Source organism: Blennius ocellaris (genome assembly GCF_963422515.1).
Source record: "Blennius ocellaris genome assembly, chromosome: 14".
In the NCBI taxonomy this organism is placed as follows: domain Eukaryota; kingdom Metazoa; phylum Chordata; class Actinopteri; order Blenniiformes; family Blenniidae; genus Blennius; species Blennius ocellaris.
The window spans coordinates 8,579,551-8,714,578 of NC_137663.1; the positions used below are offsets into that span (position 1 = coordinate 8,579,551).

Here is a 135,028-nt window from a genome sequence, read left to right on the forward strand (position 1 = left end):
ATAACAAGTTGTTTTTTTGTTTTTTTTAAATCAATTTCTTTATCCAGCCATCTGATTACTGCTGTACAACATAATTCGATGCCTGGATTAAAGCCATGTAAACAGTCATTTTCTGTATGAGTGGGATGGACATTTCATTCATATGAAGTCTGACTGTAGCCTTAACACACACATGCTACAATCACTGGGAAGCAGCTTCACTCTCCACAATAGATCCTTAAACATCCTCAAGGTACCTGCAATGTTACCTTCTCCACTTCCTACCATTAACGACCTCTGATCTCCAGTACAGCACAATGAATCGCTCAATCTTGTCAGTAACTTCATGAATTTTAGTGCAAGAGCATTTGGAAACAATAGAAATTGTAAGACCTTTTTCTTTCTTTTTTTTTAGCATTGAACCTGCAGTCAAACACATTAAATGACTTTAGAAGTTCAACTTGACATCATCTCAGACAGATGTTTGTGAGAATTAGAAGAAGCCTACACACTTCTACTCCCCGCGAAAAGATCAGTAACACACTTTAATGACACTAATTTTGGAGAAACCCCCCCAAAACTATTTAACCTCGTTGAGAGAATCCACAGATGCCCACAGTAAAGAAGCGAAAAAAACAAAACACAAAAAGAAACCCGTGGCAGTGTGCACTTGGATGGTTGGTTACTCTCTCCAGGTCAGCAGAGTGGGAGCCGAGGCTGTCCAGGTTTTCCTCCGGCAAGTGTTGGCCATTACTTCAGGGGTGACGTCTTCATGGGAATCATTATTCTCGACTCCATGTGCTGGATGAGAGGGACTGCGGGAGAAACAACAGCTTTACCAGCAAATTCTTCAAATGTTACACTGCAGACAAATCAGCAGCTTTGAAAAAAAAAAAAAAGAAAAAGAAGGAACTTCCCCTTTTAAGCTGCTGATATAAAGAGAACCGTTCTGTTGCTCTGCAGGATTTCTTTCTGTGGAGCTCCACCAGAGTGGCTCTTCATGGTGCAAACAAGCTCATTCTTCTCTTAATGGGCCTTTAGCAGCCTGTAGTCCATCGGTTTTTTTTCTGCTTTCCAAAAAAATAAAGACGACGTCCCACGTTTTCATCTAATCGGCATTCACAAAGCTTCTGGAGGACTACATGTGCCCCCAAAATGACACTGACGAGTTTGACAAATAAAATCATGACGCAGTTCAACACCAGACCATGAAATAATTAATTAAATAGTAAAATAATTGAATGTTTGTTTTGTTTTTTTTAACAGAAAATATTTTATTTTAACAAGTTCATGACACATTTTTATATTTTATTCCAACTTGAATGAATTACCAACACATTGACTTAATTATTTAATGGTGTATTTTATTTATTTATTTACTTTGGGCACAATGAGGCCTCCAGACTACGGCTGTCAATTTGCAGCATTTAGAGATCGTAATTTAACACCAGCATCACTTATACATTCAGCTGCTGCTGTGCCCGAAAAAGATCAAAGATGGTTTAACCTCATTATTTAATACCTGCTCACATTATTTTGGCTGTTTTGCTGATTTAATGGAAATGTTTACAAATCTTATTGAGGCCTGAAGAAGAAATTGCCAATGACAGCGAGATGAATCCGAGATTAGACAATGATAACTGAATAATTGCACAGTTTTTGTTTCCTAATATCTTTATTACACGCAGCGGCATGTCAGATTTCAATGCAAAAATATAAAATTACTATATTGAACTTATTAAAGACAAATATAGATAGAACAGGCCTCAATTACATATTAAAATTATAATTTTGGACTGAATTTTGTAAAATAACTTCTACTAAATGTTATGCTATAATCCCTCTGGTTGCTAACGTTTGATGGTATTCTCCTTTAGAAAGCTGAGAAGAGACAAACTCAAAGTTACCTGTGTAGTAAACAATCTCGTCCCATCCTTCGCGGTTCCAGGCTGCGTTTCTGATGTTTTCTCTTGACTGCAGATCTTTGTAAGCTGAAAGGAAACGTGCATGAACCGGCTCGTTTTACAAATCTCAAACAACTCTGAAAACTAAAACGAGCTACGAAAAAGTTCACAATTTAGATGAGCCGATTAATTTTATTCACGTTCTTCTATTTTTGGCTCGCTCACGTCATATTAAAAGACGTCCATGAATTCAGCATATTGTCATTACAGTCGCTCACAGGACTTCCTGAGCTGTTCTATTAAACCACAGATTTGCAACCTTGGTGTTTCAGTGCCATTAAAAACACAATAATATATATATATATAAAAAAAAAAAAAAAAAAACTGTCAAATATGTGAAGTTCAAGTTTAAATAAATCCAGGATCCTCGTCATAAAATGGGAAATGGTTTATACAAAAAGAAATCCAGAAAAGAATCCCATCACAACTGATGGAATATGAAGAAGTGCTCACCCCATAAGTGGTGAACTGTGTACAAACTCCCGATCTGAGAGAAAAATCCTCCCACGGCCTCGTGGTTCTGCTGGCGAATCTCGATAGCTCGAGCCCTGCACAGCACCAAACATGTTACATGGAAAACAAATACTTATACTTATTGTGCTGGATCACTGAAACTTTCATCAGAACAGAAGTCAAAATCCCAAGAATTCCAGACAAGCCCAAACATTAAAATTTCACGTTACAACCTCAAGATCATGTTAATCCTCCCAGTGGGTTTGGGTTTATGTTAAAACAGGCAAATTACCTCGAAGAGATCAGTTCAACCCGATACATACATATTAAATACATACAAGATCCGTCGATTATGCTTGATATTTACAATTATGTGGAAAATATATGTGGTCATGCACAGAACCATGCAGTATTTGTGTAGGTTAACACTACCGTCCACTCATATTCACCTGCAACAATCTGTGAAACCAATGAAATGGCAGTGAGGGGATTCAGTTACGCTAAAGCAGCAGCTCTTCTAACACACTGAGTTCTGATGCTCAAAATAGTGCCAAAATATCAAATTAAGCCTCACCAGTAGTTCCCCCACTCGATCATTGTTCCTGGCTGAAAAAAAAAAAGAAAAAGAGAGGCAGAAATGAACATCCAGTTCACCTGTGACAGGCCACAGGGGGGGGGAGGAGTCACGAGAGCGCTACCCTGAGTTGGTACGAGCGCAGCTCGTAGATGTTGGGTCCCGGACGTGCGACGGGTTCGTTCCAGAAGCTGAACTCCAGCAGCAGCTGGTTTCTACGAGACAGCAGCATCTTCCCTCGCTCGTTCCGGTACTTCATGAACTCCTACACAAACGACACGGCAGAGAACTTGGCCAAAAGGACTCCAAACTGTGTATTTATAGAATAATGACACTGGTGGTGAAACCAACCCGTCAGGCAGCTGGGCTGGTTTCAATGACATTGGTACTGTACTGGCTTGGTTTCAGATAAATGTTGTTAAGTACCTTCATATAATACAATTTCAAAACACTCATATCGTTTAAAACATGGGAATTGATTTTCCCAAAACAGCACAAACAGATCACATCTGAGAAATGTTGGATCAATATTGAAGTTAGCGAAATGATTTTATGCAGTGAAACTGCAAAACTATTAAAACATTAAATATTTTTTAATTGCACTTTCCAGTATTTGTACATTTAGCGGCACAAAGATTAAATATAAGATTTGAGTTTTTAAATAGTGAAAGTAAGTTGGTTGTTTAGAAACAGATATACGTCTGTTATTGTGTGGAGTTTAGTTGAAATAAAGTTTTACAGCGAGTCAACTGGTTATTTATAAGAAACAAATACAGATTTTCACTCAGAGTAACTCTGTTGAAATAAATTATAAATCCTACTGGAGCTCTGTATAATTCTTAAATTTAAGTTTAGTGGTAATTGAAATTAATGTGTCTCACTTAAGAATTTCTGAGTAAAAAACACTTCATAAAGTTACACACAAACACACAACCAGCTCATTTACAGATCATCATGACAGAACGACGACGACGACATCTGGGAAAAAAGACGACATGTGGTGAAACACGGCTGAATAAAAGGCGTCTGTGGACCTTGTTTGAGGGGTGCGGTGATTAGAAAAACCTCCAGGATCGCCAGCTGCCGCTAAACTGAACTAATCCAAGCAGCCGTTACCTGATTCTGCCTGAGTTTGTTCATGACTTCGGTGAGAGCCGGGTATCCTCCCCGATATCTCCACAGGTGAACTAGAATAGAAGGAGCAGAGGAGCCAGAAATCATGCAGCCCTTTATACCAGCTCTAATATTAAATCCCTCTATTTTAAGCTTTTCCTGCAAAATATTTTAAAAAGTTCCAAGTATAAGGCGTTCTGGATTTAATCGAGATTTCAGTAACTTTGTCTCCCGAGTGTTTTATTATACAGCAGCAGTTTGAGCAGAAATCTAAAGTTGTGACTGAACATCAGCGAAGAAGCACTCAAAATCCCCTTGCTGTGAAAAAGTGGAACATTAATGTGAATGCAAGACAACAATACCATTTAAAATGAGTATTTAGCACGTGTGAAAAGATGGATAGATAGTCCAGGCATGACAAAAAAATCGACTTCAACAATTTTCTTCATTTAGCACAATTTTTAAATGTTTGATTTTGAATGATTCACTTTAATACATTAGGGGTGGAAATATGTCTGGAAAGTATTTTACGGCGTTTAAAACCTCTTTTTGTGTTCATGAAATAGACATTTTAATCTTTTTTTTTCTTTTAAACATAGCGAGTGTCAGTTAAATTATATTCGACACATTATAGCAATCCGATTTAAATAACCAACATTTCCAAGCAAACCGACTGGTAAGTTTCTATACGAACATTTTCTGTAGTAAAATCCAGGTTTAGTTTACGAAACGTCCCGACTGCCATCATACAGATGGACTCGTTTTGTTGCATTGTGTTTAAAATGCGACCAGTTTGTCATCTTACCCGCCTGATCCTGCTCCCCGTACCACGTGTTCCAGGTGCCCACCAGCTCACACGGGTATTCAGGGTCGGCGTGTATCGAAGGCAGGACGCTCTCACTGAGGATGAGCACGCATGTAAAAAAAAAAAAATTAAGTGGAGGACTTTAATGAGTTAACAAGTGAAAAAAAAAAAAAAACTAAACAAACTGTCGTACCACAGCTGATTGTAAGCATCGAGGCACTCAGGCTTCACGTTGTGAACTGCAAGGAACACGGAAAACCAGAGTGAATAACGCAGCATTCATCAGGTTTCACCACATTAGTCACAGTGGGGCCGCTTTCGAAGGGACGGTTCCACGTACACTGGATCTTGTACAAATTGCTGTCCTCCTTCTTGGCGAGCAGATGAGAGTGGGCATCTTTTCTCGGGTCGACCTTCCTCACAAAAAGAGATTTGAACCAGCTGTCTTCTCTGAAAGCCGCCAAGTTCCTGGAGACAGAAAAAATATTAAATAAAACCGGCACATTTTAATGAACATCTCGTCTGCTAAAAATAACCAGGAGAAAAACTTCCCAGAGAGTAAAAAAAAAAAAAAAAAAAGTGCATATGAATGGATCTTAGTAGCAAGACGTGTACAATGTACTGTAAAAGGGCACACTGTGATGAATTTGAGATCTGCGGGGAAACTTAAAAAACAGAAATTGCAAGTCAATACCTGCTGCATTTGGGGTTTTGGTTTGCGACTGCTGCTTTTTTGACTTGCTCTTGAAAGGCATATCGATACTTGCAATAAATCAGATTGCTGTTCTGCACACCTGCCTTTAGTGTTACTGTAAACGCAACAGCATGAAGAATTAACATCCATAGACTACAAAACACATACAAACTGAGTTTTTAGCTTGAGTTTAAGCTGCACAGGGTCTTAAGATTAGTCTTCATGAACTCCTAAGCAGCTTTAACACATGCACAGTATTTAGTTCCTGGTAAGGAACTCAATTGTAAAGAACTTATTCAACAGGGAGATGTTGAATGGGAATGTGTCCTCCTTGTGTAAACATGAAACACAGTACAGTGCGAGGTTGATGCAGAGATTTTAAGCATGTAAAACACAGCCGAGGCTGCAGACACACTGACTGGAGCAGCTCACTGGTTCATGACCTTGAAGTTGATATCAGTTTAGGACGCACTCAAAGTTGTAAAAATCAGTTCTTATCGCACCGGGTCTGCTGTGATATGTGCAGTCTATTCCATGGAAACACGAGTTGCTTCTTGCCTTTTCAAAAATAATTGGCATTAAGTTAGCAGGTTTGGTTCTCAGCTCCTAATGCTGCGTTGAGCAAAGTTATGAGTTTAACCAACGTTCACTTTAACAGCGTTAGCTTAGCCACTTAGCATCCCGCACTTTGTCATTGCTGTCAACTTTTAACTCAAAGTCAACACGCTTCAAAGTGAAAATAACCCCGCGGGAGGGCAGATACTGGTAGTAGAAGTCTAACCTCACGGTGAGGGTGGGCTGTCCGCTCGCCTGAAGCCCGTGTTTCGTCTCTTTCAGGCCTCTGCCGACTCTCTGAAGGACTCGGGTCGCCATGTTTACTCTGAGAGCTCGTCCGGAGGTTTGAGTCGCTTCGGTCCGAGCGCGAGCACGAGCACGAGCAGGTCTGCGAGGAGCGGACGCCACTGAAGACGCTTCAAGCGCAGGTCACGCACCTGACTGACTGATTATACCATGCTGAGCGAACAAACGCCTTTCTTCCACTTTCTAATTATGCCAGTTATTTCCAGACATGTTGAATTATATGTGTGAATATATTTCTCGATAGGGCGTTTATGATTGGATAAGGTTTATTTTGTGTAAAAAAAAAAAAAAAGTCACAAAACAGTGTGTGACTAATTAGAGCATTGTATTTGTAATGCAGACATTCCAGCCCTGTACCTTATTAAGCAAGGAAAACCAAGTTTCCTCTAAAATCTGATTAAAACTATCATACATTGATTGGTCCCACATGAATTCACATAATTGATTTATAGCTTAAAATTTCAGGAAAGAAAATCCAGCCACTTAATATAGTCTTTAAATTGATACTAGTTTTATTTTGCCTAATCAGTAGCCATAATTTAAAAAACAATGCTTGAGTTGGGAATTCTTTCTAAATAATATTCTGTTCTTTTTTTCCCTCCATGTTGGTTGGAACAACCATAAACTGAGTGAAAAACCAGTGTGGAACACAACAAATGAGGTAACTGCAAAAAATCCACAACTCACTGAGAGGCACATTCATTTTAATGACACTGCACTATCCTTTAAACTGGTGTAACAGTGAAACGATTTGGAAACAAATCAGACTATGAGATAAAGGCCCCAAATCCCTCTTCAATCTTGCAGTGATGTCTTTAAAATGTACCCCCCCCACAAGTCATTTTAGACTCCTTAAAGTCTGTTATTTTACTGCAGTGGATTCAGCTGTGCAGGAACTCTTCCGAAGTCAAACTATCAAACTTATGAATTGATCACCACAATCAACAGGTTGAAAAACAGGACCAGAATTTCTTTTTGAAGTCGCAGTTAAAATTTCTTTAGCTCCATCAAATAAATCATACACACCTGGGGGAACCAAACAATACTACAGAGATCTACAATATAACAAAAAGAGACTGAAGAGTGTGAAGATGCGCAAAAACCAGTGGAACTGCAAAACAAATGCTTCGACACAAAATTAATACAAAACAGATTTGGGGCTTTTATCATGTCTGATCTCCCGGCCATGTTTTCTCATAATCCATCCATAACCCAGGAAGGTAGCAATAGAAATTATTTATTTGTCTTGCATGACAAGACTACTGATTTACAGAGGTATATTATGTACACAAACAGCTGAAAGTAAATGGATGCAGAGGGGTTTTCTGTCATGACGTGGGAGTTTGCGCTGGTGGGGACTCAGCTGCACCCGAGGCGGCAGAGATGTTGAGCTCCTGCAGTTTTTCTGCCAGCGACGTCTCCTGTTGCCGCGGGAGGTCACCCAGAGACTCCAAAAACTCAGTCCCCGCCGCACGCTTTCCTGTCAGAGGGTCCACCACCCGGCCCACTTTGTGCACGACCTCAACCATTTCGTGTTTGACGTGTTTCGACCTGGCCTCAGGGAGAGCCTTGAGGAGGACGATGTCTCCCACTGTGCACTGCTGCAAAGCATCATGGGCAAAGTATGTCTTCCTCTTGTTGTAATACTACAATAGGAGAAAAGACAGTATTGAAGGCAACAGGTAATTGTGGAACGTTATGGTGAAACACTTATGATATTAGACTTGTCTCTTGTATAATTTCAGTGAAAATAGACACTTTTCTAAACGGTGATTAGAAGTGTTTTGAAAAATCAGCACAATAATTAAGAGAAAGGGGATCTATGTCAATGGATTGAGACTTTGCAGGTAATGTGATTGTGGAAAACACAAATACAAAAGCATGTTATCTTATGACAATATTTATTTCGACAGAACTGATCAACATACACAAAACAAAAAAGAATTAAAAGTACTAAAGATGTGATGACATTCTAAAGAACACGTGTGTTATATTGGTGAATAAAAGATGGAGCCACGGATCTCAGAGCTATTTATGAAATTCAGTTTCAAGTGTCAGTACGCACTGAAATGAGAGAAATGCATGTAAAAACTGAATTCATAAATCAATTCACTCTGTGCAAGATTTATTTTTACTCCTAGATGTCAGTGTACCTGTAGACTTGTGACACATACATACTATTTGTGCGAGTTATAAATCTGGGGGCTTACGATTAAGCGCTATACAGATACGTTATATTCATATTTATACAATTACCAATCAGTTTTATACAGGTTGCAAATATGTATGTATCTGAAACTGAAATATGCAAAAGCCTTAAACCAGGGGTGTCAAACATAAAGCCTGATGGCCAAAACGAGCCTGCAAGAGGCTCCTATTTGGCCAAACCACCAACAGTAATTGTTTAGTTTTGTAAAAATATTGACCTCATGTTCACTCAGCACCGCAACAAAAAGAAACTTTATAGTTTAAATTGAATGTGTATTCGGAGTCTCACCTTGAGCAGGTAGGGGTCCAGCACCAGCCTGGTCACCCTCACTTTGGCAGTTCTTTGCATCTTGGTACCGATCACTTTGCCGATGACCCATTTGGCATGAACCGAGGCGTGTTTGACTGACATCCTGCAAAGTTTCACTCAATCCTGCAGCAAAGTGAACCGGCGAAAGTCACAAACCGATGGGATTTACAATACTAGAAGATGACATGAGGAGACCAGCAGTTAGCATTTTAGCTGCTAACACTTGCTATAACGTCACATCGCACCGATAGATTAACACAAATATCGAGTCTCACTGGCATTGCATCGGTGTTCAGTGGGGGTGTGTATGAATAAGGGCATACTTACTGAGCTTAGCAGACTTTAATAACACGAGAAGGTCAAAAAGTGCTCATTGAAGCAGCTCCTCCATGCTGTGTAGCGCCGCCTCTTTGGTTACGTCATACGGCTATTGACGAGGGACATAATACCCGAAGCGTTAAAAAAAACAACAAGAAAAACCCCGAAAATTAATTTAAACAAAGTTTTAAATCAATTTACCTTTTCTCAAAACAAACTTTTAATTATCGACCAAATTCTCATTAAAAAAGATGACAGGGGCCAAAGTAATGGTGCGTTCATGTAAAGGGGAACTGTTAAACTTAACACTTGGGAAAGTTCCACTTGCAAAGTCATCTCTTGGAAATGTGTTTAAAAAACAACACTGTTTCCACTCATGTAAGCCCAGACAGGGATGAAATAATGCCAGTAAAGTCAGTACTATGGATAGATCTATCTTATACACAAAAATTGCTGTAAGAAGTTCTGATTTGATTTCACCTGCAATTAAGTCTTTCATTTTACTGTACATCAGCATTTGTGGTTGTATTAAATTGTTACATGCTATTTCTGGGAATTTCAATGGATTTCCCACATTCCCAGCAGTAAAGTCCTCGTTTGATAAAGATGCATAAATCGTTTTACCTGAAGGAATTTGGATCTTTCTCAGAACAATGCTTGACTTTTAAGAGCACGATTGTTTGTAATATATTATGTGGGATTTTTTTTGTTCAGTTGTTATTGATCATTACAGACATAAGAAAAACCTAAAAGAAACAGGAAAACGGATTTCTCGGGCAAGGATTGGAGACCCCTGAGACTATTTGATCAAATAATATACTTTATATGTTTTCCCTACAGTCCAAAATGTTCATTTACGTAGTTATTTATTTTTAAACCCACTTCCTATATGAGCTTCTATAAGAGTTGGGGTGGGTGTTGGCGTTATAGAGAAAGGTTAATATGTGTATCTTACAGAGTGACAAACACCAAGAACATCTATAAATATTATAAATATTGTAAGGATATGATAGAGAAGAAGTTCACATTTCAGCTTCTACAACAAATATGGATAGAAATTTAAAAAAAAGAGACATATTTACAGATGGATATTACTGTAAGCATAATTTTACTAAAAGTATTAAATAAACTATTAAAGTTAAACAATTCAATTCAGTCACAAATATTCAGGATGGGAACAGAACTGTGATGGATGGAATTATTTTCCCAGCAAAAAGTGCTCAATTTACTTTTGATACTTTATGTAGAATCTGAAATGTGATTGTGGATATGAAAGAACTAAACTGTCACAGTACATTATATTTCCTGTCTGATTTTCTAGGACTGTTAAATTCTGTCCACAAGATGGTAGCATGTCTTCCTAAACTAAAGGCAAAAGAGAAGAGAAGAGAAGAGAAGAGAAGAGAAGAGAAGAGAAGAGAAGAGAAGAGAAGAGAAGAGAAGAGAAGAGAAGAGCTGTGTTTTGCTGCACAACGTGTTTTACTGATGATGATTAAGCTTTTTTCCCCTCTAATCATCAGACAATCACTCCGATCCAACGAGAAACTCAAAAGACTTATTTACCACTTTGTTGTGCCTCCAAAAAAACAACTTTCTGACACATTCTGTGGGCCCGAACTCTGGAATTTTGGGGATAAATCATTTCAATTGCTTTTCTCTTTTTTTTTCTTCCATTTTTAAGATTAAATTATTTAATTATCTGTTGTGCAAATAGTATCTCAATGATTCTGAGTTGATGTGTTGTGTGGTTTATATGACTCCTCTGGTAGTTTACTCTGCTTGTTGTTCCTTGTTCCTTTTTTGTTTTGATTTTCATTACAGTAATGTTTATATGGAGAAGTTTAAACAAGCCCATTGGGCTTCCTTTCTCTCCTGCACAGTCAGGTTTCATTTCTTGTAAATCCATATTCAATTGTTATTTTGTGAAAATAAAAGATAAAGATAAACGCAATGTGCATCATATGTATGCTCACACGTATGTTTTTTTATATGAACTGTGAAGGAAACGAGAGTACCTATTGGGAGTACATGAAAACTCCACGAAAAAAGATGAATGAATATATAAAAAGGACCAATACTATTGGTAAGTTATTTCACCTTGAGGCTTGTTCAGAGAAAAATGCGATTTGCCTGTTCCTCCTTCCTCCAGAAGGCAGCAGAGAGAACAAGTGTTGTCCAGAGAGCAGCCCTCGTCATACATATGGACACGTGATTGAACGAAATGCTGGTGTGGATGAGATGAAAATCCAATCAGAGACTGTGATCAATCGAAGGTTAAAAGACGGTAAAAGATCCAGTGTCTATCAGTAGGGGGGGGGGGGGGGGGGGGGTCATTGTAAAACAACCTCCTCCACCACCTGAGCCACAGCTTAGTAGGTACTATGTTGCAGCTCTGGATTGTTTTATATCGGGACATTTTGTGATTATTCTGTTTCACTCATGGATGTGAACCAACCGGCAAAAATATTAACTTCTCATCATCCCATAAAATTCCCCAAAAGTGGACATTACTTTTGCAAATGTGAAACAAATGCATTGTTCCCTTTTGGGATCTTTCCTAATCTTTCTTAATTTTGCTGGAGATTAAATAATTGTATGACATTATCTTATAATCACATATTTTTAAAAAGTTATTTTAAAAACCTTTTCCTTATTATCCAATTTACAAAGAATAACAACTAGCAATCTTAAAAATAGGGCTCGTTTTTTAACCTTAAACATGAATATATTTTAAACCTAGAGTCTTCTTTGATTTGTTATTCTTCAGATCAGAATGTATGAGATTAAGTTTAACAATAGTCCATGCAGTCATGCAGCGCTGATATGAGGCCCTTTGGGTGTCCAATAAACACGATATATAGGACTGCGAAGGGAGGGAGAAATCAACATAGATGCATTCAACTAACACCGTTAACAGTTCCGTCCCTGAGTCGGACTTGGCCGCAGCTCAGAACCAACCACAGGCGGACCAATCTGGTCTTAATCAGAGCCATGTTGTAGTAAAGCACAAGTCTGGGTCTCTGTTTCCCATTTAAGGCAGTGCAGCGTCGATTTAACTCTGCCAGAATTACTGCATTCGCCAGCTTTAGTCTGCTTCCTTCAAAAGCACTGACACAACTTACATTCGAGCCGCTGTTCACACTGTTCCCCGTTGGACGTGCCGTCCGGGCGCTAACGTAAGGCTGGGGTGATGCAAGGCAGGGTGGGTCAAACCAGAGGTGCTGCGTTTTCCGCCTGCCACCTCGAAGCTCAGACGATCACATATCAGTGTGCGGCTCTAAAATATTATATAAATTTGATGTGAAAAAGCCAAAGAACAGCTTAATTCCAATCTTAATCTCTCTCTTGTCAAATCTGAGGGTGAGATGACAAACGCTGATCACATGGCCTCGACATTATAATATTTACCCAAAGATAGTCACATACATATCTAATTGCAAATGGCGGCCTGTGTTTTTACATAGGAGGGAGTTGACGTGGTCGGTTATCAGCTCTGAATCATGTGAAAGCACTGCTGCTGTGACACAAGACAGAGGCCTGAAAGCCCACAGACATCGTGTGATTGCACATGCATGTTTTCTATGATAACAGAACGACCCCTTAATCAGCGGGTTTCATATTCTCAGATTAAAAATGCTGGAAAATTGTTGGCCTACATCCTCCGGTGTAAGTTATCCGTCTCCCGATATGACATTTGTTTAACAGATTAGACTATTTAGCCCAAGTGTTTGTACATGATTTTGACTGAGTCTGTTGGCGAATTAAAACGAGCCCTCAGGAGCCGTGCATGGGGTCTTTCTAAAGCTGGGGAAAGTGGACTTACTTTTAGAAAACGGTGGGAAGATGTGCTTATGAGAGCCTGTTTTGTTGTTTAGGGGTTATGAAAAGTTCACAATATCACACAAAACGGGAGAGGAAAAACAGATACGGGAACTTTATATTTAATTTCAAGATTGATCTGGAGTTTAGGAAGATTTTTTTTTTTTTACGTACCCCTTTTCCATGCAGGACAGAACAAAACTGACCCGTAAGAGGCTCCAAACCGGCCCGACAAACCACCGAGCAATTTGAACAAATTTCAAAGAAAACACAGATTTAATAACAAAAAACAACCGGACATCTTCAGAGTAGCAGCCATAATATTGAAGCCCGAGCTGAGACATCGGTGATGCTGCCATGAAAGCTCGCTATCTCATTGCAAGCAAACTAACATTAGCCTCAAAAGTAAGCTGTCAAAACCCATAATGCAACAGTTTCACTGTATTTTGCACCAGATAGTATATTTCAAACTTGGTTCACATTGAGATTGTAGTCATTTTTCAAAATAATTGTTTGGTTTAGCAAAAATATAGACACTTTCATCACGTATACTCTGCGCCACGACAAAAATAAACTTTATAGTTAAAAGTTAAAGGTTATAATGGCACTATTTTACCAGTCAGTCCCACTCAAAACCAAATTGGGTTGCATGTGGACCCTGGTTAGGGCCTTTTCACATTTCTTTGTAGCACTAGGTATTGTGAAGCAAGGATGATGAAGCATTGCTTTTAGTGTTGATAGTATTTATACAGATTGATTAGTAATCTGCAGGATCACTTGGCCATTTTGCTGCATAATTTGGGTTGTTGAAGGAAAAGCTTGGCGATTAAGGTAAATAAAAATAGGATAATAAAATAAGAAATTCATAGTCATCTTTAAAACAAGCAGATAGACACGATTAATAGGTGTCTTGTCACGATGTCTTGTTTTATTAGGTTAATAAATCGTTTCATTGCAACCCCCTGCACAGGCTGTGGCGTCGATACAGGCAGTACGTCTCATTCCGTCTGCAGTACAGGAGGTGGAAAGTTGAGAGCGAGATAGCGCAGCGACAAATGAGGAAGGGCGAGGCGCGGCGGACAGGAAAAAAGCTTCGCCGCACTAACGTTTGTGGTGGATGTGAAACGACAGTGAGTCATGGAACGGAGCGCTAATGTGTTTGTTTTCACGGTGGATTGACTGAAGAGTTAATGTTCCCCTTCCTGGGCCAAAGCCAAGCATTAAGGAGAACCGGTGGTGATGGACAGACAGAGAGGGTTTTTTTTTTTGGTATACCCAATGTTTGTCCATCTCCGACGATCTGTGCTCTCTCTCTCTCTCTGTCTCGCTCGCTCGCTCGCTCATCTTTACTGTTAGTGTTAGTTTAACCTCCGTTACTGGTGATTCAAGCTTGAGATGAATGCGGCACGTGGCAGATTAAACGTGTTGAATGGACAGAGTTCATGAAGCAGAGCAGCCTGATGCAACGTGTTTGTCCAGCTCCAATTTGTGATCCTGTCCCTGTCCTCTTTAGTCTTACTCCAGCTGATGGGTGGAACTCCCCCATATGACCAGTGTTTACGTACGGCTCACTTAAATGAGCTTCGCCAAAGTCCAGAATTGAAGAGCTGAACAGTGACTGTATAGAAAACTTTGAGGTACTATTCAATAAGAACATAATTATTTCATGGTACATTTACATGTACAAATACTGGAGAAAAAAAACACACAAAAAACACAAATCTGACATGATCAGGCATTAATGACTGTGGAAAGAGAAAACTTGCTTTTACCAGGAAGACGCCTCTACAGAACCAGACTCAGATGATGTATTTCTGCTTGCAGAAGTTGAGGTTGAAGGATATTTAGAGAGAAAAGGATGGGACAAAAAGCAAAAAACAACTTCCCGATGGAACTTTCTGAGGATAAAAACACAATTTCTCGGTTAAAAAAGTGCAATAAAAAAGCAAAACAAAAGACAAAGCTAATTTAAATTAAGCCATTTCAGTCAGTGAGCCTGTTTACATGCACACTAAAAATCCGATTATTATCCAGTTTCTGGAATGATCAGATCAATGATTATATAAACATCCTCCAGGGGGAGGACATTGAGGAGGTGGACAGTTTCAAGTACCTGGGTGTTCACCTCAACAATAAACTGAACTGGTCGCACAACACCGACGCCCTGTACAAGAAGGGCCAAAGTCGCCTCCACCTTCTGAGGAGACTGAGGTCCTTCGGAGTGAGCAGGCCTCTGCTCAGGACTTTTTATGACTCTGTGGTGGCCTCTGCTCTCCACTACTCTGCCGTGTGCTGGGCCCCGGGCAGTACAGAGCGGGACAAGAACAGACAAGCTGGTCAGGAGGGCCAGCTCCGTCCTGGGCTGCCCCCTGGACTCTGTGAAGGAGGTAAGCGACAGGAGGGTGGAAGCTAAGGCCACCTCCATCATGGACAACACCACCCACCCACTGCACGGGACTGTAGAGGAGCTGAGGAGCTCTCTCAGTGGCAGACTGAGACACCCTCAGTGCAGGACGGAGCGCTACCGCAAGTCCTTCATCCCCACGGCTGTTAGACTGTACAACAGGACTGTGTAGTAACAACAACAGTATGTGCAACAACCCCTGCATCTATGACACTTTATCTGTGCCACTTTATCTACGCCACTGCACTGCCAACGGTATTATTATTATTTTTTTTTTTTCTTACTATAGTATGCTTATTGTACTTATCCTACACTTTGCCGCCCCCCCATCATAGTTTATTCTCCTTGTATCTCATCCTATTGTATATTTTACTTTAGAAATTATTATACTTTATTATAGGTTGTGATTTTTATCTCTTTTTTTTTGTCCTATTTGATAGTCATTGTATATAAGATACCTCTGTTCTACTAACTGTTTGCACATTTCTTGTCTTTCCTTTCCTCATGAGTGTCCTTAAGAGCTGAATGTACGCGTAAATGTCTCCACTGTGAGATCAATAAAGACATATCTTATCTTATCTTATCTTATCTTATCTTATCTTATCTTATCTTATCTTATCTGATCTTATCTTAATACAATATGCTTTATCAGATAACAGCAGATATTTGATTATGAGAAACTGGATTAGCACACATCAATATTCTGTTGTTTTTGTGCATGTATACCCATTTATCTGATTTATTCTGTTCTTTTTTTCTCAATACATGAGGACAAAAAAATTTAAATACACAATACGCACACATCTTGCGACAATGGACAGTCAAGGAAAAGCCACTTCTGGAATGAATAGATGAATAAATGAAATCAAACCCTCGACACAAAGGCCCTGCTATCTTTAACAGGAAAAGACCAGATGTTTAAAAAAAAAAGAAAGAAGGTTTAAGTCTTGCGTCACTCTGAACTGAGAGAAATCTGAAAATGGTCTGAAACATGTAAACCAGAATTTTTCCATTATCGTATTCCTGAAATGCCCGTAAATGCATCAGATCTGATTTTTTTTTTTTACAATGATCTGATTACTTACAGTTATCTGGCTATTCTGGTTACGTAAACGGCTAAAGACTTTATGTTTGGAAATAAACTTCAGAAATCAAAGCGCCACTCAGGTTTTCGTGCCCGTCACACTGTCGCAGCACATGACCTCCCACCTTCTCCTCCACCCTCCACCATCATCACCCAGACTGCTGTTATCGTACAAAATCACTCTCATAACTCGAGCAGCACGCGTCGTCACAGCCAATGACGATAACTTCAGACTGCTGTTTATTCCATGTTGTGGAGGTAAGTTGACGTGTCACCGTGTGAGCCGGCGTGCTCAGACAAGACGTGAGTCTCTGGCGTCACGTGGAGCTTTGGCGCCTCGGGGGAGAGGGACATAAATCATTTTGTATTTTCGCAAATAATATCCAGTTCTCCTGAATTAAATGCAGAGAAGCGAGCCAAGCTTTCCCTCAGCATTACTGTGGCACACAGTCTGTGGGGAGAGAAACACCTTTGTGACGTCTCTGAATGTTTTGACACGGAGGGAAAAATACAAGTGACTGTGTTGAATAAATTACACGTTGGCTTCCTTCCAGTCATGTTCCAGTGATGGAAATGGGAGGACCTGGAGCAAACCCACACATGCACATTGAGAACATGCAAACTCTGTACGTAAATGCCCTTAAACTGGAGCCTTTTTGGACTGAGGAGAGAGAGCTAACCACTACACCACCATATGTCCTGTTTCCATCGAATGCTGCAGATTTGATTCTGTTGTTAAAAGATGTTTAGATATCTAAACAGGACTAATGACTTCCAGTCTTCATTGAACAAGAGGAGGTATGGCCTCAGATGTCACAAAAAGATCGTCCAAAGAATGATGTGGACACAATGCCTTAAGTTACCTAATGTTGACGTGCTTTCATTTATTAAAACAAAAAACTGTGGAAAACTCAAAGCAACTGGACGTCCAGAGAAACAAACTAAACAAAGAAACCCTCGCGAAGATATCACAAGGGTTTAGTCATTCACAAAAAAAAAAAAAAAACAAGAAGAAAACATTACAAAATCCCATCCATCCAAACACAAAACAGACGAACTGTATCTGTGAATTATAACTGATCACACACAGACTCACAGAAATACAAAGAGTGCTACTTGTGTGTCTCTGGTTTGCCACCCTCGGACCAGTTCAAGAGCCAGAAGCCAGAGGCTTCTTGACAATAACAAACCACTGGACCTGTCAGCTTCACCACACTAATCAAACACATACAAAACAAACCAGCACAATGCTGCACACACATTCACACATTCACACTTTCACGTGCGGCAAGCACAGAAGGGAGAAGTCCTGTTTAATTAACACATCATATATGAATTACAAGTCACTCACATAATACGCAAAACGCCCCAAAGTAAACATGCTGAATGTAACAAAATCAAAAAAAGTTCCTTTAATGTGACGTAGCGTCATTTTGAAAAACAGCTCTAAACAATCCACAATTGTGTGGAAAACAAATGAATTGCCAAAGAAATAAACAGAAAAGCTGAAAGACTCAGCCAATAGCTAATAATGGAAATTTAAGTAGGATCTATTCAAGCATTTCTTTTACGTCTATATAATTACACTTCTATTTTCAAGTTGCATTTTTTTTCAAATACCCAGGAACAACCGATAACTCTTTTATGAATATACTCTACAATTTTCTGTGATGCCTCTGCGATTCCCCAGGTCAGAAAAGCAAAATGTTATTCTTTTTAGAAGTACAATGTGTCTGTGCTTGTGTTTCAGACAATATAGGTACGCATGTTTTATGTTTAATTCACAGTTTGTGAGTATAAATGCCCCCTCCCCCTAAAAAAAAAAAAAAGAGTTGAGTGTAGGGTCTAACACCAAGAGCAGCTGAGTTATGTCACCTTGCTTTCTGAGGCACCAGACATGTTCGGTGCCATATGTTCAACCACGAGCACACATTAAGCATTATAGTAGGTCATAGGTAACAATATGGTATCACTTTGGCTAATGTGCTGTAAATTAAACATCCATAGTCGGGAGGGATTCGGAGATATTCCCCGGCTAATGACCTCACCTCTTCCTGTCTCCCCTGCCAGCCCTCTGACCTTGCACAGTGCTCGCTGTAAGTCAATACTCCCTCTCATTGGAGCGTCAAGCCGCCGGCCCACTGCAGGCTGCTTAATGGGACTCTGCAGTTTGACGGAGGTAATGTTCTTGTCAGTACCTGTGGCAGAGAGGAGACATGTCCCGGCTGAGCTGTGCATCCTCCTGAGGACGGCAGAGTGAGCGAAGCAGCCGTGTTGCTGCAGCACGGCAAGGATCCAACAAGCTCCCTCCACAGTTCAAAATCTTCTCTATTCATTTTTGTTGTTGTGGTTGTAATTAAAATATTAATTATAGTTACTTTTTAAAAAGTCCAGTTACTTACTTACTACCTGTTAAAGTTAGTTGCTTTCATTGTGTCAAGTTCAGTGCAAATTGGATTAAAACATACTTTAAAACTTGGACCAAAAAAAGAAAAAAAATATTGTTTCAATAAAACATAATAAAACAAAAACAGGACAAATGAAATCACTCCATTTTTACACTCCACCAAATGCAGTTTCTGGCCCCTCTATTACTTTTAAGTCTTTGTCATATCGCCACCGCCCCAATACAAGATGTAACGTATCTTCATTAATGGTCTTCAGCCTGATTTTCATGATAATCTGGGCACAGGAACCTTTTTGAGTTTCCTCAAGTGATGTTCATGGAACTAATGATCCCAGTAAAAGTTTAGGGATTTGATAAAAGAACTAATTACTAATATAATACTAATATAATAGTGACGCAGCCCATTCACAAGTTGGTCAGTGTACCTTTAATGTCGGCTTTAAACCCCCAAAGTACAACCAAAACATTTGTGACTGACCTTTTTTCCTCTTGTCTTTTGGATAGTTATTTTGTTATTCACATTTTGGTGTTTCCCAATTCAGCTCAATAGCGTTTCTTCCCGCAGCTGCTCTCTATACATAAAAAGGGCCCGAGAGCAGCAAGAATGAACCGATAGAGAAGATTTGCAGCCAGCTGGTGTAACAATAATCTGAAGCTTATTCTAAAGCCTTCTGAAGTCACAGATTTCCCCTTTAAGATTCCTCTGTGAACAGCTCACAACACCCAGATATTTCAGCCCCACTTTTAACACTTTGGGTGTCGTGTTCCTTGAAGAGGTGACGGGAATCCCAGCGACCTCCGCATTAATCTATATCATCCCACCGACAGAGGGGAAACATGATTGAATTAAACAGTGATGGAGGTAGTACATCACGGACATTTCCCACAGTGCAGTGAGGTCATGGTTTTGGCTTGACGTGCGCTGAGACCTCAGCAGATAACGAACAGCTATCTCTGGACACACACACAGAAAAGACAACTCCAAGTCTCCACTGATTTGTCTCCAAATACCAGTCGGGAATAATAAAAAAAAACAACAAATTACTCATGCAGTAAATATGGAGCACATTTGTAAAGATGTTGGACACACATGAGCAATGATTGCTTTTTGGGAAATGTTTTAAAGAAGTGCCAACAGCTGGGTTGTATTGAGCTTTTTATATACATTATACCATTGTCAGTCTGATTGAGCAAATAAAATCCACCACAAATATCCACCAGGTGCCTCTGAATATGCTTCTGATATTAAAAAGATTGATTTATCTTTCTAAAGATAGGCAAAGATCCCCGTGTCCAGTGCTGGTAACTGGGAACTGGGAACTGGGAACCCTTGGCAGTTTACGCAGATTGAAAAGTTATCGTTTTCCAAGTTTTTCCTGTATGTACCTTATTGGCTGCTGTGTTTGAAGTGTGATTTAACTTAAAAGAACCTGTTTTGTTGTTTGGATGCAGAAACTTTAAACTGGCCGTTTAATAAAGAGACTTTTCATAAAAGTTCATAAAGGGAATCTACTGTATCTACTATAAAACTAACGCTAAAATAATGTCAATCTAAGATTTGTTATAAAGAAAAACATCATTATTTTCTATAAATTCTCTATAGATATAAAATTGTAGTTTTGTTCATGTTTGATACCCAAAAGATCAACCAGGTCGATGTAACTCCTCATTACTTCACAATTCAGTTTTATGACCTTACGATCTACAAACTCATTCATCAATAAAAACACAACAAAACAACAGTATTATTAAGTACATTTAAAAATGTTAAACTGTTGAAAGGCTCACAAACAGAAAACAAAGAACTAAACATGTACAAATAGTGGGAAGTGAGACAAGCATTTTTACATGGTACAGACACAACTCCAAACCAAGTGAATCACCAATAATCCATATTATGCATGTTTGTCAATCGACTTAGGATGACAGAGCTCTTACATGCAATGAAACACACAAACTATTTAACGATTAATGAAAGAAAATCCCCAGATTGCGAGTATAAAGACGTGTCCAGTCTAAAAAAGGCTTTGTTTCAAGGAATTAAGTAAATATTACATGGAGACGGCATAATCCAAACAATCCTGTGTCGTAACAAGCTTAATGCCATGAAATTAAAATTTCACTCCAATCTGTGTAAACTATATTTTGCTTAAGTTTATGTTTGCAAATAATGAAAGTCGAACTCAGATCATGCCAAACATCCAACTGGATGAGACATCTAAAGAATACTAATCGCAATAACAACCACCGCTTCATCGCTATCATTTATTCACTTATTCACATCTGGTTTTAAGCTCTTCTTTAATCATTCATTCATAACAACTGAGCTTGTTACCAATTCCCCTGTGACTGTAAAGGAATAAAACACACGAGCAGAGCCATCCGCTCAACAACCACAAAGATTGGATTTGAAAAAAGGACCTCAAATGGGACCTTAAGACCCCAATGAAGTCAAAGAACATCTCTGAGAAGGGAGAAATCACATGAAAAAAAATAGGCCTGTCTCGTCGCTCATCATAAGATCCTTGTAACAACAGCTGTCACTGTACAGCACGTATCAAGAGCGCATATCGAACCACAGTTTCCAGCCTTTGGAGGGATTCCATCACCCTCTGATTAATGGCACAGCGGAGCAGACTGCTCGGATCGTCTATAAAAAGATTACAGTAACTCCATTCGTTTTATTCTCCCTCTGGGTTCTTAGAAATGGCCATCAGCAGCCTTCATAGTTTCAGCATTTAGGTCACAGCTTGAGTTGCCAACACGTCTCAGCCCAATATTTATACCACGGTTGATTGCAGGCCGATTCTATGTATGGTCAGGCGGCGAGGACGTAGCGCAGGTATGCGCCACAAGAAGAGCTGGTATACGCTCTGCTGAGCGGCTCGGTCCAGTCGTCTCATGTCTCTTACTCCGCTCGCTGCAATGCTCTCCATGATTCTCCCTCTCTCTCTCAGTTTGAATTCTCCCGGTCACATTTTGGACACGATTGACAGCTGGCAGTCATGCCGGTGGCATGCTCTGGCAACACCCACACACGTAACATACACAGCTCAGCACACAGAAGACATTTATATATTTTGCCAGTGTCCTCAGGGGCCTACAGAAGCATAGAAGATGGGTAGCTTTCCTTATTATTATCTGCGAGACTCTATTTGTCTTTTAATCACATGGTTTCTCGTTCAACAGTATCAAAAGTATCTACTTAATAGTTCAATTCTTGTTCTTGTTATATATATATATATGAAAGAAATCGCCAGGGCTAGAATACAACATTGCCGCCAAGTGGCCAAAGGGGGAAAGAGAAAAACTAAAAAAGGCGAGCTCAATGTTGATTTCGCACAGGAATATGTATATGGTGAAATTTATGGCACGTTTAAGAAACAGACTAGATTATTTGTAAGTAATTGATTAAAATATTTAATTTGATTTCTTTGTGTCAATAATACATGTTAAGTGAAGTGACACATGGAGATCATCTGATTTGTCGGTGAGCAATAAAGTCGATCACTCTTTGCAGGCACGTTATAGTTTCCTGCTCCACCTGCTGAGACTGCAAGCAGGAGCTGTGGCATTTCCATTTGTACAAGCAATGCTCCCCCCCCCCACCCCGCCTATATTGTAACTGTGTTCCTATCAATAATACAGGCCTGTTCGATCTTTCTCACAGTGGTTAAAACAACAGTAAAAGCGAAATCGAAACAGGTTTCTGTGCCAACTAAAACGTCTCCGCCCGAGTGGGATGTTGTACATAAACGGAGCATGCCCTGAGTAATGTGTTCACTGGATCCAACACACCGCGAGACTGTGTGACTGTGTAGCGTCATGAGCGTCGGACCCCCAGCCCCTGCCACCTGCCCGCCGCAGCAGTGGCATTCAGATGCCATTAATCACTGCGATAAGAAGCTGGCAGTGGTTAGCGTGTGAGTCTGTGCAGTCAGCAGTTCCAGTGAGAGGCGAATTAAAAAAAAAAAAAGTCTGCGATGACCTTCACAGGGGAGGCAGTCAGCATCAGCACTGTGCATAAAGCCAGTGAAAAAGACAATAGGATTATTTTAGCACATACTGGCCGGTACAGCTCTGGTACCGGCTGGGAAATTACCCACCAGCTGTATAATGTACAGGTCTGCTTAAGTAGGTCACACTTAAAGGGCTTGTTGGCGATGAACACTTCTGGTGGAACAATGATACTTATTATTAAAAAGAAGGTGGTAACAAGTAAGCTACGCATTATGTGTGACTTCAGTCAGTTTTTACACTTTCCATGTTGTCATATACAAATATCATTAAGTTCTATTGACTTTCAAAACCAATAAAAGTAAAAAGAAAGTGTTGGAATATATTTTATCTTCTTAAACTACAAGAATGAATGAATGAATGAACATCTCAGGTATATATATATATATATATATATATATATATATATATATATATATATATATATTATTGCCCTATGATACTAGTGCCGTATTCTGCAAATTAACGATAACATATTCAAATCCTTCAAAACTCCACAGCTGAGCAAGTTTCACAGCAATTCAATAACAGCACTGCAAATATTAGATCAATTCTGCATGCACATGCTGGATAAATGTGTGTGGCATCTTTTCAGGTATATTTCATTTTGATGCATTTATAATTAATCCAAATCTGTGTGACATTTTGCTTCTTCGCCTGCTATTGACAAGGTCACTGGGCTTTACTCTATCCAGGATGTGACCACTGTTATTCCTACGACTGCAAATTGAAATATGGGATAAGCTGTAACAATGTTTACTAAGATACGGATTTTCACAGCAACAAATGTAGACTTCAGGCTATGTCAAAGATGCACCGCTGATAAGATAGAATATTACCCCCATATTTGTTTAGTTCTCTCACCGTGTCCTTGGTTCTTCTTTCAATGATTTGGTTTCTGTGTTGTCGGTGTGACTCGAGCAGCAGTTCATCATTCACTCTGTGAAGTGGTGAGAGCTGCCGGAGGACCCTTGACTGGAGTAATGTGTCCATCACCAACCATTATTATCCTACGAGGACCGTCACCTTTCAGCATCATCTGCATGAAGAAATAATTGGCATGCTCACATTTTCATTTGGTTATACACACACTGAGGCCTCATTGACTGATTACAAGAAAGACTGAGTGCGATATACTCTGAACTTGCGTGTTTATTGGACAGCGTGTCTCAGTATGATGGACCTCTCAGACGTCTTCACGAAAAAAAAAGAGAGAAAAAAAAAAGATGAATACCATCATGAATCATTTTTGGACTAAACTTTCCAGAGTGAGTTATTACCAGCTATCAGATGTCAGCGTCTGCCTCCTTATGACTGTAAAACGGTGTGTTTGAGGGCAATTTCCTGTATCTGGTACAATTATGATCTCAGTCCTGGTGAACCGCGGCACATTTCACTTGGAAGGGGACCAAACTCTGTGTTTCCAGGTGGCGTGGCCACAGACTGATTGGCACTTTTAGCGCCTTGACACAGAACGAACAGAGCCGGGGGAGAGCCTCACACAAACACCTCACAGAGGTCACACACACGAGCACTGACTGAATGTTGAATCGCTGGCCTCCCGACTCATCACCGCCTCTCAGACGCTGACCAATCACAGAGGAACTGCAGAAAACCCTGTGAGACACCTGATGGATGTGAACCGCAGCCCTTTTTAAAAAAACTTTTTTTTTTAGCGTGCACATACAGAAGTGCAAACCACTATCTGATCGGGCGAAATGATAGATGAGCCTGCTGGCTAATTGGCGTCCTCCCATGATGTCAACGGGAGAGTGAGATGATTTCCGCGTCATAATTGCCTCCATCTGCTCGCCCCGGTCTTGATGTCGCAGTGATGACAAGAGAGGGACTCGTCTTCAAGGGCTCGGTCGGGCGATTGTCTGCTAAACGCGGAGCTGAATGACATCAGATTGCATGTTGGCGGTCACTATTGCTGCGTTGCGGTGTTGAGTTTCAATCAGCTGGGACTTCATGCTCGCTTTAGGCCTTGACCCCTGCATGACTCTGGGTGGATTACAGTCTTTGGTACTGGCTCTATCTCTGATATGTGACCGTCTGCCACTGATCGCAGTGAAAATCAAAGAAAAAGGGTAGAAGGCTCAAAGTTAAAAGTAAGTAAGCTTTGAATATCTTATTAATGAACAACTCGGGTGACTGATTTTTCCTCTTCAGGTCAACCCCATCGAATAATTCTACACGAGGCCATGGATGACGTGTTAGCAATCTGAATCTGCTCCATAATCGGTGTAACTTGGTTCACTTAGAACAATCCTCAACACAAAGCTGAGACTCAATACAAACCGCTTTGTGATCGTCAAGCCTCCCTCGCTTATCTTCTCCTGACCGCAGGAATGACCTGATGCTTCATCCTTTTAGGTGGAAGCCAGTATCGATGTTGACGAGCGACAATCACATGCAAAAATGTATTTCAGAAAGTCAGGTGGCAAATCTGCTAGAAGCCTGGCATGATTCTCGCCATGGTGCACAGCGACAACACAAACCAACACAGTGAGTTCACCCAAGTGTAGAACTCTGTCTGCTCACAAACACACCGACAGCGTGGTTGAGGTATGAACACATGATATACTTTAGATACTCAGATGTGCATAACAGAGGAATTCCTGCCCATGTTTTGACTATTTGATGTATTTTATGGACCGTAGGTGAGTTATTAACTGGTAAGAATTCCAGATAGAAAATATATGAGCGCCCCGGTATGTGATTTGTTCACTCGTTTTGGTTTAACGTTTAAAGTGCCAGTGGGTGCAAATTGAAACAGTTTTTTTGGATTCGACTCCTGTCCAAACCAAAACCACTCACACTGAGAACACTGCCTGAGGTTTGGCCCCATCTAAAAAATACCCTGGTTTAATTAAGATCTTTTCAACCATGATCTGTATTGAATAAAATGAAAACATCCTGGTAACATTGGGTACACAAGAACAAAACCCACCAGAGAAAAGGTTTACTCTCACATGATGTTAAAAAAAAACAAAAAAACAACAACTTGCGAAACAAAACATGTTTATTTGAAAAATGATGAACTGATTCAAATTCCTAATATTAAATGTAGTTTTGCATTAGAGCTGATGAATGTCATGACGATATATTTTGTGTTTGCAGGCAGTGAATTCCTTGGAATGGAGAGAAGAACTGACATCATCAAACAGGCTCCAATGCAAAACATCTGATGTGAGAGTGACACACGCACACACACACACACACACACACACACACACCACACACACACACACACACACACACACACACACACACACACACACACACACACACACACACACACCTGGCTGTCGGAGCGCTTATCTCCGACATCAGAGAGAAATGACCTTGTGATTTATGTTCAGTTCACAGCCTCACAGCCTGTGTGAGTGACTTTCCCGCACAATCGGAAGAGTCCCAATCCCTCTCCTTCCTTGAACTCCAGAATCCACAGCGGACACAAGACTAACACTGCTTATCCCTCACTCATTTCTAAAGTGATCCGACCTCCTCAGGCCCCTCACTTGTCTGTGCATGACCTCCTTACCCAACTCTTTCTTTTTTTTTTTTCCTGCTACCCTCATGTCTTTCAGCCTCTTTATTTTCTCCTGCACTGTGCACTGATGGATTGTTGCTCCATATGTCACACTATGGTCGTGTTTATGTAAGGCACTGCTCTTGATTTGGTGTTGTTTCGACCCTCCGGGGAGGAGAAGCCTCTCCCCTCGGTGCCGAGGGTCGCTGTGAGTCATGGGAAGAAGGCCTGCGAGGAACGTGTGACAACGTTCGGCATCACTTATCCGACGTGACAGTCCTCTGCTGCATCTTGCTTGGTAAAAATGTGCGATAATTTACCTTTTTTCATGTGTGCCGACATATAAATTATTTCAATATTCTTCATCTGTGTCAAAATCGGTAGAGAAATCCCTTTTGGGGATTGTAAGTGTTCGCATGCTATCATGATGTAATTCTTCCTCAATTACTTCATTAAAGCACTTATGTACAAATGCTTACCGTCTTCATTTTAAATAGTCGGCCACATGTGGGATCACTAATAACTGGAGCATGCCCCCAGTTCCTTCCATTGTTTGTGAAACTGGAGATGTCCAATGGCTGTTTGAAATGAGTTAAATATGTTTTTGTCGTTCTCTACAAGAACGAAAGGAAAATAATAGTTATTTTTGTTCACATTGTGTGACCTACTTTTCCTCACACCAATACCCTATCTGGACAGAGAACACCTTGTCGGACAGAATGGGGTGAAAGTCAGAGCAAACGGCTGAGGTCTCAACGCGCTGTTATTATTCTGACATTCTCATGTCGGCTTCCTCAAGCTCCAGAGTTCAACATCTCTAATGATACAAACTGGTGCCGATGAAGTCAGAGGTAAATCAGCTCAGGTGATCTCTGCCTGTATAAGGAAGGCATCACTGAAGAGGCCTGTGACTTCCTAGCCTCATTTCTTAGTCTACCAAGGATGTAATACACTGGCCTGCATTTGTCTGCATGTCTGTTGGCAAGATTACGTCAAAACCACTACGTAGATTTTGTCGACATTTTCAACACATACAGATATTAGGCCAAGGAAGAATCCGTAAAATTTTGGTGATCGGGAAACTTTTTTTTTCCTTTTCTGACCCCAGGTCAACTTTTAGCAGAGGTCAGAAATCTGTGATTGCTCTTGTTTTTTTTTTTTATTCAGCAGTGCAGTTTGAAACACTTGGTATCTTTGAATACATTCCAGACATTCCAATACCGATCACCTATCACAGTAATAGTTTCTTTGTTTTTCTCTCGTCCCTCACGATTTCCCCAGACAATCGGAACTGCCTCTCTGCTACTTTGTTTCCATTTTCTGCTGTAGGTACTTCTCAATTTTTACTTCAATTTCTAGTGTGTAGCTTCATCTTTGAGCGACATTTTGCTTGCACTAATAGACGGTTTGTGGTGGCGTGAGAGCAACACTCTGTTGTCATACAGTGCCATCCAGTGGTCATAGATGTAAGTACCGGTATATTTCGGTATACAAGTCACTTCTTAATATAAGTTGCATAGACAACAACAAAAAGTGTTACATATAGTCCAGAAAATACGGTAATGATTCTCGTTCAATTTGACAAAATTGGGAACAAAAGAAAGTGCACATTTAGTCAATTATTTTGACTAAAGTGATGTACATGTACATGTGTGGTATTGACTCTACTATTATTTTCGATCCATTATTCTGTTGAAAAAAAGCCCATTGCTCATTTACGATGCTCCTCTCCTCATGCATGCAGTTGAGCCAGACTGTGGAAGACCCGGGTTTGAATCCCCGCTACCGCATAAGGAGAATCTCTCGCAAAAACTACGCCGGGTTTTCCACTTGGTGCAAATTGCATTGCAGACTTAGCTAGTTTCTATGCCACTCGTGAACCTCTGTATAGGAGAGCAGCCAACTAGGCTCCTTTTTCGTATAATATTTTGTAACACGGCCAGGGTTTGAACTAACAATTCATCACTGCGTCCATACCGACCAGTCACCTCACCTGATCGTCTGTGAATGTCAATTAAAATTGGCGATGCCTGATTTACTCATATTACAAGCCATATAACTTGCGGTTCAGTTTATAAATCCCTTGGCTGCCGCTCACTGTACCATAAAATAAAAGAAATCTATCTTTTTTCTTTTTATTATTATTTCTGCTTATTAAGGGTGTAAATCAGACAGTAAATTCCACAGATAATCTGACTGTTGCCAAGAGTTTTGATGGTGAAATTGTCTGGCACAGATCATTCATTAAAGTCAGTCCTAATCAGACTGCGGTCAGATTATCGAGACCAAGGAGTGCACACGTGAGCATGCACGGACTCGTGTTTTTTCGCCGGAGTCCCACCTTTTCTGCCTCCCTCCCTTCGCTCCTCTGGCTTCGCCTCCTTTTTCCTCTCGATTGCGCGCTCTCCCACTCAGAGGGGTAAATTAGCAGCGAGGAAGGGGGTGCGTCGTGCCTCAGTCCGCACACGCCCTTATATAGGCAGCAGACGTTAGGTAAACGCAAGGTAGACGCTAGGTAAACTCCAAACAGGCACTGCTCAGTCAGCTGCTTTATTTGTAACACTGATACGCTCCTGTGAGCTGGCAGGCGGCGCTGCAGGTTGAACGGCAGGTGGATGAGAGGGACCTCGCGTGTTGTTGATGGCTGTCACACTTCATTTCAATCACACTATTTACAGACCAACGCTCGTGTTTATTTGAGGAATAACACTCTCACTTTGTTTGAAAGGTTGTTGGCTGGAAAACTCGTATCCTTGTGCCCACTTTTGGTGAGAAGTAATTTCTTCCTATTCCCGCGGGACGAGCGCGCAAACAGAGACAACATGACGTCATGTCTGCACCGTAGCTACAATGGAAGCTGATAGCTGAACTCATACCACTATCACACTACAAATACACTGAGCAGTGTTGTTTTTTTTATTACAATGAAATCACATAAAACTGACAAAACCAGGTTAATGGCCTCCGGATACACATATTTCACCCATAACATTGTGACCGCCTGCGAAATATGGTATCTGTCCGCCCATTTTCCTGCTTGAAAACGATCGAAGGCATCAAGGCAGGAGCCAGTCTTGTTTTGTGTCCGGGATGCATGATTCATGACTTATGCCACCAGCGACAGGGAGCACTTTTGAAAGACACTGGTCACTACAGACTGGAAATACTCAAGCGCTGACCCTGATGCTCTGAACCAATCATCAATCAATCACAACAAACTGGCTTGAAATCTTACATTTTCCCAGATTTCCTGCTTTAACTTCCACTTTGAGGAGAAAATGTTAGTTTGCAGGCAAACATATCATATCAAAAGTGGAAGAAGAGCCACACCCAGAGTGACATCCACCAAGCTATTTTCTATAACACTTCACCAATCAAGCACATTTGAGTTAAGTCTTAAAAAGCTTTGCATGCTCAGTAACAATCAACCCGTGACCAAATGTTGGCCTTTCATTGTTCCAGACAGCTTCAGCTGAAGCACAATTTTCTCTGGAGCTGTAAAAGGATGAAGAACAACACTTCGTCCACCACATATCAATAAACCTCAATTCTACAGTTTTACACATGACTTCATCAAACTTGCATGTTTTTGGTCTTGGGCAGAAACCAACATAAACAGACGAAATCCCACACAGGAAAAGTACGAAAATACTGAATGAATGTTATTCTCTGTGTTTACATATGCAGATGGGGAACTGATGGAAACTTGTAGTCAGAATAAATAAACAGGTCTAATTGTTGTAATTCTGAATAATCACCACTGTTTGAGGCGCATTGGGACTCATTCTATTCCATTTTACGGTGAGCCAAAGTCTTCATTTGCAATACAAATATCTTAATTTGTTTAAATGTTGCAGGAGAAAATAAGATAATCCATACACTCACTGTACAAGTGAAATATCAAAATTCAACAGCACCATATGTCCAGGACTGCGGCCATAATTTAAAATGCATGTTCTATGTTTATATTCAGTCTTGACTTCACACCTGTATTTGAGACCCCCGGGCTAAAAAATACACACGACTCTGAGCATGTACTTTTCATTTTCCCTTCATTTTTTCAATTATTATTTCTACAGTATTATTTCACTGCATAACTATGTAGTTCCATCAAAGCCAAACACAAAACATACCAAGTCTGAAAATGGAGCAATAAAACTTCACTTTAGGACCAATTATGGGTGCTCAGGTAGCTCTCTCTCTCTCTCTCTCTCTCTCTCTCTCTCTCTCTCTCTCTCTCTCTCTCTCTCTCTCTCTCTCCCCCCCCCCCTCTCTCACACACACACACACACACACACACACACACACACACACACACACACACACACACACACACACACACACACACACACACACACACACACACACACACACACACACACGCACACACACACACAAATGCTGATTTAGTGTTGAGCAGAACTACAAATATATAACATACACCCATTTACTAATTGAGCTGTTCTGGACAGAACCCGGAGCCAGAGGTTTCTATATGATCACATTGCAAAAGAATTTGCACATTTTAAACAGTGTAACTCATATTAGTCTCAGCCGCTGCTTCAATAGGCCACTTCTGATGAGCTATTTATCATTTTATGCAAGAATTTGCTTTTCTAAAAGCCTGAAAACTTCCCTAAAGATAGATTTGTTACAGTGATTTAGTTAATTGTACACTCATAACCAGAAAATCCTGCTTGGCTTTCCGAGGCGGCGTTATGCCAAGGGTCACAAGACCAGAGATGAGAGGGGTTCATATAGGGACGTGACACTGACACTCTTCCCCAGGAGGTCAGTCCAGTGATCATATGTCCACCGTGGAGCAGTGTTTTTTTTTCATGCCAAAAGATGAGCACAGAAATCTGTGTCCAGGGATTCAAATGTTTTCTCCCATCCCGGGGCTCTCAGCACATTGGTGCCGTTAGGTCACTTCATTTCTTTCCAGGCCCATTACCAACAGAAAGAGAAAATGTTTCAGCTATCTTGCCAGACTCATACATCGGCCCTCGAGGTACTGGGACGGGACCAGTCAGCCCAAACATGGAGAAAAACGCGCAGTTGCAACTGGTCGAAATAAAAACACTGATTGCTTCCAGGTATCCGGACTTGTGTGTCTCTATGGCAGCTGGGACCATTGGACACAGAGTGGTGAACGAAAATCTCCAAGAGTCCAGGGGACACAAGCTCGTGAGGTGACATCTCCGAAGATGACGCCACAAATTCCTTCTAAGGCCTGAACGATACATGCATGATCAAACTTGACTTTGCATTTTTGCTTTTCTGTTCTTTGTTTGCTCTTTGTTCGTTTCACCCTCCCTCCCTCTTCTGGTGACTTTTATACTTTGAGCCCTTCTTTGGTGTCCTCTGTCTGTCCACTTAATAATGCAGGAAGAAGAAAAAGACAGTAATGGGCACAAGCGCTGGTTTGTTTTACCGTCCCCATAGAAATCTCTTGCAGGTCCGAGGGTTGAAACCAGCAACCTGCTTGAAGTCACACACACTCATAGCAAGGGACAAATCAGATACATCAATTAACCTGCATGGTTTTTTTTTTCAACTTTGGAAGGAAACTGGAGCACAAAGAGACGGCCGTGGTTTGATGTGTGGAGGGGTTTGTCTGTCAGTCACAAGGTTGCAGGTTCCCTTCCTCGTCTCTCCTTGTTCGCACGCCGAAGTGTCCTTGAGCAGGACACTGAACCCCAAATTGGTCCCAATGGATTGAGCACTTTGCACGATTGCACCACGATCCATTGGTGTGTGGACGTGTGTGTGAACACGGTGAACGTGATCAACAGTGTGAAGTGCTTTGGGGACCGCTAAAGTGGTGGAGAAGTGCAAGATAAGTCTGGATGAAAATAAATCCATGCACAGTAAGAACATTTAAACTCCACACAGAATGGCCAGACTTAAACCGTGGACATGGTCCTGGCTTCCAGCTTAGGCACACACACCCTCCGTCAGACCCCAAAATGCTCATGCTCTCATTTGATTTTTCAGTGATGTACATACTTTCATTCATGATAACCACAGTCACAGATATGTACCACTTTCAGCTCATGTTTATCTTTTTTCCTCGAACGCAAAGAAAATAGGAACTGTGCCAGATGACCAAACAATGATTTGTGGAGAAGAGGAAAGCAGTGACCCCCCCCCCCCCTTGTTTTTTTATTCATCACAGATTATATTGTCATTCAGTAACCCCTCTCTCTCTCTCTCCCTCCCTCTCTCTCTCTCTCTCTCTCTCCCACACTCCCCGCCTCCCACTGCACTCACCCACCCTCCATCCTCTATTTCCTTGGCAGTAAAAGAACTAAATAAATGCAGCCTAGCAGTCATTGGGGGGTTAGAACAACCCATTTGGTTTAATGAGGTGATCCAGTGTGTTTTATCTCGCCCTCCCCTCTCCTCCACCCCCCCCCCCCCCCCACCCTGTGTCTCTTAGCCAATTACAGTGTCCTGTTTTACATCCTTTCCCTCTTTTCTTTTTTTTTTTGCCCTCACTCATTTTTCCCTCCTTCTTTCTGTAGGCCTTGTTAAGCTCCGATAGGCTTGCTGGGGATAAAACCTGGAGTTTGGGAGAGGAGAGGGACATTTTGGAGCAAGATGGCGAGAGGGACGGTGGCCACGTACCTACATGGGGTCCTTCTCCTGGCTCTGTGGAGACCGTCACTGCAAGGAGGTGAGTTGCTTCTGCAGCATGCTCGGAGCGCTGCAGCACCTGCGGATCAGGTGTCACATGACGTTTGAGGTGGCAGGTACCTGTTGATGCAGATGCTTGTTCATCAGTTTTTACTGGGAAGAGTTTATGAGCTGTTGCAAATTCTGCTTATGATGATGGGATTTTAAGGGGAACGAAAGCAGAAATTGGCTTCTGCATTCATTGATGTTGCTGACAGTAATTTACTTACTGGTGTGCACTGTAAATACATTGAGGAAGAGGTGAAAATAAATATGTGTAAATTCAGAAACAACAAATGATGTTTATTGAATAATGAAAGTACATTTTGTTCATTATCGCACAGTTTGAGGATTTTTCTGACTGGAGGCTCTTGAATAGAGTTCGGAGTGAATGTGCATTACATTAGTATCAAAATGTTCAGGACAACTTCCAACCCCTCTAACATTGCAATGTTTTTTCCCCCTCATCAATAATGTTTGTTGATACGAGGTAATGACGTCAGATTATGACTGGTGTTGCCTTGGACAGACCTGCAACATGTATTGCAAGTTGTTCCGATTAACTTTGAGCATCGACAAACACAAACATGTAAAAATAAATGGATTGCTTGAGACATGTAGTGTTTGGACAACACTGTAGGTACAGCTTTCTTCTGCCCTGCAGTCTGCTAAAAAACAATATAAGTATGCACTGCAGATCTCATCTCTCCGCATCTTTTCTCGTTGTCCTGTCTGTGTGAACTCTCATTTGGCTGATGTCTTTAGACCTGTCTTTCATATCTTATTAAAAAAAATAAATAAAAAGCTTCACTATAAAAGCTTTTCCAGGTTGTTGAGCAATTCTGTTTCATTCAGAGTCAGACGCCACCACCGGACTCTCACTGGAGAGTAAAGTGACCTGTTATCGGTTGTTTGGTGCTTCGCTTTAATGAAGCGGACTGGATTACTCCTTCCAGTTTGATCTCGGCGACAGACTGTTTTGGACTCCAGATGTCATGAGACTTTGTTTTCAAAATAAAAGTTAAGATTTTATGTTCAACCGAGCCGACTTGAGGACTTAACAAGACAAGAGATCATATCATTGGTTCTTAAGATGATGCCAAGGATCCAATTCTAAAATAAATGATCCAATCATACTTAAATGATTAAATAAATCATACATTGATCCCCTCAAGGAAATTCCATGTTTTCTCCACATTGACCATCCTAGTTCTAGGAGGTGAGGCCACATTACAGTGCTCCAAGGGGTCAAGGGTCTTGCTCAGGGACCCACGGTTGTGACACATCAGCTGTGGGATTCAAACCAGTGAACTCCTGATTGTAAATCTACTTCTCTAGCCAATAGGGCACCACTGCCCATCGGGAAGTTATTGGCTGTTCTGACAACAAAGATCCTCAACCACTAAGGCAAGAATGCTTGAGGAGCTCAGACAGTGTCAGCCAGAGTCTGGTCATGCTGTAATGTTTTGGCAAGTCAGCAGTCAAAGTAGGGGGCCCTGCCTGGGGGGGCTTTAAGGTAAAAAGGTTGGGAAACACTTTTCTATATGGCTCTATATATGAGTGGTGCAAGAAGGGTTTCCTGATTTCATTTCATATACTAGCAGGGCGATCCCTAATCCCTATTTAGAACAATACAGACCCTCCTAATCCTATTGATTTATTATACTCCAGCAAATCAGACAAAATACATAAATTCCTTTTATAATCTGAGTAAAGGAAGGAAGCCAACTCACTCATACTGAAAGAATTACCGGTAACCTCTAAGTCTCGGTTCATTTGCACGTTGTCTCACACCAGGTTGAGATTCTCAGATGCTGGGCTTTCATTGACATGATTGGTGGTGACCTGGTGCACGCAAGTAGTTTTACCACACAGCAGCTCTGTAAAAGTTGTTTCACAACCAAGCAGTGCAACTAATGATTCTGATATTTTTTCAATGTGATTATCATTTCAGCCTGAACTGCAAACGTCAACTGCAAACAATCATCGCCTTTATCAAACAACACAGGGATAAAATAAAGTGAATATTACTTAAAGACTAAACATTAAAGCATGTTACAGATAACTTCAGGGGGAGCAGCAGCTGAATGTGGGGCTCAGGTGAAATCCCTTAACCCGCATCATTTGATTCCTTTTAAGTTTTGAGAAGAAATCTTGCTTAAAAAGAAATAAGTATAGTGTCCAGCATCCATCCATCCATCCCTCCATCCATCCTCTGTCCTGCTTAAGAGCCACTAGGGTGCTGGACAAAGCAGAGTCACCATTTATCTCTAAATACATTTCATGTCATTGGACTGTGGGATTAAACCCACAACAGCACAGGAGACACCATGAAGCTAAAATAAACATCAATAACTGTCAAACCATTTGTCTAGCAATCTAAGGATCATTATCCAACACGCTTGTTGTTGCCTATGGAACTATTTTCACCTTAATGGTGATCAGGTTGGTTTAACAGAGCGTGCCTCATTAAAAGAAAAAGATGTTTGCATGTTGAAGTACAAACGGTGTTGTGTTGAGCGAGAGCATGATCGCTTGTCTGATCTCTCACAAGTTTTGTCTCCATAGCATGTACATGTATGTTTGATTCGTGAATACAGATCCCAATGTACGTGTGTGTGTGTGTGTGTGTGTGTGTGTGTGTGTGTGTGTGTGTGTGTGTGTGTGTGTGTGTGTGTGTGTGTGTGTGTGTGTGTGTGTGTGTGTGTGTGTGTGTGTGTGTGTGTGTGTGTGTGCGTGCGTGTGCTTTTTGGCCTATTCCTACACAGAGCTGGATCCTGAGTTGAATGACTGTGTAGTTACGTTATTTACTGTGTTGTTAATGTGCTGAACATTGAACATGTCATTACCGTGAGCTCAGTAACCCACATTCTTTAGGAATCCCTACAGATTTGTTCTCTTCACATCTGGGCTGTGGGATCCCAGAAAACCTTTCCTTTTATAGTTGGTTGGCCTCCCGTGCTTCTATTTCTGGCCTTTGTGATTTGTGTAATCCAACATAGGTGCGGAAAAGTGTGAGAATTATGACCGAGGAAACATGCCTTTGGGGTGAAGCAGTGTTTGCTATCAGCTGCAGAGAAACCCCAGCACAGAGCTGGGAGGCACTAACACACACAAACACACGCCACACACTCTTCTGTGTGTGTGCGTGCGCATGTGTGTGTGTGTGTGTGTGTGTGTGCGTGTGTGCGTGTGTGTGCGCGTATGTCATCTGATTCAGTGTTAAACGTAATCCATGATTATTAAGACAATTTAAAGGCGTTAAATGCAGGAAAAGGGGAGAAAAACATGACTCATTACTTTTGACTGATGACTCACCAAAACCACAAAACAGTGTCAACCAGGAGCCCAGAACAATGAAAACACTATTCATAAAGCTGATGTCTTTGCTCCTATAAAAAGAACTGGTAAATCCCTTCTATTCACAATGACCAAGGTGTTTACATGCCGAGATATTTTTACCAGAACAAAGCTGCAAATTGCAGAAATTTGAAGTGAATACAGATCTGTGCCCTGCGGTGTAGTGGTTGACAGTCTATACTCACAGTCAAATTATCTCCAGATCGAGCACTAGCTGGGATGGGGGGGGGGTGTTGTCTGCCTTGGTATTATGGTTTCATACCACAGTTAAATAAACCTGTGTTTGTGGTTAGCCAGTTGCCCTAGTAGCTGGCCTTGGATGGATGGATGGATGGATGGATGGATGGATGGATGGATGGAGACTCATCCTAAAATTCTCCTTTGCACATTATGAACTGGACTGAACTGTTTTGAACAGGTATATATGTACCAGCTGCTGGTGCCGGTGCCACTGGAGGAGCTGGAGCTGGTCCAGGCACTGGAACTGGATTTGGACCAGGTGGCACTGGAACTGGATTTGGACCAGGTGGGACTGGAACAGGATTTGGCCCTGGAGGAGCTGGAGCAGGTTTCCAGCCATCTGCAGGAGGTGGACCAGGGGGAGCTGGTGTAGGAGGCTTTGGACAAGGAGCTGGTGGAGGTGACACCTTTCTGTCATTTGTGCTTAATTCTAATTACTTCACTTCAGAGACATACACGAAAGACGAGACATTTCTAATGTCCAAGAAAAATTAGGTAGTTATGCCACCATCAGTGCGGCAAATGAACAACATTCCAGTTCGATGCAGCTGTGCACATGACAAATTAATCCCTAAACATTTGTCAACATTTACAATCCCACGGTATTTAAAATGTTCATCCTTTTGTTTAAATGACATCAGTTACTGGAGGTTTCGGAGCTTATAAGACAAGCAAAACAGAAGGTGTGTTTTCATGTCTCACTGATAACGAAGTCCTCATGCTGATTTCAACACAAGAAATAAATCTGGCAGTAAATTAATTTACGAAGCTTTGCTACATTCAGCTTTATCAGCCACATTTATCCTCAACTGCTCAAAATGGAAACTGTGTTTTTAACTCACATTTCATTCCATAGGTGGCTTCGGTGGTCAAGGACCTGGGGGAGTTGGACCAGGTGGAGTTGGACCAGGAGGAGTTGGACCAGGAGGTTTCAGGCCTGGGAGTTTTGGTCCAGGCAGTGGTGGACTGGGAGTCGGATCTGGAGCTGTTGGTGAGAAAAATGTTGAACTCACAGGTTTTTTATTTCATCCACTGTCGGGCCTGTCCAGCAAAACCTAACTGGATTCCCATAATTTTCTTGTTCACTCAATTACCATGATTGTGTTCTCCTTGCAGGTGGAAAGCCTCCCAAAACTGGTAAGAACTTGAGGCCTGGTTGTTGATAGAACAAGAGTTGCTGTAGGGGAGAACAATGTTATGTATTTAGAAGAGACTTCTTCGAGCCATTGAAATCATAATTCCATTAATGAGTCATTGGACAATGTACAACAGGATTTAATAGGAGTGTAGAAACAAACACAGAGCCCATTGTGATGAGTGAAGCCTCTGCATACTGTGAAGAACCCATGTCTTGTTATCTCTAGGCGGTGGCTATGGTGGCCGCGGTGCAGGACAGGGGGTTGGTGGGACAGGAGGACAGGGACTGGGTGGACTCGGGCCAGGTGGCGTTGGTCCTGGAGGATATGGAACAGGACCTGGAGGAGTGGGAGCAGGAGGCCAAGGCACAGGCATGATGTTTCTCTCTCACTGGTGATACTGATGGAAATACTGAAGCTGAAAGATTTGTGTCTCACTGCACTACCAGACAGATTTTTCGCGATCTGGGGGGCAAACTAACTGGCGAAAATACTTGCTCTATTTATATGCATCATATGCACTTCACCATTAGTGTAAGTTCGGTTCTCACCACACATGGATCCACATTTGGTCTCTGTACTGTAAATATTTTCCTATGCTCAATTCAATACAGCAGGATAAGGACTGCATATATGTACCATTATTTCATTTCCTCATTACCTCAAGGTCATAAGCTATTGTTGGGGGGGGGGGGGGGGGGGTCACACACCCTTACCCAAACACATATGCACATTTACAGTGATAAAGGCTAATGCATTAGGCATGGCAGGCCCCTGATAAAGGGCGGAAGTGATCACATCAGTCAGAAAGACTGATTTGCTTTGGAATTTCAGGCCTCTGTTTTTCATCCCTCAAACATGTGAGTTGCCTGTGCAGGATGAAGAATGCTGGCGATAATATCCCAGCAATTCCTAGAGGTTAAACCTTGGCTTTGTGACCCCTTTGAAATCCATCCATTGTGCCAGTGGCTAGAAATGTGAGCATAGGAAACAGACACATATGTAAAACTTTCCAACGTACCAAAGGTCTGATCATTGCGACTGAAGACACTGCACAATAAATTACACTAGTTGCTCCACCTTGAATAAAGAGATATATGTACCTCAGTTCACCCGAACAAGCAAATAGAAACATGCATTTATAAAAACCTGTGTAAAACAGTGTAGATGAACTCTGAGACCTGAAGCTGCTGGTGATTAAAAATAGATTTTCAGTGATTGCTCGGTCGTGGAGATTTGTGTGTAAGCATAGAAATTTAGCTGTTACACATGTCATATCATCTCATTCATCCACAGCCCAAACTAAGAATTTTACAAGGCTCTTTGTTCCGGCTGCACATGTCAAACCAAAATCCTCATAGAGAGCAAGTTAATCCTTGAGGGGCTTTACTTGGGCAGCCATCATACACATGTAACACTACAAAAGGGCGGAGTATCACTCTGACACACCACATTCATTAATGTGTGGCTTTGTTCATCGTAGTTATGGGGAAAAAAAGGTTAAAAATCACTGTCTTTTATCTTCTCACTAGGATATAGAGGCCCTGGAGGAGGAGGAGGCTTTGGGACTGGAGGAAGTCTGGGTGCTGGAGCAGGCTTCATCCCAGGAGGTCAATGATTGCTCTCTAGCTATGCTCTATATTGTGTATTTGTTCTTGTAACCTTTCTGGACAATCCAGGAAAAACTACTTGACCCCTCTTTGGTCAACATCCCATCATTGACTAACTTTAGTTCATCAAATCACCTAGCTTTTCATTACCTTGACAGTTAAAGTAGTAAATACTACATTTTCACTTGATGTAGGTGGTTATGGACCAGGTGGTGCTGGTCAATACCCAGGATTTGGTGGAACTGGACCTAAGCCTCCGAAATCAGGTACCTACCCCAGGTTTTTGGGGGTTTTTTTTATTATAAGAAAGAATTATTCATTGAAACATCATTGATGTTTGACATCTGTCTTACTCAGGTAGTGCTGCATCGTTGCCAGGACGAACAGGATATGGGCCTGGTGGAGCAGGAGTTGGACCTGGTGGAGCAGGATATGGACCTGGTGGAGCAGGATTTGGTCCTGGTGGAGCAGGAACTGGACCTGGTGGAGCAGGATATGGACCTGGTGGAGCAGGATATGGGCCTGGTGGAGCAGGATTTGGTCCTGGTGGAGCAGGATTTGGTCCTGGTGGAGCAGGAACTGGGCCTGGTGGAGCAGGATTTGGTCCTGGTGGAGCAGGAACTGGGCCTGGTGGAGCAGGATTTGGTCCGGGTGGAGCAGGAACTGGGCTTGGTGGAGCAGGATTTGGTCCTGGTGGAGCAGGAACTGGGCCTGGTGGAGCAGGATTTGGTCCTGGTGGAGCAGGATTTGGTCCGGGTGGAGCAGGAACTGGGCCTGGTGGAGCAGGATATGGGCCTGGTGGAGCAGGATTTGGTCCGGGTGGAGCAGGAACTGGACCGGGTGGAGCAGGATTTGGTCCGGGTGGAGCAGGAACTGGACCTGGTGGAGCAGGATTTGGTCCAGGTGGTGCAGGAACTGGGCCTGGTGGTTCTGCTGTGCCTGGAGGAGGTACATAATATTATACTGTTATATAAGGCATCGACTGTATATATTTTAAATGTACTTTGAAGTTTTCAAAATGATTAAAAAATTCAGTTTCAGTAACAAATCACCACAAAATCAATAAATCTGTGCAAACTGCTGAATAAGACATGTTATTTGATGATTAAACCTCTGAATGCTAAAGTTTTGTGAACGAATGTGGCTTTTTTTTGTGCATCAGCTCCATTGCTGCCACAGACTGGTGCTACTGGGGTCGGACCTGGAGGCAAGAATAAAGCATCAAAACAAGTTCCAGGTAAATTCTTACAATCTGTACAGCATCAAACACATTGTGGGTTGTGTGATGCTCTCAACTCAATAAATGTGGCGTCTTGCAGGCATCGGAGTGCCCGGTCTCTATCAAGGTGGATTTGTGCCAGGACAAGGTATGGTGTCTTAGTAAATAAACAATGAAGGGCTGCATAAATACATTGTTGTGTTTAAAACTATGGGCGTACAGATGTTTTGAGTGTCTTCTCTCTTTCTCTGTTCAGGTTTTGGAGGCCGTGGTGTTCTTCCTGGCGTGGCCACCGGATCTGGACTTGGAACACAGACCGGTATGTAAATGCACTAATGTTAATGAATTCAGGAACAGAACAATTTGAGTTATAAAACGTTTTGCCTTATTTCTTACAGGGGCCGGAGTACTGGGTCAGGGGGGCGTTGGACAAGGAGGAGCAGGCGGTGAGTATCACAGCATGTATCGTTAGACTTATGAGTAAATATAAGTGTAAAATAGTCATTTTGACAGTACCAAGTACCATACTATAAAAGGTACCTCTGGTTTTAGGTCGTGGACAACCGCTACCTGGGGTTTTTCGTGGTTATCCTCTCATCACACCAAAATCAGGTACATAATAACCAATTATCAGACACACACACACACACACACACACACATATATATATATATATATAATTACTTTTTTTTTTTTTAAGGGTCAGGAAAATCGAAGAATCCTGCCAAAGCTGCTGCTAAATACGGTAGAGATACATAATCTCCAGTATCAACATAAACCCAATCGAAGTGCCTTGGCTACTTTCTTATATTTTAATCATTATATGTTTTGGAGCTGGAGGAGGAGCACTTGGCCAAGGAGGCACATTAGGTGGAGGAGTTGGACTCGGAACCGGCGGTGGCCCAGGATTTGGAGGCGGACTCGGAACCGGCGGTGGCCCAGGATTTGGAGGCGGACTCGGAACCGGCGGTGGCCCAGGATTTGGAGGCAGACTTGGAACGGGAGGTGGAGCAGGGCTTGGAGTTGGAACCGGAGGTGGTCCAGGATTTGGTGGTGGAGTTGGTCCAGGATTTGGTGGTGGAGCTGGAACTGGAGGTGGTCCAGGATTTGGTGGTGGAGTTGGTCCAGGATTTGGTGGTGGAGCTGGAACTGGAGGTGGTCCAGGATTTGGTGGTGGAGTTGGTCCAGGACTTGGTGGTGGAGCTGGAACCGGAGGTGGTCCAGGATTTGGTGGTGGAGCTGGAACGGGAGTTGGTCCAGGACTTGGTGGTGGAGTTGGAACCGGAAGTGGAGTTGGACCAGGCACCGGCACATCTGGCCTCGGTAAATCTTGATAAATGTTCCTTTGTCTGCTTCTTTGTAGAAATGTCGTACTCAAAGATGCACTCAATGACACATACAGTTTTATCATCATACAATGTTGTTAACGACTGAACATTCTGTACTAGGATATGGTCCCGGTTCCGCAAAAGCACGCAAATATGGTGAGTCATTTTAGTGGATTACAGAAATAAGATGGTGAACAGGTAGTAATAACTCTCAATAACACTCTCCAACTGCATTTAATCTCACCAGGTAGTGGAGGGGCAGGTGCAGCTGGAGGCCTGGGAGGGAGAGGACCAGGAGGCTATGGACCTGGTGGTGCTGGCACTGGAACCAGTGGTCTTGGATACGGCCCTGGTGGTGCCGGCACTGGGACAGGTGGTCTTGGATACGGCCCTGGTGGTGCCGGCACTGGGACAGGTGGTCTTGGATACGGCCCTGGTGGTGCCGGCACTGGGACAGGTGGTCTTGGATACGGCCCTGGTGGTGCCGGCACTGGGACAGGTGGTCTTAGTCTTAGATATGGCCCTGGTGGTGCTGGAACTGGAACCGGTGGTCTTGGTCCTGGTGGCGCTGGCACTGGATCCGGAGGAGCTGGAACAGCCCCTGGTGGTAATCAATCAGCAAATATATAACTTTCCCAAAAATGTAACCAATAATCCAATATTACCTGAGATTTGCAAGTGCGTAATCGTGATATTTGTGTTTCAGGATATGACCCCAATGCCAAAGCTCGTAAATATGGTAAGGCAAATTAGATCATTAAACAACTGTAGAAAACTATTTTGCAATTAATAAATTATTTCTGAATCACCACATCTGGTTTTCTACTCTCAGGAATGTTAAGTGGGGCACTTGGAGGCACAGGACCAGGTACTGGAGGAGTAAGGCCCGGCGGTGCTGGCTATGGACCAGGTGGTGTTAGACCTGGAGGGGCTGGTACTGGCTATGGACCTGGAGGGGCTGGTACTGCAGGGGTTGGTACTGGCTATGGACCTGGCGGTGTTAGACCTGGAGGTGCTGGTACTGGCTATGGACCTGGTGGTGTTGGACCTGGATCTGCTGGTACTGGCTATGGACCAGGTGGTGTTAGACCTGGAGGGGCTGGTACTGGCTATGGACCTGGAGGTGCTGGTACTGGAGGGGCTGGTACTGGCTATGGACCTGGAGGGGCTGGTACTGGAGGGGCTGGTACTGGCTATGGACCTGGCGGTGTTAGACCTGGAGGTGCTGGTACTGGCTATGGACCTGGTGGTGCTGGTACTGGCTATGGACCTGGTGGTGCTGGGACTGGCTATGGACCTGGTGGTGCTGGTACTGGCTATGGACCTGGTGGTGCTGGGACTGGCTATGGACCTGGTGGTGTTGGACCTGGAGGTGCTGGGACTGGATATGGACCTGGAGGTGCCGGTACTGGCTATGGACCTGGTGGTGCTGGACCTGGAGGTGCTGGTACTGGCTATGGACCTGGAGGTGCTGGTACTGGCTATGGGCCTGGTGGTAAGATTAAAAACAACCCTACTTTATATGAATGAGTCCTGTCGGTCAGAATTTAAATTGCTTCATCATGAAATGTGGCCTCTTACATGAGCTGCCGGTGTGTTTGCAGGGTATGCTGGTGCTAAAGCCCGTAAATATGGTGAGCCACGTTCCTACAGAGAACACCAGTAGAGGGTCACGTAGTGAGGTTGGCTTGCTTTATTAAATGCTGCTGTTCCCTGCAGGAGTTGGTGGAGTGCTGGGGATCGGTGCTGGGCCTGGTTCTGGATCTGGAAGAGGTGTTGGACTAACTACTGGTGGTGGACCTGGAGCAGGACTGGGCTTTGCTGGGACTCCTGGTTCTGGTGTCGTAACAGGAGTGGGACCAGGTGGTGCTGGAGGTACAAACAAAAACATTCTATTGTCACAGTTCCCTTAAACTCAATAACACATTAATTTAAAAAAAAAAAACACTTAATAGTAGTACTTAATAAGTGACTTATTTAATATGATGGTTTTTCCTGCATTTGATAAATGTATTACTCAACAACATAAAATCTTGACCCCAGTCGCAGTGCATATGTACAGTACTGTGCCTTACAAAAAGATGTACATACGGTGTGTTTCAAAACAGTTGCACTCTGCAAGCCAACACAAGTTTGTCGTTTTTCCTTCCCTCCTCTCTCTCATGATGTGACGATTTGAATTTTAATATACGACCGGATCACCACATACTTTCCAACGTACAAAGCTGGATTTGTACAAATTCAATGAATCAGTGGACGCATATTCATGTCGAATTCTGCTTGTGCACACATCTGTTAATTATCTCTGGTTTTTTCTCCCACAGGATATCCTGGGGGACCCAAGTCTCTCAAATATGGTGCGAATTACACATTACTTCCTGAATAAAAAAATGCGAAATTGCCAAAATTCTGGTCAAAAATACCAAGAAGGATCAATATGAATGATAATGAGAGCTGGGACTGTGTCAAAATATGTACATAAAACAAGAAAATGTATCATAATGCGAAGTGACATTGAAATTATCATGCAAATAAATGTGAGTTCATTGATTTTTTTAAGACAGACTTTAAAAAAAAGTTTTTAAGACTTTTTTTAGACTGTATTTTGAGTTATTTGGATAAACCACTCCCTCACCTTCTCCTCCTCAGGGCTTCCTGGAGGTGGTGGAGCTCCTGGATCTGGTCTGGGTGGAAGATTTGGCGTCCCAGGAGGAGGGAGCTACGGCCCAGGGACGGGAGGAGGATATGGACCTGGTGGATACGGACCAGGGGCTGGGACTGGTTATGGACCGGGTGGAGGTTACGGTACAGGACCTGGGGCTGGATATGGAACAGGTTCAGGAATTCATTTAAATTCTATGCGAATCCCATTCAACCAAAGCTAACAGTAACTTGCATTGATCCATAACATGTTTCTGTAATATCCAGGTTATGGAGCTGGTTTGAAGCCTAATAAATATGGTATGAACTTTTTTTTGTTTGTTGTTAAACAAGATACATGTTTGAACTAATTCCGTAAAAACCAAAAATATCTGCATGTGATTTTGGTGAAGGTCCGGGTGGAGCAGGTGCTGGCGGGGTTCTTGGGGGTGGAGTAGGGCGAGGTGGTGAGTATTACACGCTGACAGCAGTGCTGCTTTTCTGATTTTGCGAACTGATACACGTCGTTCAAACCTGTTTTCCCTCGTATGTAATTTCACAGGTACCTATGGACCCGGAGGCTTTGGAACTGGCATTGGCCCAGGTTAGTTTTCAACAATGGAGCGTTGTGACGTTTTGCCAATGTCACTTTCTATATTTGACGTATTCGTTTATTCTCCTCTATTGACGTGTTGGTTGGTGTAATAGTAAAGGAGACAGGGGATTGTGTGAGATGGGAGCAGGTGATATGCTGTGCAGCTGAATATCCAAGAAGAATATAGCAAAAACATTTAATTTACTGTATATTAATTTCTTTTATAAGTGTTATAAAACCCTTTTCTATCATTGAACATGAATATACAGAAGTGAGAGAACAGGAGAAATATCTACATAATATCCCATAAGCATATTGTGTCATGAAAATTTGTGTTTATTTGTACAACTGGTACACACCAAAGATATTTTCATCACAATTGTAATACTTTGAAGTAATGATGGGTAGAAATGAACAAACATTAGATTCTGATTGTGACAAGCTATCGTACTATGGTGGTTTGAATGTGTTTTTAGGTAAGAAATGCTCGCTGGAAAGTAACTACCGGTACATATTTTTAAATTCTTATATTTTTATTATTTTCTTACACACACACACAGGCTATACACCTGCATCCAAAGCTGCTAAATATGGTAAGTTGCTGTTCTGCAAAACCTGTCTGAAACATAATCAAATGATGAGGAACTTTAAGTGAACGTAACATGTTCTGCTGTGTACAATTTAAAGGCCAGGTTGGTGGAGTAGTACCTGGAGTAGGTGCTGGGACAGGCACTACAGGAACAGGAACAGGGACGGGCACTACAGGAACAGGAACCGGGACCGGCACTACAGGAACAGGAACCGGGACCGGCACTACAGGAACAGGAACCGGGACGGGCACTACAGGAACAGGAACCGGGACGGGCACTACAGGAACCGGAACTGGTACCGGCACCGGGCCGAGCACTGGAACCTCAGTGAATGGCACAAGGGGCGGAGCCGGTGCAGGAACCACAACTGGTGAGCATCTTGTTTAGAATATCAAGGATATACAGTATATTTTAGTCAATCAAACAATCATTAATTCAATATGTGTGATAATCTATGTCTGCTGGACCAGGAGGACTTGGAGGCACAGGTGGCACCCCAACACCAGCAGCTGAGGGTATGTTTACAGTGTTACAGAAACAACTCATAGATGATATATTTAGTGTCATTCAAACATTTTTAAACATATGTTCTGTGTGTATTTTATCTCATAATAGATGTAATTGTAACAATAGTTCCATTTTATCAATCATACTACTTTCTGACCAACAGTTCTTAAATATGTGGTGAATATTTCAGGTGATGGTGGTGCTGGCAGTGTGATCGAAGGTTCTGGCAGTTCTGGAGGGGAAAGTGAGTCAAACTATCTGGACTTGTAATCCACTAACTGTTTACAAATCAATTTGTAATGTGACTGTTCCAAGAAGAAGCAGCACACCACCTCAGTGACAGACACATACAAAAACCAGAGAATGAAACATTAAAACCAGCTGGAAAAATAGTCAACGTGTGAATGGTGAATTAAAACAGGTACTGGCAGACCAGGCGGTGCAGGAGACGGCGTGAGTGGAACAGGAATCCCCATCATAGGTGCAAAGCCAGGTAATTATTTCACTCATGCTGCTGATTCAAAGAAATGCACATATTATCTGTGAGGACTCATTTATGCGGCTTCAGTTACCAACAGCAGAAGGGTACAGTTCTGTATGTTTTTAATGTATTCCTGCTGCCTAAATCTTATGAATGTGTCATTAACAACCTGAGCAGATGGCCCGATAATGAACCTCTTATTAGAAGCAGGTGTACAGAAGCAGAGAGATGCTGAAAACATGCAGGGCTGAAGACTTTTGAAATTAGAGGTGTCAAAATGTGTTAAGTTGGAATAAACTTCTTGTCTTCCTCTTCATTATTAAAACAATTGTTGTTTATTTTACACAGGACTCAATGGGACCACAGTTCCAGGTAAAGGATTCTGCACTGTTGTTCATTTCTGTCTGAAAGCAGAAAATATCAAGTGTTTAATTTTTCTTTTCTCCTTCTTTAGTCAGCTGAACAAAAGTCTAAATCATGATTGTATTTTCTGTTTAAGATTAGACGTAAATGAATGAAGCGTCTCCAGTTGTCTGGGGTTTGATTGTAGACAGTGCCACCATGTGGTCACTGAAGAAAATCATATTCCATCCTCCTTCAAGTGGAATATGAAAATGATGTTAAGATCCTAGGTTAAGAATACAACTGAACTTTCTCAAAGTTCTCTAAGTTCACATTCCACATTCAACTGAAAACAATTCTCTACTAATACTGTTAGCTCAGACGTCACTTTTGTAATTTCGGTATATATTTAAATGGTTCTTACGTACACATTACAGCCAAAACTCCACAGGATATTGTAGCATGACACAAGTTAGTCTCACTAAATCTTACTTCAGAAGAGCAACTGTCCTTCAAGTGATCAAACTGATGATGACACAATAGATCCAGGATTAGATGATTCTGATCCAAGCAATATCACAATTCCTCAATACAAATTAATGAACACATTTTGAACATATTTACCTGCTCAAATGATTCTTAACCTCAGTAAAGTATCCATTACGTCGATGATCTGCCTGATCAATGTCGGACAGGTGTTGGTGAGTCGCTCTTTGTGGCTCACACACTTAACATTTGCATGACATGTTCAGCGTTGCTGGAGTCACAGCGGCGGCATATAGTTTGTAACGATTTGACCTCATACCTTTGCAAGGCCCCACTGTGTTTCTCCTGCTCTGTCGTTGCAGAGATCCTATTGCTGGAATTGACTATTCGTATTCATTACCTTGACTTTCTATTTTTGCAGGGTCTGGAGGCGATCTCTCAAGTGGAACTCTGCCTGGAGCCAAACCTATAAAATCCCCAGGTCCATAAAATGCAATTTAAATTTTACATTTAGAAATTAAATTGCAGTTTACTTTAGTGGTTAAATGCTACCGAGAGATTTCTAATGAGGAAAAACAAAAATTGGGTCTATTACTGTCAAAGCCGAATGAAGCATTACGTTCTTGCACGTGCAGAACCTCTTTTTAAAACTTTACTGAGAACAGATGGGATCGTCTTCTGGCCTCTGCCTGCAGGGGTCCCCAGAGGTGACACACCGGGAGAGGGCGATGGAGAATATGGCCCTGATGGAGAGAGAGCAGTGGCAGGGGGTCCTACAACTGCCGGAGGTGCAGGAGGCATTGCAGGTGGTGCGACGGGAGGAAGAGGAGACAGCCCCACCAGCGGGACTGGAATAGGACCAGGAGGTGTAGCTGGTGGAGTAGGAACACCAAAGCCACCCAAAGGTACTTGGGAGCAAATTGAATTTACCACCAATTTAATTATCAATCTTGCATCTTGTGTACTGGGTTGGCCAGGACCTCCTGGAGAGATTCAATTTCACTTTCATACTAACATCGCAACCTCATGTAGACAAAGTAGGGAAAAAGCCCAATGGAAGGAAATGAGATCCATTTTTTTTTTTATCTCTTGTTTTAATGTAGACTATGGACCTGGTGCAACTGTAGTAGGAGGTGCAAGTGTTGGACCTGGAGGTGTTGGAGCTGGTCCTGGGTCAGTGGGAATAGTTCCCGGAGGAGCTGGAAGAGGTCCTGGAGCCGTCGCTGAAGGAGGAGCCTTGGTACCCGGGGCTGGTGGACCTGGTGGAGTAGCAACAGGACTCTCCAAACCTGGAAAAAGTGAGATGAAGCTACATTTCAACTTAAATTTACAGACTTAGTATTCAATGGTGAATAAATCTTTACCTTGTATGTTATGAACCACTTCACAGGTTATGGTGCTGGAGGTGCTGGAGTGTTACCAGGTGGAGGTATGACAACCACAGTATTCTGAACATTTGCCTTAAAGCAAACCAATGGCGTAAACGTACGTTTGCTTTTTTTCTTTGCAGGGATACGTTACCCGACTGGAGCTGGAGTCGGAGGCGCTAAACCAGGCAAAGGTTCAATATTTTGACGATTTGAGTCTCTGTATATTCATTGATGCTAAATTTGGCTTCCATCAGGAAAATTACATAATACATTCAATGTCTTATTGTTCCATCAGCATATGGGACATTTGGAGCAGGAGGCCCAAGCGCCTTTGGGCCGGGCAGTTATGGAGCTGGTCCAGGTGGCTATGGTACTGGTCCCGGTGGCTATGGAACTGGTCCTGGTGGCTATGGTACTGGTCCCGGTGGCTATGGTACTGGTCCCGGTGGCTATGGTGCTGGACCTGGAGGTTACGGGACTGGCCCCGGTGGATATGGAAACAGAGGTACAGGTTTCGGTCCTGGGGGAACTGGGACCCTCGGAGTTGGAACTCTCCCAGGAAGTGGAATTGGAGCAGGAGGAACAACGGGAGCAGGTTCTGGTGGACTTGGTGGTGGACTGGGGGGCTATGGTGGTGGCACACAGCCTGATGGTAAGTTACATGAAAAAAAACAACAACAAAAAAACATTGCAAAAGTAATTTGACTGCATGTAATTAGTTAACATTTCGATTTGTAAACAGGTTCTAGATATGGCACGGGTCCAGGACTGGGGACCGGCATTGGAAAACCACCAAAAAGTACGATGAGAATAGAAAGTGAGGCAAAGTAAACGTACAGAAATGTGTGGAGCAAACTGAAACTGAAACATGGTTGTTTTTAGGCTATGGAGCCGGAGCTGCTGGAACCGGATTGGGGCCTGGGGGCTATGGAACTGGTCCAGGCGGTGTTGGTTCTAGTCCTGGGGGTTTTGGGCGGAGCGGCTTTGGGCCTGGTGGGCCTGGTGCTGGCACTTATGGACAGAGTGGTGTGGGACTGGGTACTGCCGGAATTCGGCCAGGTGGCTTTGGACCGGGCGGTACTGGCACAGGAGCAGGCAGCTATGGACCTGGTGGAGCCGGGGCTGTACCTGGTGTTTATACTGCTGGAGGTCAAGGACTGGGCTCGAGAAAACCTCCTAAATCAGGTACAATAATCACATGCTAAAAAAAACCAAATTATTTATGTTTACATTAATCTGTGAAATGCTGCTAACAGGTTATGGATCCTCTTCTTTGGGTGGAGCTGGCTATGGACCAGCTGGTGCTGGCACAGGAACTGGAGGATTTGGACCAGGTGGTGCTGGCACAGGAACCGGATTTGGACCAGGTGGTGCTGGCACAGGAACAGGATTTGGACCAGGTGGTGCTGGTAGGGGAACAGGATTTGGACCGGGTGGTGCTGGCACAGGAGCAGGAACAGGAGGATTTGGACCGGGTGGTGCTGGCAGGGGAACAGGATTTGGACCAGGTGGAGCTGGCACAGGAACCGGATATGGACCAGGTGGAGCTGGCACAGGACCAGGATTTGGACCAGGTGGAGCTGGCACAGGAACCGGATATGGACCAGGTGGAGCTGGCACAGGACCAGGATTTGGACCAGGTGGAGTTGGCACAGGACCAGGATTTGGACCAGGAGGCCAAGGACTGGGAAAAAGAAAACCTTCAAAATCTGGTTAGAACTCTACAATCTCAAAAACACCAACTGAAATACCAAATGGATCCATTTTGTAATAAGAAATGCATCAGCAGATCCACAAAACTTGTTTTGTCCTTGTTTCTAGGATATGGTGGCACCGGCTACGGATCAGGTAAGGTTTGGATCAGGATCAGAGTTCCGTCACTTTTTTCCAAACACGTCTACAAACTAACCATCTGTTTTCTAGCAGGAGTATTAGGAGGTGGAACAGGAGCTGGTCCCAGTGGAACTGGAGCTAGAACTGGTGGTTATGGACCAGGTGGTGCTGGTACTGGTGGTTATGGACCAGGTGGTGCTGGTACGGGTGGCTTTGGACCAGGTGGTGCTGGACCCGGTGGCTTTGGACCAGCTGGGGCTGGTGGATTTGGACCTGGTGGTGCTGGACCAGGTGGTGCTGGACCCGGTGGCTTTGGACCAGGTGGGGCTGGTGGATTTGGGATGTGAATGTTACAAAGTGCGAGCGAGTTTGCGTCAATCGATTTGTACACTCTTGACTGATTTCTAATGCTCACGCCTCTTCTTCAGGAGGTGCAGCAGGAGGAACTGGAGGTGTCGGGGGCCCTGGGGGAGCAGCAGGTTTACCAGGTCAGTTTAACCACACATTTAAAAGACATTAAATAAACTGGACGGATGAGCAAATGCACCAAATTCATTGTGCTGCACTGTACATGTCCTCCTCGAGGAGTCGGGTTAAAACGTCTCTGCATGCTGTAATGTGCTCATTGTTCCAGCAGGGGGTAACGACCCTGGCTTTGGAGGGGGGGCTCTTGGAGGCTATTCAGGTAAGACAGATGACACACATTTAGCCGCTTCTCTTGTGCTCAACAGTATCTGTTGAAAACAAAAATCCCAAATATGGAATAGCTGTTGGTTCCCCTGTTGTCTCCTCTAAAGATGTCTCCTGACTCACGCATGAGAAAACAAAGCCAAATAATGCTTTCATCCCAAGAATCACGCAGAGTATTTGTGTTGGCTTATTTTCACTCAGGCGCACAATTGCTGAGAAACCTTTGTGAAGACTATCAGTTGTTTGTAATAATTTTGTTTTTCCTGCCATTGTCCTCTAGGATACGCAGGGGCTGGACAAAAATGTAAGAAAACGTCCACAATGTGCATGTTCTTGCTCCCTCAATCCGTTAAGGCATAAAAAACCTGCATTAACTCTACAAACACAAAACTGACTAAGCACCTTTCTGCTGTGTTGTTTTCTTTACTTCCTTGCAAAGAAAAAAACAGAAATATAACTGGAAAAAATTGTGAAAAAAATGAAACCATGTATGTTTTTATAGACAGAAGTGTTTCGTGACTATATAGAAATGGATGATCTTTTTGCCTTGAATGTTTTTCAGCCAAGGCACAGAAGGCAGCCAAATATGCTGCCATGCAAGCCCTGCTCGGCACCAGGGGCTACAGAGGTACAAACCAAACACACATCTAGAAACTCAATCTTACGCAGCACTACAGTTCAGCACGATTCTAATCGTCATCGGCATTCTGACCTCTTTCAAAACACATAACAGGAGAACCCTTTTCAACTCTGGGGATCTTTGCCAACATTATACAATTAAGATATGCAAAGCTTGACTTTTTAAGAGGTTTTTTTTTGTTCTTTTTGGTAAAATCTTGCCAGAACAGCCTCACAACTACAATTACAGGAACTGTGTAGCCACCTGGGAACTGACAAAACAGTCCCATCTGACTACTGTAATGTCAACCCACCTTAAAGAAATAAGATTTGCGTGAGAGAAGAATGATGCAAGGGTTGTAGATTTTCAGCAATATATACATTTTTGTGTTTGTGTTGGACTCATGACAACTTTTAATGTTGTGCTCCGTTGTGGTTGTTTCGGTGCAGGCTGTCAGGGAAAATACTGCGGCCGGCGGAGGAAGTGAAAAGGAAGGCAAAGGAAGTGACCTCATCAAAACGACAGTGGTGCTATCACGTGATCCCAGATTGTAAATGTCTCTTCTGCCAAAGAAACTGAAGCTTCGACACACTCCGCATGTTTTCATTGTTTTCATTTAGTTTTGCTGAAGTGCTTCTCAGCCTGTTCGGATGCAGATTTTTTTTATTTTTTTTTTCAAACAAGGTGAAATCTATGGAGTCCTGAAATTAGAGGTTAAATAAAGGCGGCTCCAGTACATAATTGTTTTGCACATTTGCAATAACACTGGTTGATGTCCTCAATGAATCACCTTGTAACTCTCTGGGGATCCTGACCAAGAGGCTGAGAACCACTAAAATGACGGAACAGAGTTTGTTTTTTAATCGTCAAGGAAGAAGCTGCACGATACTACAGCTAGTGTTTGTTGTTGCTGATCATTTGAATTGGTGTGCGAGTATCACTATGGATCCTCCGGGTTGGGACTGACACCGAGGAGTCCCTCAGGGCAGCTCCTTCAGACCTGTCTGCATGCTGACACCACACGAAAAAACACACACATCCAAGGCAGCACTTGAGTCCGGTCAGACTGGATTTGCCATACTTCTGCAGAGTTTTACAGTCTTATCCGCTTTCAATTCACTGTTTTTGACATTTGCTTAAAACATTTGGATTATTTTGTCTCGGCATGTATACACACATTAAGAATAACAACTGTTAAAACAGGGACCAAAGACCAACAGGGAGTTATTTTCTCTGTATTCAGGCCTCAGCTGCAACTATCAAAGCAGCTGAGGGTTTTTTTTTTTAGAGCCGTTTGCTTCCATCACCACATTAAAGGCAATGTTTTATCGCTACACAACACTTTGTAGTTTTAGTGTACAACTTTAGTTGACAGTTATTAAGAGGATGTATTTGTCGAACCAGTATCTGGCTTCTGTCTATAACGTTTAGATTTGCTGTTGAGGGAAGCTTTCAAACTGAATGTGAGGATGAGAAATGGCATCGGGGAGCACTGATTACTGTGTTTTTCTTCTTTTGTACCTCCTTCAACACTGTTGGAAAACTGTTCACGTTTACTAGACTTTTTAAATTATGCTGAGAAATATATTTAGTCTCAATTTACAAAGTCAATGCATCAATGCAGTATTAAATATTTGATTCAGTTATTTTGTGTGTGGCTGTTTAAACAGTCTTTTGTACCATGCTAAATATGAGTGCTTTGTTTTCTACAATGTCCTTGAATTCATTAGGATAAAAAAAAAAAAAAAAATGTAAATGAATCTCGACTTGCCTTGAGCTTTGTGTCTTATCGTGTAGCTCAAAACTGTTTTAAACATTTGTGTTTTTGATGTGGCCTATGAAGAGAAGTATGCACTTTTGTACACTTTGACAATGCTCTCCAAAGTAAAGAAATGACCAATGACATCGGTCTTCTTTTGAATTTTCATTTTAGTTACAATGATCCTCGGCGTGTGAGAAGCCAGAACCACATCGGAAAGGGAAGTTAGATTTAGTGGCAAGGTCAGTGTTAACAATAATGTTGTGGTTGTGAAAAGAAACATCACACAGACACACCAGACTGTTGCTGCTGAGAGAATAAGGAAACAACAAAGCTGTCTTCACACTGACCAATTTCAAAGCTGCTTTTAAAGGGATGCATGAAAACATTAATGTCGCACTCTGACCAAACAAAGACAAGGAAGTTCTTGTGGTTCTGATAGAGCAGCTCGTGAAAGTCAGTCATTTTAATAACGCAAATCTTATGAGTATATCAAAAATGGATAGTAGATGGACCTCACTTACATTTTCTGCACTTTAAAAGCTTTTTAAACTATTAGTCGCATTCGCACAAACATGCACACACACCAATGTTAACGGCTGCCCCGCAAGATGCTCAACCACCATCTGGAGCATCTGTCGTCTCAATGGCTTGCCAAAGTACACTTGAAAATGACCCTGCTTACTTACATGGAGGATGTCAGGACAGCAAAATAGGCCTGGTCTTAAAACACAGTGAATGGCTGAAGCACCAATAAACATACAAACATGTTAGATTAGAAAAGAAAGAAGTAACATATTTGAATGGAGCAGAAGACTAAGAGATTATGCTTTCTAATGAAACTGGAGCCATGAGTAAGAATTAGGGACATTGATAATCAGGCTTTTGATGAGATAGCATCTTCTTAACCAAACAAAAATTCCAATCTATTTGCACTTAGTCCACATGCTGTGGTGGCAGCAACGCAAATAAAACCAAGACATTTCTGTCCCACATGTCCGACACCAAGTCACTCCCAGACCAAACAAGAGATAGAAACCAACCGATCAATTCGATCGATTCAAGTCAGGACTCGTCCCAGTGGGACGTGGCTGGTGATCCGTTTCCGGGAGGATACCTTGGGAACTTCCCAATCAGATGCTCGAGGTGTGGGGTGGATCCCAATGTGCTCGTAATATTATTGTGGCGTAGTGAGTTCAATCTGTTGTGTTTACCATTCACAATATCACAAACCAGGACAAACTATTGACATCTCGCCAGAGCTACGCCTTCATACGTGTTAAATCAGAGACATATTCAGTGGTTCCTAAAAGCAGCTATTTCAATAATCTGACTTATTCCAGCGTGGTGCAGCAGTTGTCACGACTCTGCCCGGCTGCTCGCTGCTCCACGTCTCAAACTCTTTCTCACTGTCATCAAAAAGGATGCATCCACATATGAAGTTGTATTTTTAAACAACGCACTGTACAACAAACAAATCTTATCACAGCTAAAGAGAAAGTAGACCATCAAATGGACATACTGTAGTTTGCTAGCTACAAAAAGACAGTAATTCCATGTAATTAGAGGTGAAAGCAACAGATTGTGTTGACTTTGCAAACATAATTTCTTCTGTGTGCCAGACAGCAGTGTCATTTGACATTCATCTGGAGATTTCCCTGAAGCTGACAGGCCGGTTGTTTTGTTGAATTGTTCAACTGGCAATTCTTTCGTGTCTTGACATGCATAAACATACTATCAGAGCGATATTCTGCGAGTGCTTTGTGTGGAAACTCCATTCAAATCTGTAAATCCTACTGAAATCCTACTCTAATCAAACCCCAACACGGTTTGTTTGGAGGCATACTGACTGAATTCTGCTCCTAATGGACGTAACAACGTCTTGATTTAATCAATAAAACAATAAATAAACATCAGTCAGTCAGTGAGTGAATTTTGAGCAAACTAAAACTCACTCTAAGACAAAGCTATCTATTCCAGCCACAACCATTTTTTTTTTCTCCAAAGCAAATATGGTTATAGCTACGAGGCTAAGTGAAGCTGCTGTGCATGTGGAGTTAAAGGTGATCTGACGGTATCTTGGGTCAGGTTAAACGAGCATCAGGTCAAGGCGAGAGAATGGTGTCCTCTGTCACGGTGCTCAGCACATTTCTGACAGCCGAGCCTGAGACTCCCGTGCTGATCGAAAGCTCTGAACATCACTTAACCAACGCTGGGAACAGTATAAACATTTATAAATGGACGTGTATGCAAATTCAAAATAATGATAAGTTCTCAATTCATAGATATGGCATGAACATGAACAAAATAATAGAGAAGATATCAACCAAGCCACAAAAAAACACATAACATTACAGGTTGTCACAATAGCGTTTGTATCGTAATTCATCATCGGTTTGATGACCGAAGGACGCAACACCTGCTGCTTTCTGTCTTTCAGTCTGCAGAGCAGGGTCGCAATAGAAAAAATGCATCGGCCGACACGGTCCACTGCTGATATGGTTTACAGTCTGAAGATATAAATGTAGAGGCCAGGCTAATTGTAGAAAACGCACTGCCAAACACGCCGTAGTAGGAATCTGCAGTGCTGTCTATGGTCATAACTCTGGTGTCGGAGTAACACCCACACAGATACATTGAGGCTCTAAACTCCAGAATCGATGGTTTTGTTCTTCCAACATCTGAGTTGTTCCCTATTTCTGTCCCGTAACTGAGCTCTGCTTCTTTGTTCGTTATGTGTAATGAATAGACCGCTTCACCGTGGGATCCGGACAGTGCGGTAATTGGGGCATTCATAAAGAGATTATGACTGCACTGATGGAACAAGTTTTCCTTCTTTCTTTCTTTTTTTTTTTAGATACACAAACACATTCGCATTTGCACGGCCTCTGGAGAAAAAGAAAATCACCCAGGCTCACGTTCATTAGCCTTCACTTGGTAAACCGTGCAGGAGTGTAACTATATCTCGCAGTGATCCACACAGTGGAAGAAACGAGAGGTGGAGGGTGGAGCAGAACGTCTATACTGGGATAGGCCTGTTCCTCGGCAGCCAGCAGGGGGAAACCAGGCAGCTGGTGTCACTGGGTCACACTTTCTTTTCTCACACAGCTTTTCTGCATGTTCGATGGGGAGAGAAACACAAGACAACGCCTGCTGCGGGTCACAGCCCAGCACATTTACAGCCCGCATGTGAACACATGCAGCTCCCGAGCCTCATTACCTAAACTGGGTGGATTGTGTGTGTGTGTGTGTGTGTGACCGTCTGTCTGTCGCTCAGCGGACGAGGCAGAATGTCACGGCGGGATCAGCGGTTTCGGAGAGGAATGAAAGGACGGTAAGACACTTCACTTGGCAAATTGTTAGATGTGCATGTGCAGCCGTGGGGACGAGAAGCAACAGCAGTTAAAGTGTGACAGAGGGAGTGAAAGCAAAAGAAAACACAGCACAGGCAAAACATCAGCATATTTGTGTTTCCTCAATTACAATGTAAAACAGATGCACAACACTGCTTTCACCTTCAAATCAACAAGAAAAGCAGACCTGCAGTACGACACGTTTCATTTCAGCACTTCAACAATAGTTTATCCTCTGACACACATCTATAACATAGATTACATGGAGAAAAAATACAAAACACATACGCGAGAAAAAACAAATTGAAAAAGATGTTTTTTAAAAGGGAAGTGCCATCGGGCGACAAAGACAACAGAGAGGAAACCGCGGCATGAGATTACGTCATTAGATTCTTAACATTTGACCTCGGTGACGCTCCTGACATCATATAGAGTTTGTTGGATGCACACCAGGTGATGTTGTGTCCTCACCTCTCAATGGAAGTCAAAAAAAAAGAAGAAAAGAAAAGTTGTGAAAGAGTCGAGACAGCACATGCCAGCTGAGGAGATGGATGGCAGAAAGAAGGTGAACCGGAGGGAATTTAGACTCTGTTTGTGATACTTGTCAGGGCTGATCCCAGATAGAAGGACAGATAAAGGACGGTTAGATTCTTTTCAAATACATGTCAGGACCGATCCCGGGATTTTCTCATGAGCAGATGTTTAAGAGGAATTGCAGATGTGAAGCTGGAAGCTTCCACATCCGTCCCTGGCAGCACAATAGCAAAGACAGGAGGTTAAAAATGAACATACAGCTGTCTAATGGTCTTTATTTACTTAATTAGCTCCTCAGCAGTAAATGAGCATCAGGCCTCTCCAGACCTCGAGAAGTAGTGGAATGAGACAGGTTAGTTTGACTGTTTTGTTGCAGTCGTCGTAATCCTGCTCTGCTTTTACTGCTCTCACTTTATCAGGGACATAAGGGACAGCAAAGGCGGACTCAGTTTCCTTCCTAACTACTTTAATCTAAATTCATGGTAACCTTTTTTCTCCCCTATAGCAGGAACAGTGTGGCATTTACAGTTGAGGATTGGCGAGAGGAAACATGGGCAAGTATTCAGCTCAGGAAGTCACCTCCCACTGCAGCTGGGAGGCTGAATAGATAAGGAAGCAGGATTACTTCATTGTACGTAAAGCAGGTATTATTCTGTTTGAGTAAGATTCACTGGAAAGTATCAGTTTGCAGATTTTAAAGGGCTGCCATCCAAACGAAATGCACGACCAATAAAGAAAAAGATATTGTTAAAATACACACATTTTATACAGTTTCTATATATCTTCTCGGAAAATGGTTTTTCAGTATGAAACTTGGGAGCTTCAAAAAACACAATATACACAACAAAAAAATGCAAAATTGCAGTCTATGATGATATGAGATTAATAAAACACACAAATATGGACAAGATCTATTTCATTATTGTATGAGCGTCTAAAGAAGGAGAGATATTACAGCAATAGTCGGGTTTGCACAATTGGTACTGTTCTTGAGAAATGCTGAGTGGGTGTGTCCACAGGGATCCAACATTAAATTACACTGTTTTCGTCGAAGACATGTGACTGACCAGTGACCCTGTGTGAGTAGTCTTTTTGTCAACGGCGGCTGATATTTTGGCTTCCGGCTGAATGTGCTCTCAGTCACAGTGACATCAGCTATTTGACTTCTATAATGCATCACTTCACCTCCCCGCTGCAGAGCAGAAAACCTTATTTCCTCTGGGCGTGTGTTGGAGAAACCACAGCTGTTAAACACTACATCTGCTGAGAGCAACTCAATGGCAGGCGTCACAAAAGAGGACAGGACCTCGGTATCAGTGAAATAGTACACTCAGTGTTAAAAAGAAATAGACTAAATTGGAGACAATGATTTGTGGTCCTGCTGACCCGGGTTTGTGGCGCTGAGTGTGACGCTGTAAAGGGTCGACTTTCTTGGGAAGTCTCAAGTGTTTGAGCTCACGTTACTTTGGTGTCCATTGTCTAACATCCAATCTAAATCTGCATTTCTCCTGTTTCCTCTCTCTGTTTTACTATCACATGCAACCCTCCCCCTCCCTCTGTTTTTCCTCTCTTCTGTAGGTGTTGTGAATGCGGCTGTATCCTGTCTCATTGGTACTATGAACGAGAGGGGCAGCTCTACTGCAAGAAGCACTACTGGTGCCAGTATGGCGAGCACTGCCACGGCTGCAGGGAGGCCATTGCAACAGGACTCATTATGGTGACGAAATATGAATGAAAAATAAACTTCACTTTTTCCCTTGCTGTCTTTTTAGCTTAAGGCAAAGATCTCTGCATTGTTCATGCATTTACATTTTAAAGTGAGAAACAACCACATACCACATCGACTTCTCTGTTTAGAAAAATGTTTTCCGATTCAAGAAATGAATTTTTTTTTTAAATACATACATGTAGAAATATATTGTAATACTTATGCTCTGTTTACATTTCAAAGCAGATATTGCTACAATTGTGAAGGAGTTTATTCAACCCTCCTCTATCAGTATTTCTAAGTGAACTTTATATGTACGTCACGCTGCCAGTAAAGCAAAACGGCTCCCTTTCCTACAGACAAGGAAGTTCTCATTTCCTGACCAGTTTCCCTCCTCTGTCTTTATTTTATGAAGCCGACTGACATTTCAGTATAAATATTCACAAAAAAAAGACATTTTAATTCAAGAGGAATTTTGACACATTAGTAGTTTTCGCAATTATTTTTCTCTTCTGCTGAAAAGTGGTTGATAGATGGCGAGTGCGTTTTAAAATAGCTGTTTTGATCATTTAGAGCCCGTCGCTGTCCTTAATGGCAAGTAAGTCAGACAAATATTTATCATATAATATTTACAGAAATAAAAAGTGGCCATAGTCAAAAGAAACTCCAAGGAATTCCACATTTTCAGCACGATTCTGTGGCTGTTCATAGCCTCCCTGCCCCTCAGTCTCCTCCTGATATGAAAATAAATAATTTTCTTCCTTTCTACTCCCAAACTAGAGGATATCCTCTGAAAACATCCTTTGCGATGAACTGAAAATACACCTTTAATTCAGAGCTACTCAAGCCGACTTGACCCAACGTCCTCTTGTAGAGAATGTGTGCATTGTGTCTGACCACACTATCTCCCTGCCCGAACAGGTTGCTGGGGAGCAAAAGTACCACCCCGAGTGTTTCAGCTGCATGAACTGTGAAATGGTCATTGGGGATGGAGACACGTACACACTGATAGAACGCTCCAAACTCTACTGGTGAGTGAGAAGCTTTGCCCATTAGAAGCTTTGTGGCCGATAACAGTGAGATATAAAAGGAGTCTCAGTCATAAAGAGTCCTTCAGTTGACATATTGCACCTTTTCTGTGTCTTATCTATGCAGCGGCCACTGCTTCTCCCAGGATCCTGCATCAGCGGTGAGGCCGAGCTCTCCTCTCACCAAGAGCCCCCACATGGTGGCGCTGGTGTCCTTCCCCCCCCTGCCAGTTGGCAGGCAAGGTCTGACTTTGACCACTGACCTTAGCAATGACAAAAGCCCCATCGTCACAGTGACAGAGTGAGTCTCTGAACTTAAGGCATGAACAAGAGTGAACTTTGCATTTCACTGGGGCGCCACCCCTGAAGTATTCCTGTCCTGTCTTGTTCCATCTCTCAAAAGCTCGTTCAATCCCTCTGCCTCAGGTTAGACTCAGCTCTCCTCAGCCCTGACTTGCTGTCTTCTGTCCACCCTGGAGACAGAGTGCTGGAAGTCAATGGGATCCCAATCCGAAATATCTCTTCAGAAGAGGTGAACCTCAAACCTCGCAGACATTTATTAGCTTAAGACAGAGAGTCCAAGTTTAACACAGTATTGATTTTTCTAGGTCACTCGTATGATCCAGGACACAAGCGGACCCCTGCAGCTGACCATCGAACACAACCCCAAATCTCCTCACGACCGCCTTCACTCCGAAAGTTCCCCAGAAAACATAAGCTGTCCAGAATCATGCGGTCATGACAAACTTTCCTCAACCCATAAACTCCCCAGCCTGGAGGAAGAGCCAAGTCCTCGGGGGGAGACGGACGAGCAAAACAGGATAAGCCTTTCACCACCTCAACATCAAGCAACCACGGGAATGCGATCAAGAAACATTTTGTAAGTGCCGTGAGCTTTTGTTCAGTCACTACCACCCCTGCCTGTCTGTGTGATGGCTTTACTTTTCGTTCTCAGGCGTAGCTGTAGCATAGACAAATGTCCTGTGTCCCCTGGAGCCCTGTCGCTCTTATCTCATAGACGAGACATGGTCCGATCGGAGTCTCTACGTGTTGAGCTGGGAGATCGAACTCACCGCATCTTCAGGCCTTCAGACCTTATCCATGGAGAGGTGCTTGGCAAAGGCTGCTTTGGACAGGCGGTCAAGGTGCAGCGGTTTGCCTTTCCTATCACGTTCCTATTCATTCTTGATTGGCTCCTGTACTGTTTCAGACTGATTTTAATCACTACGGTTACATTTAAGGTAACCCATCAGGAGACAGGGGAGGTGATGGTGATGAAGGAGTTAATACGTTTTGACGAAGAGACACAAAAGACATTTTTAAAGGAGGTAAGCTAAATCTATAATTAGAGACAGAAAGGCAGAAAAGAACTTTTAAATCAAGTCAGCACAAAAAAGGTTTTAGAGACACTACAAAAACAAGTGTTTTCAAATTCTACTTTGCACAGGTGAAAGTGATGCGCTGTCTGGACCATCCCAACGTTCTCAAGTTCATTGGATTGTTTTATAAAGATAAGAGGATACATTTTGTCTCTGAATACATCCAAGGAGGAACTTTGCGAGAGACTATCGTAAAAATGGTGAGCGAAATCATTATGAAGTATTAGTGTTTCACAAATACTCAGAATGCACAAACGGTATTTTATGTCACGATCTTGTTGCTATAGGATGAGGATTTTCCCTGGAACATAAGAGTCGGCTACGCTAAAGACATTGCAGCTGGAATGGTGAGTACTTGTGATTATCACTGCAAATTTCTTGTGAGATCTTAAAACATTGCCTTATGCGTGCAACAACTCTTCTTCCAAGGCATATCTGCACTCTATGAATGTTATCCATCGAGATCTGAACTCACACAACTGCCTGGTCAAAGAGGTAGGCAAGAGATTTGATGACTTCAATTAATTAACTTCAATTAATGACTTAATTTAAGTCATCAACTCTGATATAAAGTAACTTAATACTGTTCACAGCACCTTGGTTAACATGCCTTTTGTCTGTCTCTCCTTGTGAAGAACCAGTCAGTGGTGGTGGCAGATTTTGGCCTGGCCAGACTGGTGATGGAGAAGAAGAACCAGAACAAGACGTCTTCTCTGGAACGGCCTGCGAAGGGGACGCTGTCAGAGCTCCGCAAGCTCGACCGGAGGAAGCGATACACCGTGGTCGGAAACCCCTACTGGATGGCCCCCGAAATGCTTCATGGTAAGGGCACAACATGGAGGCAATGGCATTACACTTTCCAGCTTTAGCTTAACGATCAGCATACTGGCTGCATCACGTTGAGTATTTTTTGTGCTTCTGCCAGCCAAAAGCTATGATGAACGGGTGGATATCTTTTCCTTTGGCATCATGATCTGTGAGGTAAGAACACGCAGAAACTTGCACCGGCGAGAACTCGGCTTAAAAGAATGCAAAGATTATGGCGTTGACTATCTCTGTTTACTGTGAAGATAATTGGGAGAGTGAGTGCCGACCCGGACTACCTTCCTCGGAGTAACGACTTTGGGCTAAACGTAGCTGGTTTCCTGCAGCAGTACCACCCTCGGCACTGCCCCTCCGCCTTCATGCCCTTGGCTGGACTCTGCTGTGACCTGGACGCTGATAAACGGTAAATTTAAGTCAGGAACAATATTTTCAAAATGCTTAATTCATTAAAAAACTGAACAAAACAAAAATAACAGTACGTTTGTTTTGTAAAGGTGCTCATCAGATTATAGTTTCATAAAACAGAGTAATAAAATGTCATGTCAAGTATTTGGCATCCCACTGGTGTGAAGTACACACTTGTGTCTTGGTCAAATGACATCGGTGATGTGGATGACGATGTTGTGGCAATGCTATCGTTTACTGTTACATGCAAAGCTTAATATCATTAATCATTCAGTCAACCAGACAACTAAACTTCAGAATCCAGCAAGCTCCAACATCTCATGACTGTAACTCTTTGCATTTCAGGCAGTCATTTTCCAAGCTGGAGGAGTGGCTGGAGAACTTCCTGATGCACCTGGACATTGGCCTGCCTCTGCTCTCTGAGTTGGAGCAGCTCTGCAGAGCCTTCTGGCAAAACAACAATCACCAAGGTCCCGATCGCAGCAAGGATGAGACTCCCATTTCTCGTGACGGACAGAGCCCTGAACAGTGTTCAGACAGTACAGCCCACCACACAGAATGCGAAGACCACAGCAGCACGCCAGCAAAGCATTCGAATGGGGATCAGCACACGCAGGACAACTGTGACGAGAGGACCGGCTCACAGAGTGAGTCGTGTTGTAGGTCGACACGCACAGCAGACGTGTGCGAGAACGGATCTGAAACCTACGAACACGACAGCCCCACCGAACAACCGAAAGTGACAGAAGAGTCCTCGCCAACACTGAGGGTCAAGAGCTTATTATTAGACCGGTCAAACAAGCCCAGAAACATATACAGAGCGATGTGGACTGGATCTGTAGAGGACGCCTCAATTCTCTGACTCCTTACCATGATGACCACAAAGCTGAGATTTGAGGGATAAAGACATTTTAAGAAGCCACATGTGCCTTTTTGAACTGGGAGACAACAAAAGTCAGAAGTATGGACTCGCCTTAAAAAAAAAAAGAAATTGTCAGGGAAACTTTAATTTGCTAATTCTGATCAATTTGAATCAAACTGAACCATTTTTCTTTGCTTAAACTGGATCATATCAAAATTATTTTTTATGTGTGCCCACTGAAGGTGCCACGGTGTGTTTAAGACATGCAAATCAGTAAAAACTGTAAAAACCTGCAAATTACATGTGCGTTTTACATTCATCAGTATTCATTTTAAACAGATGCAAGTCAGGCCTGTCTGATTTGATTGGCCATTTATCAACTTGGGCCCTAGTTACAACTTTGTCTAGAAGCTGTGAAACACATGTCACTTTATACTTTAAGCTATAGTATATTACTTTATTTATCTGGCTGCCTTATGCATTTTTCTTTTGTCGAATGTCAAACCATGTCAAATACACTGAGCCCTAATATAACTGCTACCTAATTGTAGGTCATAAAAACAAAAATAAAATGCCCAAATGAATTTGACTCTGCTTGAATCATTCTTTACAGAACAACCCACACATACAGGGAGGACAAGCAAACTCCACATGCATTCATCATGATTACTGTGTATACAATGAAAAGAAAAACACATATACTCACCTCCTGTAGGTTTGGCTGGTGGATGTTCACAAATATTTGTCTTGGTTTATTTAAAAATTAACCATTTGTGTCTGGATCAAACTAGACAAATAAACTTGAACCACCTCTATAGTACTGTAATAACACACAAAAACCTCACTTTAGCTCTCTTACGGCTAAGCAGCTAACTATTAACACATGCTGCAAACTCACTCCCTAATTATCATGCATTTTTAACTAAATTGAGCTCAATTTAACTCAACTGTTAATGATTACAAACCTGTTGCAGGGATTAGATTAGCATGCTGCTGGCTTGATATAAGGAAAGGTTTGTCAAATTATGTTAAGATTGAAAACAGCTGAAGCTCCATTCTCTCAACCTTTACTTGTGTTATCCCCATGTTTGGAAAAATAGGCACTTTGTGGGGAAAAACTATTGAAAAACATCCTTACCTCAACTGTTCAAAACAGATCAGGTGGTGAGAGTAGTCATTTAGCTTCACGTGATTGGTTATAACCTAATACATTGTTATATATATTATTAACATTAATAATATGTATTATATTATTATTATTATTATTGTTGTTGTTATTATTATTATTATTATTAATAATAATAATAATAATAATAATAATAATAATAATAATAATAATAATAATTTTTCTTAATAATAATAACAACAACAACAACAACAACAAGCCAACATAGAGTGGCCACATGGAGCAGACTGCAGCCAAGCAGGAGCTCAGACTTAATGCGCAAACAAACACACACACACACACACACACACACACACACACACACACACACACACACACACACACACACACACACACACACACACACACACACACACACACACACACACACACACACACACACACACATACTGGGTGATCGGTGGGGAGTTTACAAACCTGCAGAACCATGGAGCACATGTCTTCTCCGGTCAGATTCCGTTGCAATAAAAAAGGTGAGTTCATGACACGAGACACCTGCATTTAAATAGAAAACTAAGTCGTGTTTTTACCCGTTTGACACTGTCGACAGTTTAGGTTAAAAAAAGAAAAGAAAGAAAAGACATCAGCCGATTGAAAATCCCGTCTGGGTGCCATTTACTTGCGATAATGTACCATCTTGTATCCTTGCTTTCATTCAAGTGTTGTAGTTTGCATGTTATTACTGTGTTTTACCCGGTAGCAATAACTGTAGGACATCATATGTGTTTTATTCACATTTGCTTGTTTAACCTTTACCACTTTAAACTTTATAACTACATGTTATGTCATCCTAAAGCTATTGTTTATCAGTCAACTCAATCTATACTAATAGACTGTTGATTTTTCACTTTTTGTTTTTGCAATATATGTTTTTCCAGTTGCAGTGAGCAGTTCTGGTAATTCTGCAGGCAGCCAGTTAATATTGTAACATTGTTCAACAAATCCTTTTCTCTCCACCATTTCTATCTGCTGCCTCTTGTGCTTAAAAAGCTGCAACTCTCTCAGAAAAGGAGGTATGGCACGTTTGTAGCATAGTCTTCACACACAGTGCTTGTTAGAGTTTGTGTGTGTGTGTGTGTGTGTGTGTGTGTGTGTGTGTGTGTGTGTGTGTGTGTGTGTGTGTGTGTGTGTGTGTGTGTGTGTGTGTGTGTGTGTGTGTGTGTGTCATTAGGAGTTAAATCTCCAACCCCCCACCATGTCCAGAGCATTAGGAGCTGGGTTAAGCCTGTTGCAAAGCCTTGTGGGTAAATGAGGGCTGACAGGTAGAAGAATGCCAAGTGAACCCTGATCAGGTCAGCAGTGTTTTGTTTCGCCCCGCTCTGCTGTCTGCAGGTAAACAGAGCCCTTCCGTTTGTTTCAGAAATCAGTGTGTGGAGAAGTTCTCGGAGAACGTGGTTGGACCGGAGCAAAACACACAAACACTCAGTAATCTCTCGGATTTTGATGCCTAACTGCAGCTTTAACAGTCGGATAAGCTCCTTGAAAATAAGACAGGCCACTTCCGTTTCCACGCCAGATTGTACGACCATTTTCAAACAATTGTCCATCTCTCCATCCTGACCGAACAGATGGATGAGGGCCTTTGTAATGGTATAATGGGATCACAAGTCAGATAATCGCTGAGGAAAGGGTAAAGTCAACAACTGTGGGAGAAGACGCACTCTCATCAGGTGACGTCTCAAAGGGCAAGAGCTGAAACAAGCGGCAGTCAGGCGGTTTGCTTGCATACTTGAAGTGCTATTAAGTTATTTATGACTGCCTCCCACAAGTGTTGTGAGCATTTTTAGCCATCCATCACTGGCTTATGTTGATTCATGCAATCAGGGCTGTGTGGCGCTGATCCAAGGTGACATTAGGCGAAGGCAGGTTTCTCCCTGGATGGTCAGCAGTACATCACAGTACAAAAACAGAGAGTCGCTTACTCACATCCACACCGACAGGAGATTTGGGGCCACCAGTGAGCCTCAGCTGCAGGTATTTTTAGTGAGAGAGGAAATCTGTAACAGTTGAAGTTAACTGTACGTAAAAGCTACATCCTTCTGTCGATGAGCTACACAACACCACCATACAGCCTCTGAGTCACACTGTCTTTGTTAATTGTAGAGTAAACATATTTGCAATCAGTTTTTTTCGGGCAGAAACATACACATGGAATACAGCACGATAGAGTACAAGGATAATATACAGCAAGTACAGCATCTCCTCTGGTTACGTTTTGGTGAACTCAGGTTGCAGCACGGAAAGTTGCAATGACTTGCATAAGACACTTTCAGTATGAAGAAAGTCTCATGATAGCAGCAGAACAGAGCAGCTACAGACAATACAAGTGCTAAAGCTGCTTGTCCGTGAACTCAGTTCACCGAGAGGACCTCAGGCAGATCCGGGATACACACTTTGTGTGGAGCAGACGGAGAAGTCATGTATATAATGTGTTCATTACACTTTGTCCTCTCTCAGCTGTCCAGCTTGTCCATTGATGACCAGGAGGACATTCAGATTCCTTACGCCATGAGGGATCTGCCCCCCCTCTCTCAGCCTGGTGAACACCACTCGGCGCCGGGCTACTGTGATCTGGAGGGAACCAACGGGAGACTTCCCAGCCTTCCCGTGACCCCTCCTCCGTCCCTCCCCGTGTCCTCGCACCCCACCGGCTCCCCGATGGTCCCGCCCAGACGGAACCACGCCCAGGTAGACGCGGAGTTCCACCCCCTGCCGCTGAGGAGGCAGCTGGCGTCCCAGGTGTCCCTGGACTCTCCGCTCAGCCCGGCCTCGCATCCACGCAGCCCCTGGGGACGCTTCGACCCCTACGACTCTCCAGAGGTGTGTTTTTAAAGAGTTGCAAATGTGCAAAGCCATACGCTCGTCCATCTCCGAAGCCTTACAACCCACTGCCAGTGTGTTGAACTTCAGACAACAACTCTGACCTCGCGAAGCGCCAAGCGGAGCTTCGGGTCAGTTTGAACCAACCTTATCGCTACTGGCTGGCATTCAATCTGCAGAGCAGGGAGACAATTGTTTCCTCTTTCCTCCGCTCGCTCCGTCTTTTCCTTGATGCCTCTGGTTCAGAGTGAGGTCGCTCAGCGACCGAGGGCACAAAACGAGGGTGGAAAGATGAGCAATATCATTTCTTTTATGAGGGATCCATCAACACATCACCAGACTCCTGACCCGGTGCAGTTTTAGAGCTTTATAACTTCGTCGTTTTTGTGGCAAACATATTTTCATACAGTTCTGAATTGGATATTTTTGTTATATCAAATGATATATCGGGGTGAATAAAATCGGTTTTGCCAAGTAAAACACAGATTTCCACATGTGGGTGAAGATAAAGTCGACGATCACATTAAAATGTATCAACAATCATGGATGTTACTGTGACTGTCATCTTGTTTAATGTAACATCAGGTAATGTTCTGTTTGTGACAGTGTGACGGTGTTATTAAGCACTCCCGATAATTGATTGGTCGATTCGATCCGACATCTCCAACCTGAAATTATGGAAATCTTTTCCTTTTGGTCGGACGTATGAAGCAGCAGCAGCTCAGCATGTAATTTACACACAAAGATGTTATCAATACAAGCCAACATGCGAGGTAGCCACAACTTCTGCAAAATAGCGTACTTTGTTGCTGTGCTCACAACTCATACATTTACTTTTTGATGCCATTTCACATGAAAAAGTTGCACATCGGGGGTTTTTTTTTCTGTGGCAAAATCTGAAATTCAGTGACCATTTGCAGTGATCCCAGTGGTGGGCAAGCTTGTTGCAAGGGCGTGTGTGAATTGGTGAATGTGACAGATCCTCCCAGTGTTGCAGAGAGCTGTGACAGATCATTATTCCCGCTTAAAATACACATAACGCATAAAAGAACAGTCCAACGGATGATGAAAACAGTTAAGGGGTCGTCAAAACCCACATGCCCTGTATCAAGGCCCCACACAATGAAATAACTGGAGCGACAGGAAGGACTCGAACAGGAAGTAAAAACCAAAGGGGCAACAGACGAAGGGACTACAAAATGAATCAAACAGGAAATGGCGGAGGCTGAATGAAGGTGGAGCGGTGGTTAGCGCCCACAGCGAGAAGGATAAAGATCTATGATGGATAGAACACAACTTTTCCAAAATGACTGAATTCGATATGATTGGTTGAGGCAGAAGCACAAAAGATTTAACTCTGCCACCAAAATCTAGTTTACGTTAAAGATCTCAGTAGTCATCCATCCATCCATCCATCCATCCATCCATCCATCCATCCATCCATCCATCCATCCACACCAAAGGGACATCAAGTAACCTGAAAAGCCCATCTTCTGTCTTTAGGAGGAAACAGAAGAAAAGTCACACCAACATGGACTCTAACCGGATTAATCGAAGCTCGAAAACTCAAAGTTCAAACACAGAATGTTCACGTTATGTTTGTGTTTTCCCTCCGCAGGATCAGGACAAGGAGTATGTAGGTTTTGCCACACTGCCCAACCAGGTTCACAGGAAGACAGTGAAGAAAGGCTTCACGTTCACACTCATGGTGGCAGGTCAGTTTCAGCTCTTTTTTTTTTTTTTCTTTTCTTTTGCAAGCAGTTTGTAACTTTGTGAAGTAAGTCTCATTAGAAACAGCCGGATCGTGACGTGTGTGTGTGTGTGTGTGTCCGCAGGCGAGTCTGGCCTGGGCAAATCCACACTGATCAACAGTTTGTTCCTCACGGACCTCTACAAGGACAGAAAAGTTCCCAACGCTGAAGGTTGAGGCGACTTCCCGTGTGCAGAATGAGCGTGTCGTTGTCGCCGTACTTTTAACGTAAAGCTGGCATTTTGCACGCGTTTGCAGAACGGATCTGCCAAACGGTCGACATCGTCAAGCACAGCATCGGCATCGAGGAGAAAGGGATCAGACTGCGGCTCACCATTGTCGACACGCCGGGCTTCGGAGACGCCATCAACAACACAGAGAGGTGACGTCCGTCCGTGACACGGCTCAAGCCAGACAAAGCCTGGCTGCTTTTTAGAGATTTGCGAATATGTGGAATCCCCCGCCCCTTATCGGTACTCGATGATAGACGACGTGTGTGCGCTTTGCCGTTCAGCTGGAAGCACATCGAGGACTACATCGACCAGCAGTTCGAGCAGTACTTCAGGGACGAGAGCGGCTTGAACAGAAGAAACATCCAGGACAACCGAGTCCACTGCTGCCTCTACTTCATCTCTCCGTTCGGTCACGGGTACGCTGAGAAACGTCCCGTCGGCCCTCGGCAGAGTCTCTGGGCTTGGTTCAAGCGTGGCTGTGGTTTCTCCCTCCAGCCTCCGGCCTCTGGACGTGGAGTGCATGAGGGCGCTGCAAGACAAAGTCAACATCGTCCCCCTGCTGGCCAAAGCCGACGGCCTGACGCAAGCAGAAGTCTGCAGAAAGAAGATGAGGGTAGAAGAGTCAACACAATGAAGAATGAAATGACATAGTCACTAAAACTCCCGAATAGAATTTTATTTCCTCTTTTTTTTTTTTTTTTTTTTACTCAGATCAGAGAGGAAATCAAGCAGTTTGGCATCAACATCTACCAGTTTCCTGACTGCGACTCGGACGAGGACGAGGACTACAAGCTGCAGGAGCAGATTCTCAAGGTGAGCATCCGCCCACTTAAATCTGTTTACAATATCTATTCATCAGCTGGTTTTCTGTTGATATTTACAGATCCGGGACTATGTTAGGTAAAAGATGCCTCACTTTAATATCCTTACCAGACATGAGGCAGTAGATAGATTTGATCCCTTCAATCGGGGGCCAGTGTCATATTTGTATAAGATCCTGTATGAGGAGTCTGGAGAGTTTACATGGTTGTTCAGTCAATGCCAGGCACGGTCTTATACAGTCCATAACACGACACAAAGCTCAGTAATTATAACAAATGTTTTTACCAACGTGTCACCAGTTTGCAACAGCTGCAAATCTGCGATCAACAACTTGACTCAGTCCTTCTGGTCACACAGTAAACTCAACTCATTTTGCAAGACTATTTTCTAGATTCACTTATCGCCACAATAAGAGCTTCTGGTGCGTTTACCATCAGACAATAACAATGAGAGAGTTGCTCTTGTGTTTGGTTTGATGAGTTTGGTGTCTTGAGAGCGCGGGAAAAGGATTCAGTCCCTACGTTTGACCTATGACTGGGTGAATTAACAAACAAAGAGTATTTGGAAAGACTAAGGGAGGATAAAGTGTTTTTGAGCGGATGTGGGACCCTATGGTTAAATTTCTTCAACAAAGTAGCCGATGTGAACGACTGACCTTGCTGTTTCCATCATTATGTGCACTTTTTGTTTTATTTATTCTTTGTTTTTTCTCTCTTTAATGATGTATGCTTACTAATTAGTAGAATATGGTTTCATTGCTGTCTGGACTGTGTTACTGTTGGTTCTTTGATGTGCTTTGTTCTCCTGGGGAGGGAGGGGCTGGCTTGTGTTTTTGCATTTTTCTATTTTTGGACTGATGTTGTTTTGGGGGGAGTGAAAGTGAATAAATATATATTTTAAAAAAAATCTATCTTACCTTTCGTGTGCGGGCAGACAGTTCATTGTTTTGACCTCTTTCTTTTCTTGTTGCAGGACAGCGTCCCGTTCGCGGTGATCGGGAGCAACGTTCAGCTGGAGAGTAAAGGCCACAAGTTCAGAGGGCGAGTGTATCCGTGGGGGGCGGTGGAAGGTCGGTCCTGCGTCATCTGAAAGCTTTTCTTTGATTTAAAGACGAGGCAGGTTTATTTAAATAGCTCCATTCACTTTGGTTTACCCAATAATGTTTTTTTGTTTTTTTTCCCCAATTCTTTTCTCATTGGTATCTTCATGGTTCAAAAAATTCTCCACATAACATTTTATCTTTGGTATTCATCTGTACATTACAGGTAAATCTCCACGAAACATCCACACCTGTATAAATAGTACAGAGATGAATGATCGGTCCTTCCCCCATCTTATAATAGACACTCTAACTAAAATCTTACCACTAAATAACTGTTCTCCCTAGAACAGGCAAACATGGGTGAACCTTGGCTTTATCAAATGTAAAAACCTAATATACTGTATAATATCAAACCCAATAATGTTTCATATTGTAAAAGTAAATCTGATCTGTATTGTGAGGCTCAAAAAACTTTTCACGGCGTCAGAGACAAGTACGGTAAACATTTGACCTTTGACACGGAGCAGAGGCAGCAAGTGCAGTGATGGAAAGTTGATTCTTTCTCAGTTTTTTTACCATATTAGTATTTTATTGTTTTGTTACTTTAATTACCTTTAATCTGCTTTCATTTATAAACTCATAAAACATATTTTTCTCTTAGTTAGTGCTATTATTTTCCTAATGTTATTTTTACATAATTCGTCACTTTTTACATTCACTTATTCCTAATTTGGCCATTTTTTGGCTTAACGAACCAATGAGGGTGGCCTGTCTGCTGTTGGAATTGAACCAGCGACCTCTCAATAGAAAGCCCACTTCTTCAGCCTTGATGACTTTTTGTGAAGAACTCAAATTTTTGCAAAAAACCCCAACTCTTGCTACTCTTCTACGTAACACTCTTGTTCCGCTCCTCTATTTCTAAACAAACGACACACTTTTAATTCAAACACTTCATTTTAGTAGTTTTGTGGTGCAACTGAATCAAATGCTGAGTCACCTTTGTTTTTTAGACATATAAGAAATGTCCTAGCCCCTGAAGTGGCGAGGCCCTGGTTGAGTTTTCTGTAGTTTCAGCAGGTGAGTGTGTGAGTGTCATTGTGTGTCTCTCCGGTCCGGTTCAGTGGAGAACCCGGCTCACTCCGACTTCCTGCTGCTGAGGAACATGCTGGTGAGGACGCACATGCAGGATCTGAAGGACGTGACGCGGGAAACTCACTACGAGAACTACCGGGCGCAGTGCATCCAGAACATGACTCGCATGGTGGTGCAGGAGAGGAAACGCAGGTGGGTGGAGGACGAGCTGATCCCGGGACGATGGGAGAAGAAGAAAATTGTGGTATAAATAAAATGATTTTCTGGGTTTTAGTTTACGTGAGAGACACCTGGAAGGCAGCGAGGCGGATTTTCCTCTGCCGCTGGCCGCCGTCGACACCGAGAAGGAAAGACTCATCTTTGAAAAGGACGAAGAGGTGACTTCAACCTCACTCACTCGCTCACTCGCTCACTCACTCAATCACTTATGTCACTCACTCTCTCATTCACTGACTCGCTCGCTCACTCACTTTCTCACTTGCTCACTCACTCTGTCTCTCACTCACTCACTCACTCACTCTCTCGCTCACTCATTCGTTCACTCTCACTCACTCGCTCACTCTCTCGCTCGCTCTCACTCATTCACTCTCTCTCTCGCCAACTCACTCACTCACTCACATGCCTACTCACTCACTCTCTCTCTCGCTCATTCACTCTCTCTCGCTCACTCTCTCTCTCTCTCACTCACTCACTCATTCATTCGCTCGCTCGCTCACTCACTCACTCATCACTCACTCATTCAGTCTCACTCTCTCACTCACTCACTCACATGCCTACTCACTCACTCTCTCTCTCGCTCATTCACTCTCTCTCTTGCTCATTCACTCTCACTCGCTCACTCACTCGCTCACTCACTCTCTCTCGCTAACTCACTCACTCACTCACATGCCTACTCACTCACTCTCTCTCTCGCTCATTCACTCACTCACTCACTCACTCACTCACTCACTCACTCACTCACTCACTCACGCTTTGCAGCTGAAGCGGATGCAGGAGGTGCTGCAGAGGATTCAGGAGCAGATGCAGCAGAGTCAGAGAGGCGGATGTTGACGAGGACCACAGACTCCGTCACCCCTACAGCAGCCGTAATGTTGAACCTGAACCCCGTTGCTACGGTTACGGTCAGCTGGAGGTTTTTCGGCGGCAGCTGACTGGCCGACAACCTCTGGTTCACGACGGGCTTTTAGTGTGAGAATGAACCCTTTAATCACAGAGCTTCAGCCACATTGTGCCCCCGATCCTCACTCACAACTCTCACAGGCTGTTTCTGAGTATTTCTCTCATTTGTTTATTTTTATTATCCGTGGTTGAAACCCACATAAAATAAAAAGCTCTTATGATGCTAGTAGATGCTTTTAAATAGATTTTTTTAAGTCCGCAACTGTGGTTATTTTATCATTTTTATTCACCTGCATAACACTTTTTTTTATTTTACAAAACTCCTCAATATCAATTAAAAATCCACAATTTATCTTTACCTTTATCACACCAGATCTTAGGAATTCATCCCTTCATTAAAATTATTTTAAAATACTGTTGTCCTTTGATAGTAACGTAACACTGCCATCTAGTGGTTTAAAATGAAATATTTTTACATTTTGTATTTTTGATTTTAAATTCTCAGTTTTGTAACAATAAAAAAAATAAAAAAATAAAACTTGAAACAGTTATCAGTGTGTGCATTTCTATTAGTACTCAAAGACGGAAACAAGGCGTGCTGTAAATGTAATAAGATTTATTAAGAATCTTTATTATTTCATCAGCATAATTCTTCATCATTAATATGTTTTTTTTTTAATCCATTATCATCATGGTTATCTTAAACAGTGGACAGTTAGATCTAAAAGGCAGCCCAAAGTGTACAGGCGATATATAACTTAAAACTTTCTCCATAGGGAAAACATGTTTTTATATTCATATATAATATCAATGTAGCATGAGGTCCAAGATTCTGCCCACGTTATACAGTATTGTACATGGTCCCAAAATAATAAACAATAAAACAAATTGAACAAAACAAACTAAAACGGCAATCTACATGCAAAACAAAATAATAATAAAAAAAAACAAGCATTGTCAATTTTTAAGATACATACACTCATATGCCAAAACGTGCATACAATCACAAATTTACAAAACTTTCATACATACAAATATTACAAAACTCAAAATTTAATATTAGACATTATTATGTTATCAAGAAAGAAAAAAAAAAAAAAAAAAAGAGCAACAGCTTTTTTTGTTGGGTTTTTTCTTTTCTTTTTTTTTTTTTTTTAACTTTTCCCACTTCATGTTTCAGTCCAACTCACAAAATGGAAAACTGAAGAAAGAAACAAAAAGGAACAGTGAGTCTTCTCATTCGCTCCATGCGTACGTGTTTTGCCAGAGTTGTCACAGTGTTCAGGAAAACTGAGTAGAAGAGGCACACACGATAGCACCCAGACAGGCTCATACCATAGATCACCTCTGTGTAAAAAAATATTGTCGCTAAGCTACACACACACACACACACACACACACACATACATACACACTCTCATACACACACACGCCGTCAGTCAGTCATGCACAGGGCTAAGTGTACAACCAAAGAAATAGAACTAAATCACAGCCATGCTACAGGTACAAGAGGATTAACTATAGTACAGAATATAAAAAAAACATACAGAGTACAGTCACATATACAGACAGAAAAGAGAGGAACAGCAGAGGAGGAGCAGACTACAGGCTGATGGGACAAATCGTGATGCACTGTGTGTGTGTGTGTGTGTGTGCGCACACACACACACAGTGCATCACGACACTGTCCTGAAGCAGAAGACTTCACTCTGTTAGACATTATTCACCCGAGCTAAACTTCAGTCAGAACTGATGTGTGTGTGTGTGAATGTTTGTTTTCTCAGATTTCTCAAGCCTTGCAGGAAGTGTGTGTTGTGCACTGGAGTGTTGCATCTGTGTGTGTGTGTGTGTGTGTGTGAAGCGCTTCAGTACGAGGTCCGGGGTGAGGCAGCAGAGGGAGCTGTTGCATTAGACTGAGGAGGATGAAAACCTGTTTTGATTTCTCGGAAGTCTGTCGAGGGAACGTCGGGAGCCAAACCGACCGAGAGCAGGTTTCAGACGCGGCGTGTCCAGAGTTTGCCCGTTTGAAACGTCCGCCGTTGACCGGGACCGAGGAGGCCGCGGCCGATCCCAGCTGACACTCGCCGGTCGCCGCTTGTTTAAAATCACTACACGAGATTTTACTGAGCGCCTCAACGATCCAATCAGTGCAGAGAATTGATAAGAGGATCGTGTGGAAAAGGTAAAGGAGTCAGAAAAGCCCACCGTGAAGTTACAATTCAACGCTTCTCAGTGTAAGAAAAAAAAAAAAAGAAAAAACAAAGTGATATAAGGCTTGGCTTCTTCGGCCAACCTGCAGCCGTGACACGGTGCGAGTGGATTCGGGGGGGAAAACGCTGAACCGCCTCCCCACACCCAACCCCAAAGAGTGCAAACACCTCGTGACGAAAAAAATATATATTCTAAAAAAAAACAAAAAAAACTTTTTGTTTGTTTCCTCTTGAGCTCGGGATTATCCGACGGCTGAGCTCAGACTTGTTGCTCCACCACCATGACGCGGCCTCTCCACAAGGCCCGTAATGACAAGACGCTGCTTTATGTTGAGCGAAGCGGGCAATCATCGCTGCTCTTTACCTCCGAAACAACACAACAACAACAACAACAACAGAAGAAGAAGAAGGAAAGAAAAAAAGTCGGCTGTATTTGTGGGTGTGTCAGCTGAGGATGGGACTCGGCGCTCCGCGACCAGAAACCAACAAGATGGAGGGAAGAAAAGACCGATGATAAAACTCTGTTGGGTGAAATGCTGAACGATCCCGTGGCTCATTTGATCGGACTTTAGCCGACGTCCCGTCCTGCTCTTGGACACGTCGGGTGACATTACTTCACCATTCGTTTCCACGCCATCGCCTCGATACATTAAAAATAGTGGGGGGGGGGGGGGGACAGACTGTCGGCGCGGCGACGGCCCGACTGCGGCGCTCCCGTGCGGCGGAGGGTGGATGACGCATTAAGGTAAATCCTGGATGCCTGAGAGTGAACTGAGCTTATCGTGTTAGTGCTTCTGGTTGGGGTGGGGGGGTGGGGGGGGTGTAGAGGGAGGGGGGGTCCACACACAGTTTCCTGTCGTTGCAGCGGAGAGACAAACGTCACAGTCTCATGTTCACAAACAATGGCCTGACCCGCCGACTCTGCTTTAATGCAAACTGTCCACAAACTGACAGAGCCGCCAGCTAAACATCCGAGAAGACATTGAGCACAAAATGTCCCAAAAGTCTTTTTGTTTTATTTTTCATTTTCTTTTCTTTCTTTTTTTTTTTTTTAAATAAATTTTCTCTCTGTAATTGATTATTGATGAGAGTCGGAGAACTCAACCAGAAGTTCTCCCGTCTTGTGTCTGTCAGTCCCCCCCCCCCCCCCCCCCCCCCACCCCGCGCCTGCATTCGCCATTCACGCCAGTTTGAGTGTGCTGACGGGGAAGGTGGGGACCGTCACCATGGTGACGGGGTTGAGGACGGCCGCCTGCCCGACCAGCTGGGGGTGCGGAGCCAGCACCGCCGTGGGCTTCCCCAGCGCCGGGCCGCCCTGGCTGACCACCTGGCTGGTCACCTGGCCGCCGTTAGTGTTAGCTTGAGGGTTGGCCTGGACGTGGGGCAGGGTGTGGTGGGTGAAGGTGTGGGTGATGTGGCCCACCACGGTGGGCTGGGAGACGGACACGCCCTGGGGGTAGAGCGCCGGGAGGTGGGACGTCAGCGGGGCTCCCAGGTGGGCCACCGGGTGGACGGTGATGTGTCCGATGGGCTGGGCGGCGATCGGCTGGTGGGCGCCGCCGCCGCCGATCGGCTGCGGGGTGGAGGAGGCGCCCGGGCCGGGCGAGGGGGCGATGTGCGTTAGGTGTTTGTGGTTGGCCGGGAGGGCGTGGTTGACCGCCTGGATGACGGAGGGGTGGGAGACGGCGGCGTGGGCGATGACGGTGGGCTGGACCTGCATGGCCGGCGGCTGAACGGGGTGCGGCGGCGCCGGGGGGCCCGGGGCCGGGGCCGGGGCGATGGCCTGCGGGGGAGCGGGGCCGGACGGCGAGGGGGCGGCGGTGAGGACTCCGGAGAGGGGCAGGGCGGCGTGCTGGATGGACAGGTGGGGGGCGAGGAGCGGCTGGGCTTGCAAGATGGGAGGCGGCGGCGGCGGCTTAGGGAGGGACGCGGGAGGAGGCGGGGCGGGAGGAGGAGGAGCGGGCGCGTCTTCGTCGATGTCCTGGTCGAAGTTGTCTTCTCCTTCTGTGGATCAGAGAGGAAACCCTCAGCCCAGTGGGGAACAAGCCGCCTCGTGTATGAATAGAAGCATTAAGTGCATTTTTTCCCGCTTTCGGACGCCCTATTTTGGTCACAATCAATGAATTCAAAGAAACAATACAGATGTGCCAAACGGCGTGTTTGTGCTTGGATTTACCGCCACCCGTGACCTCAACACGGGAACGACGCGCCCCCTCCTGGCGTTTACCTGAGGCGGTGGACGTGGACGCCTGGTCGTCCTCCGGCTGGATGGTCTGCCGGAGGACGCGGTCGATCTCCATCACGTCCATGCACTGGCTCAGCTCGTTCTTCAGCTCGGCCAGCCGCTGCTGCGTGGCGATCTTCTCCCGGGCCAGGCGCTCCATCTCGTGCTCGTACTCCTTCTCTTTACGCTTCAGAGTCTTCGAGGAGGCAAACACACACACACACACACACACAGGAAGCAAATGCCGTCAGTGTGTCTGTAAATAGAAAAACATGAAAACACTTTCCCCTCACTCTTTATTAGCTCTGATTCATTGGGAACTTAAAGGGATTTCATCGAGCCCAAAACTCCCGAGCTACATTTTGCAGCTTCTTTTCATGTTCTTGAGGTTTGAAGTGACAAATGTGACACTTGCATAAAACATTGATTCAATAACGATACGGTGTTATGGGTCATGGTTGTGGTAACCTGAACCCGCCCTGTAAAGTGGCCGGCCGGGGAGTTTTCATTTCAGGTCGAGTTTCCAGCCATGCCTCTTCTTGTAAACTCACCGTGACGAGATCTAAATAAAGGAACGTTTCAACATGGACAGACTCCAGGAGAAATTAACCAATAAAACAGAAAAAAAAGAGCTGAAATGGCTAAAAACCTCGAAAACAACTGCAAAAAATACTGAATATTTGCAGTTCTAATCTTTACTTCAAACTTTTCATAAATGCAGTAAAACAATAAAATATTATAAAATGTGATTTGGGCTGCAGGTGAATTTCATGTAGGATATATGTAAATGAACAGACAGTAATGTGTGCATGATAACTTAATCTGGATAAAACAGGACGATGAATATTAAACAGAATAACGCAAAATTACTAATTCAAGACAAAACCACAGACTGTCACTGTAGGAATGCTTGGACTTGATATATAGTCATTTAATTGGACAGTTGTCCTTGTCCCATCATGCACTGGAGTCCAGTGGTCCGCTGACTTCTTCTATTTGAGCTCCTGTTGACAGTCTCAAACTTAAACTGACAGATCGGGATTTGATGCGAAGCTTCAGTGGATCTTGTCCCGTCTCTACGCGAATGGATGGACTTTTGACAAAAACATTTTTTACAATCCAGTGATAAACTAATGCGTCATATCGAGGGGAGCAACACCAGTTGGAGACTTCAAATATCGACGATCCCAGATTGTGACTGAATTTTGAGACGGCAGCCAGACCCACCACCTTTCCTCCTCTGAATCCAAAGAATCGAACCTGTTCATCGATTTAATACACCAGCAAGAAGGCACGTGTGCAAACGGAGGTTTGTCGTGGGTCCAAAACTAGCTGAGCTCCTCTTTTACCTCAACGCCGTGCTTGTTTTTTTTTGGGGGGGGGGGCGAGAACGGGGTCAGAAAGTCTCCCGCTGTGTATCATTGCCACCAATCACTCAACCGACTCCAGCGTTGCTGGATTAAGAAAGCAGTAAATGACAGCGACGATAACGCGGGACGTGTCACGGCGGGAGTTGACGAGGAGTCGAGGAGGGAAACGGGAACAGAAATAAGTTCAAAGATTTTTTTTAAAAAAAAGAAAAGGGGGAGCGGTGCTTTCCCGGCGTGACCCAGTTTGTGTTGCGGGTCAGCTGACGCATGAACACCAAACAGTACGGCGGGCTAAGGACATTAACGTGGATTACTGGGGGAGGAATGGGAGGATAAAGGAGAGCAGGGGATGGAGAGGTGGCAGAAGCAGTGGCTGGGAGATTTACACTCCTGGACACACACACACACACGCGCCGCTCATTTTCCGTTTTCCCTTATTTTCACGACGAGAAGTGACCACGCTTTGCGGCCTGGAGGCCAGAGTGCCGGCAGAGAGACGCCGGAAGCGCGAGAGGGGAGACAAGACGAGGAGCATTATGGGAACACATGATCCTGCTACAGGACGCTCACTTCACTGGGCAAAGCTGTTTACCCTCCGCCGCCACGTGATGGCCTCACACGCGAGCCTCACACGCGAGCCTCGCTGCGCCCCGGACAAACTCAACAGGCCCTTTTTTTTTTTTTTTTTTAGAGGTCACGAGAGGAGGAGGTGGTGGTGGTGGGCGTCGGGGATAAATTACAGTGAAGCAGTTCCAGCGAAAGAAGTAACACTTGGGACAAATGCGATGGCGTGGCGGGGTTTTAACACCACTGCTGTACAACTCAGGTCCACATGAACAACAACTTTCTGACGCGCGGCATTTAAAAACGTGGCCACATTTGAGCTCTTAAGGTCATATTGGTTTTATGTAAATTAAATGACATTTGGACTTCTTCTGCTTTTTTTTTTTTGTTAAACAAGCGGTTAGACTTGTATACATACAAGTAAAGTGTAAATACACTTTCAAGAAACAAATGTTCGGCGTGATGAAGATAAATTCAATTATGAAATGAGCCGCCGTGCAGAAACCACAAGTGGAGCAGGTGTGGTGGCTGAAAGCGTCGACAAAGATTCCTTAAACTCCTCTTCAAATTAAAAAACCCTCTAATTAGCACGCGTCGTAAAACACCCTTTTCGTTTTCCTTCGGATCCAAATTGCCTTTAACCACACGGCGTTCAACCCAAGATGACTACGTAGCGCGAGAGCGACTTTAAAGTTAATTACAGACTTTGACTCTGCATGAGCGAGAGCCGACAGCCCCGCTTTACTTAAGAGTTTGAAAAGCATTTCTCAATACGCTTCGCCTGCCGCTGAAGTAGATTTAGTCACGATGAACACGGTCGGTTTCTTTTCCAAACAATTTCACTGCTTTTAAAGCAAGTTTGTGAAAAAGGGGGCTTCGTCGGACATCGTCCCTCTTTTATCAGTGTGATTCTCCAGGCCTGGAGGCACTGATCCACACGGTGTGACAGCGGTGGACAGACACACACACATCTTTATCACAAAATCCTCATTTCAAGCATCCCACAGAGACACTACCACTGGTACTGAAGTGTGTGTGTGTGTGTGTCCATGAACACTTCAAGGTCTTCCCATATGAACCCAGACATCGTTGGTCCTGCAGTAAATCACCAAGGAAACAGCTGCCACCCATACCCGTTTCCCTGGCAACCCCATCCGTGAGGATTTGGCTGCTTGAGCAGCAGTTTGTAAAAAAAACAAAAAAGAAAAAAGAAAAAAACCATAAGGAGTCATCCAATTGGGCGAGGCACTGGGGCAATTACATGTAAGGAGTGATATGACTGGACGCTCGCCAGTCTGCTGCTGTGGATCCCTCCCCCATCCTGCTCCTCGCACACACTTCCTCTCCTCCCACCCCCATCTTTTGCTCCCTGAACACCCTTCCCCCTGTTTCTTTTTACTCCCTGCCTCCCTCCTTCCCTCCCTCATCTTATCTATGGCTCCTTTATCCTTCCTCTTTCAGCACCATCTCCCCAACAGGAAAAAGGTGGAAGCCACTCCCGTGATGATATTAGCCTGTTTGGATGACATGTCCTCCGGTGGTCAACCGTGACATCATCGCTTTAATATCGTCCACCGTTTGCAACCAACGAGACATGATCAGACTGTGGAATCTGGCACCAAGATGTCAGCAGCAGGTCCTCTGAGTCCTGGATGTCTTAAGACTTGTGCAGCACACCCTACAGACGCTGGATGGGATTGAGATTTGGGTTATTGAGATGCGACAGCCATCAGGGAATACTGACGTCCATGAAAGCGGGTACCTGCAATGGCAGCGTTTTACACGAACGGCAGGACTAAAAGTTTCCCACCAAAACTCTTTGCTTTTAACGGTTGACAGTGCTCAGTACTGGCATCGGTCTGAAAGCTCTCGACGAGCCCTGGCGCAGTGTTTTGGGAGATAAACCGAAAATTTACCGAGACCGAAATTTCGGACAGTCACCGACATCATTTTGCCCACGTCGGTATATTAGGTGTTTAAAAAAAAAAAAAAAAAGCTGTGTAGTGACGCGCCGTCTGGACGTGAAGTCATTTTGCACACAAAATAAGTACGTTCTTTCAGGATGAATGAGATTAGGTCTTTTTTTCATTTAACTGTTGAGAAACCCCGTGTTTTCAGGTGCAATACAGACAAAGTCACGGTATGATCCGATTCTCATTCCACGTAATCTGTGCTTATCAGCTCTTCAATACATCTTAAGTACTTCATTTGTATTTTCTTCATTTATTTTCAGACACTGTAGATTTACAGTCCTTTACAGCGCCAATAAATCAGTCCAGGGGAGTCAAACTATCTATATAACTGCTACATCGAGTGTATAATTATATTATAATATTTGTGCGCAATGGAGTCGTTATCCTCCATCTATCATTACCGAGGTGAACTGCTCAACATACCGTGATATTGATTTGAGGCCATATCGCCCAGCCCTACTAACCACCTGACTCCACACTGCATTACTTCCTCTGCATCGCTTCCCCTAAATGGCCCGGTTCACCTGACAGGCATGCGGAACCCCGCGAGAAACCAGCCTCAGCTTTTTGCAGCGACGCGAGCAACAAAACGCCAGCCTTCGCCATTTGCCGCTTGAGCTCTGGCTTCTCGTGACGCCGCTGCGGAACGCTGCAGGAGGGCTGCAGTTTGGTGCGCGGCTCCCGACAGTCGTCCTAAGATGCCCACTTGCTGATGCATCCCGCCCACAAACGGGCAACGTCGGTGTCGTAACGTCACGCCCGATCGGTGTATAGCTGTGGCAATCTAGCATGAGGTTGTAACCATGGCAACGGCTGCTCGTACTGCTCTGATGGCGATCTCCTCTCGCTGTAACCGAGAGGCGCAGAGGCAGAACGGGGAGGCTGCGCTGCGGTGACGTCACCGGGCTTGCGCTAGCCATGTGCTCAGATCTCACATGTCTGAGGGAGAGGGAGAGAGAGAGAGGAGGGGGGGGGTTTACAGGTTTACATGAGGAGAGGTGCAGAGACAGAGAGAGAGAGAGAGATAGAGGGAGGGATGGAGAGAGGGGGGGAGGGGAAAAAAAAAAAAAAAGACAGGGGCGTGTGTTTACATGTCCGGGGCACGATGGGGAATTTCAATGCATCTATCAGCGATTGTAAACAAGTTCATCAGCTCTGATTATAGGATATGTGGAACACAGACGGAGAACACGGTGTACCTTGTGCTCCCAACAACAATACTGTAACCTGTAAACACGCTTTCCTGGTTTCTCTAGTGAGTTCAGAGAACTGAGACAATCACTGACCTGGATATTGTAATGATCAGGAATGTGAGCAAAATATTGGAATGACATTGTAAAAACTGGGCTTACTGTTGCCAACTAAACAATTCAGTTGATCAACATTGATCTTCACAGACGGTCGTGTGGCAGATGTAATTTCACTTCAAATTTGAATTGTTATCGTCATATTCTTCCTTTTTGCTTTAAACACAGGTGACGACGGCTCACTGTGGGGTCCTGAACGCGTCACGTGTCTCAAACGGGCTCGTCTGCTGCAGCACTGGGTGAAACGTATGATGAATGCTCATGTTACACTGGACGCCACAGAGACGAGGAGATAAAAGTGTTTTCATGTTGTTCAACAAAGGAGAAAAATTCTAACTTTAGCTGACATTTCTGACAAGTTCCACAGAAAGAGAGAGAGGGGGGGGGGGGGGTTACAACATGTAGCAACTAATGACTACGCAGCTACTCAAAGGTACATCTCCGGGCTTCACGTCAAGCCGCTGCTCCATCTATCACATCCACTGCACTGCACATCCGACCGAAGTCAAAATTGGGAAGTCACTACGCTCCGCAGCCTCCAGGCTGCAATTCATTTTCTGAAGAAAAAAAAAAAAGTGCAGAAATCCCTCATCCGCTCTTGTTGACTCACTTCTTCACGCTGCCCCCGTCCCTTCCTCGGCTTTTCAACTCCCAACGAGTCCACCGTGAGCAGCGCCGGCCCACTGCCGGACCGCTAATAGGTCCACGGAACAATCCTCTCCAACGCATTTCATGTTACTGAGTGATTATGTGAAGCACAGTACGGGTCACAGTGAAGAAAGAACGGTCAAGTTGAGGAATAATGCAAATTAAAAAACCAACTATTTGACTGCTTCTTTAAAAAAAGAAAAAAAAAGAAAAGTTTTGACATCGCATAGCCGTGTGGAAATATTAGATTTATTCTCTCTTTTCATACAGGGCGGCTCACTATTGTTCGGCGGGCGGCGGATCGTCGTCACAGGAGACGAATCACCACAAGACGGGTTGAACGGCCAACAGAAAAGGCTTTGCGTATCGATTACGCCGCACAAAAGCCCCGCGCTGTTCCCAGAGCTGAGGCAATCGATTCAAGAACAGAGGAAGATGACAACAATGGAGATGAAAAAACAAGAGGCGAGCTAAGGGGAGGGGGGGGGGGGGGGGGGGGGGGGGGGGTGTGTGGGGGTGTTGTCGGGGGGGGGGAGGGAGGGGGGGGTACAACCCCGCTCACCTGGATGTAACGCAGAGCGCTTCGGAGGACGCTGAGGTTGGACGTCTTCTTCTCGTCCACGTTGGGAACGTTCTTCTTCAGCGTCTCAAAACACTCTTTGAGGTGCGCTCGCCTGTCGAGGCACGAGGGGGGAAGACTTGGTTTGTATGGTTTCTCACACACACACACACACACACACTAACTTTTTTCATAACAAGCTCCATACACTCAAAACCACGGCCGCAGGCTTTTATTCACCAAATGTGAACTGACCTGTTCTGCTCCAGTTTGTTGTGCACCTCCCTGGTCCCGGCGCTGGAGGACAAGCAACGGACCGAAGTTAGAACACGACCACTAAACCCCATAGACACCTTGAGAGAAGCTTTAAAACGTACACACACACTGACCCTCCTGGTCTCCGCTTTCCTTTCATGCCCCTCATGTCCTCCATCGTCACGCCGTTGGGCCGCGGCTGTGACGTGGGGGGAGCTTGATGGGGAGCCAGTGCGTGTTGGGAGCCGGGGCCGTTGGCGCTGAGTGCGGGCGGGTACTGGATCTGAACCTGAGGCTGTGATTGGTTGGGCTTCACGCTGACTATCTGCTGACTCGTGTCCACCTTCACTTGGGAGGCGCACAACAGGTGGCGAGACGCCGGCTGAGGCGGCGCTTGATGCTGCTGCTGCTGCTGCTGTGGAGGAGAGGAGGACGAGTTCTTGGCTTGCGGGGAAGTGTTGAGTGACGTCGCCGCCGCCACCACGATCGGCGTCGGGAGCGGAAGGGGCGGGACCGACGGCGTGGCGGTGACGACCGGCACCATCGGGATGATGGTGATGGGGACTTGGGAGGGCGGGAGGGACGGGGGCGGGGGAGCGGGAGGGTGAGGCGGCGGCTGGCGGTGGGCGTCATCGCCCCAAGTGATGTGATTGGCCCTGATGGGCTGCGACGATGAGGTCACGAGTTCCACGCGCCTCGACTCCGCCTCCCTGCTGATGAGCTCTTTTTCTTTGCGCTGCTCCTCTTCTGCAGGAGGCAAGAACAAACATTTCATTGTGTGACCAGAAAAGAAAAATTTCAGGGTCCAGTGAAACGCAATGAATATCTCTTTACTATAAATATCATTACTTTTCCATTTGTCATCTTTTTTTAGGATATCAAGCTTCGTGTAGGTTTTCTGGTGGTTATCATCGACACATTATTAGTTTTAGAGTACATAGCTCCACATGCTCCTCATTAATTACACAATAGAACAGTACCATGCATGTGGAAAACTGTTAAATTACAGTAATCTGGCCAATATCTAATAAAATAACAATATCGATGTACCTGTACTGTGATGTCTGTGTGCACATGGCAAACAACAACAACAACAACGTATTTTACACATCATTTACTTGTGCATGCAACAGAAAATGAATTTTGGAGAGATAGATCCCAGACAAAACATCGACACACAAAGAATGATGTAATCCGTGAATCAAGACAGCGGGGTGGGGGTGGGGGTGGTGGGGTAAACCACCCCAGAAACCGTGTCTGCATCTGGTTTCTGAGTAAAGCGAACCCCCCCCCCGGTCTGCCCTGCGATTGGATTTTCCCAGCGCCGAGCACAAGTCCAGCCTCGGGCTACGTCAGGCCGTCTGACCGACAGAAAAGGGAGCAGCCCGGTCAACCTCAGGCGGCACCATGATAAGATATAAACACAGCGTTGACGTGCTGCACTCACAAACAGATCAATAGAGACAACACACACACACTTTTCGATATGAGCGAGTACTTTTTTTTTTTTTTTTTTTGCACATGAGAGCGGAGCAGGCTCACAGCGATGTGGAAAGCCCTCAGTTACCATGGAAACACCAACGTTAGAAGATCCCAGGGATTCCTCAAACCTGCACAACGCCGACACACGGCGCAGCACTCTCCAACAAAAAAAAAGAAAAAAAAAAAACACGGGTAACACATGCCAAGATGCCTGGTTAAGTAACTCTTCCGTTTCCTCTGTGCGGCGCTGACGTCATTTCTCGTCAAACCAGAGGGCAAAAGTTCACCCCGACGCTTCGCACGACAAAACCAGATCGCTGCCCTTTGGAAGTGGCTGCTGTGCACAGGTCTGATTAGTTGCGGTTGCTCCCGGCGTTATCAGTCGGTCGTAAACGTTTACGGCGTCTCTTGACTTCCTTCTTGTGTCGCACTGGTTTAGAGCCCGTCGTATGTACACAGGACCGAAACGGCCAGCTGACAAAATGTTGCAAAACACCTTTAAAGGTTTTTTTTTTGCTGACACATGAAGATGTTTTTAAGTATGCAATATAGTTTAGATGTTACGAGCGTTACAGAATGTGTGATTTTTCGACTTCATATATATATTTAAAAAAAAAGAAACATTTTTAACTCCATTAAAAGCATGAGAAAAATATGTAAAATGATTATTGGGATTTTCAAGCTATAAATAATTTAAACTAATCTTGCATGTTTTCAATAAATTCTATAATAGTCGCAGAAATAATTCCACTTTCTTGCTATGACGTTTCTCCCCTGTAACTCAAGCACACACGCAAGCAGCTTATCAGAGAGCACATTTCATACATTGTGAACCTTCGTTTAATGCCCGCTGCGCACAATCTTAATCTTACAAGTTCTTAGCTGTACGACATGAACCTATTAAACATTGGGGACGACATCCATTTCCCATGATGAAAACACAAGTTGAGTCGCAGGCTGCAACGCACGAGGGTCAAGATAAATGCAAAAGAATATAATAAGCACGCTCCAGCCAGCCACAAAAAAAAAAAAAGAAGAAGCATAAATAGAACCCGCCATGTGTTTGGAGAGAAGTCCCCAAGAAATGTTTGTTCACATCCCACATACGCTTTTTTGTAAATTTTGCCATTGTAGCCACAAAGCATCTATTTAGCATCAGCATATAACTGAATTATTACTGAATATTTAAGTTATATACCAGTGCAAAAAAAGAAAAAAGAAAAGAAAATGTAATCCTGCTCCATTTTTAGGTATAATCTTGTGTTCTTGAGGTTATAGTCCAGGAGTGTTTAGTCATAATACCACAGTATTACCATAATCCCACAATACATTCATCTACAAAGGACAATGCAGTTCATCAATAGCAAACTCAAACTTCCATTACATTTCTGGCCCATTATTCTAAAGATTCTCTTTAAACTGGGATTGTTTTATTTATTTATTTATTAATTTTTTTTTTTTTGGGGGGGGGGGGGGGGTTCGTACACCAAAATGTGTGAAAAGAAAGCAGAAGTAAAACTCCCATCAGCTGACAGAAATGGTGCTTCAGCCTCATGCTCCAGATTGCCACATGCACGCGAACGTAAATTACATAACTTCTGCATTGAGAGAGGCTGGGCCTGGAGGTGGTGGTGGTGGTGGTGGGGGGGGGGGGGGGGGGTGTTGCCCTACTTACCCCCCTTTCTCTCTGACCCGCCACTGTCAGGAGACTGAATGGGGAGGGGCGGAGACGAGCGGCGTGTGCGTGCGTGCGCGTAGGTGTGTATCAGACTGGGAGGGAGAATGGGGGGGGGTGCACGTGGTCGATGTGGGCGGATCCAAGCACGCGGTATGCGCTGGAGGGGAGGGGAGGGGGGGGTGGAACGGTTGACACGTCATCAGAGGCGAGAAACACACACACACACACACACACACACCTCCCCCCCCCCTCACTGCGGACACACACAGTCATCGATCATTACGTCGATTGACAAGTAATCAGGTTCACAGGCGATGCCGGAGGTGATTTGTGCGTTGAGCTCGCGCGCATTTATATACAAACGGTACGAGGGGCGAGGGAACGAACGAGGGCCCGCCCCGGTGTGTGTGTGTGTGTGTGTGTGTGTGTGTGTGTGTGTGTGTGTGTGTGTGTGTGTGTGTGTGTGTGTGTGTGTGTGTGTGTGTCATAAGATAGCTGAGCAATGTCAGGGTATTATGTAAAGAGCTGCCTCCGCTCGCCACCGCCCTGCCCTGTCGGGGCTCGACGGACACACACACAAGCAAGCAAAAAAAAAAAAAAAAACTGGGGCAAATCGATTCACAACGACCTCTTTTATAACATTTCTACAGGCAGCTCCGTGCAAAGACGTGACAAACTCCAATAATCCGACGGATTATTAAAGAATTAAGATGCACAGAGATCCTGCACGGCGGCATCTTAAATGAATACATAAAACGTGGTTATTGACAGGAGACCTGCCTGCTAATGTCGCTCTCACTTACACACACACACACATATATATTCACACGCACGCGTGTACGGTGTGGGTGAGTCACTGGAGTGGTGAGACTGACACACACACACACACACACACACACACACACACACACACACACACACACACACACACACACACACACACACTGAGAGCGCGCAAAGTAGTTCAGAAAAACAACTTGTGCCGTTTCCGCATCAAGGACAGACCGTGAGCACCAGCCCTCCACACGGGGTTTCTACTTTGCAGTGACTTTCTGCTATTTATTCCGGCGGGGATCAAGCGCGTCGCTCAAAACAAAAAAAAACTACAAACATCCGTTGCGGAGAGGCGGGTGGGTTGAAATGCAAAAAAAGGCAGCGGGTTGTATGAAGGGGACTGGGAGGGAGCCCCCACCACCACCACCACCCCACCCCGCCACCCCCCCCGGATGGAGCACACTGTGTTATTTGGTGACATGTGTGTTCAACACGGTGCAGCTTCCCTCCTTCGACTCACCACGTGTGATGTGTTGTTGCTGGGCCTGCCATTCCAGGTATCTGGCCGCCTCCAGGAGTATATCGATGCTCATTGCGCGTAAACCGTCACGACAGGCGACCCGGTGGCCCGGGACGGAAGGAGGAAAAAGACCGAGGGGGTAGAGGTGGTGTCCCGGTAGTAAGCCGTGCGCGCGAGGTCCGCAGCCGCCCGCCCGAGCCTCTCGTCCCCGGTGGTTCTCCTGAAAGCAGTCGGGGGATATTCGAATCCGGCCGAGCGGAAAGTAGATCCTCGCATACGTAAAAAATAGGATTGCAACAAGATGGCGATGCGAGCACGGGAATACACACAACAAGGCGAGTCGTGTTCTCGTTAGAGCCCGCCCCTCCCGGATCCCCGCCCCGCCCTGTTACTACGGCCCGGGACAAAACCCGGAGATCACGCCGCGCTCTCTTCAACCCCGCGGAGGAATCTCCCGGAGCCCAGCAGCCACATCGCAGGTGTCGGACCGATCATCTGAACGCTCCGGGAGCAACGGGCCTCGTCCGGTACGAGCGCATTTCCGCGAGGTTGCGGTGAGAGCGGGTCCCGCCGATCCCGGCGCGGCTCCGGGTTTTCCCTCCAGCCGCGAGCCCGCAGCGCATGAAGAGCGATCAGGCGCCCGGCAGCCAATCAGCGCTCAGAACAACAAGGCATGGTGCTGGTCCACATGGGCACCCGCCCGGCCCGAGCGCGGCTCATTTGCATGGCGAGAGCGTGACTGGCCACCTCGCTGTCTCGGGATCAGAGCCGTCAGTCAAACGGCAAGGGGGCGGGGCTTAGCGGCGCGTGTGAGTGAATAATGAGCAGAGGCAGCTGACACCGGCGTACCGGGATTATCATCCCGGAGGACGGTGTCACCAGGTCATCATTACATTTAAAACGAGTTCAGTTCGCTCATGTATTGCTTTAAAAACTCAATGACATTAAACGCTACTTATTCACATGAATCTGAACTTAAGGAACTACGGCTTGTTCCTTATTGTCATGTGTTGAATATTGTCGTATTTCGTGCTGCAGCAAGTACACCACGTGCAAGCATGCGAGGCAACAACACTGATGGCTCATTTGCTGCATCTGCCTCAGGGAGACAACAAATAAATCTCATTTTAGTCTTATGATTGATGCTTTGTGCTGCTGCAGTGTGTTTGAACCGTGTTTACTGATGCACGCGGAGTGTACGCGTGGCTGCATGGTAACAGGCTTTGATTGGACACTGTGCATTAGTCTATATATCCTGCAGCACATCACTGGGTCTGAGGGCACCAGCCAATGACAATATAGCTGATCAGAAAGAAGTACATTGACGCCGGCTTCCTTACACATCAAAACCCAAATGAAGCTTGTCATGGATACAGTGAAAAAAATGTAAAGCCACAGATGATTAAAAAAAAAAAACAATCCAGTGCAAGCCATCGTGTGTGTGTGTGTGTGTGAGGGGGTGGGAGTCCTTTTTGCAACAGGCTGAAACACCATGACAGCATTCATGTGAGGAAATGAATCAGAGGAGGAGGGAGGGAGTTAGAGCACATGGTAAGCACATGAGCTGCATGGGGAAAAAAAGGAAAAAAACACTACAGAGCTGCATCCACATATAGTATGAAAAGAGGAGGAAGAAATGAGGGGGGAGGGAGGAGGGGGGAAGGGGTGGCTTGGAGAGACGGGGAAGGTGGGAGGGATGAGAGGAAGAGGACGGGCTGACCCAGTTAGAAGTGCTGCATCACTCGTGGATCCACAGACTGGAAACAAAGGGAAAGCGATGCAACACGGGACAACTCAAATACAATCAAGTGAATGGAGTCATGGGAGGGAGGAACGGCCTCGAGAGAGAGAGAGAGAGAGAGAGAGAGAGAGAGAAAAAAAGAAAAAAGGTTGAGTTTGGCTTGAATCAAACTGTTCTTCTGAGCATTTGTTGAATAGGATTAAGGTGCAACATGTGGGTTGAACATTCTTCACACAGAAATAGAGAGGACCGACAAGGTGATTGTTACTTCTATAAGTACAAACCCGACTTTAATTCCAATTCCATTTCAAAGGCCAGCCTTTCTTCCTCAAACACTTTCTTACAAATTCAGCATCAGGGTGGAAGATAAACTGTGAAAGGATCAACATCACATCTTCCCAATTAGTTCTTCGTTTGAAGCTCTGGTCTTGGTTGGAATGACTCCTAAATTAAAATTTTTTTTAAAAATACCATGATCTTTAAATGTGTTTTTAATGTGACTTCCCCCCCCCCCTTGAGTTGAACACGGAGCGTTCAACTCAAGCGACCACCAGAGGGCGCCACATCCTGTTAAATTCACCTCGTGTGAAACCTGCTCGCTTGTTCGCCAGGGATTATTACGACGCCGGTCACGTAAACTAATGCAGGGCTCATGTAACCTATGCTGGGATGACACACAAACCTATATATTAAAACAGACGGTGCAGCTGACTGTGCCACGGTCTGCAACTTCAAACGTGCGCATGGAAGTGAACGTGTGAGAAAAGAAGCGGCGGCCTGCCGTATAAACCTGCTCCATCCCCTGAGATAATCAATACTGCAGTATCTGACAGATCTGCTGTAAACACTGACCTTGAAAGCTCTCAGCACTTCTTTATCATGCCAGCTTACGGCAATCGATGCTGCTTTATAACTCTCTGCAGCTCTTTTCACTTTCTGTTTTTTGAAATAAATCTGAATCAACAGACTTGTTAGGAAAAGAGAAGAGGGGGGGGGGAAAGGTTGACCTATATAAATGAGTGATCTCTTTTTTTCTGCCTTTTAAACCCCATTTTGATGTCTTCGGCTTGCATGAGAGAGGAAGTGTGTGCAGGGCATGGCGAGCAGTGGCGGGGCAGATGTAGGCCAATGTTTCTACTCCGGTGCCTCTTGCTGAGAAACAGGACTTTTAGTCGGAGACGGGGTTTTTTTATTTATTACTCTTTAATCAGAAGCTACTTCACTCACCGTGGCTCGTTTTGAGGTCACCAAACAAGTCACACTGCAATCATCACTTCACTGCATCCAACTGTGCTTTAATGGCCTCCCGTTTTTTGTTTTTTTTTTGCATCTTAACATTTACCCGTGGACTTTACTGCGCCACTCCCCCGTCTCTCCACCTTGACTTTGGTCGTGCCCACGACCAAAGTCTCTCCACCTTGACCGGCCTGCACGGAGGAGCAAGGTGTGGCGCTTGCACTCGCCGTCAGGGAGACTGTTGCCAGGATACAGAAGAGCACAGAGGAGGAGTAATTGCTGTGTGGGTGAACAAGGTGTGTGTGTGTGTGTGTGTGTCGGTGTGTGTGCGCCAGTATCGAAGTGAGCTTGGGTACCGTACATAATTGATAGGGGGGGGGTGAACTGTCCCTGCTGCCTCCTCCTGTCTCTTCCTCTCCAAGCAGCTTGCAGTCTAGCGTACGGCCTGTACCTGAGGAATACATGTCAGGAGTTTTCAAACTATCCTCTTCAGATTACAGCCAGCAGCTTAATGTCCACCAAGGCCCATTTTCAATTCAATTAAATAAAATAAAAATACATTTTGACCCGACTTCTCATGTCCGTCAGTGGCCACTGATAAGCCGGTCAGTATATGAGCTCTGCCCCATGTTGAAATCACCCACAAATACTAAAAAAGCACCATCACATCAGCAGCAGACCAGAGGAGCCTGACAGTTATACATAAATAATACTTCCTGTCTGGAGCTTTCCCACTTTTTGTCGAGTGACCCATTTCTTTCTGAACAATTTAGTCTGTTCCAAAGTTAACTTGCCCAGATTTAATGGCTTATTTCTATTAAATTAACACACTTTTTTTTTTTTCTGAATAACTATTGAATTGGATTTCCTGAAATCTAATTGATTGCATTAGTCTTGCCTGTCAAAGAATAAGAATGCGACTTCAGGAGTCTCTTACATTTGATAACCCCCCCCCCCCCCCCCGACCGTCCCGAGATCACGAGCGTTCAGGAAAAGACAAAGTGCAGCGCAACACAATTGTCTGGGCTGCTCACCCGACCCTGCCCACACGGGGTTTAAGTAACCGCTTTAACCTGGGAATGGACTGGAAAGTGGAAGGTGTGCTGCAGCGTCTGACCTACGACACGTGGCGCTTAACTGCTCTCTCGCCTCCAAAGAAAGCAACACATGGGTTATATTTACAGAATTTTTTTTTATTTCATTATGTTGCAAACAATGACATCCAGATATATTGATACACAACTTTTACTGTGCGTGTATGTGCGTCCGTGAGTGTGTGTGTGTGTGTGTGTGTGTGTGTGTAAAGAGAGCGGTGAGACCACAGAAAGCAGAATGAAAATCCCGTGTGAGGGAGCCCTCAATGGGTTAACAAGGCAGAAGATAGCGAGCAAAGAGGGCACTGGGCGATTTCTCTGGGGTGACATACACACACACACAAACCTCATTTAAAAAGGTGAGCTGACTTTTTTTTTTTTTTCTTTTCCTTTTCCTTTTTTTTTTTTCCTCTGGAAAAACACACTTTTGCTTCGGGGCGTGCGCCTGTGCTCTCAGCAGCGTATGGATCGTTAAGGTCCTGTGAGTGTCTACTAGAAAGCAAGATTGTTAAAAGAGATGAAGGAGGTGTGAAGGAGCAAGAGTGGGTGAGAAGCTGCGCCTCCACTGGATGGAGGCTAGATTCTCCTGTCATAATATACAAACACACACACACACACACACACACGTTCACACATACACATGCCCACAAAGCCTAGTGTGGTTCCAACTAAGGAGCTGCTTTGCTTTTCTCAGCTGGTCCTCTTGTCTTGGACAGCTTCTACTCTTTCTTTCTTTCTCTCATACTTACTTTGCTCAAACCTTCTCTATCACCAGCCACGCAGTGACAGACCACAACAATGGAGGAGGCATGGAGTAAAACTAAACGCAACCAAAACCCCTTCAGCAAGAGGTGCCATTGGGGTTTTTTTTTGTTTGTTTGTTTTTTTTTTCTTCGTGCATTGTCAGTAAACCAGAATCCACCTGCGCCAGCACACAGATATTTAACCTTCGACCCGATGGGAAGTCATGACAACAGTATGTAAATTTAACAGTATAGAATTACTTTTGTTGGATTCACCATGCAAGGATACTTCTTATCTTTTTGAATGTGTTTATGTGTCAGAGATTGCGTGACATTTATTAAGCGTACCCTACATCCAGAATAATTTACACAAAAAGGACAATAGTCATCTTAATAGGGCGGGACCAATGGAAGGAGGGAGGGGAGGGGAGGGGGAAAGGAGGGAGGAGGTAAAGCAAAGCGCCTTGGTCAACTATGGTTTGGACTGTGAGGGCTGGGTGTCAGGACTGAGGATAGAGGGGAAGAGGGAGGGGAGGTGGTGGGGGGGGAGGGGGAGGGGCTTCAGGGCTGCTTGTGGGCAGTTTCAGCGGCACTCCCAGACTTTGACTGTCTGGTCGACACTGCCCGTCACCACGTAGGGAGCAGTCTTGTGGAAATCTGCATGAAAAGAAAGAAAGAAAAAAAAAAGTTCCAAGTAAAACTTCATTACAAGGGTGAAAATCAAAAATGAATAAACAAACTTCCAGAGTAAATAACTGAGTCTCACCCAAAGAGGTAACAAAGTGTTCATGGGCACTCAGGGTCTTCATGCAACGTTTGTTCTTGTAGTCCCAGATCCTAATGGTCTTGTCGTCAGCACAGCTCACAATGAATCTCCCTCCAGGATGAACCAATAACCCGCGCACCCAGTTGTCGTGCCCCACCTATGAAAGTCGGATCGGTTACCCGCTGCACCACTACGTAATGCAAACAAAGCAATCGTGCTACTCACCAGAGTCATAAGGCAGATCCCAATGCTGACGTCCCACATCTTAATTGTTTTATCTCTAGAACCAGAGAGCAGGAAGGGGCCAGGCTTTCCACTCTTCTTACTCTGCAAAACAAAAGATGAGACGAGGGCACGAGAATCAATATCGAGTTGCATCGAAGACAACCATGCAGCATGACATTAACATGAGAGCTTCTTAATTATGAATGGCTGATGGCAGTATGGTCTTTTGTAAAGCAGTGCTGTTCTGTTCATCGGTGTGAATTGAATTCCCTTCAATTTGCTTTATAATACTTAAGAAATCTACTGGGGTTTCCTTCAAGCTAATATGTATTTTATATTTAGTGCTGATCAACTGATCCAAGTCTGTTGAAGATCAGCAAGTTAACATTCGGCTAATCATTCTCAAAGAGCAGCTCGTGCTTTCACAGGCCCATCTCAAAGCAGATGCAGATATGCAAAGGCCCCTTTTGGAAAAAAGCTCATCAAGATCTTGTTTGGATCCCCAGATTTCGTTATGATGCACCAGTGAACGTGATGTGAAAACGTGACCGGCTGACTTTGCAGCCTGAGGAAACTGAAGTGGCAACGCACAAAGGAACGTGTTTCTAACCGGGAAGAGGACGACGTTTAGGGCAGTCAACAAGTTTTGGGGGAATCCCGGAAGCGAGTGTGACCGCGGCGAGAAGCACACATCACGCCGCGGCATCTGTACTTACTTCTGAGCCTGTCGCCTCCAAGATGGTGGAGTGAGCGCTGTCGGGGGCCCAGGCGATGCACTCCACCACATGTTCGTGTTCCCGCAACTCGGCTTTGCACTCTTTGGAGGCAACCACCCAGACACGCACCGTCTGGTCATTAGAGCAGCTGGCAATCAACGAGCCGTCCTGGTTGGGACGCACCATCCTCACCCACTCCCTGTGGCCTGTGAACGTCTTCACACAGTACCTGCAGGGGGAAATAGAGAAAGGCCACTTCAACATCCAGCTTTATATATATATTTACAAAAAAGATACATGTAAGTAATGTACTTGTCAGGATACAGATGAAGATATCCGCTCACTCACCCAGTAGCCACCTCCCACATCTTGATGGTCTTGTCTCTGGAGGCCGACACTATGTGGTCACCATTTGGCATGATGGCTACAGACGACACATTGTGATCGTGGCCTGAAGGATACAGTCAAATGTTGAGCCCAAACAGAAACCACATGGCCAGTCTCATCCTGGACTGCTTCCAACACATATGGTTGTACATTCTAAATGTCTAAATCAAATTCTATGAAGCTAGATCTTTGTGTAAAGAACACTTTTTGCTTCACCTCCTGTACTTTCCCCAAAGGAGATGGATAAATCATCAGTAGTTACTGTAATGTCTGTTAATATTTCCTACCATGCATTGTTCGGATGCACTCGAACCCCTGAAAGTCCCAAAGTTTGATGCTCATGTCGGCTGAACACGAGGCTAGCAGCTTTCCCGACTGGTCAAAGGAGATGTCCTGCACAGAGTCCGTGTGGCCTTTGAGGGTTCGCTCAAAGTCTCCCGCCTCATAGTCCCACACCTAAAAAAAAAAAATCACAGAAAGGCACAACGTTGACCACAAAGAAACAAAATCCTTTCATAGAAAATACCAATATAATCAAGGAGATTAATAAAGCCAATCATATTGAACTGGAGTTACCGAACAAAGTCTTAGGTTACAGTATTTTTGTCAGTTTTATTTAACTGGAGGGGATTCAGGTTAAGTATCAAATTATCATATTCATTAAAAAAAAAAAGTCATTATCTTCGAAATATAAATAATAAACAATGTCTTGACACAGTTTTCTTTTTAATCTAATAAAAAAAAAGGCTTGAAAGAAAAGAAACAGGTTGAAAACAGAAGGTGATTTGCATATTTCTGAAGGTGCTTTGCTCCGAGTGTTGCATCTGACAACAAAAGAATCAGCCCTTCTCCACTAAGATGAGCAGTGACGAAGCAGAAACAAGAACGAGTTCGAAAAGGAAGCAGGAAGGGAGGGGAGTAGGTGGATAAATGGAGGAGGAGGCAGTGGGTGTGGGGGCATGTTGTAGCAGCAGCATAGAGGATAAAAAAAGGGATAACAGCCTCAGATCTGCAGCACAGCGTTGATGTGAAGGGTCAGAGCAGCAGAGGAGATGTTGTGATTTACTGCATTGCTCACCCATTCTGCCTGCAAATGCTGCTGATCATTTCAAAGCTGTACTGCTGGTAAAAGCAATACATCATACATTGTGTGATACGGCTATTAATTCCTAAGTTTCCTACTCGGGAAACTCTGTTACCTTCACAGTCCATCACTCCTCCCAGTACAGTGTATAACAGAGTTACTGCAGGTAACCCAAACTCACAAAAAAATAAAAATAAAAGCCCTGCAATCACGTTTGTGTTTGACTGTGTGGGGAAAGTATTGATTTGATCTTTGTGGGTCTTCTGGAGGCTGTCGTGAGGTCGATCATATTGCTCAAACCGTGTCATAGTTCTTTGTCATCTTTAAGATTGATTAAAACATTAAATATGTGATTTATAAAAGGGACTATTATACAACATTGTTTTAGTTGTAGCCATTAAACCAGCCGGTAAAACCATTTGTGAGACACACACACACACACACACCTTGATGGTCGCATCCTCAGAGGCTGTGACCATGACGGAAAACACGGGGTGGAATATGACACGCGTGACCGGAGCACGGTGTCCGCTCAGTGCATATCTCTCTGGGGGACGGGGGATCCACTCCTTGGGGTCTCGCTTCTGACCCACGGGTCCTCCGTGTGTCATCTCCTCTTTTGCCTCATTTAGTTTTGATTCCAGCTCCATCACCTGAAGGAGGGACGGAAATATCCCAATGCTTAAGCTGCTTAATGGTTTCGTTTTTATGTCATGCCCTCGACAATTCATGCAACACGTGCCTCGTCCGTCTCAGGCAACTTTCAAATATTGTACCAGCGAGCAGACATTCCTTACCTTCTTCTGTAATCTGATAACTGAGGTCCATTTCTTTTCCAAAAGACCGGCATACTTCTTATCTAACTCTTCATTCTAGGGCAAGAAAAACACACAACAATGATAACAGACGATTTCTTTTTTCTCTTCTGAACAACACAAAAACTTGTGTGTTCCCAGTCAAATGTCCTTACCATGTCTAACTCTGCTTCTTTCTTGAAGGTGGAATAGGCCTCCTCGTAGCCATTGGAGCGTAGATAATCAGCTATAGCCCGATTTCTGAGGAGAACGTGCCAAAACAAATTATTTTTAAAAGGTTCCACACACTGTTTCTCACAGAAGACATCCTATATAATCGCAAGTAATCAGTGCACAGGTACAGGTTCACCTTCTGGGCCAAACTGACGACATAAAGATAGAGGAATGTACATTTATTTTGTTGTTTTTAATAAATGAGTTCCACCTTAACAAAAACCCTGTTCCTCTTTAAAAGAAGAGAGGCGGCCACACCCTGCTTAACATCTGAGAGCAATTGGGACTCAGATTTCAGGGGTTTCACCTTAAATGTCAGTCAATCTGGCCCAGTGCCAAAGAATTTACAGCACTTGATTGAAGAAAACAAGACAAGAGGGACCGAATCACTGGATCCTGTGTTTTGTGCTACTATGGAAACTGGCCACGGAGAGAACAGTGAATACCGAGTGCAGATGAGGCAAAGGAGGCCAACCCCGCAAACGCATGGAATCACAACCTCAGACACACTTAAAAGATATTCACACAGAAGTATGTAGACGCAGGGTCACATAAATAAGCGGAACGGCTCTTTTCTGAGATGCAGGTTGAATATTTTATGAGTGACTACTATATTTAGGCTGCAACTAAAGTGTTACTTTAATTGTAACCCTGATAGAGCCGCGTTTCAATGGCAGGAGGATTCCCACAGATTCCTTCCAACGTAAACTAGTTCTTACCAGTACAGATTATATTGACGGCCTCGACGTACACCACTGGTAGGATCAAATATGAGTGGTTTTGTGCCGTCTGGACTGGGGGGGGGGGGCACGGTGAGATCAACCAGGCCGTTACCGCCACACGTTTCTCCCATTAAGCAGCCATCATTTAGTTAAGTTGCTCTTCGACCCATCCCCCTCATTTCTCTGCTCCTGTCATGTGGGTTATAAAATATTCACTAAGTAGCTATCAAGTGAAGCACCTTGAAGCCCACATCTCTTCACTTTTCTTTGGTGATTATAAATTCTTGTAGAGGAATTTATCTTCTCACAACATCTGCATTTGGAGCACAATTTCACAGGCGGCTAAACAAATTCCAATTTCTCTCCGGAGATTCTCACACTTCTGAAAGCTCTTGTATGTACGTGTGCAATTTAAAGCAATGCCCTTCCACGAGCACAACATGTTCGGACTTGTTTGCGTCTGTAATGAGCCTATGCTGCCATGTATTTACATGAGGGCACTCACAGTTCATCTCTTTGTCTCTGTGACAGCACCATGGCGGCTGCTGTTCTCTCCCTCTCGGGGAGGTGAGGATGAGGTGGTGATGTGGGGGTGTCTGGCTGAACGGCGTGCGACGGGGAGTTGCCCAATCCCTTGCGGATGTTTTCTGCTTCTTCAGATGTGGAGGGGGTTAAAAAAAAAAAAAAAAGAGGGAAAAAAAAAAAGTTCCACAAGAGTGTGTCCTGGAGATGTGGGTGTCAACCAGCTGTCAGGATGAAGCTCCACGTGTCTCAAAGGCCCAAAACTCACTCAATGATTAGAGATACCCATCACCTAGTGGAGAGAGGAACAATAGACAAAGATAAAGATGTGCACGGAAATTTCATTCAATTCATGGCGAGTTCAAAATACTCAAAACAGCATAGATTATAACTGCGTAAACAGAAAAATATAAACCCACCATCCGGTGACTGGAAGCTAAGAGGAGTGCTCGCTTCCTGAGCTTCAACACTGCTGGCACCTGGGGCCGCAAGAGCAATAAGCTGCTTAGCAGCTAGACCACACAACGGTGCGTGTGCATGTGTGTCTGTGTTTCTCAAAGTGATCGGGAGCACAAGTCCTCCATAGAGCTGACAGTGCAACGCAAAGAAGGGACTGGACGTTAACAGGATTAACCCCAGACATAGAGAGAGGTCTTAAACAGCATGCTGCCCCCGTCTGCATTATTGTCTGGCGCTTTGTTCTCCTCCATTTCATCGTCCACACTGCTAGAAGATGCTGAATTATGATTTACGGTGAACCTTGTCAGTTTTATTTGACTTCTGCAGGAGTTTTGACTTCACATACAAAGGTTCTCTGTTAAAACAAAAACATTGAAGAAGTGGTGGTTTCTGAGGTGTCCTTTGTCACTCTGCAGACGATAATAGGCGACTGAGCCGACAGAGCAAAGCGAGCGATTCCAGTTGAACTGTCAGCGAGACTTAAAAATAGCCCTTTGACCAAACAGACCAACCTCCCAACTGTTACATAACGAAGAGCGTCTCTGCAGCTCCTGCACCTCTCCGAGATGCCTGGGCTTTAACAACTGCACTAACAGAAACAACAGTTGGAGGCCTGGTTTTGATCAACGCTGTAACGTATTCTCTGATCACACAAGGATGGAAAGCAAAAGTGTCAAAGTGTTAATCAAAGGACATGTGATCGGACTCATAATCCAAGAAAACATGATAAAGAGCTGGTCTAACAATCAGGTTCATCAAACGGAAATAATCTGGAGATTAGTTTCAAACCACTGTGTCAAAAGTTAGGATTTAAAACAAGACATCAACAAAAGAAAAGCCAGCGATGCCCTCATATCATAAGAATATGTTCAAGTAAACACAGCAGCTGGGTTCAGTTCCTGGAAAGAAACACATCTTACCTTTAGGCCTCGTTTACACGACGCTTCGTGTGACAACACCTCATCCGTATATAAAACAAAGTGGTGCGTTTACACTGCAGCAGCGGAAACACTGACGATGTAGTTAGTATGCCGAGCCACAGGGGGTGCTATTCCTTGCTTTTGTAATGAAACCATACAGACGTGTGCAGAGAACAATACGCTATAAAACATGCACAAAATCTAGAGAACCCGACACTAGTGTGGACTGATGACAAAGCGGATGCTATTAGGGGTGAATCTCAATTATTAAACTTCCGATATGGACAATAAACCTCGAATACAGAGTGCGAGTCATACCACCACAGGAGCCACCCTGTTTGTTTGCGTGAGCAGAAGGAACCATTTGCAACGGGGAGAGATGCACATGCACAGTAACAGCGTTCCACAACTTCCGGCACTCTCTGAAAGTAAAGTTCCACCTTGGGAGTCGATATGAAAAAAGAAAAAAAAGTCACGGATGCAGTGGATTCGACCACCGGTGTCGTGTAAACGGACTCCAACAAAGGTGAAGAAAGTTTTGCGGATACTCATTTTCGTTGTCGTGTAAACGGGCCATTAATCTTAAAAATAGAAGCTTATGTCTTCGCCAGTGTAGTTTCAAGTTTTCACTTTTAACATGAATAAAGTCCACTTGACGACCTCATTCATTAACAGAGCGCGACTTTGGCTTTCACTGCAATGCAACATTCAAGAGGTACATCAAGTTTTCAACATGCTTCTCAAAAATAAGTGCCTGAAAATGTTGTGACAAGTTCAAAAAGAGACTGTGCTTAAAAGAGAATATACTCAAAAATAAATCAAGTATATTACGATAACAAATAGTGCTCAATTTCAAAGAACCAAAAAATACTATTAATAGTTTGGATCATATGAGCAATGTTTCAGTACGAAAGTTTATCGATAATTTGGCTAAGATTGACGAACTTCTGCAGTTGTTAGTATATTCCTCAAACTGGATTGCCAGACAGGCTGAACATTAAAAACATGATCACAAAAGCTGCATACAGACGATGCATGTCCAACACACAAGCCTTAGTTTGATGTCTGTGACATCAAACTTGTCTGTTGACAAGTGTGTAATAATAGTGAATTTCCTTCATTTTTGTATAGTCGTACTTCTGACCTTTGACCTCTGCCCTTTGGCTGAAAGATGTGAAATGTCGTCACGAAACAGGATTTTCTTTCAACACCATGTTGTATTTTGAAAATGGCCGGATTCAGACGGCTTGATCTTCTCTGCACAGCGTGACACAGCTTCTGTGAATAAAAGACATATTGTCTGTGGAATAGAACACTGAGCCGCTCCAGGTGGAAACGCACGCATTGTCTGGAATGACCGCGAAACACCGAGTGCTGCAGCGCACCCGTGACTCCTCAGAGCTGCTCACCATGTAACTAAGCTCTGTTTAAATGTTAAAACTTTGTTGAAGAAGTCTTTTAACTCACTCTAGAATCCGTTATGGTTAAACATCCACATGTACATTTAGTGGAACAGCAACAGACTGCAGCCATCGAGTGCCAGAACGACATGAGACGGAGTTGTGTGAAAAACACCACATTGTGGACTCAATACACGTTGTTGGGACTTTGGGGTTGGCCATGAATTCTTCGCCCAGATATCCCTCGCTCGTCTGTTCCTTCAATAATTACATTGCTCACATGATTGGCCAATTCTGTATAAAAGCAGAATGTGAATGCACAATTCATTGAATGATAATTTACTAGAGTGCAGTCACTCTTTTGCCAGATGTATATTGCACATGTTGATATTGTGGTGCTGTATTTTGTTTGGAAGATATATTTTCTTCTTATACAAACCAGGATGTTTATTTTTACAGTTAAATTGTTGTATTTAAAGTGATGTATATTAAACTGATCAAATGATCTTTGCCTATTTCGAGAATATTCAAAGACATTCCTTTCATAGCTTCAGGACTGTCAAAGTAAATAATCCATTCAGATTCAGTCGAGAGGCAACCAGCTTCAGTCATAGCACATTTGAAAACCTGAATTTACCATTTAAAAGTAAACCACAAACGTTGGATGACTTATTAGTAGTTCTTGGAGGCCAATCATGCACTTTGATGACCTCAAATGACTGACATTCAGTGGATTGTATAAACAGATGCATCTGTTCTGAAGCAGACGCCCAACTTTTTAAGGAATTAATTCAGTTGATCTGTGGTGTTGTGAAGCCGGCTTTACCCCAAGTTTGGAGACGTTCGAGCAATAGTGGAACCAAACAGTGTCGCAAGACAATGAGCCCAGCCACACACATCTGCTGAAAGATGGCTGATATTATAACCAGCTTGACGACCACATCGATTGAGCGGCCAGGGAGGAAAATTGAGACGACATTGGAGGGTGAAGCAGTCGTCAATCTCTCTGCAGCCACTCGTGATCACAACACACTGAACTCCCCTTTGACTCATGAGTGAAAGAAAAATGTTTCAGACTGATCGGTAGGATGTAAAAAGCTACTCTCCCATTAACATAAGTCACTATGTGACGACGTCAGTGATGCCTCATCTGTCCTGACTCAATTACAGATTCATGTTTATTCCAGTTGGCTAAAGGCTTTCAGCATGGGCGGAATAAAATCTCAGTAAAACATGTCATCAAAACAGTCAATAAAAGGCTGAGGATATTGTGCTAAGCTATATTCTCATCAATTGCACTCGAAAATATATATTTAGGAGAACACTATTGTTTAACCTGGAGTCTGACATTTATTTCCATTACAAACATTACAAAGCAACAAAATAGAACTGAAGGTGAAGTTAGAAGGCTTGTTTTATTGTACTATTTTTGATTTCTCTAATCCACAAACATCAGATGATAAACTGAAGTAGTTTCTAAAGAAATAAAGCAATCATTGGATCAAAGAATAATATACCAGGAAAACTCATTTATGAGTATATATCTGAAGCCACGCTGTAATAAACATGCACACTGAGGCTTTCATTTTGTTTTCAACAATTATAAAACAGGTTTACATTCATAAATCTAAATTATATGTTCAGCTCTTGAATTAAATTGCCATTTTTAGATTATGATCCTCGGGAGAGCCAGAAGGTACAGAAGTCCTAAGTCATTTTGATGAACATTCTGTGTTTTTTTCTCTCTGAAAGATTTAAAAATGTTATTTAAGGTAAATCTAACAGAAAAACTGGGCAAAATGGCACCAAACAATTTCAAACTGAACTTTGCTTCATGACAATCTCAGTAAAACATGCCATCCTTATGCGTGACCTTCAGGACAAGCAAGTCTCTGCTTGCACAAACGAAAACACACAGCAATATAAAGATCGAATGTCAAGACAAGATACACTCTATTACTGGATCATGCATTGATTATCTAAATTAAATAATTTCATATTAGGACTGAAACCTGGATAAAACAAGATACTTTTTCACCATTCCCATGTATTATAATGACTTAGCCCTGTTTGCTGAGATGTTTGATGTTAGTTTGTGGAGGGCAGGTGGGATGGGCACTTGGGAATGGGGCATAAAAAAATAAAAAAATAAAGCAAATCTCTTGTGAAGCAAATGTTCTGTCTCTGTGCGTATGCTTCTGTAAGAGTGGAAACAAAAAAGAAACCGACTTTAAAAATAGAAGCCATACACCAAGTGTTATCAGTGAAAGAATTCAAGAGTGCGATAATGACAATACATTGATGATTTTGGACTTGATGTGTTTGATATGTGCTTTAGTGCAAAAGTAAAGTGTGTGGGAATGCATACATGAATACTGCAACACCAGTTTACCGATCTCAGCAATACAAACAACTCATGGTAATTAAAGATGTATAATGAAGGTGCCATATTATTGTGGCTAAAACACGTTCTTACACACCCCCAAGGGGTTCGTAATACGTTTTGATATAGCATTTAATGCTATACTAAACTGCTATTAGGCCTTCAAATAGTGAAATAACGTGGCTGTTTTGGGTATTCATGTGAAATCTGTACAGTCTACCTCACGTCCAATGTTTCCTGTTCATCCTTTTTGGTCTCCACCCTGATTCCTCAACCCCACCCTGCAACATTCACAGAAAACTAGCCCAGGCCGTTCAAAATACAGCTTTGGTATTCTATGAGAACACATCCGAGTCGAAATCTGGCTTGGGTGACGTATTTCTTAGCTTCTCTAGCCACAAGGGCAAAGTTGCAGCAATGGCTCAGCAACGCCCTTTCCAGCTAACGTTAGCTTAGCACGACAACGTAGACGGTGAACCAGAGCTGTCAGACCTAGCCCTATAAATGTTATTTACCTCACAGTCACAGTAATAAACCCCACGGGGGGCAGGGATATGTAGCTGATCAAAACTAACCCGTTTTAATGTACCAATCAGTCACATGGTAAAATGTAGAGGAAGATATGTAACCCGGGTATTATTGACGCTGTGAGAGTTAGCTGATCATTCCAGTAGGAGACGGCGCTGGAAGAATGTGTGTCATTCACTGCGGAGGAGACGACACTTCACAATCAAAATGCAGCATCTGATGAAATCCTAACATGACAACACTGGCAGCCAGCTGTGAAAAACATGGCAGCAGGCTGACAGGACTTAGCTTAGCCTGCTAACAAACCCCGCAGAACTTCCATAAATAGGCGTAGCTAGCGTTAGCCCGGTGTGCGGCTAATGCTCATAACAAGTGCCGCGACGCGAGTGTCGCCGGAGAAGCACGGAGTCGGTTTCAATCACAATCATTCTGGTCAACTGGAATCACGCCGATGCTTATTTGAACTTTTACGCTGCGAACCGACGGGCTGGCGAATTCCAACTTTGCCACTTAGCCTTAGCAGTCGGCCTCTCCGCCATTTTGAGATCAGAGCGCAGACACTGCAGGCAATTCGTCGTCAAATAACAAGTGTTTCCAAGTGGCAAAACATAAACATTTCCGACTGTAAAGGCTGCTAACTCACCTTTCGACAGATGTCGGCTCTCATATCCTTTTGGAGAGTGTCTGCGCACAGAGGCGGGTCGCGTTTTCGGTGCGATACTGTGACTTTTCACATCAGCCGGCACGGACGGTCAGACTCTTCTCCTCACGGTACCACCGCATTCTCCCGGCCCCGGCTAACGGTCGACGAAGTCTGTCGGCGGCGCGCACGCTGAGGTGAGCGGAGGCGCGCAGCGTGCACGCTTCACGTTCATGTGATTAACAGTCTACAGGTGTAGACCTATAACTAATAGATCTATCTTTGAGTCATCAATGTTGTCATATTTAAAAAAAAAAAGTCAAGCAAATTAAATCCTCATATATTGTAATGAATGATCAGGAGGCTTGAGAGTATATTAAAAAAAATCAATGAAAAAAAGTCAATGTTGAAAACTACAATGAAATCTTTAGAGAAAGACAATTATTATGTAGATGTCTAATAATTAACTTACAAAATGACCATGAAAAGATTACACTCACCATAAAGCCATAAGACTTTTCTCAAATCCATTTTCAGACATGTTAATTAATAAACAACAAACAAACTCCATATAAAACTCCATATCAAGGCGCCCAGTGTATATACTGATGCTCCAATCTGTGAAAATCATGCTTTCATACCTGGCCCAAATTATATTGCCTTCTCTGTTTGGAAAGAGAAAGGCATTAAAAACATTAATGATTTGTATGGGGGAAAGGTTACCTCATTTACGCAGATGCAAGCCAAATATAGTATATCTGCCTCAAGTTTTTTCAGGTTCTTGCAGATTAGAGATTTTGTTAAAAAACAAAAACAAACTTTGAAGTTCTCAATAAACATGATATTCTGGAGGCAGTTAACAAATTTGACCCAGGCTCCAGAGGGGCAGTTTCTGCTTTCTTTCCAACGCTTCATGATTGAGCTCCTATGAATACGGAGTTGTATAGACTGGCATGGACAGATTTAATATGGAAATAAATGATGAAATCTGGGAAGAATGTTTACATAATGTGCAAAAATGTTCAATGAACCCCAGACACAACCTAATACAGTTTAAAACACTGCACAGACTTCATTACTTTGTGAAAAAATTCACAAATATGATCCTGATATCCCACCAGTTTGTAACCATTGTAAATCCCAGATAGGTGCTCTTGTGCATTGTTTCTTAGCATGTAGTAAACTTCATTCATATTGGAAGGGTATTTTTCAGTTTTACTCTGAAGCTTTTGGTAAGACTTTGGTTCTCAGCCCCATGATAGTGATCTTGGGGGCCACAAGTGTCCTTTCCTGTCAATAAAGTAGAAAGAAGAGTTATTGAACTTGGGGTGGTGATTGCAAAAAAAGGAAATTTTACATGTTCGAAAATTGGATTCTGTGCCTTCATTTAATTTGTGGCTGGGAGAATTGTCAAATACTTTACACCTTGAAAGAATGACAGTCTATAATGAAGATAGAGGAGACAAGCTTGATAAAACGTGGGACCCGATACTGAATTATCTTATGAATGTGAGCTCCTAGGGATTGGCTATTGTATAAAACCTCACTGTGCAAATGTTTATGTGATTTTGTTTATGTCAAATTCATTTATCTCGACTTTTTGTCGATGTTTTTGTTTATAGTACCCATTCTTACTATGACCATGAGATTTAGCTGTTGCTACCTTAGATGTGCTGTGTTCTGTATGTTATGTGTTCTTTTAAATAAACCATTTGTCTATTACTATAATTATAATAAGAATAATAACTATTATTATTATTGTTATTATCCGTTTAGAGTAATTTGAGTATTAAACTAATTGACTCTTTTAGAATAAATGAATAAAACGTTCAGATTTGTGTCACTGCTTCACAGTCACTAAGCGGTCACAAAGTCACAACAAGATTCAGGAGATCATTTTATTTTGCTTGTACACGTCCAAAGCATCCTAGATATTATTTTGAGATTCATACTTCTTCTTCTATCATGTTAATGGCACAAGTGTGAAACCCAGTGGACAGTCTGAGGACTGCAGCATGAAACAGCAGCTTTGAAGAATCCAAGATATATGCACATTTTCCCACACTGTATCCACATTTTCCTCAGTGGAATTCATCTGAACCACGTTTATTCACTCATCTCGCAGTTGTATTTAGCATTTAAAGGGCAGTCATTGTGCCTCTCTTAGAGAAAATGAGGAAGGTGCTGAGTTAATTCATGTATTTCTACAAATGCTGGTACAGATGAAGTTCTTTCGAACGTCCAGTTGTTCCAGTGACACACACAGAGCGAAGTCATCCTCAAAAAGCACACATCCGCACATGGATAATGTATTTAGTAAGAGCAGCCATTTGTTTAGTTGCTGTTGCTTATTTTGTGTGGCGATCTTCACACATCACTCAGGTGTCCCACTGTAACTGTCCTCTCGGTCCACAGCACCACATCGTTGTCTTCTGTCTGCAGTTTTGAATAATTGATTTTCTATCTCTTCTACTTCAGCTTTATTCTTTCCTTGCAACTCAGTCCTCAAGTCTGCAATTTCCTTTGGGCTAGAAAGGACAAAAACATGTGATATGAGGGTAGTGATCACGAGTGAGATCAATATTTAAGATTCATGAAATTCATTGGGTTTTTTTTTAAATGTCGTTTTTGATAATCAACTATTTACTTTTTGGTCAGTGACAAATAATTGCCAGGATGATTAATGAAGTATTTCTTCATTAATATTTCCATCTTATCCAATAAAACCGTGTAAAATGTGGGATGACTCATCATGAAATCGAAGCCGTTACATATCTCTGCATCCAATAAAAATGTAGGGTTGGATGTCTGTTATTACTGTTATGCATAAACACTTTTTACCACAGCGTGTGCAGCACAGGCTTAAGGAAATTGGTTCAAACTGCAGAATGTATATTACACATCGATCACAATTGGTGAGTGAAAATGTCCAGGGACCCCGTCGACTCTTTTACTGTAAAATGTACAAACATACAGAAATGATGTGGAGGTGTATGAACCACCCTGGGAGTGTTTTGTTGGCTCACCTGAGAGGGATGAGGATGATTCCACATGTGAGGTTGAGCTGCTGAAGGATGGAGTGAAGGTTTGGAGAGGAAAACTGTCGAGAAATAAAGGCGAGATAACCAGATATGTTTAAGTGCTTTTTGGCCGTGGTGTGAAAAAGAAGTCCTGCTTCGTTAGGTGAGTTTACTTTCTACTGGATGTTGCCAGGAGACATTCTACTATCGTGAGATCTACTCATCTGTATATGGTTAGCAATTATTATTATAATGTGTTTTAAGTGTTATTGTGAAGCATTTGTAATTTTTGTTGTTCTTACTTGTTCTTTACATCTTTTGGCATTGTTGTTGATTGTTGCCTTGAATACTAATCTTCATATTGTCTTGTATAATTATCAGATTTTCTGTAGTCTTGTATACAACTCTGTCTGATTTCTCCATGTCTGCACTTGGTTGCATAAAGCGAACAGCAGACAGTAAATTTATGGTCGTATGCCAATTTTTCTAATCTTTTTAACATTACAAGATATCACTAAGAACTGCTTGCTGCTTTCAGAATCCCCGCAAATATACGCCAACTTGATAAATGCCATAAATATTAATGTGTTCAAAGTGGGAGCGTTTATTATTAGTCTTTAGGGCACAATGTGTGAACAGAAGATGCAACACTTCAGTCTGTGCCATGCTCATTAGATAGCAGCGTTGTCGTCATGAAGAGTTACCGTCGCTTACAAACCTTGGGAGGTGGGACGCAGGCGCCGGGTGTGTTGCTGTAAAGCTGGTTGATGGCCTTCTGAAGGATCACAGCCTGCTCGGTGAGCCTCTTCAGGTACGCTGAGCTCTCCTTTGTGTTGCTGTGCTTCTCACCAACCTTCACGTGATCGACATTGCAGTGCGTCAGGGCAAATTCTTAACACCAACACCAACTGAGACGTTCATATTGTTCCACACACCTGGCTCTTGTATATAGTGTAAGCCTCCTTCTCGTGTTGCAGTGCGAGACGAAACTCTCCTTTGGTTTCGTACACAGTGGCGAGCGTATGATGGCTGCACAAGGAAAAACAGAGGGACTTTTATGACTCATACAAAGTCATCTTCTCTGTTCCAAACTGACTGAAATGAGTATTGCTGACCTGTGCGCCTGCTTCAGTGACGTGGCACCGTGGTACTTTGAGGTCAACTTTAAGGCATTGAGCAGGAACTTGAGCGAGAGTTCACACTCCATCAGTCCGTAAAGCACCAGACCCAGCATACTCTAACACAGAGGGGCACAGCAGGCGTATCGACAGATGATTCACGACAACGGCAGAACAGAAAAGAAAAGACAGACTTTGCGGGTGTGTTCTCCCTCACATCCAGCAGTGCGACTTGTGGATGGTCGTCTCCACTGACAAGCAGGGTGAGGTACCGGGCGCGATACAGCAGCTGCAGGGCGGTGGCTTGTCGGCCTCCAGCGAAGTAGTACAGAGCCAAAAAAGTCTGAATCAAAAAGATGAGCAGACACTTAAAAGCTCAGATAGCGTGGATAACGTGCTACGGGTTGACAATCTGCGGATGAAGACATTGAGGAACTCACGTAGTCCTGTATGGTCTGTGGATGATCTATACCTTGGACCCTCTCTGAACTCATGACTGTCTTTTCCTGGTGGCTCACAGCCTGTACAACATTAGAAACATCACTTGACATCCCTTTGTGGTTGAATAATAATCAGCCCCAGAGACCGTTGAAGATTCAGAGGTTAAAGGTAATCAAAAGAAATCCTATTTACATCTGCACTGTCCCCCAAGATGTAGCTGAGCCGTCCCAGGAGGCGCAAGCACATGCACACGTCTTCATGCAGGACGCCACACACGCTGCTGAACAGCGTCACGGCCTGGCCGATCAACTCGTATCCATTCTTGAGACGCCCTTGAAGAAACCACAAAAGAGCGATGACGAGCAAAGAAGGTGGAGGAATTTGTAACATCCGAGGAGGAGCCCGGGGAATGTTTCCCTCAAGGGGCTGGGATTGTTTACGTCACACACGTCGTGCTATATCTGAATGAAGGAAGCCAAACTATGTGTGTACGCTGAGTGACCTCGGGTTGTGTTTACTGTGTGACGTGGGGAAAGCATGTGGAGCAGCTGTGGCTCGGACGGTGGAGCCGGTCGTCTTCCAAACACAAGGTTGACAGTGTGATCTCCATATAGCCACCTGCCAATGTGTCAGTGGGCCAGACACTGAAGGCCAGTGGGCCTCCCCATGACAGGCTTGCTGTCGTCGATGTTTGAATGGTAGATTATATATTACAATCCCATCACTGCTGAGGGATTTGTCATCGCCATAATTCCCAAATCTTTTATCAAAACTATAAAATTCACCAGAAGGCCAAGAAATGGAGCTTTGTGCTCATTGCTGTCACACAGTATGGGCATTCACTACAGTATATAAGAACAACTTCCAGGTCATAATAATCAAGAAATGTTGGGGGAAAAAGTGTCTAATTCACTCGCTGACATGGATTTGTGTATTTTAACTATAAGAATGTGTCTGCTTGCATGTGCGTACAAATCCTGCACAGTATATGTGATCACTGGCCCACTTACATTTGTGAATACATATTATTTTAAATATATGTTTGCCAATTTTAAATTAATTATATATTGCACCTTTTTTTCAACCATAAAATAATAACCCACTTGTTCATCAATGTTATGGTGTGATACTCTCACCTAGGTAATTTTTTCGATCTCTTTATTGAAAAGATGTTGATATAAGGAAAAGGCTATAGCAACAGTTTTCGCTCTTTGGATTTAAAAAAAAAAGAAAAAAAGCATCTGATTAGAAGTTGTGTTCGGATCCAAATATTCGCCCCGGTTGTGTTCTTGCGTTCAGACCTGTGTCACACTGTATTCCAAGTTGTTGCTTGTGTCCCTCACCCTGCTGGACGGCCTCCTGTGCTTGCTGCACGAGCTGCGTGGCGTCCGACGCCGTCGGCCTGAGATGACTGACGACAGGGAACATGTTGACGACGTCCTCCTCGCTGAACACGGGCTTATGTCGAGACTCAAACGTGTACTCCCTCAATTGCACCTGAAAACACAGTGAACATTATGAACAAGGTGACGTCTGAGACCACAAAACTCCTCAAGTGCACCGTCGGCTTCCAGATGTGTGAACAGCACGATATGGACATTTCCTTTTTTTTGAATGCAATGTTTACTGTGTCTTGTTCATCCATCAAGTGAAGCTGTGAACTGCTAAATGACAACAGAATGATGAAGTCAGCAAGTGATCAGTAATTAATTGTATTTAGATTATTTGAAAACTGTAACATGACTTTTTTTCTCGCTGTTCCAATTAGATTATTACTTTTCTTCTTTTTTTTGTGACAAATGAATAGCTCGAGTTGTTGCTCATTTATGTGCCCATACAATATATACTTTGGGGAGGACCACATTTATGACGTAATCACCTTTTTCTTATACGATGCCTTTTATAAATATTTATAGGTTTTATGCATTTATACCTTGATTTTATTTATTTGTAAAGCTTTCATTTATTTCTTTAATTTCTTTGTAAAGCCCTGTGCTCGAGTGGTGCGCTCTAAGTAAATGTGCCTTGCCTTACTTTACCTTATAAACATTTTTCATTTTTTAAATCAATTCATCTATAGGATGACAGTAAAATCCCTCAACCTACCAATTATTTAGATATCAATTCCTGAAAAGAACTCAAGAGGAAGGGGCCTTTGCAACAATTTACAGAAATATATTTCATGTGCTGATATTTGCTATGTAGAGGCTTTTACTCAGGGTGAAATCACAACAACACTCTCCAATGATGCTGAAATTAATTAACATTGTCAGCAGTGAACTAAAAGATGGGAGTGAAGGGAAAGTGCAAGTCAGGAGGCATTTGGATGAATTATTGTAGTTAGATTTATTATTATTTTGTTTAGCATTAGGAGTCATTTCACTTTCAATTCAATTCAATAAGAAAAAGGTGGACGTCCAACCTGTATGCCTGTCTTGATGGCCATCTCTCTCAGCAGGGAGATCTTCTGGAGGCTGTATTTTTCCATCACGTCATCTATACTGTCACTGAACACATGGAAGAAGAGTGAAACTCTGCTGCATGTAATTGATCACACACACACACGCACACACAGACACACACACACACACACACCCATCCACAGTGTAGTGGTAATAATCCTGCGCCTCGGCCCTGATCCTGACCCACAGGTCAGTGGACGTCAGTCTGGACCACACGCTGTCCGTCAGCGAGGTCACACGGCTGCCGTGGCTCCGCCGCCGGCGGCTCCTGCGACGGGAGAGCAGCTCGTCTGAGCAGGAGTCCGGGAAACAGGAGGAGGAAGTCAGGAGACAGTTCAGGAAGTGACTGACAGCTGCGGAAAAAGCGGCAGGCTCCACATCCTGGAGGGGAGAAACAAAAAATACATAAATCACAGTTTACCATTAACATTATAATCATGGTAAAATGTGAAATGGAATCCTTTCTGAAGATTTTGTACCTGTAGGTAGTTCCTGAAGATGTGTTTTGCACTTCTGATGATGAGTTCACTGACAGTGAGTCTCTGTGAGGAAAAAAGTTGGAAGACACAAACATTAATATCATGGTTGTTGTGAGAATCTGCAATGGCTGTGTGTTTGTGTGTGTGTGTGCAAATTTTGTTCCATTTTATGACTTGTTCATGCCGTTATATATTCCTACTCTGTCAGTTTTAAAATACTTTGCAAAATATTTGATTGCGACACTGACATTTTATCATTTTGAAAAGTGCTTGTCAGAAAAAAGTGCTTCAGTATTTCTAAAAGCAGGAGGCGAGGCAGAGTTTTCAGCTCCCAGACTCCTCTCTGTCATGGAACCAGCTCACAGTTAGAAAGGTTAACAGGGTCTCTACTGTTAAGGCTCCAAACTCGTCCCTTGATAAAGTAAGAAAAAAAAGCCTGGACCATTTTCTAAATTAAGCTGCTATACGTTTAAATTACAAGAAGAACCTGTATGTGGCTGAGTCTCGCTCTCTCCTCCGTCTTGTCCAGCTCCGTCAGTACGACGCCCAGATATCGAACGTTGACACCCCGCTGGTGCAGCACTGAGGTCAGCGTGGCGCCGTCCATGGGCAGTGCTGTGTGATCAAGACAGTCTCTCAGCTGTAACACAACACACACACACACACACACACACACACACACACACACACACACACACACACACACACACACACACACACACACACACACACACACACACACACACACACACACACACACACACACACACACAACAACTCTTAGTGGATGTTACCAACATGATTTCTACGATGTGACGACAGTAGAGTCTTCCTGACCGACGACAGACCTGAACTTCATTGCTTCACATACAACTCACCACTGCCGGGATCTGATTGGCCAGCAGAAATGTAGCTGCGTCCCACAGCAGCCGCCTCTGTCTCCGAACGTCCTCCATGCTCTCGGGTGAGAAACGAGCATCTGCGGCAAACTTTAACTTCAGTCTCTAAACTTCATTTGTGTCTGTGTGTGTTTGATCAAGTTCATTCAATACCTGGACTGCAGACATCAGGATTGAAGCAGATGTCGAAGCAGGAGTCGCTCACTGATCCAACTGCATTACAAGCTCTCAGTGTCACGTTTCGTCTCTCAGATGCTACATAGAAGTAAAGATACCAACATTGGTTGAGCCTGGATATTCTTTAAGACAACACAATATCTGTCAACATCTCAGTCAACTGTGATCTCGTTTTATTTTTAACACTTACATGAACAGCTTTTTTGTTCATTAAAAAAAATAATAATAATTTTAGTGGCTGACCATGAACATATCATCAACATTAGCTTTAGAATTTATAGGGAAAACAATCTGTCCCCCGGACGCCTCCCCAGGAGGTGTTCTAGCATGTCCCTCTGGTAGGAGGCCTCGGGGCAGACCTCATAATTGGTTGATCTACAAATATCTTAAACTACCCCTGTTCTATTCTCTTTTTCAGTTTATTCTATTGCAACTCATTTGTAGCGCTGCTTCATCGTAACAATTTCAGATTTTGTAAACAGTGTTTTTAAATAATTTGTCAGGTCTTTTTTTTACCCATGTCAGCATTGGCTGCTGCTCTCTCTTCTGTTTCTGTGTCGCTGGCGAGTTCCTCTCTCAGCTCCGTGGCTTTATTCTCTTCTTTCAGTCGGCTGGGCTCCTCCCGTGACACCATCTGCACAAAGACCTCATGCCTGCAACCAAAAAAAAACACAAAGTAAAGGTCAAGGTACCTCATGTCCTGTCATTTATGAGCTTTGACTATCTGCAGGGTTTCCTCACCTGTGTTGGACGAAGGCCTGGATCAGCTCTGGTCTTAGGCTGGCCAGGCTGTGTCGATGCAGCCTTGGGAAACCAAACTTCTGACACTCCTTCGGAGTCTCGTCCCTCATCTGATCTTCCGCGAACTGGAAGTTCAGATCCCGCGGAAAGGTCCGGAGGAGGTCCAGGATGTAAGGCCGCCCGTCGTTACCCAGAATGCCAATGGTCTCGATGCCAGAGCAAAGCTCCACGGGGCTGCCGTTGTGGTCGAGCACCTGGTGGCGCTGGATCCTCAGAGGTTTACTAGCTTTATCCAGAAGCTCCAGAAACCTGACACAAAACATCCACTTTTGGTCAGTTCTGGCAAGTTTTTTATTTAAGCTGGAGATCTAAACATGAAAGTTATGTTTCATCTGTTAGATGTGAGAGGACCTCGGATGTGTAACGACAGTTTTTCCGTTGTCATTGGATCCATAGACGACACTCTGCTCTTGATTTTTCTCCAGTATCCCAGGAACAATCGTCTGAGCAATGACACGGATCCCACGATAATCCACCACAGCCGTCCCAAGTGTGTAAAGTCCCTCTGTGTCCACTGACGCATAAGCCTGAAGCAGATCATGGTAAAGGATTTTACACATTATTAATGCAACAGCCTGTGAAGAGAGTCAATTATGCATAATTCTCATAACCAAAAACAGTCATAAATAGTTTTTGATATTAGTACAACTGGAAAAACTACAAGAAAGCCGATAAGAAGAGCTTTCTATCCATAAACTAAACATTATGGTAAAGACCAGGATCCCTGCAGCAAGACGGTCTCATCAGAGAGCAGGCAAAACATCGTCTTACACATTTCTCTGAGCTTTTCAGTTCTGTCAGAAGTACATAGTAATATTGGAAAAAGAAATCACACTGAAAGTTGAAATTATCTTGGGAAAAAAAAGGGAATCTTTGTTCATTCATTTCAAATGCTTTTATAAAATCCAAATATATCCAGGTAGCTTCAGTAAAATTAGAAAGTCAATTTTACATAATATGATCCTTTAATTGTGAACATGGCTACTGACTACATTTGCAGCATTAGTGAATATAATTCTAAGATAGATGAGATGAAATGCACTCCAGGAGCTGGTGCAGGTGTCAGTAACTCTACCTGAGCTCCTCTCAGGTCGCAGCGTGCGGCAGCGTGAGCAGCGGTGTTACCCCCCAGCGGGCGGTAGTGCTCGGACACGTCGAAGCCCAGGCTGAAGAAAATGTTGTTCCACATGAACATCTGCATGTGACGGGACTCCCCGGGGTTTAACGGCATGATGTTGCCATCGACAACAGCCACGGCGCCGCGGGTTGCAGCAGCGACAAAGTCACTGTTGGTCTGGATGAAGAGTGAAAAGCCAAGGTGAGCAAGCTTGAGAAAAAGCTGAACAGAAATGAAAAAGAAAAGACATACGATGCACCTTGAATATGCTCCTCTCTCTATGGAGACGCTCCTGAAGAGAGGTCCTGGCCAGTTCCCTGCATTGCTGCAGCTCCTCGTTCCAGTCCCGACTCTGAGGTCAGGATGCAAAACCTTAATATCCTCCTCAACATGCAGCCTATATACTCATATACTATATACATGCTCATCCCATAAATGCACGTTCCTTAGAATTGAGGTATACATTTCTAAACACTTTAAGATTTACGGCTGAGAAGCATCATCAAATGCAAGAAATGATAAGTTCTAACACGTTCATCCAAGATTATTGTTCAAGGCGACCTTTTATTACTGAAGGAGTTGAACGCAGATAATTCAACTTTGAGGAACAACATTTCTCCACATCAGAGTCCACTTTATAGGACTAAAATGAATCAATTCTTCATTTGTGCCCTCTTCCTGCATTCCCACACTTGAGACTATTTCCCCTGTTTAGTGTCTGCAACCTGCCCCGCTGTGTGCTCGTCCTGGCCCATGCGGCTGGTGTGGGTCTCCTCAGCTCGGACGCAGTCCAGGGTGTGGTCTCCATGAGGCGCGGTCCAGGTGAAGACCTGGTATGGCGCTGCGATCCTCTCATAAGGGTGTTGCTGAACTCTGGTCGGCAGCAGAAAACACGGCTGGAGTTTAGAATAAAAACGAATCATAGTGGCTTTAATGCTGAATTAGGTTCTATTTTGAATTGCTCACTTCTTTTTCTGGAGGGAACTGAAGTTTCTCTTGAAAGCAGGACTGACTTGATTCAGCAGTTCGACGAGAGAGTGGCAGAGGATTTTGGGTAGTGCAGGTTTGGGGTTGAAGTTGAAGGCAGTGGACCTGTGGCAGTCAGAGAACAACAGGTACATTTCCGCTGGCCTGGCTGTAGCTTGCTTGTATTGTTAGTGTACATCTTGTCACAACTGCACACAAGATGGACAATAAAAAAAAAGCCACTCTGGCAGCCCTGTGACTCAGAGCTCTGAGTAATATGACAAGGTTTTTGGTTCTTTTTATTCAATTATTGAAAAATGTAGTGTTCTCTGTCATGTTAATGAATTTGTGGGTTCAGATCTTGTCAGTGTTGCACACAATACCACTTACATTGCTGGGGTAATGTGAGGAAGCAAGAGGTTGAAGTTGTATGCCTATACAACTTTCTCTGTAAACTGTTTTAATATTAGTTTAAAAGCATTAAAACAACAACCAACTAAATATTCCGACAGGTATTTCAACGGTGTCAGTCCATATAAAGAAGAATGAGCACAACAACTAATGTGACTGTCGATATATTTCACAAAACAATTGATAGTATTAGATTAGATGTTAAATGGATCAAACGCTGTTGGTCCCCTGAGTCCTGGCTTGGGTGTACATTTCTTTCCATCTTGTATTTGTGTACCTTGGTTTATATTATGTGACTTTCTGTATTTGATTCTAAATTATGATTTTTGAGCGAAACTTCTCTGTATCACCACTTCACATCATGACAAATGGTTCAACAGGTCCAACACTCACTGGTTGAGGTAGAAACCCCGCGTGGATGACGTGATGTTGAGCTCGCGGTCTTCGATTGTCAGGACATTGAGGTATAACAAGTCCCCGTGCATCTTCCTGTTTCCTGGAGGAGGGTTCCAGCTGCTCATGGTCAGGACCCTCAGGCACTGTAAAGGCTGCGATTGAGCAGAGGTTTTAATTCATTTGAATGTTTTTTTTTTGCCACTGGATATTATGGATGTTTTCAGCTGGAAGCTGGTTTGTCACCTTCCAGTCATCTCTGACGGGCTGCAGTGGACTCAGTGGTCGCTCTTTACACCCGGGGAGGATGAACTCTGGAGGGCTGCAGTCAACGGGCTCCTTCTCAGAAGCTCGCCTCCTCACACTTTCACTCTCTGAACACGTGAATAAGGAATTGAAAGGAGCCGAATGACTTCCTGTAAGGGTTACGACATGAGGTGTAACCAGAGGAGCGTTACCTTTACATCGACTGGCGTAAAAGCTGAGGTAAGACAGTGAGCTGCAGTTCACTCCATTGTAAGCGTCTGCAGGGTCGAGGCTCCTCAGGAGGTTACGTACGTGTCTGACGTGAAGACGAGCATCACGCATCGTGTACGAATCTGTGACAAATGTGCACTTACTTGGATGCAATGCAGCTAAATTAAGCAGATGACTGACGGAGGAACAGGACAAGGCAGTTACCCTCCACCACCTTGATCAGCGCTCCTTCTTGGATGTCCTGGTTGGAGCGCAGCTCCATCAGGTTATCCAGCGTGGTGCCGCCCAGCTGAAGGGAGAAGCATGTGCGGTGGCAGGTGAGTTCATGGTCCATCAACACCTGATGCAGCTCCACCACCAACATCTGGCCTGACACCTGGAACCAGAGGAAGGACATAGAGTAGGACATAGGGCTTGGGCATTGCATCTTCAACAAAGTGACGGCAGCGTTGCAGAGCAGAGCAGAACCTGAAGCTCAAAGTTCTCTGCTCCAGGAGGCTGAATTCTGACTGTAAAGCCCGTCTCCTGGAGGTCAACGATGTCTCGTAGGTCCAGCTGTTCTTTGTTATCATTTTCAGACTGCTCTGGGAGACCGTCGTCCGGTTTTCCTTCAGGTTGATTCAGAACTGCTGTCAGCAGAAGACACAGAAGCAATATGAAGATAAAAGATGGTAGCACAATATAGAACATACATTTCCTATACAGTTTAAGGTTTGTTAATTAGCTGACCGAAAAGCATGAAAGGAAACAAAAATAACAGACTTTTTGAAATGATGAAAATACAGAATCGTATACACATTTTATACACATAAGAACCAATCACTTTGGTCTCCATTCAAAAGATACATTTTCTATTCTGTCATTCTATTTAGGCTGATCTTCATATGATTTACAATATGAGGTTAATACAAGTATGTTAGAAATGCATTGCTTCGAGACAAATGTTTGCAATCCGAAAAGAGGAAAGTTATTTTTTTTTTTGTGTTAATATATCTATTTTTTATTTTAAAAAGCATTCTATTAATTGAGAAGAATGCAGTGTTTAGCATATTCTTATGATGCATGCAATACACTGTAGAAACTAAACAAAGTCACTTTTATATTCACATTATGTTTTTGCCTTTCTTGTTCCATTCTTAACAAGTCATATTTGGCTTTAACCTTCGTATATCTGAATTTCACACTATGTATGGATGAATAGGACTCTACATGAGAACTGATTGAACATTGCAAATACAGACAAAGATGAAAGAGGGAAATCTCAAAACAACACACCTTTGGCATGCGGCGCCGCCAGAAACAACCTGTCAACTAAGAACAGGGTCATTTGCTTGGTTCTGGCAGCTTCTTCATCCCGAACAAACGTTTCCAGCTCCACGACCTGATGCTCACGACTCCTGTTGTCCGTCTCCTCCCTCTCTGGCAGGTGTGAGTTTTGCTCACACCGAATGTGATCCACATGTGAAGAGGACTCTGTCTGGTTCGTGTTTGTCTCCGCGACGCCGGGGTCTTTGTCGTCTACCGGTTGGTCTGACAGCAGGTTCGCCTCGTCCAGATGTTCGTCATGTTTGAAGTCGGCGTCAGACTCGTCGGGGTCAAACTTCTCCACAGTTTCAGGAACATCACAGATGTTTTTTGCCTCTTTCTGGGACGACGCCGCAGCAGAGCGCTCATCCATGTTGCGTTCGCTCAGCATCCCTGCAACGAGCTCTGATTCAGGACTCTTGTCAGTCTCACGTGTCACAGAACTGGACTCTCTTGTCCAGGTAGAGTCTGTTTTTTCCCGAGCAGCATCAGCACTCTGTTGTAACATATCAGTTTGTAAAGTTTCCACCTTAAAAGTGTCAGTCACATCGATCTGGTGCAGTCCTCCCTCCCTCCATGGCCGGCCTAACTGAGCAGCTATTTCGTCTTGTTCATTGCTGATTTCTGAGTGAGTCTCGTGAGCTACTTGTGCCTCCAAAAGCACATCCAGCTGTTTCAGGATTTCATGTGCGTTCCACTCATCCACCTCCACCTCTGTGGCAGTGCCAGCATTTAGTGTACAAACTGGTCTCCGCACAGTCTCGCTGGTACCCTCTGTTTGCGTCTCAACTTCTGCCTGTGCTTCGGTCTGAGTCTGCACCCCGGTGCCGATCTGCGTCTCCGCTTCCGTCTGCGTTTCAACCTCAGAGAACCTCCGATCTCTCCCGCCGCTGCTCCCATCTCCCGCTTCTTCTCCGAGCTCATTCGCCCTCGGTCCCTCTTCCTCCTCGGACACCAGCAGACACACCATCGGCTCCACCAGGGTCACGTCGCCCCCCAGGTTGCTGCTCAGGATGATGTCGGGAAACAGGAAGTGCTCTGGCTCCAGGGCGAGGTTTGTCACGCCCGTGGACACGGTGAGCAGATCGTCGTCGAAGTCGTCCGGCAGGCTCGGGGAGGCACATCCGCTCTCCTCGCTGGACAGCAGAGGGGATCGTTCCACCTCCCTCCGTCCATCCTGACGCCTGAAGTAGTTTGACAGTGTGTGACAGCAATGGAAGATATTTCCCATGATGCCTCTGCTCACGGATCAGCAACACAACCGTGAGGAGGATCTAAAGGAGAACAGAAAAGAGAAAGTTAAAGTACAGCTTTAGACCTCATCTTTAGTGTCTGGATTTGAAATGTTGCAATTAGACCTTCTGTGTTTTAAAAATCATCTGACAAGCTTTGTAATTCCTTTCCAGCTTGTATCTTCCTTACATGTACTCATTAGAGCTGGTTCTGCATTTGTTGGTGTCAGACACGGAGACGGTGGCGGGTTGTTGTGAGCCGAGCTGCAGAGGAGAGATGTGGCACTCAGGGAACAGAGTTGAAAGAAATGAGCTGATTGCCTCTTGACTTTTCACACTCAGAAGCATGCAGGGACCTGGATCTAAAGACGAGACGCTCCGGCAGAGACTCTGGCAGAACTGAGACAGAAAAACATTCAGAATAGATCCCCTGAATCTATACCATCTCCGACTCGCTTGGCAAACAGTAGAAAGCATCGCTTTGAGTTTGTTGTGATGCGTGCGGCAGACGAATGTCGGTTGTTTTGCATCATGCTGGGTTGAGACGTGCTCGGTGACCCACTTACTCCGCATTGGGCCTCAACGCTACAAAACAATTTGTGACAATGTTGTCACAGAATTACTCGTCGGGCATTTAGGCAGCTCCCGTGTGGGAATGCCGCTGCAGGTCACGTGATCCACGTGTTTGACTTTGTTGAATATCATGCTGAACGCCACACTTAGAAGTTTGGGCTCGATCTGCTTCACAATCCTTGCAGAAGCACGAAGACCTTTGATGGAATGGCGTCTTGGCCAGGATTTAATCAGCCCATTGTGAGCGCTGTTGCCAGGAGTAGAGAATCTGGATGGACGGACATGAAGACTTTTGTGTTTCACCTCTTTGTTTTGGGTCAGTGTCAACCCCCAGTGTATGCATTAGTGCCCCACCGTTAATTAGGAGGGGCGGTTCAGGAGACACAGACGACCATTGTGGACGACTGCAACAGTGCACCAGATAAACTCAACTAAAATCCACAGACTCAGAATCTATCACCCACTTGAGTTCGGGGGGAGGGGAAAAGAGATGTAAATTGATATCAGCACCGTCACCCCAAGTGAAAGTAAAACCATGCGTGAGAGAGAGTGCAGTTTGAGTATAAAGTTTGCAGCAGATGAGCTGATTTGGCATGAAGTCATACAAAATGAAACTCACGGTTTGATCGAGAGAGAATATGAGGAAAGGAAGCGATGCAAGTGAAATAAAGTCATACGATCTTTACAGCAAGATATTTGATCAGAGGCACGATACACGGTGGTGACAACAAGTCAGTTTTTGTGAAATTATGGCAATTTTAACAAGTAATACAGGTCATTGTAGGAAAGAAGTATCAATTAGTGTTTGGTATGTGGCAGCTACATTAAAGCTATATGTGACTTTTAAATCTTTAAACTGAATATTCCACTAAAAAAATCATACGTAATGTTTCTTATTTTAAAAGTCAGAAGTTGTATGTAAAAAATATACTAACATGAACATATCCTAAAAAGGTTAAACATCTTGCTTTGTTGACATTTAGTGCTCGCTACTGGGATGTAGGTGTGTGTACTTTCTACGAGATCGACAATAGTGGTCAAGCTGTGCTTCAAAACGTTTTCGGCCGGTCTTTAAAACATAAATGTCATCTGTTTGAAAGAATCTGTAAAAGATGAACTGAGGAAGCTGACACCTTGTGTGTGTGCGTGTGTGTGTGCATGTGTGAAAGCAGCTTAGAGATTTGGACAACAGCTGATTATGATGTGTCCCTGCAGGGTGTCACCTTACACTTGAAAAGCTTGTGGACAAAATCCCATCAGATGAACTCTGGAATTGATGTGGAACATGTGGGAATCCTGTGAAAGACACATGAAATTCTGCTCTGAAAATAACAAAGCAGCTAAGTTGACAGAACCCCCCCCCCCACACACATCATTTTAAATCTTATTCGGCACACAGATTGTTTATTCTAAGGAAACACGTCATTCAAGCTCAAGGCAGCACAAAAGTGCAGCTGAGGAACAGAAACACACACAAAAAAAGCCTGAAGTAAATGAGTCTTACCCGCTAGTGTAGAGGGAGAGAGCGTCTGTCATCCTCTGCACACCTTCATTCCGTTCATGCTGCTGAAATCAGAGAGCTGAAGTTGCTCCGGCGTCCCTCCAGACAGAGAGGATCCCCCCCGTCCTTGCTGCGAAACCCATGTTACACAAACTGTGTGCATGTGAGCGTCTGCCCTTCATGGGTGGACAGGAGCTGTGACAGAGGCTGCAGGCCCCTCTCCTCCCCCCCACACACACCCACCCTCACACACACACTTGCCCATTCCCACACTGAAAGTACCCCACTCAGTCCAGGAGAGGGCAACATCTCTGCAAATCATGATGCGACTTCCTCCATCCACACCGGTCCAGGCATTCTCCATCAACCTTGAGCCCATGCAGAAGGGGGGTATTAATAGCTGCAGCAGGAGGAGGAGGAGGAGGAGGAGGAAGAGGGCTGGCTCCCTTTCACATTCTGCCACCTGTAATAACTGCCCCACACATGAACAGTCCTCCCCCAAACAGACACACATAAAACCCAGGACACAAACCTCTTAGCAGTCTCCCCCCGTCCTCCATGCTCCCCGTTTGGCACGAGCTGAAAAAGCAGCCCCTCTGGTTGCTATGGCAGCGCTGCATACCTCTCTAGACTTTTCTTTTTTCTTTTTTAATCAACTTTATTGAACGAATAAGACAATGGGAAGGAGGAGTGAATACAACTACAATACCTAAATATATACACATGAACGTCACCAAGCTTTAAATTTTATTCAACTAAGAAATATAAAAATGTGTTTATGAACTGTGAATTTAAAAACATTTTATTATTAAGGCGTATACAATGCATCGGGTTTTAATTCAAGTTTAAAGTATTGCTACTTTTTCTGAAAGTGTTTGGGTTAATTTGCACATATGTGGTGCAAAACTAATGGCTTGTGTCAATGCTATTAATTTGCTGCACTTCTTGATCTGCGCATGCATTTGCCTCCATCAATCTGAGAAGCAGAGTGTGTGAGGAAGCCGCAACCTGCAGAAAATCAATCGGTATGAGGATGCAGATTCATGGATTTCAGTAGGCCGACACGGAGGGCCAGTCAGACTGAGTCATCACAACGACTAACATCTCTGACCTCCACTTCTCCACCCTTTCAATGTTGAATCCAGTCAAAAGTAAAAATCTAAACAAAGGACTGACAAATGTGTTTTGCATGCTGATCTTCAGTTTTAACATTTCCTATACAACTTAAACTCAGACAAAATGAACAACTGGATAATACAATAACATAAATTAACCATCCACTATATGCATGAGCTTGCTTGGATGTAATTTATAAATTATTCACCTTTTTAACCAAGCTTCTGATTGTATGATTATATGCAACCAGTAAAGCTTGCAAGCAAAGTCTGTCAACACTTGAATAATATACAAAAATCAGAAGTAAAGAATTAAATGTGAGGTAATACCTGCAGAAACTAGAATCCAATAAGTGCTTCCTTTTTCACTGAGATTACCTGATTAATGGTTTTAAAGTAATAAAAAAAATGGAAAAGGTTTTTCTTGCAGTTGCAGAAAATAATGGTGAAAAGAATACTATGAAATGCAACCTGTCCAGGGCGTACCCTGCATTCTCCCACAGCTGCAAGTAGGATAAAGCTGTATAGATAACAAAGAAGTATTTTCCATTCGTTGCTTCAGTTTCTGGGTGGAAAAGTTTATATAAACCTGACAAGTGAAAGACTCTTAATGAAAACCCCCCAAAAAACACGACCCCAGAAGTGCTGTTTTGCCAATATTAGGCACATTGCATGAATTTAATAAAGTGCAAATCATACAAAATGTCCCTAAGCCTTTCTGAGTGACTCTCTGAACCTGGAGTATGGCTAGTGCAGTGAAACAGCAGATGGCCACTTTGAACGACAGGGTGTCAAGTGTTCATGGAACCAGGCTACTAAATATAGGCGATAACTGTGATCAACAGTGTTACAATTAAAAGGCTTTCACCAGTCTCTCTTCTTTTCTTTTTTTATAGGCCCATTTCTTCAGTTTCTCTCACAGTACATTACTTTGTTTATGTATAAGTCGGTTCACGCACTTCTGTGCAACTAAGTCTAAATACCTAACTCACTTCCTGGAAACTACAGGCAACCACGAGGCTACATCGCTCTCATCTGAACTTTCTTCTACAATAACTGCATCAGATGTCGGCCGGCCGAGAGCCGCTGGAAGACAACGCCGCCTCCCCGCCTGTGTCACAGAGCAGTTTCTCCCTCTCCTGCACCCATGTCCACCCTCCTGTGCAGACTGCCGTCGTCTATGTCCTCCCACTCGTCCTCCAGCCCGTCGTCGTCCTGATTTTGGGCGGGCTGGCTGAGGCGGAGGAGGCGGTACCTGAGGGGCACGAGGAAGAGGGCGGGGTCCGGCATGGAGTGCGGCCTCTGGGGCGACGTCACTCTCTCCTGCGGGATGCAAGCTCTGACCCGCTCCTCCCTCACGCTGAGACGTCTCCTGTGTCTCGCTGCCGAGTGGCTGGGAGGAGGAGGAGGAGTAGGAGGAGGAGGCGGAGACAGGAGCCAGTTCGAACCTTCGCCATCGACGTCTTCCTCCTCGTCGTCCCCTTCCTCCTCCACCTCTCCTCCCTCGTCCCCCTGCACTCCAGCGCCGTCCGCCCTCTCGGCAGCGGCGTCTGTCCTCTGCCTCTGCTGGAACAGTTTTAGCCGGGCGGTGTGCAGCTCGTGGCAGAGCGTCGTGGTGGTCACATTTTGCCGCTGCAGCTCGCGACTCAGCAGCGTGATCTTGTGGCTGCGGCGCTTCAGCTCCTCCAGGAAGTGCCGCTCCTCCTCCCTGAGGTTCCTTCCTAGCGCCGACGCTCGCGCGCGTCCGGCGCGCAGCTCCCCGCGCGCAGCGAGCATCATGCAGTGCTGATCCTCCAGGAGGCGCTCCGCAGCCTCACAGCGCGCTGCCAGCTCCGCTTCCTCCTCTGAAACACACACATTCACAGATCCTTTGCACAAAACTACACGACAGGAAGATTTCAGTGCAATAAAAACGGCTGTAAAAGTCTGTTTTTCTTAGATCAATATCGCTTTCTTCAGTTTTATCTAACCCGCCGCAATTAACTTGTGAGGGTTTCGTCATGCATGCAAATTCTATTGACCCAACTCACAATATCAATACTACAGTCCAGCATATTTCTAAAGTCTGCACATTTTTCTTTAAGGAACTCAATGTTGATCATTTTTGGACTGATGGGCTTCGCTGTAGAAACCTGAACGTTGCTGTACCAGTGAGAGGCTGCCTCTCGATCTCAAGGCCGTTTCCTTGGTCGATGGTATTTTTGAAGACGTGCTACATCATCAAATCCTACTTGACGACTCTTCCAAGGATCATTCCTGTTCCTCTCAAAGACATTTCAAGCATGCATTAGGTGGATGCCGTGCATTCTTAAAACATCTGCAATCTCAAATGCGTGTTTTCAAAAACGTGTGCGATAAGGGGAACAGTAAGCTGGTAGGAATGATGCTCCAACCGATTGCAATACGTCAATGTAATAGAAAACAATGGACTTTCAGATCTAAGAGTGATGAAAACCCATTAACTAAATTCTAAACATTTATACATCTGACATTGTCTTTGTCATTGAAAGCAGAATCGCTCAGTTGTGTGACGATGTAAACATGGAAACTTTGTTTAAATATGGATAGATTATATGAAAAGTTGCATGATGGTGCAGTGGTTAGCACTCTCTCACTCCTATGTGGAGTTTGCATGTCCTCCCTGTGTGGGTTTTTGTTTTCTCTGTACTCAAGCTTCTTCTAAACTTGGATTTAAATCTAAATGTACATACATGACTGTCTCTCTATGCTTTGTGGTGGACCTGTCTTGAGAGTACGCTGCTTTAGTCAGCTGAGATTAGCTGCAGAATCCTGTGACACTGACTTATATAAAGCTTAAAACAAGATGAATGGATGAAAATGTCATCAAGGCGAAAGCTCAACAGTAAGTCCTTTTAACAGTAAAAATGGTATGTGTGGTATCTGCACGCATGTGAACTTCCAGATCACCTCAGCACAGCTTTGGAGCGTCACTATAAATAGAACGTTTCTCCCACGTATCATTTTCTCCATCATCAGCAAGGAGTTGTAATTCCTTACCTGCTGTGTTTCTGTCGGGAAACCTGGAGTCCAACTCGCAACTCAGCTCTGCAGACAAGAGGAGCCAAAGCAAAGCAGGTAAGACAGAAAAGACGAAGTGGAACACACATGCACACACACACAGGAGGAGCTGTAATGCAGGAGGTGACTTGCCGTGACAGCGCCTCTTCAGGTGTGTGATCTCCAGCTGCAGGCCGGTCAACATGGCCAGGTGCTCCTGCTTCAGGAAGGCGATGCCGCGCTCCACGCTGGCCACCTGCTGCTCCAACCTCCCTGCATCCATGGCCGAGCCGACGCACACGATCTGCACACAGACGGTGGCCGCCGGATGTCTCAGGGAGCTACAGCCGTTTGCATTCAAACCCCACTTTACACACAGCGAAACAGTGCGTTTTGGATCTTAAACATTAGTAGTAGAGGGGAGTCAAACATGCGTCAAAACCGAACTGTCAGAGTGCAATCAGGCCCAGAGGAGAGCAGTGCAGACAGAGAACAAGAACTCACTATTATGAATGAAAGTGACTGTTTCACTACAATCACACTGTTTTACTGAGTAGCAGATGTAAAACAACATTGACAACAGAGTTAAGAGGGAAAAAAAACAATGATTATATCAAGTGCATTTCAATATAACGATATGTAACATAAATATATCATTTTATCTTTAAAATTGTATTAAACTAACAATTATAACTAAAGGATGATATTATTAGGTATTTGTTTGAATTGTCAACGAAAAAGGATTAACAATAAAATGATAATAAAGAGATCAATGAGCAGGCTGCCTCAGTATACTATGATATCAGAGCCACATGTGAGGTTGAATTTGAGCAAAAAAAATGCTGAAGGCTGCAGAAATCTGAACATTAACCTGAAGAGAGACACGTGGCAGAGATGTTTCAGATCCTGCAGCACATTTCACAAATAAATCACAAAAGTCAAGTAATTTCTTTATGTTTAGAATCAACCAAAATCCAAAAGAGAAATATTTCAGACTTTCTTTGCGCATTAGAAGGTTTGCTAGAGACAAAACACTGAAACTGGACTTTTCCTTCTCACAATAATATAATGATTTGTTATGATCATCTGGAAACATTTACAATGGTCAATATTCATAGATTATTGTTGTTTTATCTTACTGATCCAGCTTCCTTGAGATCAATTTGAGCAGAATGTGCCCCCTCCCAAAAAAAAAAAAACTAAAACGTGATTGACACCCCAGTGAGTATCATCCTATATGAAAATACAGTAGAAACAAGCCATTTAACATGCTGCACAGCTCATTGTATGTCAATGCGACACCCCACAACTCCCATACGGCGTTTCTGCAGGAGCTTTGACGGGCAACTCTTTTGCACAATTGATTGTCCAGCAGAACCCTCTGTGTACCATCCACTGTCGGTCATTGTGAGGTTTGTGCACAGCGGGTCACCTGTAACTGTGCACGCCGGTCGTGGCCTACCGTGATCCTGCAGCGGCGTCCCGTCCACCACCGCGCCGCCTCCTCCTCCCCCCCCAACCACCACCACCACCGGAGCTCCGGATCACACCGGCTCCGGTTCCCGGTCCTCTCTGCAGCAGCACACCGAGAAAACAAAAGAGCTTGTGCAAATCGATCAGTGTGCAAAAAATAATGGTGCTCCTTTTCTGTTCTTTTCCTGTTGCCCGCTGCCGTCCATGCGTTTCTCTCGCTCTTCTTAAATTGTGAATGAATCCTGCAGCAGCCGCAGAAATAACCTCCTCATAACCTTCTGCTTTTTCAAGATTCACAACAAAGCGTCAGTAGGAGGATCGACCAGTGCCACAGAGCAGGAGGAGGAGGAGGAGGAGGAGGAGGAGGAGGAAGGGGAGGAGGAGCCTGGTGGAAACCATGCTGCTCCCTGCTGCCAATAGAAAAGAGGTCACATTCTAATTTACTAATTAATTTATTCCACAATATGTCAGGGAGCTGAAGTCTCGATTCCAGATCACGTGACGTGAGTGATGGTGTGAATCTGCTGTGAAAGTTGTAATGAAGTAAAGTGTGAATGAGTGATATGTGGTTGTGCTTGAGATCGGGAGGTTGCGGGTTTGATTCCCCATCGCCCTTTTTTTGAAGTGTCCTTGAGCAAGACACTGAACGCCAAACTGCTCCCAATGAATGGAAAGTGACAAGTGGTCAGGGGAGGCAGCGCCTCACGGGCCATCATGATAATAAAAAAAAAGAAGAAAAGAAGTACATCAAATAAATATAAATATTTTCCACTGATTTGTGTTAAAGATGTATATTCAGTATGACTCCGCTCATTTTTGACATTTTATTAACATCATGCATGCTCGTGTCTGTTCCTCAGCATATGGCCAATATGAACTTTACCTAAATATTTGTTATACAGCATGGTTCTCTACAGTCACTATCATGTCTTTAATGTATGTGTGAGGGAATTCTTCCCGCTGATCCTGCTGCTGAAGTGCAGAGGAAAGTCAGCAGGTGAGGCGGGCAGTACTCTGCCTCACCTCAAGGGGGCGTACGTGAACTGACAGCTGCTTTCTAGCTCATTTTGATAGACAACCTTTATAAAAATTGATTAAAGCACCAGAATTTAGAGTTTCAAAAATACATATTTTTACTTGAAGTGAAAATTTAATTTGTGCTGCACACATCTCTATACTTTAATTAGTTTACAGTAAATATGAATGTGTGAAAATGGTAATCAATAAAATAAAGTTGCTGTTACTTACTGAATGCTGTTACAGCCCACAGCAGTAACAGTATTCAACAGTATTCAGCTTCACCTCCACCTCTTTGTAATGTCCTGATGTTGGGAACAGCTGGCCTGAGCGTCATCTCCACCATGAGCCTGGTGCTGTTTTACAGACTGCTCCGAGCAGACATCCTCACAAACACCAGCGATAAACGGCAGAACTGAGATCGACACACCTCGCAGCCTAAAAACAGGTTTTTCACACTTTACACCAAATAAAACCTCCAACAAAATGTAAAGTCAATACAACCTTTTATTAGATTTTTTTTCTAAATGTACCAAAACGGTGGCTTGTGTTGCATTGATGAAATGAAGGGAATTAATTTAACTGATGAGTTTTGAGAAATATGAACATCTTGACTGTTTGACTGTTCTATTGTAGGCTTTGAGGTGATCCTGGAAACTTTGATAGTGAACTGTGAGTTTTGATTTCCTCCACCTCCGCTCAGCAACCCTGCAGTTTCTTCTGTATTGATGAGTTTCCCTGTTTTTCCATGGTGCTGGTGGTTTGGACTTATTGATGATTCTTGTGATAATCAGAGCCTCCAGTTCAAGAGTTGACTTTAGTTCACAGCGGTCCAGCCGTCATTTGGACAATCGAAGGAAAAGACGGCTGGAAAAATAGTCTAAAATATGTGTATAATGTCCATCACTACTGTCGCCACACACACACACGCGCACACACATACATGTCTCATATAACCTGTTGAAATCCGTATTAAGCTTTGAGTGTTTTTTTTAAAATTCTGTTATGTTGGACAAAAACGTCACAAAAACAAAACAAGGAAGGTTCAGGTTCATTAGTTCTCTGCTGTTTCACTTCAATGTTATATGAATTCTCAATAGAGACATTTTGTAATCCACACGTTTTTTTTTTTGTTTTGTTTTATTTATCATAGAATGATTTGAAGATGTACAAAAATGTTTCACCTGCTTTATCAGTGTTGTTTTCACTTAAAACTGACACCGTGTTTTGTCCTCAAGCTTTTAAATTCTTCTCCTTTAATCCTCCCTCTTTCCTGTAGCAGCTGTCACATGATACAAAACCTGGCAGAGGATCACTGATCTCAATAATCAATAACCCACTTGTTGTTTGTTAGCTTAGTGAATATGTTCTCTATTAATACTGAGTGATGAGAAGTGATTCTATTGGCTCCGGTGATTTTAGAGTAAAGGATCAGACTGGATGTTGTGTCCATCAACTCTTTTCTTGGTTTTGGATTATTTGGGTTCGGCAGATCATTGTTAAACTCGTCACAGATAAACCAGACCTGTGTTGAACTTGTTTCCATGTCCTCATCCCTGAAGACTCCAAGTTACAACCCCTCCTCCACCACCACCCCTCCTCCTCCACCACCACTCCTCCACCACCCCTCCTCCACCACCCCTCCTCCACCACCACCCCTCCTCCACCACCGCTCCTCCACCATCCCTCCTCCACCACCACCCCTCCTCCTCCACCACCACCCCTCCTCCACCACCACCCCTCCTCCATCACCACCCCTCCTCCATCACCACCCCTCCTCCTCCACCACCGCTCCTCCAGCACCCCTCCTCCACCACCACCCATCCTCCTCCACCACCCCTCCTCCACCACCACCACCCCTCCTCCACCACCCCTCCTCCACCACCACCCCTCCTTCTCCACCACCGCTCCACCACCACCGCTCCACCACCACCCCTCCTCCACCACCACCGCTCCACCACCACCCCTCCTCCACCACCCCTCTTCCACCACCACCCCTCCTTCTCCACCACCACCCCTCCTCCACCACCACCACTCCACCACCACCCCTCCTTCTCCACCACCACCCCTCCTCCACCACCACCACTCCACCACCACCCCTCCTTCTCCACCACCACCCCTCCTCCACCACCACCACTCCACCACCACCCCTCCTCCTCCACCACCATTCATTTCAATGAGGTCAAAAATATACAATATATACAAATTGGAATAAACATTAATATCTCTCAATAACAAAGACGTGTGTTAATGTAATACATAAGAATTTATTTACACGTTAATGCAATACATAAGAGTTTATTTACATATAATTATAGAGTCTCGGATGAAGAGTCTAGTGTAGACTCTAGGGGGGCCTCTAGTGTAGACTCTGTGGGGGCCTCTAGTGTAGACTCTGGGGGGCCTCTAATATAGACTCTAGGGGGGCCTCCAGTATAGACTCTGTGGGGGCCTCTAGTGTAGACTCTTGGGGGGCCTCTAGTGTAGACTCTAGGTGGCAGGTGGCCTCTAGTGCAGACTCTGTGGGGGCCTCTAGTATAGACTCTAGGGGGGCCTCTAGTATAGACTCTGTGGGGGCTTCTAGTGTAGACTCTTGGGGGGCCTCTAGTGCAGACTCTGTGGGGGCCTCTAGTATAGACTCTAGGGGGGGCTCTAGTGTAGACACTGTGGGGGCCTCTAGTGTAGACTCTGGGTGGCAGGGGGCCTCTAGTGTAGACACTGTGGGGACCTCTAGTATAGACTCTAGGAGGCCCTCTAGTGTAGACTCTGTGGGGGCCTCTAGTGTAAACTCTGGGGGGCGGGGGGCCTCTAGTGTAGATTCTGTGTGGGCCTCTAGTGTAGACTCTGGGGGGCCTCTAGTGTAGACTCTGGGGGGGCTCTAGTGTAGACTCTGTAGGGGTCTCTAGTGTAGACTCTGGGGGGCCTCTAGTATAGACTCTGTGGGGGCCTCTAGTGTAGACTCTGTGGGGGCCTCTAGTGTAGACTCTGGGGGGCCTCTAGTGTAGACTCTGTAGGGGTCTCTAGTGTAGACTCTGGGGGGCCTCTAGTGTAGACTCTGGGGGGCCTCTAGTGTAGACTCTGTAGGGGTCTCTAGTGTAGACTCTGGGGGGCCTCTAGTATAGACTCTGTGGGGGCCTCTAGTGTAGACTCTGTGGGGGCCTCTAGTGTAGACTCTGTGGGGCCTCTAGTGTAGACTCTGGGGGGCCTCTAGTGTAGACTCTGTAGGGGCCTCTAGTGTAGACTCTAGGGGGGCCTCTAGTGTAGACTCTGGGGGCCTCTAGTATAGACTCTGTAGGGGCCTCTAGTGTAGACTCTGGGGGGCCTCTAGTGTAGACTCTGGGGGGCCTTTAGTATAGACTCTGGGGGGCCTCTAGTGTAGACTCTGTAGGGGCTTCTAGTGTAGACTCTGTAGGGGCTTCTAGTATAGACTCTGGGGGGCCTCTAGTGTAGACTCTGTAGGGGCCTCTAGTGTAGACTCTGGGGGGGCCTCTAGTGTAGATCCTGGGGGGCCTCTAGTGTAGACTCTGTGGGGGCCTCTAGTGTAGACCCTGGGGGGCCTCTAGTGTAGACTCTGGGGGGCCTCTAGTATAGACTCTGTGGGGGCCTCTAGTGTAGACCCTGGGGGGCCTCTAGTGTAGACTCTGGGGGGCGGGGGGCCTCTAGTGTAGACACTGTGGGGGCCTCTAGTATAGACTCTAGGAGGCCCTCTAGTGTAGACACTGGGGGGGCCTCTAGTATAGACTCTGTGGGGGCCCTAGTGTAGACTCTAAGGGGGCCTCTAGACTCTGGGGGGTGGGGCGCCTTGAGCAGGCAGGGGGCCCCTCTTGCAGACTGTGGGAGGCCGGGTGTCGTCGTCCTCTCAGGTTTCTTCTTCTGAACAGAAACATGAAAGTGTAGAAGTGGAGACTCCACCAGCAGTGATTGTTTGATCACTGCTGGTGTTGCTGTGTGAACATGCACCAGTTGATTTGTCAGGATGAACGTACACAGTCGCCGCCGGCGGACCTCTGGGAGCTGCTGAGCCTGGAGGCTGGCCTCTCTTTGGGCCTGATCAAAATATTTGGCCTGCTGCTCCCTGGACAGTTGATTCCACTGTGGAATCATGACAACACTCTGTCAGCACACAGACCAGAGCACAACTACAAGCCAGATGAACGCAGAAATGAAATGAATTTGGAAACAAAGCCATCTGGATGAACTTGTGACCGAGAGAAGAGGCGACTCTGACCTTTTCCCCCAGGATCTTGTTGACTTCCGGTTGAGTATGTTCATGTCACAATAAAAGCCTCTGATCTTCAACTGGCAGAACATATTCTCTATACTGCTGTGAAAGCATAAATTCAGTCATTTATGATGTTAACAATCATTAATGCCAATGATTATTTCATTATGATTTTAACTTGTTTGCCTTTATAGTGACTGTGAACCTCATTCTAATATTCAACACTTTCTCAATCTCTAGGATGGACGAGTTCAAAGGTCTGGAAAACCTTATGAAAAAGAATTTCAAGCCAGACCAGGTCCAGCTTGTGCCTCTAAGAGGATGATTAGGTCACAGTGAAAGAATCAAAGCAGCTGATGATGAAAATTAGCAACAGAACTTGCAGAAAGTGAAGAATTTAAGAAGGATCAAGTTACATTAATGATGATCAAGATAAACTTCTATTCGGACTCAAATCTACTGAAATG

General features: G+C 44.0%; 10 protein-coding genes across 10 annotated transcripts in view; 4 read left to right on the forward strand and 6 right to left on the reverse strand.

Annotated features, from left to right (window-relative positions):
- The window catches only part of LOC308139388 (protein NipSnap homolog 2-like), a 7,143-nt gene extending 656 nt beyond the window's left edge, over positions 1-6,487 (reverse strand). Inside the window, exons 1-10 of the mRNA XM_080508818.1 lie at positions 6,364-6,487; positions 5,229-5,356; positions 5,082-5,127; positions 4,889-4,983; positions 4,087-4,157; positions 3,095-3,235; positions 2,971-3,002; positions 2,397-2,491; positions 1,887-1,970; positions 1-794 (exon numbers count right to left, since the gene is read on the reverse strand). The exon at positions 1-794 is cut by the window's left edge and continues 656 nt beyond it. Of these exons, the coding sequence (XP_080364944.1) occupies positions 730-794; positions 1,887-1,970; positions 2,397-2,491; positions 2,971-3,002; positions 3,095-3,235; positions 4,087-4,157; positions 4,889-4,983; positions 5,082-5,127; positions 5,229-5,356; positions 6,364-6,455 (849 nt within the window). The 5' untranslated portion in view covers positions 6,456-6,487 and the 3' untranslated portion in view covers positions 1-729. The remainder of the gene's footprint in view (positions 795-1,886; positions 1,971-2,396; positions 2,492-2,970; positions 3,003-3,094; positions 3,236-4,086; positions 4,158-4,888; positions 4,984-5,081; positions 5,128-5,228; positions 5,357-6,363) is intronic.
- Positions 6,488-7,184: 697 nt separating this feature from the next.
- Positions 7,185-9,379, reverse strand: mrps17 (mitochondrial ribosomal protein S17). The gene is made up of 3 exons (XM_080509287.1): positions 9,289-9,379; positions 8,941-9,084; positions 7,185-8,089 (listed from the first exon to the last, which is right to left on the reverse strand). Exons 2-3 carry the CDS (start codon positions 9,061-9,063, stop codon positions 7,772-7,774), a joined length of 441 nt encoding a protein of 146 aa, XP_080365413.1. The 5' UTR covers positions 9,064-9,084; positions 9,289-9,379; the 3' UTR covers positions 7,185-7,771.
- A 34,368-nt stretch (positions 9,380-43,747) lies between these two features.
- Positions 43,748-49,028, forward strand: LOC308139194 (uncharacterized protein; the record flags this gene model as incomplete). The annotated part of the gene is made up of 14 exons (XM_080508540.1): positions 43,748-43,778; positions 44,441-44,473; positions 45,045-45,077; positions 45,170-45,223; positions 45,319-45,360; positions 45,912-45,944; positions 46,039-46,311; positions 46,412-46,456; positions 46,639-46,692; positions 46,870-46,941; positions 47,278-47,301; positions 48,179-48,238; positions 48,453-48,637; positions 48,945-49,028. 14 exons carry the CDS (start codon positions 43,748-43,750, stop codon positions 49,026-49,028), a joined length of 1,023 nt encoding a protein of 340 aa, XP_080364666.1.
- On the forward strand, positions 48,938-51,062 carry LOC308139195 (uncharacterized protein; the record flags this gene model as incomplete). Its single annotated transcript, XM_080508541.1, has 9 exons — positions 48,938-49,055; positions 49,148-49,186; positions 49,268-49,318; positions 49,423-49,779; positions 49,870-49,926; positions 50,010-50,312; positions 50,384-50,839; positions 50,949-50,975; positions 51,051-51,062. Exons 2-9 carry the CDS (start codon positions 49,151-49,153, stop codon positions 51,060-51,062), a joined length of 1,299 nt encoding a protein of 432 aa, XP_080364667.1. The 5' UTR covers positions 48,938-49,055; positions 49,148-49,150.
- Positions 51,063-57,094: 6,032 nt separating this feature from the next.
- Positions 57,095-64,691, forward strand: LOC308139850 (LIM domain kinase 1-like). The gene is made up of 15 exons (XM_080509425.1): positions 57,095-57,362; positions 59,494-59,632; positions 60,545-60,654; positions 60,779-60,952; positions 61,078-61,183; positions 61,260-61,531; positions 61,607-61,796; positions 61,893-61,979; positions 62,099-62,230; positions 62,318-62,377; positions 62,460-62,525; positions 62,666-62,852; positions 62,956-63,011; positions 63,101-63,258; positions 63,606-64,691. Exons 1-15 carry the CDS (start codon positions 57,319-57,321, stop codon positions 64,120-64,122), a joined length of 2,298 nt encoding a protein of 765 aa, XP_080365551.1. The 5' UTR covers positions 57,095-57,318; the 3' UTR covers positions 64,123-64,691.
- A 2,765-nt stretch (positions 64,692-67,456) lies between these two features.
- LOC308139196 (septin-5-like) lies at positions 67,457-74,117 on the forward strand (the record flags this gene model as incomplete). The annotated part of the gene is made up of 12 exons (XM_080508542.1): positions 67,457-67,498; positions 67,766-68,128; positions 69,747-69,843; positions 69,964-70,050; positions 70,137-70,260; positions 70,393-70,527; positions 70,607-70,724; positions 70,823-70,924; positions 71,906-72,002; positions 73,097-73,259; positions 73,342-73,444; positions 74,046-74,117. The coding sequence occupies 12 exons, from the start codon at positions 67,457-67,459 to the stop codon at positions 74,115-74,117; spliced, it is 1,503 nt and encodes a 500-aa protein (XP_080364668.1).
- A 3,459-nt stretch (positions 74,118-77,576) lies between these two features.
- On the reverse strand, positions 77,577-90,056 carry mntb (MAX network transcriptional repressor b; the record flags this gene model as incomplete). Its single annotated transcript, XM_080509546.1, has 6 exons — positions 89,751-90,056; positions 85,419-86,043; positions 85,297-85,338; positions 85,045-85,156; positions 78,624-78,816; positions 77,577-78,400 (listed from the first exon to the last, which is right to left on the reverse strand). Exons 1-6 carry the CDS (start codon positions 89,821-89,823, stop codon positions 77,577-77,579), a joined length of 1,869 nt encoding a protein of 622 aa, XP_080365672.1. The 5' UTR covers positions 89,824-90,056.
- Positions 90,057-93,938: 3,882 nt separating this feature from the next.
- On the reverse strand, positions 93,939-106,487 carry LOC308139470 (lissencephaly-1 homolog A-like). The gene is made up of 11 exons (XM_080508930.1): positions 106,348-106,487; positions 99,998-100,306; positions 98,713-98,797; positions 98,540-98,614; positions 98,189-98,395; positions 96,946-97,114; positions 96,620-96,722; positions 96,272-96,500; positions 95,556-95,657; positions 95,331-95,487; positions 93,939-95,221 (listed from the first exon to the last, which is right to left on the reverse strand). The coding sequence occupies exons 2-11, from the start codon at positions 100,027-100,029 to the stop codon at positions 95,148-95,150; spliced, it is 1,233 nt and encodes a 410-aa protein (XP_080365056.1). The 5' UTR covers positions 100,030-100,306; positions 106,348-106,487; the 3' UTR covers positions 93,939-95,147.
- A 1,886-nt stretch (positions 106,488-108,373) lies between these two features.
- On the reverse strand, positions 108,374-121,641 carry LOC308139197 (clustered mitochondria protein homolog; the record flags this gene model as incomplete). Its single annotated transcript, XM_080508543.1, has 28 exons — positions 108,374-108,872; positions 109,371-109,444; positions 110,083-110,217; positions 110,300-110,393; positions 110,480-110,601; positions 110,700-110,825; positions 110,923-111,003; positions 111,116-111,255; positions 112,267-112,420; positions 113,346-113,430; positions 113,519-113,766; positions 113,865-113,927; positions 114,352-114,504; positions 114,743-114,843; positions 114,917-115,018; positions 115,457-115,593; positions 115,682-115,990; positions 116,093-116,268; positions 116,817-117,035; positions 117,118-117,210; positions 117,584-117,731; positions 117,825-117,950; positions 118,629-118,783; positions 118,875-119,002; positions 119,087-119,227; positions 119,310-119,481; positions 119,574-119,734; positions 120,381-121,641. 28 exons carry the CDS (start codon positions 121,639-121,641, stop codon positions 108,719-108,721), a joined length of 5,058 nt encoding a protein of 1,685 aa, XP_080364669.1. The 3' UTR covers positions 108,374-108,718.
- Positions 121,642-125,947: 4,306 nt separating this feature from the next.
- LOC308139198 (uncharacterized protein) lies at positions 125,948-128,135 on the reverse strand (the record flags this gene model as incomplete). The annotated part of the gene is made up of 2 exons (XM_080508544.1): positions 127,850-128,135; positions 125,948-126,675 (listed from the first exon to the last, which is right to left on the reverse strand). The coding sequence occupies exons 1-2, from the start codon at positions 128,130-128,132 to the stop codon at positions 125,948-125,950; spliced, it is 1,011 nt and encodes a 336-aa protein (XP_080364670.1). The 5' UTR covers positions 128,133-128,135.
- Positions 128,136-135,028: the final 6,893 nt, after the last annotated feature.

Bases quoted from the DNA above. Each gene is read 5' to 3' on its own strand.
- mrps17 (XM_080509287.1), bottom strand. From the start codon at position 9,063: ATGTCAGTCAAACACGCCTCGGTTCATGCCAAATGGGTCATCGGCAAA. The intron at 8,090-8,940 runs GTGAGACTCCGA...CTCCTATTGTAG, and splicing joins TGGACCCCTACCTGCTCAAG to TATTACAACAAGAGGAAGAC.
- LOC308139850 (XM_080509425.1), top strand. From the start codon at position 57,319: ATGTCACGGCGGGATCAGCGGTTTCGGAGAGGAATGAAAGGACG. The intron at 59,633-60,544 runs GTGACGAAATAT...CTGCCCGAACAG, and splicing joins TTGCAACAGGACTCATTATG to GTTGCTGGGGAGCAAAAGTA. The intron at 61,980-62,098 runs GTAAGCTAAATC...TACTTTGCACAG, and splicing joins AAAAGACATTTTTAAAGGAG to GTGAAAGTGATGCGCTGTCT.
- LOC308139470 (XM_080508930.1), bottom strand. From the start codon at position 100,029: ATGGTGCTGTCACAGAGACAAAGAGATGAACT. The intron at 98,396-98,539 runs GTAAGGAATGTC...TCCCTCCTTCAG, and splicing joins TTATCAGATTACAGAAGAAG to GTGATGGAGCTGGAATCAAA. The intron at 97,115-98,188 runs GTGTGTGTGTGT...TTTTTTTTTTAG, and splicing joins CTGAGGATGCGACCATCAAG to GTGTGGGACTATGAGGCGGG.